The sequence below is a fragment of the Hyperolius riggenbachi genome, chromosome 8 (assembly GCF_040937935.1).
Source record: "Hyperolius riggenbachi isolate aHypRig1 chromosome 8, aHypRig1.pri, whole genome shotgun sequence".
Taxonomy (NCBI): Eukaryota; Metazoa; Chordata; class Amphibia; order Anura; family Hyperoliidae; genus Hyperolius; species Hyperolius riggenbachi.
In genome coordinates, this window is record NC_090653.1 from 77,513,624 (window position 1) to 77,657,802 (window position 144,179).

Here is a 144,179-nt window from a genome sequence, read left to right on the forward strand (position 1 = left end):
TGTGAAACTAGCCTAAGCTCACATGATAAGTCTATGGGATGTGCCACACAACCATACTTTTCCTGGTGTCATAAAACATCATTTTGCCTTCTTAAAACAAAAAGGTATTTGCGATTATTCAGATTGGAGTGAGCATATGAGATCTCCCACAATGCATCACTGCTGAATATGCAAATCATCCTTTGTTGTCCATGTAAGCTAACCACACCTCCAGAACCGCTGGAAGGCAATGATGTGTCATCTTAATACATGCATACATTTCGGACTGGTAGATTCTCATCAGTGCATGGCATGGATGTATATGTCTCTATGGGCTAGGACTTTCCGTGCACTGTTGGACTACGCTCACTCACTCCAACCTAAATATCGCAAACCTTCTGTTTTAACCTTTTAAAGAAAATCTGTAACAAAAACAAAACTCCCCTAGGGGGTACTCACCTCGGGTGGGGGAAGCCTCCGGATCCTATTGAGGCTTCCCCCGTCCTCCTTGGTCCCACGGTGGCAGCGAAAATCCTCCCAGAGCGGCCGCGATGTAACAATTTACTGTATGTATCCGCTCCTTCCCACGGAGATAGGCGGAAATAGCCTATCTCCGTCGGGCCGCTCTACTGCGCAGGCGCAAGTCTCCTGCGCAGTAGAGCGGACCCGACGGAGATAGGCTATTTCCGCGTATCTCCGTCAGACGAGCGCAACAGCGCCCCCGCTGGAGCCTGGAAAGGGAAATATTGAACAGGCTGTCGGGCCGCTGTTCGGAGGGCTGCAGCAAGACCCCCGTGGGACAGAGGAGGACGAGGAAGCCTCATTAGGACCTGGAGGCTTCCACCTCCCGAGGTGAGTACCCCCCAGGGGACGTTTTTATTCTTACAGTGTCTCTTTAAGGACCACAGGCTTAATATCGCACGCACGCCTATTTTTTTTCTTCAAAATTAGGGCTCTGCAGCTCTAATGGCTTGCTGCAGAGCCACACAACGGTGCACACAAATTACCCCCCCCCCCCCCCTTTTCTGCCCACCACCAGAAATTTCTGTTGGTGGGCTCTGATTGTTGCTGGAGGCTTTTTTTTTTTTAATTTCTTTTTAAAAAAAAATAAAAATGACCTTTTTGTATTTTTTCCCCTCCCTCCCCCCGCCAGCCAATCACTGCGATCGGTTGTCATAGGCATCAGCTCTTGTGCCTCCCAGGGGACAGCCGAGTGACACGGCTGTCCCCAGTACGGCGCTGCCGTAGATAGCAGCGCTGTACAGTGTAAATAGATGGTGGTTTCGCTGTCTAACAGTCTCCTAGCGGCGATCTCTCCACTCCGCCATTCAAGAGGAGATGCCCAGCAAAACACGTCCCTAGGATTTGACGGCAATTGGCGTTACTCGGTCCTGGAGGAGCCGCTACGTTTAAGACAATTGGCGTGACGCCGTTGTATAGAGGTTAAAAGGATACCAGAGCCAAAATAAAGCAGGCATGTACTATGACCTGATGCCTACCGCTCCCCCACTATCTACCTAAGTGCGCCCTCCAACAGCCTCTTCCGGGTCGCCAGAGTCGAGCACTACTGTGCAGATGCTGGCCAGGCTGAGCACATGATGTCATACGCATCACGTAGGGACGTCATACGCATCACGTAGGGACGTCATACGCATCACGTAGGGACGTCATACGCATCACGTAGGGACGTCATACGCATCACGTAGGGACGTCATACGCATCACGTAGGGACGTCATACGCATGCGCAGGGCGCTCCAGGCCATGGGCGCGTGCTGTAGGATGCGCATAGCCCAGCCAGTGCCTGCTCAGTAGTGCTCGACTCCGGCGACCCGGAAGAGGCAGCCAGAGGAGCATATAAGTACATAGCAAAGGAGAACGGGGCGGTGGTAGGCATCAGGTCACAGTATATGCCCGCTCCCCCTGTTTCTCTAGCTTATTTCAGTATCCTATAAGAAGGTTGTTTTGCATAGCATTTTTAGAGCGTGAGAGAGAGAGCTTTTTGGTTCTTTTTAGTCTCTTACACACTCCTAGTAGCTCTGGTTTACCATGAGCTTGCTGGGCAATCTGTTGCACTTAATTAAAAAAAATTAATAAATATACAAAATATAACTTGCATACCCACAACCTCCATCCATACTACTTGTATTGAACTGGGTGGAGTTCTATTTTTTGTGTAAAATACAAACGCTACACAGAATTAAAAAAAAAACAAAATCAGATACAAACTTGCAATTCATACAAGTTGTAAAGCACAGAGAAGTGTAGACTGCCCTCTTGTGGTGTGCTGTGACTAGAAAGTACCCCTACAGTACTGTGAAAAGCCAAATCCATTTTTCCTTCAGGCTTATTCACACTGGATTCATTTTTTTCATGTTCTTCCACTAAATGTATTTTTGTATTCAATACACTGAAATGAGGCCAGAAAAGCACACATTTAAACATAAAATATGCAGAAAAGTCGGGCATTTTTGCAACTGACAAGTGTGAAAGTAGCCTTTATCCAATTCTGGTGTGATCTGTCATTACTCAATTAATTTTTTACTCTTTTCAGAATATAAATGCATGAAAGGTGTCTGACATCTCATGCTCAGAATCACTAGAAAAACTATGATATAGGAAACATCAATTTTCTTCATGGCAGAGATAACTTGCACCAACTTCCACACATTGTTAGTGAACGCAAATGAAAATAAAAATATACCACTGCACTACCATAGATGCCCCTCAATCACAAAATATACAGTACAAAAACAAAAGTAATAGACAAGTTACAAGTTTATACTGTCTCAGAAGGCATGAATCAAAATCCAACCACTGCATGAGAGAGCTTTCTAAGTATTTAACCTCCTGAGCGGTACCGCAAGACACTGTCGGGCAAGAAAAAATAGCTGAAAGCGGTATGCTCGACACAGTGTCAGGTATGCCGCACAGAAGCCAGGTGTCCCCAGTAATAGCTAGCTATAAATGCGCCAGCATGTTAGCTAGCCATAGTTAGCCTATTATAATAAGTGTCCATCACAACCCCTGCCCCCTTGCAGCTATCAGCCGACAGTTACTTACCCTGCCTTTTTCCGGCGAGAATCACATCAACCCCTGCCACGCACAGCTTTGGTAGCTTCAGTTTTCTCTCTGCACATCATCTGGGCTCAGCGTCATGATGTTGCCGCAATAGTGCCCGAAAGCCTGGCCGAGTCGCGCTTTGTCATGCATGCACGGCCCGGAGAACTCCCGGTTATTAGGGGCAAGTGGATGTTAACAGAAACCTGAGATGGGATCTATTGGCGTACGAGAGAGAACGGCGCCGGAGACTTGGGCGCAGGACACAGCCAGTATATGGCTAATCCTGCTGCCGCACAAGTCCGGGCCGTGTTAATTACTATTCCCCCTCCAGGCCGACATGGATAGTGGGGGAATGAAATAATTCGGCTTCCAGCAATAGCTGGAAGCCGAATTATTGTTTTAAAAGCAACTTCAGATCCGTCTTCTGACGGCGCTGAAGTTACTCCATGTGCCTGCGATAGCCGTAGTTCCTATTACGGCCTATGGTGGCGCCGGCTGCGCCCAAGTCTCCTGCGCTGCTGCGCCCAAGTCTCCAGCGCTGGATTTACCGTGTTCGATCTATTGGTGTATTTATACTTACCTGGTGCTTCCTCCAGCCCCATAAGAAAGGTGGGGTCCAGCTCTGTGCAAATGTGTGGCTTAGGCGTGAATGCAAACCCATGTTACACGTCCGTAGCCAGGAATGTTCAGTGCCTGCGCTCCCAGGTACAGGAGTGAGGCAGGGGTGGCCAGAGACTGCACGTGCACAGAAGCGCACGACTGGCACACCAGAGCAGCTGGAGCAGACAGCGATGGACCCCACACACACACACCTCATGGGGCTGGTGGAAGCCCCAGGTAAGAATAAATACACCAATAATCCCCGTCTCAGGTACCGAATTTAAGGACCAGGACCAGGACCAGAGACTGCTGGTACCAAAAAACGCGGCTTATTGATGAATCGCGGCAAAGACCCGTCCCTCTCACATCCCCGCAGGCCCCTCGCTCTGCCGTCGCTATGACAGCAGAGCTCAGTGAGCCAGTCAGGAGTCCATTTCATTGGCTCCTGACCCTGTCATCAATGTGAGCCAATATGATTGCCTCACAGTAATCACGGGGTCAGGAGCCAATGGAATTGGGGCAAGCGAGCGGCACTATCGGCGGGAGCAACAACAGTGAGTGAAATCTACGCCCTTGCAGGAATAACAGCTCCCAAACAAGGCGTAGATTCCACTCACTGCCGTCCGAAAGTGGTTAAGTGTCCACAAGGAGCTTGTAAATACACAAGAGAAATAGAATTCAAATCTGGATTAAAAAAAAAGGCACAGGACACGGGTTAAAAGGACAATTCCGAGCAATATGTTCACAAGTGCTAAATATCAGAACACAAAAGGAGAACATAAAGCAAGAGGAAAGGTGTCACTTGTCCACCTTTCTTACTGCTCCTTATCAGTCACAAACGTAAAAGCCACGCACACATGCCAGATAAAAAACAAAAAATTGGCAGAGGCAGCCGTTCGGGGACATCTTGGCTGAGAAACTAAAGCATATACAGCAGCTCCAATACATTGCTGAAAGATTCGGAGTGTTGGATCATCCTGTGTAAGTGCGCCGTTCCCCTCCACACTCTGCCTCCTCTCCTCCCGGAGGATGCTCCATCATACGCAACACCAACTACATAGAGGAAGTACTCAACGCATCGGTACAGCCCTCGTTCCCCACCTGCAGGACTGAGCTCGATCGTGATGGGCAACACTAAAGGAAGAGGTTATGCACTTCTTTGTGACTTGGACCCTGCAATCCAGAGGAGAGTCCACAAGCTGCCTAGGGAGACAGCTATGTGGCCATTAAATGTAGAACTTAGGAATGCCAACATGCAGAAACATAAATGGCACAATGATAAAGGGGTCCTTCACAGTGAGAGTGGTTAAGATCTGGAACATCTTACCTCAGGAGTAGTTATGTCAAACTCTATCCCCATTTAAAGAGGACTTGGAGGCTTTCCTTGCATTGAAGGGCATCCACGGCTATAATTTTTTAGATAATTCCCGTAAGAGTCGATCCAGGGATTTATCTAACTGCCACCTGGAGTCGGGAAGGAATTTTTCCCCTTTTAAGGCTAATTGGCCCAGGCCTTGTACGTTATTTTTGCCTTCCCCTGGATCAACTGGGATATGTGCAGGTTAAGGAGGCGTTTTATTTTTTCTGGTTGGACTTGATGGACAAATGTCTGTTTTCAACCAAACTATGTAAGAAGAATAAGCTACATGAGAGATGATGCTTGGGGGAGATAATGGTTCGCAAGACTTCCTGTATGGCTCTACCAGCACACACAACCTTGCTATCACACCTGACATACAATCTGAATGAAAATAAGGAATTTCATCAGTTCTAAAGAATAAAGAAGATTCTCAGACATTTGTAAGTACAGGCAATCCCCTTGCTTCAGTCCACATACCTTCAGGAGGCCTTTACCCTCTCCTTCTCCACAGCATCCCCAGGGCTTGTCTAAGTACATCACATTAATTTAATCATATGCAGCACATTTAAAGGACAACTGAAGTGAGAGGGATATGGAGGCAGCCATATTTATTTCCTTTTAAACAATACCAGTTGCCTGGCTGTCCTGCTGATCCTCCACCTCTAATATTTTTAGCAATAGACTATGAACATGCAGCAGATCAAGGGTTTCTGACATGGTCAGATCTGACAAGATTAGCTGCATGCATGTTTCAGGGTTGTGGTTCAGGCGCTACTGCAGACATACATCAGTAGGCCTGCCAGGCAACTGGCATTGTTTAAAGGAAATAAATATGGCAGCCTCCATATTCTTCTCACTTCAGATGTCCTTTAAATCTGCAAGGTTGTGGGCACTAGTGATGGCCATGTCTAGGAGAACTCATGGAGAAGCATGTGATCAGTTTGATCAGGTGATATATATGCAAGTCTCTGATTTGCTAATCATGATCATGTGCTAAAGCAGGATGTGATCTCAGCAAATCAGAGCTTTGCAAATATATAGCACCATTACTTGTGGGCACTTCCCTACAACAGCCCAAGCACCCATGGAAGATGTGGAAGCAGGCAGGAGTACCATCATGTGGAGCAGGGGGTGGCGCTAAGAATCATTGTGAGGTCAACCATGCTCAGTAACACAGGTACAGTATTTGCTAAGAGAATGGATCAGGGGAGGAGTTATGGTAGAAAACTGGTTAGATTAGGTAAGCCTGCTTAGACTGGATTACCTGTAAATATAAACATCTCTTGAAACTGCCTTCAAGCATTATAATTGAAGAAGTTTATCAGGAGGTATGAAGTACCTTCCAGAACACCAAAAAAAAAAACAAAGGTATCCATTTGAAGCCACTTTTGGCATACCATAGTTGTTGCATTACTTACCACTTTATGATCTAATAAGGTCAGCTGTTCCACTCCCGCCAAGATCAGATTCTTTGCCACTTCAGCACCCAAGCCCCCAAGGCCAACCAAAAGAACTTTAGACTTCCGGAGCCTAAAGATAAATAATAAAAAAAGAAAATAATAAACTTAGTACTTTTTAAGCAATGACCTATCACAAACTACTACACTTATGCTAACATTGCAAATCCACCAACCCTTCTGAGAAACAGAACATTAAAGTGCACTTGTCATTTTCAGCTGAACTATCAAAAAAAAAATTCTGCGTACGAAAAGCCCCCCAAGTGGTGTGGCACCAGGGTAAACTATCCACGTTATTCAGTGTGTGCTTATTAAACCCCTTGGCGTTATGATTCTTTCTGGATTTTAGGGTCTAAAAACAGTGCTTTTTTTGCATGTTTTTAGATCCTAAAACCTGGAAAAAATCATTCTGCTAAGGAGTTCTGCAGCAGCCCAGCACCCACCCACTTTCCTGGGATCCAGCGCTGCAGTTTTCCCTCTGTCCTCCAGTTGGCGCTGTAACCCTATAATGAGATTGCCAGCCGTGAGCATGACGACAGACGGCGATCTCACCAAGGGGTAGCAGCGCCTCGGAGGACAGGAAAAAGAATGGCGGCCGATGACAGGATCCCCTGGGAGGGGAATTAAAATGCCCGCTGCACGCATTGCTCTGCATAGACCTCCCGGCGGCTACCACAAGTTCAGCTTGATATAACCGCTCCTAGCTTGTTTATGCACCCCGAGCTGAACTCGTCATTACCACTTGACGACCGCAGTGTTAACCCCCCCCCCCCCCCCCCCCAATGCCCAGGCTGTTTTTTGCTGTACTGGGCTGTGCAGGCTTTTCAGCCTCCTGCACAGCCCAGCTATGGAGCCCAGCGTCCCTAAGGGGACATGCCGCCTGAGGTGTCCGATCGTTGTGGCAGTTTTTTTTTTGTTGTTGTTTGTTTTTCTAGCCTCTATGAGGCTCTCTCTCCCTCCCTCCGTCTTCTGAATTGGAACAGGATGGCTATCCGTCCTGTTCCGCCTCTCATAGGCATCAGCCTATGAGAGGACAGCGATCCCTGGCCAGAGGCCGGGGATCACAGATCTCGTACAGCGCTGCCGAGGACCGCAGCGCAATACGGATGTAAACAAAGGGGATTTATTTCCCCTTTCGTTTAAAAACAGCCTGATTTGTTTACAAACAGCTAATCACAGAACTCCGTTCCGTGAAGTGGCAGGGCGGTCGTTCCCTGGGAAACTGCAGCCCCAGGACTTGACGCCAATTGGCGTTAGGCGGTCCTGGCGCTGCCGCCGCAGCCACGCCCATCGGCGTTAGGCGGTCCCCAAGAAGTTAAAGAATACCCGAGGTGACATGTGACATAGACATGGGTATGTACAGTGCCTAGCACACAAATAACTATGCTGTGTTCCTTTTTATCTTTCTCTGCCTGAAAGAGTTAAATATCAGGTATGTAAGTGGCTGACTCAGTCCTGAAAGTGACTACACTGTGACCCTCACTGATAAGAAATTCCAACTATAAAACACTTTCCTTGCAGAAAATGGCTTCTGGGAGCAGGAAAGAGATAAAAAGGGTCAATAGTTCATAGATATTAGCTCTGGTATACTTCAATGAATGTGTCCATGAGCAAAAACAACAGTTAAAACTTAAAAAGTAGATTTAAACATATAATAAAACACTGGAATAGCTTAAAAAGTCATTTTTAGCAGAAGGAAGATAGATACAATCATTTTATTTCATTTGTTTATTTTCGCCTTGGGTGTCCTTTAAATAATACCAGTTGGCAGGCAGCCCTGCTGATCTATTTGGCTGCAGTAGTGTTTGAATAAAACGAGAAACAAGCATGTGGCTAATCTCGTCAAATTTGACAATGTCAGAAACACCTGATTTGCTGCATGCTTGTTAGGGGTCTATGGCTAAAAGTATTAGAGGCAGAGGATCAGCAGGACAGCCAGGCAACTGGTATTGCTTAAAAAGAAATACATATGGCAGCCCACATATACCTTTTGCTTCACTTGTCCTTTAAAGGGCTTAGAGTATTAATAATGGTTGTTCAGTTTTACTCAAGGTCCATTACTAAAGAGATTTTACTCTTTAGTCTTCTCTGCCCTGCGTGGGACAGCTTTTGTACCCTTTCTGGTTCAATAAAGGATGGATGGCTTCCAAGATGAAGGCACATTTCAGTATATTATCACAGTACGGACTGCTGAAGATAGTTAAGGCCCCTTCTACACTTACCACGGTGAGTCGTGTCATGGTACTCTACCCCACCGCAACTGGTCCCAGTGACCATTTAAGTCAATGAGGCATGAGACACTTCCCGTGGTGCCATAGACATGCTCCGGGTACCACAGAAGCTGCAGTGGGTTATTGCGGTATGTATTTTACAAAAAAATGCTCGTTGAAGAGAAGAGATCTTTCTCTAATGCAGGTTGTCCATAATCTATGATAAACCATTTATCAAGGCATATACACGACCCCAACTGCAATCTGATTTTACATATTTTAGCAATGCTCTGATATGGCCCAGAAGAGACTCGGGATGTTTACCACCTAATGGACAATTTTAATAAAATCTGGACCATATTCACTTAGATGTATCACTGTTGTCCAGGCCTCGGTTTGCTCTCCACCACAACTGGAGTGACAAGCTACGCTTGGATTTGTAGATTTTAGTATTTATATAGCGCCAACATCTTCCACAGTGCCGTGCATAGTATAATGACTTATCACTGAGCTGTCCCTCAGAGGGACTCACAATCTAATCACTACCATAGGTATACATCTATGTATGTATCATGTAGTATGGATCGTAATCTAGGTTAATATTAGGAAGAAGCCAATTAGCTTATCCGTATGTTTTATGGAATGTGGGAGGAAACCAGAGTTTATAAACAAACTCCATGCAGATAGTGCCCTGCCTGGGATTGGAACCAGTGACCCAGTGCTGCAAGGCAAGAGTGTCAACTACTATACCATTGTGCTGCCCATGATTGCACACATCTGATGCAGTCTAACCTATGCATAAACTCGTGGCTTCAGCCAGCATATGCAGTACATGCAATGCCTGGATGTGTAGTTCCAGAAAATCTGGAATGGACCAGGCTGTGTATGTTTTGACTTGTAGTGCTACAAGATCTGATGCACTCCTTGCCATTCTTGCAGTCCAGGCTACTACTTTCTTTGTAGCGCCACCACAACAGCTAGTACAGTCTAGGCTATGATGGTACTCTTGGCTCCACCACATGGCCCGGGAAATGCTGTGCTTGGTGTCATGGCTCCACTACAAGTGACTCTACGCACTGATCTGCTTGGATTAATGTCTCCAACGTGTGTGGCACCATACAGGCTATGCTAAGATCAACCATGTGTGGCTCTGCATAGTGTCTGTTTGGACTAATGGCCAACAGGCTATACTTGGGACTCATGGTCCCACATGTGGCAAAGCACATGCAATGCTTGAACTTGTGGCTCCACTACATATTACACTGCAAAGGCTGTGCTAGGACACAATACTAGTCTAATTTAGGGGACCCAGCAGGAAACCTCAATAGAAACAGTTCTTCAAGCAAACCACCCTCTACAGCACAAATCACTGTGATTGGCCGAATAGGGTGGGTGTAGTTTACTACAACCTTTGTGAAAACTAGCAGTTTGAGAGGGTGCTGTCCACCCAATCACGTTAGCAGAATTTCTCTATAAAGTTTTCAGCTGGGTCTAGAGATGGGAAGTTCGGATCTTTTCAATCGTTCAGATGATTCGAATTGGATCATTGAAAAGATCCAGATCTTTGATCCGAATCTCGGATCATTTTACTACGGAAGCATTCGGGGGTGAAATGACTAGCAGGACAGGACTTTCCCTGCGGTGGACAGAGAAGGGGAGGGGGTGGACACAGAGAAGGGGAGATGGTGGGCAGAGATGGGCAGGGAGTGGACAGAGAAGGGAGGAGGGACGAGCAGAGAGCAGAAATGTTTGTTTGCACACAATACCCACATGCTGCAATCATATGCTTTACATATATTTCACCTATATGTTCATCTATATACTTTGCAAACGTCGCACAATGAAAAAGCATTCCCCAAAGCATTCCCAGAAGTGAAGTGCAGCTGTTTAGAGCCGTGCAGGAGGATCATATTGCCCTGCAATCACAGTGCCTGTCCTGTCATTCTAGCCCAGCACGCTGTCTACAAAGAGCTGTGCTTCTGAGCCAAAAGTTTCCCATTTGTTCACTGTGCACAACTAGGAACAGACAGCCTAAAATCAGCAGCACATTGCAGCCAGTACGTGTGCTCTACACATATCTGGCAGTGGCACCCATGTCCCCACTCTCATCTACCTGTCCCTGCAAGGCTGGCTCCCATCCAACAGAGCAATTAATCTCTGCTCTGCTTCCAGGACCCCCCTGCCCGCTGAGAGGGGGGCAGCACGCGCCTGGCCCTGCCCCCTTTGTGATACGAATCACTAATTTTGATGATTCGGATGATTCGACTCACAAAAGAGATTCGGATCAAAGATCCGAATCGTTCATGATCCGGACAACACTAGCTGGGTCCCCTAAACTAGACTAGCATCAGAGCCTCTACACAGTCTGTCCTGGGACTTGTCGCTCCACTGCATGGCCCTGCACAAGCTTATCCGTGGATTTGTTAAAATTGTATCGTTAACAGACACCTTTATAATCCTCCCCCAACAGAAGCAGCACACTGGTCCCAACACAACTAGTGGAATAGAGCATGCAGGCACTTAGACTCTGTTCCTACTTCAGAAAAACGGACTTTTTTTGACAGTCCTCCGCTTGGACAGTGAACCACTCCTATTTCATAAACAGGAGCCGTTCACACTTGTCACGCTGCAATGGATCTGCGGGATCCATTGCAGTAAGTGGACAGCACTTCTGTGCAGTCCACGATAATCCCAGGCAGGCGAAAGCATTCCTCCATATAGCCTAGATGATATACTTCCTGAAAAGCACACCTCACTTGTTATAGATCCTTCCTGCACGGTCTAGTCTGTGTGGCTTCCTGACTTGAAATCCAATGAAGTAGTCGACCAGAAGCGAAGATTTTCAATTTTCTGTTTAATTCACAAAGACAGTGAATATACAGCCATCACCTGGTGTTGGTATCAGGTGTAAGTATAGCTCTCAGATGCTCACAGAGCTGTAGGGCACACTTGGAAGTGAGTGTGTCTACATTGCAGCTGGGCAGTAAAGCACAACGGACAGTTGCCGTTTTGAGTGGTCTCCTGCTCTGTTGAGTGCAGTGGTATATAACCTATGGGAGTAATGCATCCACCCAGGCTACAGCCAGACCACTGGCCCCTGTTCCAACAATACAGAATACATTGCCAAAACAGCATACATTTAAAGTGATATTCTCTGTTTTAGTAGAATCAGTGTCCTCTTGCCCGCTCGGACTTTTTATTCTAACTCTATGTGAACTTGGATAGTGGACATAGTATACCAGGACCCAGGCTGCTAACTCGGGTTGCAAGGTTAGATATTATGGGGTAATTTATGGCATTGCATGCATAACTTTGCACATGCTCAGTAACATTTGTATTGGAGCAGTGCTTTTCGGCGCTGCTAGATTTGGGCGCAGCCGGCACCACCATAGGCTTACAATAGGAATCACAACTGAGCGGCGCTCAGTCATCAACATCGGCGCCGTCAGAAGAGGAAGCCGAGGTTGCTTAAAAAACACAATAATTCTGCCTCCAGCAATCGCTAGAAAACGAATTATATCATTCCTCCACTATCCATGGCGGCCTGCAGGGGGAATAGTAATTAATGCGGCCCGGACTTGTGCAGAAGCAGGATCAGACATATGCAGGCTGTATCCTGCGCCCAAGTCTACCAGCGCCGATTTCAAATGTATGCCATTTGTATGCAATTTTGATGGGTGAGCTGAAACGAACAACCTTACAGTCCCCTGTGGCTGGAGTGAAACAATGTTGTGCTGGAATTGGTAGTCCCATCACTGCTGGAGGAATGAGCCCTGCTGGCACTTGTAGTCCTCCACCAGCTGGAGTAGCACGTGTAATACTGGTACCCTCATGGCAGAAGCACAGGTTATCTAGAGTCTTTCAGTCAAAGCAGGGGGATAGGACATGTTGGCATTTACCTTCCCTCACAGTGAAAGCAGCACAGGTTATGCTGGGACTTGTAGTCCCGCTACAGATGGAGACATCTGCCTAGATGTCCCCTGTGCCAGACATGGGATAACAGTAATAATATGCAGCGCACTGCAGTCACCTATTCTGTGCCTCCAGCCCCCACAGGCGGATCTGGCGGTCATACTGCGCAGCCTCCTCCTCACTGATCACCGCTTGCTCCTTCTCCACCATCTTCTCCCGTTTCACACACACCAAATGAATGGAGGACAACAGAGGGCGGGGCTACTGCGCGTCACTACCTATTTGCCGGTCCACGTGATAATCCTTCCCGGCGCCCTTTCCTTTGACTTACTCACGTGATTCCTTCCCAAACAACGATTGGGCGTCCCTTCTGAGGAGCGCTCTGTAGGGGAACAGCGCCATCTAGTGCTTGTAAAACAGATATGACTTTTCTCGCTTTATTTTTTTATTACTATCTTTATATTTATTTTTTTGCACAGTAAGGAAAGATAAATCACGAGAAACATTTTTTAGAGAATTCCCATATAGCTCATGTGACCCAGAACCACTTGTAAAGTATCAGAGCTGTGAGGCAGGGGTCACACTTGTCTGTGTCAGGTAGAAATAGCTGAGCCCAATCGGGTCGGCTCTACTGCGCTGGCGACTCACGGCAGGTAAATAATGCAAGTGCTACTGCGCAACAGCCGTCATTCTTGTTGGCTGTGATTTCGGGGGAAACAGCGCTGGATTCCTGAGGCTTAAGCTGGCCACTAACAGGCCAATTTCTAGCGAAAAATCATTCAAGCGATCAGAAATTCTGATCGGATTGGTGGTAAATAATCTCAGTTGATGAGCACAATCAATAATGAACGATTATAAAAACAATCGTCTGATTGAATTTTCGTCGAACCAAAATTTGGATTTTCTTGTTTGTCGTGATAGATAGCAGGGCAGTTTCTAGGCTAAATTGCACCCAGGGCGAGGATGTAAAAATTGCGCCCCTTCCCCCCCACCCCCGTACACTCGTGAATCCTTACTCTTTAGGGACAGTCACACAGCCACAGGTCACAAGTACATCTGCCTACTTACTAGTGACCAGATGCTCATCCAGGAGGAAGCAGGGACCAGGAAAACACACAGGCGAAGAGAGCCCAGAGTGAGTCGGAAAAAATCCTGGAGGTAAAATACCGCAGCAGTATTTTACACTTCTGGGTGGTCATTCATAGAAATATTGCCAGCTGTGATAGCAGAACGGAGATCTCCCGCTGAAAGCTGTCGGTAAGCTGTCGGAAGGCATGCGGAAACACTTCAGCCGGCAGAGTCCCTCCGTGCACTGCTCTCTCTGGGAGGTCTGTCCCATTCACTAGTATGTAATCCGCAAAATCAGAGGAAGCGGTATTTCCCGTCCACATACCGCTTCCTCTAAACTTTATGAATGGCCATTTTGTTACTTTTTTCTAGATAAATCTAGAAAAACACTGGAGAAGGCGGAAATTTCTCGCCCTGCTTTGGGATTGTAGATTTTTTTGTGGGAACAGCTTTTATGAATGCCCACTTTGCTAAATGGACGGGAAAATCCGCTGTTTTGAGCGGAAAACCTGCGGTAACCTTTTATGAATAGAGCCCTACATGGGAAAAAATACACCTTTATTTCCACATGAAATATCATCGTCATACATTGTACTAGGGACACGGTTTAAATGTTGTAATAACCGGGAGAAATTGGCAAATAAAATGTTTTATTTATGATAACACATTTTATTTTAAAACTATAATGGCTGAAAACTTATAAATAATGATTTTTTTTAATTTTTATTTCTTATTCCCTTTAAAATACATAAATAAAATAATTCTTAGCAAAAATTACCACTCAAAAAAAAAAGAGGTTATTTGTGGCAAATAAAATATATAGATCATTTTGATGTGATAAGTAACAAAGTTATTGGCAAGTGAATGGAAGGAATGTGATGTGAAATTTGCTCTGGTTTTTAAAGTGAACATGAGATGAAAGCCATCTCAGGTCCCATACTCACCTGGGGCCTCCTTAAGCCCCTTCAGGCCGCTCATTCCCTGGATGTCTACCTGGCTGGCTCCTGTCATCCACAATCCAGCCCAAAAGCGTGGCCGAGTCACGCTTCATTGCGCATGTGTGGCTCAGCCAGGCACGCTCCCCCATCACGCTCCCGGCCCTGAGAGCGTTTTGGCTAGGCTGTGCATGCACAATGAAGTGTGACTCAGCCAGGCTTTCAGGCTGTATTGTGGGTGACAGGAGCCACCCAGGGAGACAGTGCGGCCTCTAGGGGGCTTAAAGGACTACTGTAGGGGGGTAGGGGGGAAAAAGGACTACTGTAGGGGGGGGGGGGAAAGAGTTGAACTTACCTGGGGCTTCTAACGGTCCCTCGCAGTCGTTCTGCGCTTGTACAGCCAGTCACCGATGCTCCAGTCCCCACCTCTGGTTCACTTCCAGAATTTGCGACTTTAAAGTTGGTAAACCACTGCGAATGCGGGGCCGCATCCTCGCTCCCACTGACGTCACCACGAGCGTAGTGTGCAGGCGAAGACCGTACTGGGCCTGCGCAGTACGCTCCTAGTGACGTCAGCAGGAGCGAGGACATGGCTGCACAGGTGCAGTGGTTATCCAACTTTAAAGTCGCAAATTCCGGAAGTGAACAGGAGGCGGGGACCAGAACATCAGTGAGTGGCTGCGCAGGCACAGGACGTCTGCGAGGGACCATTAGAAGCCCCAGGTAAGTTCAACTATTTTTCCCCCCTACAGTACTCCTTTAAGGAAGCCCCAGGTAAGTATGGTACCTGAGATGGCTTTCATCTCAGGTACACTTTTAGTGGAAAAGCCTGTGGTTGGGAAGTGGTAAAGTTAGGCCATGTTCACATTATGAAACGCGGATGGCCCTGCGTTTGGAACGCAACGCATATGAACACAAGCCATCCGTGTTTCTATGCGTTGCGTGGCTGATCCCATTCACTGAAGTGAATGGGTCAGCCGCGCATTTCTGCAAAAAATGTGTGCAGCATGCGCTCCCGCTCTGTAACGCATGCAGTGTGAACATCAGACAGTGCAGTCTATGCACTGTCTGATGTCGTGTGTGTCGGCCTCCTGTACGCGTTCCCGAAACATGGATGGAAACGCATGAAGTGTGAACGGGGCCTTACATCTCCTGATTTGTTATTTAGCTAATCCCTTCCTGTGAGCCCCGGGAGCCTCTGCAAATTACACCTCTACCCCAGTGAGGAGAAAATATGTTCATTTTTTATATACCAATATTTTCACAATAATGAAAGCTGCAGCAAGCGTAACAAAATACTTTTTAAAAAATCCTCATTTTTGGTAACATTCATATCGTGATGAAAATTTCTCCTCTGGGAAAAAACAATGTTTTTAAACTTGTAGATGCTAATTCACTAAACTTTTGGCAATAGCGACTCTAGTAACCTTTTCTCTATGGCTGGTTAATAATGGAGAAGACTGGAAGCAGTACATACAAAATAAATTGGAAGCAAGAAACAAGTGACTGAAATTACTCTAGATAGTGTGATGTGAGATTAATTGTGCTCAGATATAGTGTCCCTATAGAGTGTGTGAGTATTCTGCTCATTTTATGATCACTATTTGCTCCATACACATCACTGGGCCCTTTACTAGGAAAGCTTTACTAATACTGGATAGGGCCACTCTGTTCCTCACTACAGCCTCACTTCTTCACAGCATAAAGTCCACAATATGCTGGAAACACTCCTTTGAGATTCTGCTTCAGGCTGACATGATTGTATCACACAGTTTCTGCAGATTTGTCAGTTGCATGTTCCTGCTATGAGTAATCCCCCCCACCCCCCTCCTCCAGCCTGGACTAGTGACACAAGGCAGGCAGGTGGATTCATTGTGTCACCAAATTCTGACTAGAGATGGCCCGAACGGTTCCAGGCGAACTTCCAGGGGTTCGCGATCGCGGATAACCGCAAACTTTACCGGAAGTTCGATTCGTCCCCATAGTGCACCATTAGGGTCAACTTTGACCCTCTACATCACAGTCAGCAGGCACATTGTAGCCAATCAGTCTACACTCCCTCCTGGAGCCACTCCCCCTCTTATAAAAGGCAGGCAGCGCCGGCCATTACACTCACTCATGTGCTTGCAGTAAATAGAGAAGGGAGAGCTGCTGCAGACTCTCATAGGGAAATATTAGTTAGGCTCTTGTAGGCTTCTTAGCTTGCTCCTTACTGATTCTTATCTGATGTCTATGAGAGCTGATCACTGTGATTGGCTGGCGGGAAAGGGGGGGGGGGCTGGGGCCCCAGCAAAGGATTGAATTGAAATTGGGCCCAACAGGCCCTAGGAAACTGCCTTAGTGCCTTGTGGATGATCTGGCTCTGCTAACCCATCATCTGTGTCTCAGCAGAAATCCAGATTCATCAGCCGAGGATACATTTCTCTAGTGTTCAGGTGTCCAGTGTTGGAGATCCTGTGCCCACCGCAGCCTCAGCTTTCTGTTCCTGTCTATGAGAAGAAGAACCTGAACTGACTCCATGTGTTGTGCATTCAAACATGCTTTTACACTCACCACAAGTTGTACAGAGAGGTTATCTGAGGTACGGTGGCCTCTTCCTCAGCTTAAGCCAGTATGGCCATTTTCCTTTAATCTCTCCCATCAGTCAGACATTTCCATCCTCCATAAGACAAATCAGCAGCTAAATATTCAAATGCCACCCGCCACCAACAATCATACCACACTCAGAATCACTGTAATCAGGGTTATAGAGAATATGGGGATGGGCTCCATAGCTGATATATGGGGAATGGATTGAGGACTCTTCAGATGAGATCTGTGCTGACAGCACATTCCAGCGATTATCAGTACAATCTGATCTGTGATGTGCCTGGCACTGGCAGACAGAGAGGAAATAGCTGTAAGGTGGCCATAAATCACTCAATGTATTGCCAGATTGCAAACCAATTTCTAATAGATTTCAGCATAAAAATGGTTGGAAAGCAATTTTGCTACCGCCCCAAAGTGTATATGTTTCGCCCCCTCATTTTGTCATATTACTGCCACAAACATGAATCAATTTTATTGGAATTCCACATGAAAGACCAATACAAAGTGGTGTACACGTGAGAAGTGGAACGAAAATCATACATGATTCCAAACATTTTTTACAAATCAATAACTGCAAAGTGGGGTGTGCGTAATTATTCAGCCCCCTTTGGTCTGAGTGCAGTCAGTTGCCCATAGACATTGCCTGATGAGTGCTAATGACTAAATAGAGTGCACCTGTGTGTAATCTAATGTCAGTACAAATACAGCTGCTCTGTGACGGCCTCAGAGGTTGTCTAAGAGAATATTGGGAGCAACAACACCATGAAGTCCAAAGAAGACACCATACAGGTCAGGGACAAAGTTATTGAGAAATTTAAAGCAGGCTTAGGCTACAAAACGATTTCCAAACCCTTGAACATCCCACAGAGCACTGTTCAAGTGATCATTCAGAAATTGAAGGAGTATGGCACAACTGTAAACCTATCAAGACAATGCCGTCCACCTAAACTCACAAGCCATGTGGGGGACACAGCAAACATTTGGAAGAAGGTGCTCTGGTCAGATGAGACCAACATGGAACTTTTTGGCCAAAATGCAAAATGCTATGTGTGGCGGAAAACTAACACTGCACATCACTCTGAACACACCATCCCCACTGTCAAATATGGTGGTGGCAGCTTCGTGCTCGGGGGGTGCATCTCTTCAGCAGGGACAGGGAAGCTGGTCAGAGTTGATGGGAAGATGGATGGAGCCAAATACAGGGCAATCTTGGAAGAAAACCTTTTGGAGTCTGCAAAAGACTTGAGACTGGGGCGGAGGTTCACCTTCCAGCAGGACAACGACCCTAAAAATAAAGCCAGGGCAACAATGGAATGGTTTACAACAAAACATATCTATGTGTTAGAATGGCCCAGTCAAAGTCCAGATCTAAAGCTAATAGAGAATCTGTGGCAAGATCTGAAAACTGCTGTTCACAAACGCTGTCCATCTAATCTGACTGAGCTGGAGCTGTTTTGCAAAGAAGAATGGGCAAGGATTTCAGTCTCTAGATGTGCAAAGCTGGTAGAGACATACCCTAAAAGACTGGCAGCTGTAATTGCAGCAAAAGGTGGTTCTACAAAGTATTGACTCAGGGGGCTGAACAATTACACACACTCCATTTTGCAGTTATTTATTTGTAAAAAATGTTTGGAATCATGTATGAATTTAGTTCCACTTCTCACGTGTACACTACATGCGGATACCCATGCCCTGGGGGCCCCGAGTACTGTAGGAGGGGTCACAGGCACAGCGCAGGAAAGAGGAGCAGCGGGGAGGGGGGGCAGTCTCCCTCCCTCTCACCTGGGGGCCCCCCCTTCCATGCAGCCTGGCCCGAATCCCTTCTGTGACATACCTCAAATCGCGGAGACAGCAAAGTGACAGGTCACGCACGCTATCCGCGTTCAACATATTCCAAATGCGGAAGTAATGTCATTGACCTCTGATGTCACGTCCGCATTTGGAGTACATTGAGCGCAGATAGCGTGCGCGGCCAGTCACTCTGCTGTCGCCGTGATATGAGGTCTGTCACTAAGAAGAGATTTGGGGACAGGCGGCGGGTACCGGTCGCAGCGAGATCTGAGGTCTGTAACTGCACCCTGTCCCTGCACCCTGCCCCAGCAACCTGCACTGTACACTGCCTCAGCACCCTCACTAGCAGCCTCTCCCTGCACTGCACACTGCCCCAGCAGCACCCTGCACTAGCACCCTGTCCCTGCACTGCACCCTGCTCCAGCACCCTGTCCCTGCACTGCACCCTGCCCCAGCACCCTGTCCCTGCACTGCACCCTGCCCCAGCACCCTGACCCTGCACTGCACCCTGCCCCAGCATCCTGACCCTGCACTGCACCCTGCCCCAGCATCCTGTCCCTGCACTGCACCCTGCCCCAGCACTCTGTCCCTGCACAGCACCCTGTCCCTGCACCCATCCTGCACACTGCCCTAACCTGCACCCTGTCTCTGCACCCAGCCACCAGCCTGCACACTGCCCCAACCAGTACCCAGCAGGCACCCTGCACTCAGCAAGCAATTGGTATTTTTTTATCTGGAGATGCGTGACTGCTTAATATTTTTATTTAGCGACATTTGACTACTTGATCAATTATCATGAGGCATGTTACTACTTGATTATTTTATCTAAAGTTTATCTGGTCAAACCCACTCTCTGTCAATAGCACCGTTACTTATTTTGTGTATGCTGCGCGTGCCGCATGTGTCTGTCTCCCTGTTATAGACTGTCTTCAGAAATGCTCACAATCTATTCCCTACCATAATCTAATGACTCCTAGCAACTGATGTATTTACAGTGGGTTGCAAAAGTATTCGGCCCCCTTGAAGATTTCCACATTTTGTCATATTACTGCCACAAACATGAATCAATTTTATTGGAATTCCACATGAAACACCAACACAAAGTGGTGCCCACGTGAGAAGTGGAACGAAAATCATACGTGATTCCAAACATTTTTTACAAATAAATAACTGCAAAGTGGTGTGTGCATAATTATTCGGCCCCCTTTGATCTGAGTGCAGTCAGTTGCCTATAGAAATTGCCTGATGAGTGCTAATAACTAAATAGAGTGCACCTGTGTGTAATCTAATGTCAGTACAAATACAGCTGCTCTGTGAGGGCCTCTGAGGTTGTCTAAGAGAATATTGGGAGCAACAACACCGTGAAGTCCAAAGAACACACAAGACAGGTCCAAGACAGGTCAGGGATCAAGTTATTGAGAAATTTAAAGAAGGCTTAGGCTACAAAAAGATTGCCAAAGCCTTGAACATCCCAAGGAGCACTGTTCAAGCGATCATTCAGAAATGGAAGGAGTATGGCACAACTGTAAACCTACCAAGACAAGGCCATCCACCTAAACTCACAAGCCGAACAAGGAGAGCGCTGATCAGAAATGCAGTCAAGAGGCCCATGGTGACTCTGGACGAGCTGCAGAGATCTACAGCTCAGGTGGAAGACTCTGTCCATAGGACAACTATTAGTCATGCACTGCACAAAGTTGGCCTTTATGGAAAAGTGGCAAGAAGAAAGGCATTGTTAACAGAAAGCATAAGAAGTCCTGTTTGCAGTTTGCCACAAGCCATGTGGGGGACACAGCAACCATGTGGAAGAAGGTGCTCTGGTCAGATGAGACCAAAATCGAACTTTTTGGCCAAAATGCAAACCGCTATGTGTGGCAGAAAATTAACACTGCACATCACTCTGAACACACCATCCCCACTATCAAATATGGTGGTGGCAGCATCATGCTCGGGGGTGCTTCTCTTCAGCATGGACTGGTCAGAGTTGATGGGAAGATGGATGGAGCCAAATACAGGGCAAACTTGGAAGAAAACCTCTTGGAGACTGCAAAAGACTTGAGACTGGGGCGGAGGTTCACCTTCCAGCAGGACAATTACCCTAAACATAAAGCCAGGGCAACAATGGAATGGTTTAAAACAAAACATATCTATGTGTTAGGATGGTCCAGTCAAAGTCCAGATCTAAATCCAATCGAGAATCTGTGGCAAGATCTGAAAACTGCTGTTCACAAATGCTGTCCATCTAATGTGACTGAGCTGGAGCTGTTTTGTAAAGAAGAATGAGCAAGGATTTCATTCACTAGATGTGCAAAGCTGGGAGAGACATACCCTAAAAGACTGGCAGCTGTAATTGCAGCAAAAGGTGGTTCTACAAAGTATTGACTCAGGGGGCCGAATAATTACGCACACCCCACTTTGCAGTTATTTATTTGTAAAAAATGTTTGGAATGATGTATGATTTTCGATCCACTTCTCACATGTACACCACTTTGTATTGGTCTTTCACGTGGAATTCCAATACAATTGATTCATGTTTGTGGCAGTAATGTGACAAAATGTGGAAAACTTCAAGGGGGCCGAATACTTTTGCAACCCACTGTATATAGTGCAAAATTTCTGTAGTACATGCGTGAGTGAGCTCATAATGGTGGGGGGCAATCCTGTGCCTCTAAAGGTCATTTTTACCTTAGGGAGAAAAGTGAATATGACATTTCAGCCATGTTCTTATTACCTGAGCACTAACTTTATCAACCATTTTCTACAAACATTATTTTGTAGAAAATATCGCTATAAAATGTTATTTTGTAATGTGTTGTAATTCTAATTTTTTCTTTCTTGTACCTCCTTTCCCAAGCTGTGCTGCCTGTCTAAAAGAGTATTACAAACCTGCATCTTATATAGTGTTCAACATGAGTAATTAACCAATCCCTGCGCATTCACAAATTCAAATAGGCCAATCCCCGTACAGCCCGCTGTGCAGTCCTGATGGGGAACTTATCTCCTTTTATGCTAAGTGGGAGTGAGGGTGGACCAACCTCTATCGTTAGCCTATGGTGGAGTGAGGCAGGAGGAAAAGGAAGCAGGTTGGCTACAGGTAGGGGCTACCTGTAGCCAACCTGGGGTCTCTCCTTCTTTCAGCAGAGGAATAGCTCATTACCTAAAGTGCAGGATTACTCTGTTGATTTGGTAATTAACTAGGAGCAAACTCTTATGTCCAAGAGGCTAGTGTTTATTTGTAATTACCTGAGAACAAAGGTTCTGCTCTCTGGCAGACCCTCAGATATGTGTCAATTGCTTCTGCCATATGGTTGCCCTGCTATGAAAGGGTAGCAAGGAAGCTAGCTCCAGCAGTAAGCCTCCAAATGGCAAGTGTTACTGCCTTTTGAAGAAACAGGATAGGCTCAGCATGAGCCCAGACTGTCTGACACCGTCAGAAGCAGAGAGTGAGTGAATGCTGTATATGATTTTTTGTCTCTTTACGGAATATAGCATCTAGGATAATTTTGAGAGTTGTATCATTGGGGTTGTAGTGTCTTGCTGAATCTTTCGATACCAGTCTTGAGGGGCCAGGGGTACTCTACAACCAAGTTATTAAACTTCTCAGGAACTGGACCTTCTACCCTAATCAAGTCTGATGTCATAGGAATTGTCATAATCTGAGGAATATTAATCTGTTATCAGCGCAAATGTGCCATTTTTGTAATTAAGAGGGGCCAGGCATTGCCACACCCCAAACTAGCTTCATCAAAAGCACATTGTCAGCAGGCGGACCTCAGTCCTCCAAATCCTATCTTCACGAGAGCATGCTGCTAGTCAGAGGACCATGTGGTTAGCGGGCATCTTGTTTGAACTTTGCTCAGGATTCTGAAACAAAGGAACTTTACGAGTTTTCCCAGAAAGGACATATTTCCACGAACCTAAGTATTTTCTCTGTTTTTATTTTCATACTGGCTACTAATGTTCCTATAATTGTTGATTTTAATGATTTTCTGTATATATTAATTATTTATAGTGCATTTTTAATAAACAACGCTAATGTCATTTATTCGTTCAGCTACCCTATTATTCAGCCACACAAAACTGAACCCTGGTGTAACGATTGGTGTCAGCACACAGAGAGAATCTGATTGTTGATGATCTGCAGAATCATCACCAATACAGATGTATACTCGATTATGGATGATCTGCAGAATCACCAATAATACAAGTATGACTAACCTCTGGACACCTAATGAGTGAATGTATTGATAAACTGAAGGCTATCTCCCGAGGAGCGGGAGATATAAGAGACTTGGCCAAGAGCCACCTGAGGGGCAGGTGGCCCTGGGCAGTGCAGAAACTATCTCTTGATAGTGAGGACCTGGTAACCAGGGATAACAGTATTAGATGGTGAACTAGAGGAAGGGACCACTGGCTGCTAACAGGCCGGACTCTTCGAGGAGTGGGAGTCCTGGTTGCAGCTGACACCTGATGGAATGGTGTCACTGCTAATACTGATAGACTGAGCACTTCAGGGAGAGTGACAGCTAGGATAGTCGGTCAGGCCAGGTCGGCAACACACGAGCAGATGAGGTACAGAGACAGAAGACTGATTCGGTAACCGGTACAGGCAGGGTCTGGCAACAGGTAGACAGATATGCAGAGGTACCAAATCAGAAGGCAAGAGAAAGGTCGACAGAGCAAATAGTCATAACATATAAATATAACAGAGTCCTAGACTGGGGTGTGAGCTCCTTGATCTCGACAACCGGGGACTAGTCTAAAGCACAACACAGTAATGACACAGAGTCCCTAAGCTTGGGTGTGAGGTCCTTGGTCACAACACCCTGGAACTGGTCTAAAGTATAACACAGAAGTTATATAGTATCCCTAAGCTTGGGTGTGAGGTCCGTGGTCTCAACACCCTGGAACTGGTCTAACATACAACACAATCGTATTCTGGCTAAGTGTGAATTCCCAGGTCCTCCTGGTTCTAACACACTGTGGGATCTGACTGGTCTGAGTGCTCACACGTAAGTATTCGCAATGGCAGACAACCAGCAACTGACCGGCAAGAAGTATATATAGAGCAGCGCTCCTCAGCGCCGCCCAGCCCCACTCAGCCAATCACCTACTACGCTGGGATCAGCTGATCGTCCTGATCAGCTGATCCCTCTCCTATTGGCATAAAGGTCCTGCCTCCTAGCGCACGCGCGTAGCTCTCCATCTGTGTGCACTACTAGGCTCAGACACACCAGACGCATGCTGCTGTGCGGAAACCGCCGGTCTGAACGCGGAGACAGCCGCCCCGCTGCCAGCCCGCGCGGCGGTGTCTCCGCAATCCATTACAGTACCCCCCCTGAGGGATGGACTCCGGACACTTCCGACCAGGCTTCCCAGGATGTGAGTCATGAAATTCTTTCTTTAACCACTTAAGGACTACGTGGATTTTTAATGATCGGTGCTGCGCGGGCTCTCCAGCCCGCAGCACCGATCAGGTAAAAGGCAGGGCGATCAGACTTCCCCCCTTTTTTCCTGACTAGGGGGATGTCCTGCAGGGGGGGGTCTGATCGCCGCCGGCTGCCTGTGATTTGCGGGGGGGGGGCTCCTCAAAGCCCCCCTCCGCAGCGATATTGTGCGCTCCCTCCCCTTACCTCCCTCTCTCTTCCCCTGTGTGAGGCGCAGGACGGATATCCGTCCTGCGCCGGATAGGATAGGCTTCAGCCTATCAAATGACGGCGATCCCGGCCAATCAGAGGCCGGGGATCGCCGATCTCCGTCACGGCGCTGCTGCGTAGCAGCGCCGTATTGATGTAAACAGCGGGGATTTCTTCCCCGCGTGTTTACATTACGTGTGCGAGCCGCGATCGGCGGCTCGCACGCTGTTCACGGAGACAGCCTCCGTGAACTAGCATGGAAAGGCCGCTCGATCGAGCGGCCGTTTCCATGGGAAACCACTAACGACCCGCCGACGCCTGTCGGCGTTAGGCGGTCGTTAAGTGGTTAATTCCTCCGCATGCATGCGAGAATCTGGCACCCAAGTTCTCTCTTCCACACCATATCCTTTCCAGTGGACCAGATACTGCACGGAATTCTGCACTAAGCGAGAATCCAGAATCGTTTTAATCTCATATTCTGGTTGGTCATTAACCAACACAGGTGGGGGGGGGGAGGAATTCACGTGCACTGCTGGCTTCAATAGAGACACATGGAACGATCTCACACCTCTCATACTGGCTGGGGGATCAATCGCGTAAGTGACATTATTAATTTTCTTGGACACTGGGAATGGTCCTATAAATCTAGGACCCAGTTTGGGTGACAGCTGCTTTAAGGCCAAATGTCGAGTGGACACCCACACCAAGTCTCCTGGAGAGAACTTCCACTCTACGGACCGCCTTTTATCTGCCTGTTTTTTTCTGAGTCTGGAAAGCTTTCCCCAGGTTCCTCTTAACCATTCCCCAAATCTCCTTTAAAGCTCTCTGCCAATCCTCTAGAGCCGGGAATGGAGTAGATGCCATCGGCAATGGAGCAAATTTAGGTGATCTTCCCGAGACTACCTGGAATGGGGAAAATCCTGAAGAGGAGCTTTTCAGGTTGTTGTGCGCAAATTCTGCGAACGGCAAAAACTTCACCCAATCAGATTGCGCATCTGCAACATAAAATCTGAGAAACTGTTCTAGGGATTGGTTATTTCTCTCGGTCTGGCCATTGGTCTGTGGGTGGTAGCCTGATGAGAATGCAAGGTCCATATCCAGCTGATGGCAAAAGGCTCTCCAAAACTTAGAAACAAATTGGACTCCCCGATCTGACACTATATTTTCCGGAATGCCATGCAGCCGGAAAATGTGCTGGATTAAGAGATCAGCCAATTCCTGGGCCGAGGGGAGTCCTTTCAAAGGAACAAAATGAGCCATCTTACTGAATCTGTCCGCTACCACCCAAATGACTGTCTTGCCCTCAGACCTGGGGAGCTCACCCACAAAATCCATGGACACATGGGTCCATGGTTCACTTGGGACTGGCAAGGGTTGTAAAGTACCAACAGGGGCCTGACGAGAGGGTTTGCTCCTAGCACACACTGCACACTCTCTTACAAACTCCTTACAATCTGTTGCCAACGTAGGCCACCAAGCACATCTGGCCAGCAAATCCTGAGTCCGGGTGGCCCCGGGATGACCAGCATTCTTGTGGGAATGAAACAGTTGCAAGAGTTGGAGATGGAAAGGCAGTGGCACAAACATAACCCCATCAGGCTTTCCCTCAGGAACATCCTGTTGGTAAGGACTCAGAGTGACTGTCCAATCCTTCCAGGTCTCAGTGGCTGCCAGCACTATCTTCTGAGGCAGAATGGTCTCAGGGGCTGAGGGCTGTACTGTCTCGGGCTCGAAACACCTGGATAAGGCGTCGGCCTTGATGTTTTTACTACCAGGGGTATACGTAATTACAAATCTGAATCTTGCAAAGAATAGGGACCACCGGGCCTGACGGGGGCTAAGTCTCTTGGCCCCCTCGATGTACTCCAAATTCTTATGATCTGTGTAAACTGTGATGGTGTGTTCCGATTGCCTATGTCGTAGTTTTTCTCTGCGGATGAAAACCTACGAGAAAAGTAGGCACATGGGTGGAGTTTGCCCTGCAAGCCTGATCTCTGAGACAATACAGCTCCCACCCCCACCACATCTACCACACAAAATTTAAGTCGTATTCCTTATTTAGTCCCCCACGACCAAGGGGTGATAGGGGTAGAGAATTGTTAAAAAGAGAGGCGCGCTGGATTAGGGAATTGGGGACTATTGGTCGTGGGGGACTAAATAAGGAATACGACTTAAATTTTGTGTGGTAGATGTTCTATGGCTCTGGGTCTGTTGTTTGGGGGTGGGGGGTGTCCTTTGGGTCCCCTTCTCATTTGTCACTTATGTATCATAGGTTCTTTTGCACATTTTTACTATGCATTATTGAACTAGGGGTGTTATTTTATGGGTTGAGTCCAGGTCATCTATTGATAGTACTGGGCATGCGTATTTTTGTCTGTGTCTGTTTCGTATTTTTATACGCGTACTATGCGTCTGTTTTTCCGCATCGCGGTGGCAATAGGACGCCAGTAGAGGCGTCATTGCGTACGTCCTTCCGCATTGGTTGTCATGTGACGGTGGTTGCCATGGTGACGGCGGGCAGCGCTCGGTGTTTGTTCGTTTACAGTTTTACACTGTATATGACACATCCAAACCCATGCCCTCTGCATCAGGATGCCCTGGATTCCTCCCAGGATCTTTTTAGATATTCAACAGGTGCTATAGATCAGAGTTAGAAATGTTTCTATTTATGTGTTTATGTTCCTGCTGTGACATCATACATTTCAAAATGTTTGACCAATGGAGTGGGAGGGCGGTACCCTTTGTGGACAAGCCCTGTAGTTCCCCATCAGGTCCAGTCATTTGCATAGGTTCCTCTGATTGGTTGCCCTGTTGGAGCTTTGACTATATAAAGAGCATGTCTGCAGTTGTTCATTTGGCTGTGTGGCGTGAACAAGGACTGTGATGGTCCGAAACGGTGGACCGTAGCCACTATGCAGCTTTAATGTTTGTATTTTTATGATCCAATAAAATAATCTTCTGATTAAAAGAGCTGTGCTGGATCGTTTTGGAGGAATTGACTAACCTATGGACACCTAATGAGTGAATGTATTGATGAACTGAAGGCTATCTCCCGAGGAGCGGGAGATATAAGAGACTTGGCCAAGAGCCACCTGAGGGGCAGGTGGCCCTGGGCAGTGCAGAAACTATCTCTTGATAGTGAGGACCTGGTAACCAGGGATAACAGTATTAGATGGTGAACTGTACTGCAGCCAGAGGAAGGGACCACTGGCTGCTAACAGGCCGGACTCTCTGAGGAGCGGGAGTCCTGGTTGCAGCTGACACCTAATGGAATGGTGTCACTGCTAATACTGATAGACTGAGCACTTCAGGGAGAGTGACAGCTAGGATAGTCGGTCAGGCCAGGTCGGCAACACACGAGCAGATGAGGTACAGAGACAGAATACTGATTCGGTAACCGGTACAGGCAGGGTTTGGCAACAGATAGACAGATATGCAGAGGTACCGAATCAGAAGGCAAGAGAAAGGTCGACAGAGCAAATAGTCATAACATATAAATATAACAGAGTCCTAGACTGGGGTGTGAGCGCCTTGATCTCGACACCCTGGGACTAGTCTAAAGCACAACACAGTAATGACACAGAGTCCCTAAGCTTGGGTGTGAGGTCCTTGGTCACAACACCCTGGAACTGGTCTAAAGTATAACACAGCAATGACTCAGTATCCCTAAGCTTGGGTGTGAGGTCCGTGGTCTCAACACCCTGGAACTGGTCTAAAGTATAACACAGCAATGACTCAGTATCCCTAAGCTTGGGTGTGAGGTCTGTGGTCTCAACACCCTGGAACTGGTCTAAAGTATAACACAGAAATGACACAGTATCCCTAAGCTTGGGTGTGAGGTCCGTGGTCTCAACACCCTAGAACTGGTCTAACATACAACACAATCGTATTCTGGCTAAGTGTGAATTCCCAGGTCCTCCTGGTTCTAACACACTGTGGGATCTGACTAGTCTGAGTGCTCACACGTAAGTATTCGCAACGGCAGACAACCAGCAACTGACCGGCAGGAAGTATATATAGAGCAGCGCTCCTCAGCGCTGCCCAGCCCCACTCAGCCAATCACCTACTACGCTGGGATCAGCTGATCGTCCTGATCAGCTGATCCCTCTCCTATTGGCATAAAGGTCCTGCCTCCTAGCGCGCGCTCGCGTAGCTCTCTATCTGTGTGCACTACTAGGCTCAGACACACCAGACGCATGCTGCTGTGCGGAAACCGCCGGTCTGAACGCGGAGACAGCCGCCCCGCTGCCAGACCGCGCGGCGGTGTCTCCGCAATCCATTACACCTGGCTTCTGAAGAGTCGCTACTATTGTTGATAGCTGGATAAAATAGAGTGTGTTTAACCGTTTTCTATTTGCAGGTCTAGAGTCAGCCAGTCAGTGGGTTCTTCTGTCCCATGGTAACAGAGATGGTGGCAGTTATACCCTGAAATAGTGTGTAATTTGTATTACCGTAACTCACAGGCTCCCTTCTAGTCGGTCTGCTGCCAAATTCCCAGCGGTTTCTGCGTACCGATTGCGACCACAGATTGCATGGTCTGTGTGCTGAAACCGATTGGAAGGCATTGTGTGGTCCGGCCACTAGGGGCCCTGTGACAGGCACCACCAAGGGAGTTTTAGGGTTAGACACCACCAGGGGGATTTAAAAGGGCACTACAGCGAAAAACTGTAAAATTTAAAATATGTGCAAACATATACAAATAAGAAGTACATTTTTTTCAGAGTAAAATGAGCCATAAATTACTTTTCTCCTATAATGCTGTCACTTACAGTAGGTAGTACTACTGTTACAAAAGTGACAGGTTTTGGACTAGTCCATCTCTTCATAGGGGATTCTCAGCAAGGCTTTTATTCTTTATAAAGATTTTCCCGAGAAAGGAGTTAAACAATGATGCTGGCCAGCTTCCCTGCTCCCTACACAGTTTCTTTGGCAGTTGGACAGAGCAACTGCCATTCACTAGTGCTTTTGAAAATAAATATATCACTGAGAATTCACGACAAACAGATAGACTAGTCCAAAACCTGTCACTTCTGTCAGATTTCTACTACCTACTGTAAGTGACAGCAACATAGGAGAAAAGTAATTTATGGCTCATTTAACTCTGGAAAAAAATGTACTTCTTATTTGTATATGTTTGCACATATTTTAAATTTTACAGTTTTCTGCTGTAGTGCCCCTTTAAGGGTTTGACACCATCAGGGGGGTCTAGGGGTTAGGGATAGGTACAGGGAGGGTTCTGTGTGAGAGTAGGGTTAGGTATAGTTCCAGTACAATATCTGTAAATATATACAATTTATTAAACTATGCTTATTACCACCAGGGGGGGGGGGGGGGGGGGGTGGGTCTAGGGGTTACGGATAGGTATAGGGGAAGTTCTGTGTGAGAGTACAGTTGGGTATAGTTGCAGTAAAACACCAGTAATATCTGCAATTGTATTAATAAGGTTAATACAAGTGTAAATATCATTTTTTGTTATAGACAGTATTTTGCCATTTAACCAGATCGGCCTATCTGGACGAGCTCCCTCGTCCAGATAGGCACTGCTGCTCCCGCCGCATGGTGCGTGCGATCGGGCGCACCCGCCGCCCGCCGCTAGCCCCCCGATCAGTGAATGGGAATATAATTCCCATTCACCGTTCTAACTTCCCCGCAGAAATACCGACGCTTTCTATCCAGAGAGCGCGGTATTTCTGCCCCTGGAAACATCTCCCCTGCTTTTAAAGAGACTCTGAAGCGAGAATAAAGCTCGCTTCAGGGCTCATAGTTAGCAGGGGCATGTGTCCCCCTGCTAAAACGCCGCTATCCCGCGGCTAAACGGGGGTCCCATCACCCCCAAACCCACCCCCGCAAGACTTGGTCGCAAGTTGGTCGTAAATCTTCTTCTTCCTGGAAACAGGGCTAACAGCTGCAGCCCTGCCTCCAGTCGCGTCTATCAGATGCGCATCGCCGCCTCTCCCCCGCCCCTCTCAGTGAAGGATAACTGAGAGGGGCGGGGGAGAGGCGGAGATACGCGTCTGACAGACGCGCGTGGGGCAGGGCTGCGGCGGTTAGCCCTGCCCCAACCAGGAAGCGCTCCCCCACTGCACCGAGGGGATTTGGGGGTGAAGGGACCGCCGTTAAGCCGCAGGATAGCGGCGTTTTAGCAGGGGCACGCATGCCCCTGCTAACTATGAGGTCTGAAGCGAGATTTATTCTCGCTTCAGACTCTCTTTAAGTTCCTGGATGCGAGATTGTTCGCATTCAGGACTTTTTTCACTGTGGCCATCTTGTGGCCAAATAGTAAATTGCACCAACATACATTTTAAATTAAACAATTATAATATTTTACATTTAAAATAAGCAGTTTCCCTCCCACACCAAAAATTACTCACATACATTTTTTATTAAAAAAAATAAATAAAAAAATTACAATAAAAAAAAACAAAAACAACATAAATAGTTACCCAAGGGTCTAAATTTTTTAAATATGCATGTCAAGAGAGTATGTTATTATATTATTTAAAAGTATAAGCTTATAAATAGTGATGGATGCAAATTGAAAAAATGCACCTTTATTTCTAAATGAAATATCGGCACCATAAATTGTGATAGGGACATCGTTTAAACGGTGTAATAACCGGGACAGATGGGCAAATAAAATACATGGGTTTTAATTACGGTAGCATATATTAATTTCAAACTATAATGGCCAAAAACTGAGAAATAATGAATTTTTTAAATTTCTTTCTTAATCTTCCTGTTAAAATGGATTTAGAAAAAAATAATTCTTAGCAAAATGTACTACCCAAAGAAAGCCTAATTAGTGGCGGAAAAAACAAGATATAGATCAATTAATTGTGATAAGTAGCAATAAAGTTATAGGCGAATGAATGGGAGGTGAACGTTGCTCGGATGCATGAGAATTTCGGCACTGCGGTGCTGAACCGGTTAATTACCGTTTATTCAACATATTTAGCACTTGATTTTCTTAATAATATAGAAATGAAAAATATTGTTTTAGATAAAAACATAATTTCGTCTATATCCTGCACCCTTTTTTCCAGACGCCCTTTTTGCATGGATACAGAAGAAGCCGCTGTCCAGCACACCCCTACCGCCGCCATCTCAAGATGCAGCTCAGTGATGGTAACGTCACCACGTCGCCGCCCGCTGACGGCGGATGTGATGGGGAACTGATCTGCTGACGCAGGGGCAGCTGAAGCAACAGCTCCCGCTGACTATTCAACTGAGAGGCAAAATGTAAACAAACTGTCATCTGTGCTGTGTAAGAGAACGGCAAGGGTGTGAGCATTCGCAGCAGCAGCGGGTTCCTCCAATAAATTTAAAATATTTTATATTAGTCATCATGCAGCTGAAAAAAGGCTGCTATTTATTATTATACTTTAGAAAATAGATTTTATTTCTGAAATCTTGTACTTTTAATTTGGGTCCACTTTAATGCTCTTCTATTTCATGAGTGCATGGCAGCAAATACAGTGACGTTTTGAAGCTGACGCTTCTTAATCAAGCTTAGCTGAATGTCTACATTCAGCTAAGCTTGATTAACCACTTCAGTCTTCAGTGTTTTTTCACCTTATACATCTTTTCAGCACTCCTTCCATTCATTCGCCAATAATCTTGTTTTTCCGCCACCAATTAGGCTTTCTTTGGGAGGTACATTTGGATAAGAATTTTTTTTTCTAAATTCATTTTAACGGGAATATTAAAGAGACTCTGTACTCAAAAATTCTTACAATAAAAAGCTTACCATTCTATTCATTATGTTCTCCTGGGCCCCTCTTTGCTGTTTCTGCCACTCCCTGCTGCAATCCTGGCTTGCAATTGCAAGTTTTAGGCAGTGTTTACAAACAAAAAACATGGCTACTAAGCAGCATGTAATGTGATAGGCTGAGAGAAGCTCAGTCTGTGACTCATACAGAACCTGCAGAGGGCGTGGAGAGGGTGTGTATAGCATCTACCTATCACAGCAGAGAAGCACATTACTGCCTGAGCCAACAAAGCTGACAAAGAAAAGAAGATTAGATGATATAACAGAAATAATACAGCCACTGTGCAACTAGGAAAGGCTGCAGCAAGACAGACCACATTAGAACAGGTATAGGAACTTATAGGATATAAGAAATAAGGCTGAAAATTTTGTTACAGAGTCTCTTTAAGAAAAAAATAGAAAAAATACATTATTTCTTATTTTTCGCCCATTATAGTTTTCAAATAATACATGCTACCATAATTAAAACTCACATATTTGATTTGCACATTTGTCCCGGTTATTACACCATTTAAGTAATTTCCATATCACAATGTATGTCGCCAATATCTTATTTGGAAATAAAGGTGTGTTTTGTCAGTTTTGCGTCCATACTGCGAGTGCCCGCACATCCATGTCATCTGGCACTTACTGCAAGTGCCCGCACATCCATGTCATCTGGCGCGTACTGCGAGTGCCACACATCCACGTCATCTGGCACGTACTGCGAGTGCCTGCACATCCACGTCACCTGGCGTGTACTGTGAGTGCCACACATCCACGTCATCTGGTGCATGCTGCGAGTGCTTACACATCCACATCATCTGGTGCGTACTGCGAGTGCCTGCACATCCACGTCACTTGGCGTGTACTGTGAGTGCCACACATCCACGTCATCTGGTGCATGCTGCGAGTGCCACACATCCACGTCATCTGGTGCGTGCTGCGAGTGCTTACACATCCACGTCATCTGGTGCATGCTGCGAGTGCCCACACATCCACGTCACCTGGCGCGTACTGTGAGTGCCACACATCCACGTCATCTGGTGCGTGCTGCGAGTGCTTACACATCCACGTCATCCGGTGCATGCTGCGAGTGCCCACACATCCACGTCACCTGGCGCGTACTGTGAGTGCCACACATCCACGTCATCTGGTGCGTGCTGCGAGTGCCCGCACATCCACGTCATCTGGTGCATGCTGCGAGCGCCCACACATCCACGTCATCCGGTGCGTGCTGCGAGTGCCCGCACATCCACGTCATCTGGTGCATGCTGCGAGCGCCCACACATCCACGTCATCCGGTGCGTGCTGCGAGTGCCCGCACATCCACGTCATCTGGTGCATGCTGCGAGCACCCACACATCCACGTCATCTGGTGCATGCTGCGAGCGCCCACACATCCACGTCATCTGGTGCGTGCTGCGAGTGCCCGCACATCCACGTCATCTGGTGCGTGCTGCGAGTGCCCGCACATCCACGTCATCTGGCGCGTACTGTGAGTGCCACACATTCATGTCATCTGGTGCGTGCTGCAAGTGCCCGCACATCCACGTCATCTGGTGCGTGCTGTGAGTGCCCGCACATCCACATCATCTGGTGCGTGCTGTGAGTGTCCGCACATCCACGTCATCTGGTGCGTGCTGTGAGTGCCCGCACATCCACGTCAAGGGCGCGTACTGCGAGTGCCACACATCCACGTCATCTGGTGCATGCTGCGAGAGACCGCACATCCACTTCACCTGGCGCGTACTGCGCGTGACCGCACATCCACGTCATCTGGTACGTGCTGCGAGTGCCTGCACATCCACGTCACCTGGCGTGTACTGTGAGTGCCACACATCCACGTCATCTGGCGCGTACTGCGAGTGCCCGCACATCCACGTCATCTGCTGCATGCTGCGAATGCCCACACATCCACGTCATCTGGTGCGTGCTGCGAGTGCCTGCACATCCACGTCATCTGGTGCATGCTGCGAGTGCTCGCACATCCACGTCATCTGGTGCGTGCTGCGAGTGCCCGCACATCCACGTCATCTGGTGCGTGCTGCGAGTGCCCGCACATCCACGTCATCTGGTGCATGCTGCGAGTGCTTACACATCCACGTCATCTGGTGCGTGCTGCGAGTGCTTACACATCCACGTCATCTGGTGCGTGCTGCGAGTGCCCGCACATCCACGTCATCTGGTGCGTGCTGCGAGTGCCCGCACATCCACGTCATCTGGTGCGTGCTGTGAGTGCCCGCACATCCACGTCATCTGGTGCGTACTGCGAGTGCCACACATCCACGTCATCTGGTGCATGCTGTGAGTGCTTACACATCCACGTCATCTGGTGCGTACTGCGAGTGCCACACATCCACGTCATCTGGTGCATACTGCGAGTGCCCACACATCCACGTCATCTGGCGCGTACTGTGAGTGCCACACATTCACGTCATCTGGTGCATGCTGCGAGTGCCCGCACATCCACGTCAGCTGGTGCATGCTGCGAGCGCCCACACATCCACGTCATCCGGTGCGTGCTGCGAGTGCCCACACATCCACATCATCTGGTGCATGCTGCGAGTGCCCACACATCCACGTCATCTGGTGCGTGCTGCGAGTGCCCGCACATCCACGTCATCTGGTGCATGCTGCGAGCGCCCACACATCCACGTCATCTGGTGCGTGCTGCGAGTGCTCGCACATCCACGTCATCTGGTGTGTACTGCGAGCGCCCACACATCCACGTCATCTGGTGCGTGCTGCGAATGCCCACACATCCACGTCATCTGGTGCATACTGCGAGTGCCACACATCCACGTCATCTGGTGCATGCTGCGAGTGCCCACACATCCACGTCATCTGGTGCGTACTGCGAGTGCCACACATCCACGTCATCTGGTGCGTGCTGTGAGTGCTTACACATCTACGTCATCTGGTGCGTACTGCGAGTGCCACACATCCACGTCATCTGGTGCATACTGCGAGTGCCCACACATCCACGTCATCTGGCGCGTATTGTGAGTGCCACACATTCACGTCATCTGGTGCATGCTGCGAGTGCCCGCACATCCACGTCAGCTGGTGCATGCTGCGAGCGCCCACACATCCACGTCATCTGGTGCATGCTGCGAGTGCCCACACATCCACGTCATCTGGTGCGTGCTGCGAGTGCCCGCACATCCACGTCATCTGGCGCGTACTGTGAGTGCCACACATCCATGTCATCTGGTGCTTGCTGTAAGTGCCAGCACATCCACGTCATCTGGTGCATGCTGCGAGCGCCCACACATCCACGTCATCTGGTGCATGCTGCGAGTGCCCGCACATCCACGTCATCTGGTGCGTGCTGTGAGTGCCCGCACATCCACGTCAAGGGCGCGTACTGCGAGTGCCACACATCCACGTCATCTGGTGCATGCTGCGAGTCCCCACACATCCACGTCATCTGGTGCGTACTGCGAGAGACCGCACATCCACTTCACCTGGCACGTACTGCGCGTGACCGCACATCCACGTCATCTGGTACGTGCTGCGAGTGCCCGCACATCCACGTCACCTGGCGTGTACTGTGAGTGCCACACATCCACGTCATCTGGTACGTGCTGCGAGTGCCCGCACATCCACATCACCTGGCGTGTACTGTGAGTGCCACACATCCACGTCATCTGGCACGTACTGCGAGTGCCCGCACATCCACGTCATCTAGCGCGTACTGCGAGTGCCACGCATCCACGTCATCTGGTGCATGCTGCGAGTGCTTACACATCCACGTCATCTGGTGCGTACTGCGAGTGCCTGCACATCCACGTCATCTGGTGCATGCTGCGAATGCCCGCACATCTACGTCCAAGTTGGTCGTAGATGTTTGCACAGGGATTTGGGGGCTCTGCATCCCTCGTTTTGCGGTGGGGATGCGGCCGGTTTACTTGTGCTGAGACTACTGAAGCGAATAATAGGGTAAAAAGGGCAAAATGTATTCGCTTTAGTGTCTCTTTAAGGCTCCTTTTACACTTAATCAGTTGCTCTCAGTCAAAACTAAAAGAAAACTGATTTTCAAAGTAATGCCCGTGTTTTCTGCCATACGCGTTCCTGCTATACGCGTTTTAACTGAAAGCTTTTTCACAATGCACTACTATGGAAAAAATGCTGCATACCAACGCGTACTAATGCCACTAATGCATACCAACACATTAAGTGTTATAGGGCCCTTAGTGTGGCAGCGCAAGAAAAATTTTCTAAGCACACACTCAGGGGCGTAGCAATAGGGGGTGCAGAGGTAGCGGCCGCATCGGGGCCCTTGGGCCAGAGGGGCCCCAAAGGGCCCTCCCTCAAATACAGTATTAGCTCTCTATTGGTCCTGTGATCATAATATTCACTTCTATAGATAATTTGAATAGTGGTATTCATTAATAAACTGTTCCCTGTCCCCTTCTTGCACCTCTAACACTGTAGTTGCCATTGGCAGGTTTTGGTGCGCTGTATCAATTGTTATGTATAGAGTGCTTGGGGGGGGGGGGGGGGCCCATTGTAAAAATTGCATTGGGGCCCACAGCCCCTTAGCTACGCCACTGCACACACTACTAACTTGCGCTACCCCAAAATGAACGGCTGCTCCAATTGTCCCACTCTGGATCCTGCCAGGTCCAGTGACTTTGTAGGACGAGATCCCCACACATTGATTAGCCCAATAGACTGCCTGTCACTTGACAGGCAGCCTATTATGGCAAAGGGCGGGGATCTTGTTGTACAAAGTGAAACAATTACCAAGTCAGCTAGTTAATTGTACAAGCTGTTAGTCAGTATTTCTCCTGTCTGACTCTGATTGTTGATGTTGTTTGAAACATATTGTATGGCTCTCACGAAATTACATTAAAATATGTGGTGTTTATGGCTCTCTCAGCCAAAAAGGTTCCTGACCCCTGAGTCAGAGTAAAGTTCTTCCTTCATTATCATATCCTTCATCCCCCACCCCCTCAGAATAAGTGAGTGGAATGTTGTCTAAGGGCTGAGACGCACCAGAAAAGCTCCCCAAACGCTAGAGGTTTCAAAAGCTCTTCCCAATGTAATGCTATGGGTTTTTTTTACAAAACCTCATCGCTCCAGTGTGCATAGACACATAGGATAACATTAGCAGGAGGTTTCAAAAACTCAAAACGCTCAGAAAAACTTGTTTGGTGTGCCCCAGGCCTAAATGCACAATTTCCAGCACTGCAGCATGTAAGGTGCTCCTTTCATCTCACATCAGCCCTCATACCCACAAATGATTATTATTGTCTCCCCTCACTGACTCAGGCAGACCGCTCTTCCTGCTCTTAACAGCATCTCCAGCCTGGCCACAGTATACCATAGCCTAGTGGCCCCTTATGGCTCAGTGCAGGCTCTCTTCCACCCCCATGCTGCATTATCAGGTATAACTACTTTGCAAAATGAAGATAGAAGCTAAACACAATGCGTCCAGCGTGAGCATCTCTCCCAGCGACTGCATGGCGCCTCGACCCTCTTCGTAGGTAAGGACATCTTGATATGACATCACATGTCTGCGTCACGTCAGAAAGAGCGCTGCTGCGGCTGGCCGTGGTACGTCTCACCAGCACGGAGTGAGCAGACAGAAGGAAAACGTCACTGTAATATATTTCCCTGCCGTAGCCTGCTGCCTCTCCTCCACTACCGCACGACGCACTGACACACGTCTCGGTACTTGGTGCACCGCGACCAGGAAAATGTAATTTTAAGGGGAGATGCTCGTGGAGCCCTTATGGACTCTGGGGCCCTGGGGCAATTGCCCCCTTTGCCTTAGTTATAGTGCTGGCCCTGCGGCAAAGGACTGAGACGGCTGCTAGGAGCCCAGATGAGTAAAAATACATTCTTGCCTCTCGCATCGGAAGTCCTTTAAAGACAGTGGGAACCTGGATTAAAAAAAAAAAAAGCCAGATACTTACCTTACTCTCCCGGTGCCCTTTCCAGCGCAGGATCCCCCGTAGCAGTATTCAACCAATTAGGTCAAATACTTCTGTGTCCGCTGCCGAAGGGAGTCTTTGGGGGCCCGAGTCCTCTCGCAGACCGGCTGCTCCATACCGCGCACTCGCAAGCACTCTCTCTCGCACACTAGTGCAGTATGGAGCTGCCTGTCTTCGGGAGGACTCAGCTCCCGAAGTCCCCAACGGCGGGGGATTCAAACGGGGGGAGCCAGTGCGGCACTGAGGGCACCGGGATAGGGAAGGCTCTATAATACCCCAAATCCCTCCCTCTCCTTAGGTAAGTATCTGTTTTTTTTTTTAGAATCCCAATGACTTTAAAGTCGTTAATCTACCCCACACACGTATGCTAGTTCGTGAATATATGGTACTTTGTTAGAACTAGCGATGTCCGGTTTATGAGTGATTGGTTCATTTGAGCCGGTTCTTTCCTGTGAGCTGAGTGAACCGAATCAGTTAAGGGGATGAGACAGGAACTGCCGCTGCACAGGGTCCCTTTCCACTGCAAAACGCAAATTTGACCAATTTTGATGTGCGTTTTTCATGCGTTTGCATTTTTGACCAATTTTGATGTGCGTTTTTTATGCGTTTGCCTTTTTCTGATTGGCAAATGTTGTCTTGATTTTTGAAAATAGATACTAGTGGTTAAATTAATACAAGTGTTTTTCATGCATTTCTATACTTTACATTAAAACGCAAAACGCATCATAATGTTTGTACATTTGTATGCGTTGCGGGGCTGATCCCATTCACTAAAAGTGAATGGGTTAGTCGTGCGTTTTGTTAAAAAATGGGTGCAGCATGCGTTCGCAGACCGCACTGGTCCAGAACGCATGCAGTGTGAACATCAGACAATGCAGTCTATGCACTTTCTGATGTCGTGCGTGTGTGTCGTTGCCGAAATCCAGGGCCTAAGATTCAGCAAATGCATGTGTTTTGTGTTTTTGGCAAAAACGCAGCTAGTGGAAAAGGGCCCACACACACAGGAGAAGGAGCCAGGAGGAGGAATAATAGATGTCTGTTAAGGTGGCCACACACCATACAATTTTTTAAACATCTGTTCAATTTAAGAATTGCAATCAATTTTTCTGACGGATTGTAACATTTCAAAAATATGACCAATGTACCAAACATCTATGTTCAATTTTTCCCCAATTATGATAAAAATGATTGGAAACTCTGACAAAATTGCTAAGGTGTGCAAATTAATAAAATGACAATCTAAAGGTGGCCACACACGATACAATAAAATGATCCGATTTTACAGCAATTCGATGAAAACGATCGTATCTCTCGAAAAAATCGAAAGCTTTTTTTTCATTCGACTGAAAAATCCGATCGGAATTCCCGTTTTTTCCGATTTAAATCGATCCGGAATGCCAGATATTTCTGTTCAATTTCTCTGAAGATTGTATGGTGTGTGTTGGATTGTAAGTTTATTAATATACACACCCTAGCAATTTTCTCAGAGTTTCCAATCATTTTTATCATAATTGGGGAAAAATTGAGCATAGGTGTGTGGTACATTGGTCATATTTTTTAATTTGTTACAATCAGTCAGAAAAATTGATTGCAATTCTTAAATTGAACAGATATTTAAAAAATTGTATGGTGTGTGGCCACCTTAACACAGACCATACAATCTTTAGAAACATTGAAGAAAAATATCTGGCATTCTGGATCGATAAAAATCGAAGAAAACGGAAAATCCGATCTGATTTTTCAATCGAATGAAAAAAAAAAGCTTTTGATTGTTTCGGGAGATCTGATCGTTTTTATTGAATTGCTGTAAAATCAGATAATTTTATTGTATCCTGTCACATGTGGCCACCTTTACTGTGACGAGTTACTGCTAGCCACACCCTCCTCAGTGAAATGACTCAAATGATTCGGTTCATGATCCGATTCATTGAAAAGAGCCGAACTTCCCATAACTAGTTAGAAAACCGGTAGGAAAATCTGACGAGGTGGCACCTTGTGACGGGACATAGCCCAGAATTATTACCACCTGTTTAGCCCAACCACTCACAAGCTGCACCGCGAATCGACGTCACACAGCTCCCCGCCTCCTCGCTCAATCACCACTCTGCTCTGTACAACACGCCCCCTTCCCAGTCGCTGATTGGGCCAGCCTCTTTCCTCACTAGTTCCGACCAATCGCTGCGCGCCGTTTCCCGCCTCCCACTCTCCGGAAACACCCGAAAGCCCCGTCATCCTCGGAAATCGCCGGCTTCGCTCAACCATTGTGACGTCAGGTAGAGAGAGCCGCCTCCCTCAGTCCTGTGCGGTCGCCATTTTGAAGTCTGTGTTCTTCTCACTGCGCCACGATACACGGAATATCCCCGCTTCCCAGGAACTGACACCCCCATCCCCCTGTGTGCGCTCCCACGTCACCCCCACATAGCCACTCCAGTGAGGTCCTGTCCAACGTCACCAACCTGAGGCAAAAGCCAAGTGAGGGGCCGCTGTGGACCCCTCTAAAGTCTACCTGGCCGCCGTGTTACAGTGCAAAGCACACGTGGACTCATGTGATGTAGCCGCTCACACAAGTGACACTAAGCCCAGTGCAGACACTTAATGCTTATTATGGCCGTGGAGGGCACCAGTGTCCATGAATCCTCCTCCCCAACATCAAACCATGAAAATGAACCCAACCTCTTCCTCCCCGCCGAAAGGTCGAGTAACATCAGAGTCTGTGTGTCTAGAGTCACCCTTCAGGTCTGCAGGAGGGGGGAAATGGGCTGGGGGGGCTCCACTGCTGCTGGGGGGTCCACAGCAAGGTAAAACTGTGCCATGGTAACAATGTCAGTCTTCATGTCATGTGCCACCTATGATGACGTCATAATCCATAGCTCTATGTGATTTCTTATGTCATGATACAGGCAAAAACGGGTACAATGGTGGGGGGTGCAGCCCATAGGAGACCCCCCAGCTCCTCCTTTCTCCCCCCTCTCTCCCAGATGGGTAAAATGTCTAGTAAGGGCAAAAAAAACAAGATCTTGAAGTGAAAATGTGATAATCAGGAAAATAGTTTGTTAAATATGTTGATGTGACAAATAATTGTGTGAAAGCTGATATGACAGATGAATCTTAATGGTGAAAATTGTAATGCGGTCCTATGTTAATGCTGTCTTGGTTCAATGCTGTGCTATCAGTGTTTTTCTAGACTGTTATGTTTGCTGATTTGGGGGGTCCATTGTAGGTGAAGTGTGATGATTGTGTCTGGAGATGAGCTTAAAATTCAACCTTATGTGAATTTTTTGCTCTACAGGAACCAGAATTAGCAGAGGCTGAAATGGAACATAGGAAAGGGCTAATCTAATTCAGAGAGAGAATGATTAATCAGGCTGTCAGTGATTTTATCATTAGCTTTCTGAATCTGATTAACCCTGTGTAAAGTTCTGCCTCTGCTAATGTTGGCAAATACAGAGGAAAAAAAAGAAACTTCCAACAAGGTGAATTATACATCACAGCTATAATCATCTCACTGTTATGTCATTATATGGCACCTACCACCCTTATCAAGTGTTATTCTGTAATAGTCGATAGATACTGGGTGCTTTCTCTGTTATTTTATGTCACAACACAGAGAATCCTATTTGGTCATTTTTGGGGTGATGGCAGCCAATACGAGACTTTCCAGACTGCTTTGAAAACTTTATGATCTTGTGAACTGTTCAAGGTTTGATAAAAAACAAGAATAGCTTTGTTGAGTGAACATGGAAGACAATATTAATGGCTTCCTGTGAAAAACTGCTTTCCTGGTGATTATGGTGATCCTTTGCCTTTAATGCTTGGAGTCACTGACCCAGAACATGCATGGAATTGGGTGATCTGAAACTTATGGGTGCATGCTCATTCCAGCTCTTGTAAATGTGAGCCATGCACAGATTGATAATGGCCTGATAGGGAAAGCAATCAGTCGCTCCCTGATCAAAAATCAACAAGTCTACCACTTTGTCCACTCAATCTTCATTTCGTTTACAGTGCAACAGGAATGTGTAGAGAATGGTATTGTGTGCAGTGGTTGTATTTGAAATTTGGTGGCTTTTCCTGTATGCAGTTCTGCTGATGCTACTTGTCTTTTTTCTATTCTAAGTGGAGAAAAAAAAAGTTAGCTGTAATAACTTGAGGCCCCATTCACACTGGGAATCGCGAAACGCTAGAAAAAATCTCTAGTGTTTTTGCAAAGTGATTTTCTTTTTACTGTACAAGAAAGCGATTTTGAAGGGATTGCGTTTTGTGATTCTTTACCATTTAAATGCAATTGCTCCAAAATCGTTACAAAAATGCTGCGTGCACCAAGTTTGAGCAAATCACTAATCATTGGGGATTGCTGCAGCAGTACAGTGTGAACACCGCCATTGATTTGCATTGCCATAAAGCTTTTTCAAACTCTAGTGATTTACAGACAAGCTGGTATCACTAGTAAGTTCTCCAGTGCGAATGGGGCTTAAATGTCTTTTTATTGCCCTGATAACCTACATGTACAGTATCACAGTGAGTTTCAGAGAACTTGTTTCCTCACCAGTTCAACTGATCTGTGTCACCCAGATAAGCAGGGTGCTTTGCTAGCAAACTTGCTTACGTCCTTGTCAAACAGAAGTTCAGAGGCCTGTGTAACTCACTTTACTTTTGACAGGCAATAATCTCTATCCTATTTTTAGCATTCCCTACATGGGCATACATAGGAGCTGTTTTATATATGTGTATAAATATAAAAGAAGTCTATATGTATCCTGTCTGTATACCAGAAAATTTGTCTTGTTAATGGCTTATAATTATCTTATGGGTAAAGGGTAATCCCTTTATCATGGTGGAAAAGAGTAGCAAAAAAATCATGGTTTAATACTCAAGAAAAACAGTTTGTCATAGATTTGTTTTTTCAAGTTTATAGGCCTGTATCATCACTGTTTGTAAATTCTAGATCTTTGTGGTCACCCTTGGGATTAGAAGCACAGAGCACTTTGTGATGCAATACTGCTGCAATCTGTTGGTGTCTGCACGGCAACTAGCAATTGTCACAGGCATTTCAAGTCTTTGAAAAAGAACATTTGATTATTAAGTAGTTTTGCTTTGTTTTTTGCTGTTCAATACATTGTGCCACAGGAGTCGTACTTAACTTTGATTAGGTTTTAATTTGGCCTTTTTCAATACCTTGAAGAAGAAGAGGAATGGCTTGGGGAATCGTTGATTTCAATAACTTGCTTTAATTGGCTTTGGAGAATTGGTGGCTTGTCTGCCTTGGTGATGTAGCTCTCTGGGACAGGCTGTATTATGATTTGGTCGCTTGGGCTTATGATTTGTACAGCTATCCGTGCTAACCAATAATGGTATTATTATAAGAGACAGGAAGTGGGGAGAAAAGGACCTGTTACCTATTGCAGCCAGTCACAACATTCATTCCACATTTAATAGTCTGCAAAAGAAAAATAATTGGTAGAATATGGTTGTTAGGGGTGACACCATTCATTTTCTGATGTCATGCCACTTGTCTAAATATGTGAACACATATGGGAAATGAGAATGTGTGTGCGCTTGTTCTGTAATGCCACATACTTTGGCAATGTTCCATTAACCTTGCAAATAAAGATTTGACATGATGGTGTCATTTATAAAGAAGTGAAATGTGTTATAGGTCAGTGCTGTCTAAATAGGGAAAACAGACATGATACTTTGAGTGGCTATTTCAACCATATATTTACTTACTGACTGGCTGAATATAAGCAACTTTTCTGACCTTTGGGCTTCATACACAACCTAAAGAATTCTGGGCTGAGGATGCTGGTTGGGCCGCCATTCCTAAAAATCTAGTTTATGTATGGTGGCCCAGATGCACCGGTGAGAGATCCAACATGTGCAGGTTAAGGCTGCTGCTCTCCACCTCACATCTCTGACATGCGCCGTCTTCCCTCCTCCTATCTCCATAGCAACAGAGCGCCTCTAGTCTAGCAACAGGTTTGTAGAACACTTGGCCCTGAACTGTCACTTGAGGTATCGAGACCCAGTCCGTGTGGTCATCAGGTCTTGTACATGTGTACAAGACTTTGTTAGGTACACACCATGCAATTTTCTGTCAGATTTACTGTCGGATCGACTATTTCCAACATGTCTGCTCTGATTTCCGATTGATTTTGCATAGAAGTGAATGGAAAATCGGACATGTTGGAAATAGTCGATTTGACAATAAATCTGACAGAAAATTGCATCGTGTATACCAAGCATCAGTTCCATGTGTTGGCTGGACATTGGGCAAGTGTCATATATCTTTGGCAGTATGGCCTGCAGTGTTCTCCCCAGAAATTTTTTCCAGCCGAGTGGCATGAAAAAGTAGCCGGGTGGGGCAAGATGAAAGAATGCAGGTCCGGTGCTTCTCTACACATCTCTGCTAACAGCAGAGGTGGAGTTAAGCCGATGAGAGCCGAGTGCCCACCAAAACTTGCCGGGTGGAGCACCCAGGTAAAAGAGCCTGGGGAGAACACTGGCCTGGCAATCATTGGAATTGGTTTATTCACTGCTGCGGGGCTCAGTTTTAAACAATTAATTGTATGATGAAACACAATTGTAATGTAGTTGCGTAGTATTTGTAGTACAGTTGTTGTTGTATTTGTATTGGTTTTCTCTTGCATTCTAAAAAACATACCGATAAGTTGATGTGGTTCCCAAAAGAGTTTTAGGCTATGTTCACACTGGAGCATTGTGGTGTGATGGTAAACACTGAGGCTTAACCAATTCAGTGCCTTCTGCAGAAGTGAAAACAAGTAAAACTTCGGGGTTTTTTTTGTTGTTTTCTTTTTGAGGATTTCCGTATCCTGTAATGAAGATTTTTGTTTTCATAAAGGTTATCATGCTGTGGCTAATCTTTTACATTGGCATTTGTAACTTAAGGAGTGAAAATAAACAAATGTTCCTGTTGCATAGATTTTTTATAGTCTTAACGTAATGGCCGCATTGTAACGGGGCTTTCCGCACTACAGTGCACCAACTGTGACATTCAGAGAGCGGCTGGTGCGTTGTAACATCGTGCGGCATCCTAATGCACTGCGTGCATACTTTTTGATTGTATGCAGCGTGCTGATAACATGCGGCGTGACTTTCTCATTCTGTTTCATTGCGTTCCTGCAGGTAACGCAGCGCCACTGTAAACGTAGCCTCAGCGTACCCCTCAGGTTTATATGGGAAAGAGTTGGCCAGGGGTCGTTTGATGACATACCATCTACGGATGCTTAAAGTTTACCAGAGATGGGGTAAAAAAAAAATTAAACATACCTGGGGCTTCCTCCAGCCCCATCCGCATGAATCGCTCCCACTCAGCCGTCCTCTGCTGACTGTAGCTCCGGTACCGGGTCCTGTAACTTCCTCCAGTCGCGGCCAATCTGCACATGAGAAGTGCGCCCTCTACATATCTCTCCTGCGGCCGGAGGAAGTTAAGGAACCCGGTACCGAAGCTGCGGATGGTGGAAGACGGCAGTGTGGGAGTGATCCGTGCGCATGGAGCTAGAGGAAGCCTCAGGTATGTATAAAACATACCTGTCTGGTTTCTGTACTGGGACTGTACTGAAACTAACACAATGAAAAAAAATTGCTTTTTTTTTTTTTTTTTTACAACATTACGTTATAAATTATTTGGCCGACAGTGTTCATGCGGCTCTTTCCTACTTGCTGCGATCTGTTCAAATAAGCGGGTCAACGCCGTTTTGCTGATCGCAACAGCACCGCAATTTTCATGTAAATCGAGATGCTCCATTTCCATCAACGCAATTTGCAGTTGTCTGCCTGCCCAATTTTCGTTGCGATTGTGTTTTGCTCCTGATGGTTCACAGCACAATCGCGGACAGTGGAAGAGCAGGTTGTGCAAACACAGCACGATTGCGCTTGCTATCACGCTTTCAAGTGGAAAAGCAGCCTACTCTATCCCTGCTGGGTGTCCTACTGGCTTTATTAAAGTCTGTCACTTTTTTTTTTTTTAAACAGCGCCTGATTGGCTGTTTGAAAGCAACACAGCATCAGTGCATGCTTGCTTCAGTAGACCACCTGCGTTGTTAGCACATTTAATTTATATCCTAATACTCTGCCAGGTCAATCTACCAGTGTGTTGCCTGCATAGGCTTCTGTTTATGCAATTAGAACTGGTATGCTGCAAACACATGATGCAGTTTCCCGACCGATGGGATCGATTTTCCGATAACTTCACAAAATTGGTCCCTTTCTCGATAGGAAACAGATTGGACATGTCGGAAATAATCGCCCGATTCCCGGCGATCGGACGGGAAATTGCATTGTATGCCTGCATTGTATAATGCATTGCATTAGAAAACATTAAATGTTGTAAATAACTTCTGGAGGAGCTAAAAGGACTACACTTTTTTTGCTGGGCGGATTACAAGCTGAGTCATTCCTACTTTTACCCAGAACATTTCCTCTTTTTTTTTTTTTTTTTTTTTACTGTTGATTTTGCCAGTGTGGGCTAAGAGAACTTAGTATTGCTTCAGAAGAAAAGACCTTTTCTTTTCTCCCTGCTTTCAATGTAAGTTCAAGTGAAGCTGGATCTCCTGCCGTCCATGTTAGCAAGGGTTAACCTTGCTCTCACCGTGGTGGTTTCAGTTTTGTAAAATGGCAGCGTACAAGGGGAGGGGCTGTTTGTGTCCATCATTAACATAGTGGCTTGCATCACAGTGTTTCCTTCTGCATGAATGCCTGGTTTTAATCTCAGTGATTAGTGTGGGTTTGATTTACATGGTGCAGATGAATGCCAAGTCCTTTCCTCCGCCCACTTTTCCTTTGCTAAAACTTGCTGTATGTGTAGAAGTGGAGCCTCGCCCCTGACAAATGACCTTTGAACCAGATACTTGCTTCTCCTTTTTTCTCTAAACCCTCCTTCCGAGGCTGCAGCATTTTGTAGAGTATTTTTTTTGGGGGGCTACCAAGATTTAACTGACAAAATGTAAATAGTTCTGGATCTCCCACAGTCCTGTCTTAAATACCCACCTCATTTAAAGCACGTTCTCATTTTTTTTTCAATGATTTTTCCAGTTTGGTGTAAGCTCTTAGCAGGAAAAGCAGGAACGTAAAAGTTATTACTGTGAAACTGAAGATGTGAGTATCAACCACCCCCCAAACTACAATGTATTTTCTCAGCCACTCATTTGTGAGAAATGATCATTTCTTTCCCCCATTATAAACCCACATACGCAGTAAGGTCCTGTCTCTCTCTTTCCCCCTCTCTCTTGCATGCCTTCATAAGCTATTGTGAGGTTTTGCTTTCAGTTATTACAAATGGATATTGCCAGAAAAATAAGTGTCCCTTTCTCCCATACAGAAAATCTATATAGTGGATTTTAGCACCTCAGGTAGCTTTGTTTTCTAACACCTAGATTAGGATTTTGATCCAGAGTTGTCAGGATTTACTTGTGTATATTTTACCTTTAAGGGAATGTGCTTATATAAGTGCTTGTCACCACACCAGGTTTTCATATTAATTTAGCAGAAATAAGGATTTTTTATTTTCATTCTAGAAAGATGGAATTTGGCAAAGCTGACAAACTTTATCGTATTAATTTGATGCTTAAACCAGGAAATGATGCCTGTATAGATTACAGTTCCAGTGTTTCATAACAGCTCAGGTGTCCCCGACAGGAACGGTGTCATTTAACACTAAAGATTCCGGCTTTAAGCTGTGGCTAACGCAGTACAAAGCTGTACTACTATGTGCTTGGACTGAATGTGATCTAAATAGTGCTGCAGAGATGTTTATACATTCCCCTTTGTGAGACGTACTGGCTTGACAAATGCAGGCTGACATTGTTTGCAGTCAGTTGGCAATCTGCTTTCCAGTCGTTTAAGCTGTGTCAGCCATTCCACTTCCAATCAAAACACGTAGCTTAAAATTCAAGGGATTAGTTTGTCCAGAATTGATATTTCAGTTATGGGTGGATGCTAGTGAGTGGATCTGTACATGGGGTGGATTTGGTATGAGCGCAGGAAATTCAAAATATTGGTACTTATGGATACACTACTATTTACAGTTTGTGATGACGTTTTCACTGGTGATTTTTGGACGATCTCTTCCATTGATGACCACCTTTCCTTCCTATATGGTAACTCTTTCCTGACACCCAACCATCCCCTTTTGACATTAACACTTTCCTGACACCAACCCCTAATATTAACTTCTGATGCCTAAACCTCCCCCACGTTAACTCCTTCCTGATGTCATAAGATAAACATAGGTACGTTTAGTACTAGTCCTACTAAGAAGTTGTCTGAAGTCCATTTTTGTTTTTCAGTACAAGTTTTGTTATCTATGCAAATTGAGCTTGTCGAACAACTTGTTAAATTCAGTCCAGTTTTCTAAAAAGTAAATAGAAGGCCATAGTTTTATCTGGCTGAAAAAAGGCTTCTGATAAGGTTAATTCTGTTTGTTCTTCAGCTCATCAAAGCATATTTGTCACTGCTGCTGTTTAGAATTAAGCCTGAAATGAAATTAAAAATATATAAGACTCTGTTCTATGCTTTATTTACCATTAGTAAAACACATACAATTATATCATAAATGTATTTTCACTTCCATTTTGCTTTAATCCTCAGACAACTAAAGCGAACACCTACCATATCGCCTAACTCTTCTAATGCATGCCTAACGCAAAACCGATAAAGGCAATGTTCACACTAACAAAATGCGGTGTGTGGCCAGTAAAAATGGGATCACAACGGAGGAGAAAGGTTTCATCACGGGGTGCTTTTAACGCAGTAAAACATACCATACATACAATGTATGTTTCACTGGAACTGTTAACGTAAAACTGTAATAAAGAACACTTCCTGTGGAGCTTAATGAGGCTTCCCCCATCCTCCTAAGCCTTGGCGATCCAGCGCTGGCAGGCCCCCGAACGGAAGACATGTCAATCTTTACCTTCTGCGCACCTGCAGTAGTGGCTTTTTGATGGGCGCTGGTGGAAATAGCCGCGCTTGGTCAGATTTGCTCTACTGCGACTTTTTCCTTACAGTATCTCTTTAATGCGACCATTCTGCGGTACTGCAATTCATGCATCACATTACTCCAACAGATTATATTTTCTGCTGCACTGCAATATGTTGTTAATGTACCATAACTGATTCCAGCTTTCCATTGTCTTGTTGGTTTCTCTAAAGTACTGTATAATAGCCAAATGGCCAGTGCCAAAACAACCACCAACATAAAAACCCCAGCAGAACAAAAATGTGGCTCACATAGGCTAATTTCCTGGTATGTCAACACCAAAATCACCCGCACTAAAATTAACTGGTCCACCAATCCATTGGTTTCTTATAGATTGCCTAGGAGTACCCTATTATAAGCAAGGGCCGGTTCAGATGGACGCTTGGCGGCGAGTACCGCGAGCGTTTACAGTGTTCTCCCCAGAATTTTTTTTCCAGCCGGGTGGCATGAAATAGCCGGGTGGCATGAAAAAGTAGCTGGGTGGGGCGTGTTGAAAATGCAGGGCAACTGTGCTTACAGCATAGGAGGTGGTGAGGAGGTGAGCCGATGACAGCCGGGTGGTCACCAAATCTAGCCAGGTGGTCACCAAATCTAGCCGGGTGGAGCACCCGGCTAAAAGAGCCTGGGGAGAACACTGGTTTATATCAGCCGTTTACTGTCGTTTACATGAACGTGGTGTTCCTTTCCCCATCGTGCTAGGCGACCCTAGAAGCTGCATTCGGCTTCCAGAGTAGATTAACCACCGTGTCTTCATGTCCCCCTGTGGGGACGAAAAATGCCGATCGCGAAGGGATGCTGATGAAAGCCCGTGCAAGCCCCTGAACAAGACACTACAGATGCCGCACCTGGAAGATGTCTGTCTGAACCCGGCCCTAAACGCTTTGTCCACTACATGGAGTCGAGCCTGTTTCCACTAAACACGATTTTTCTGATGCAGATTTCTCATAGGCATTTATTGGAGTCAGTTTTCTGCATCCAGAATCCGCGTGTAGTGGAAATAGACCCTTAGGGCTCGTTTCCACTAGTGCGGTGCGGAATCGCCTGCATTCCACCGCGGACAAAATCGCATGCGGGTGCGATTCCGCATGCGTTTTTGCCGCGATTTCGCATGCGATTCCGCATAGGTAAGGCTGTATGCGATTTTAACCATGTCACTGCCTGAGTGAAATAACATTAATACCTATGCGAAATCGCATGTGATTTCGCGTCAAAAAACGCATGGTCACCCCGCATGCGATTTCCCGATTAGTTACTTTAGCGGCGATTCGCGCACATTCCTTCTGCACGCGAAATCTGACGGCCCTGCAGTGCAGATTTCTGCCGCACCAAAAAACGCTGCCGCAGCCGCACAAGTGGAAACAGCCCCATCCACTTACATTACCTATGCGAATCCGCGTGCAGTGCCCGCATGCGGATTCGCTATAGTGGAAACGAGCCCTTACTCCTGCTGCTGCTTCAGTGTTCTCCTCATATAGCTTTCTGCTTTAATATACTGTATATTAAAGCCAATCTGAACTGAAAGTAAACTTATGAGATAATTAACTGTATGTGTTGTGTACTAATGGTAAATAGAACATTAGTAACATAGAACAGAGTATATTTTTAGTTTCAGTTGATGGGCTGAATTTTTACAACTCCATTCTAAACATCAGCCGCAGCAGCCGAACAAATAGAAATGATGACCCTTTGAAACTTTCAGCACTAATGTCACATGTGAGTTCCGGGAGGCTGCAGGGTAATTCTGTACACGATGAAACGCTTTCACAATGGTTGAATCAAGTATGTAAACCTGAGTAATACAGCAGCATAAAGGAGATTACACACATGCAATTTTGGTTGGCCAATTTTATCACTTCCATTTAGTACGGTATGAGGGCCAACAGATTTTGAATGCTATGATTGTGTAGATATGCTCTTATACTACATGAAATTGATATTGTGTGTACACAACCTTAAAGTGTACCTGATATGAGGAATTAAAAAAAAAAAAAAAAAAAATATATATATATATATATATATATATATATATATATATATATATATATATATATATATATATATATATATATATATATACATACTTGGGGCTTCCTCCAGCCCCGTCCAGGCTTATCACTCCCTCGCTGTTCTCCTCCGCCTACTTGTTCGTCTGCAAATGGCCCCGGTAAGTTGTCCAGTCAGCACAGACGCAGCTCCTATCGCCAGGAGCTTTCTGCACCTGCCCAGCATAGTTGTCCCTGGACCGAAGGACTTTCCAGGGCCAATTGCAGAAGAACAAGGAGGCAGAGGAGGACGCCGAGGAAGCTGTAAGCCTTGAGGGAGCTAGAGGAAGCCCCAGGTATGTGTATTTTTTTTTTTTATTCTCTATCTCCGGTTCTCTTTAAGCCATGTATGAGGCATATCACCCAGCAGGGATCGTCACCCGATCCCTTGGGCAACATTGCAGGGCCGAGGCTGTGTTGCTAGCCTGCAGACTATCGACATGTTGTTTCTATCTGGGGGAGTGGCGCAGGAGTGACATCACGCGGCGTAAGTTGGGAGAAGAATGCTCTTGGCTGTTTCTTGGCCGAAGCGATTCACCAGGCTTATTGCTGGCTGTGAGGGTCAGCAGGGGTGCTGTTGCTGTCAGGGGTGGCCGTTGTTGGCCTTCGTGGCCAAGTTTCATCTACCGTGAGTACGGAGCTTAAGTTGTTGGAGGGTGACTTTCTACCAGCATGTCCTCAGAATGGATATGTTAGGTGGAAAGTACTTTAAGGCCTCTTTTGCACAAATGTCTAGACTGCTCGTTTGGTAGTTCAGCATCCAGTATGCCGCCCATGACTGGCATTCAGGTGAAATTAAAGTGCAGTCGAATGGCAGTGGTTGTAAGACCACGCATGAAAACCGCTGACATGCAGCGGTGTTGCTATACGGCAAAGAGTCTCAGCTTAGGTGCAACTCCATGGGGGTGCATGTCCGTCACCCTGCTGGTGGACGGGAGCAGCTGACAGGTGGTGATTTCACTGCCTGTCTGCTGCTTGTGGGAAAAAAGGCCGGTACTTATCCGTTGGCCGGGCGCATCCTCTAGGTGGCGACAAAACTCCACCAGAGTTACATCTTTCCCTACTATCCATGTCGGCCTGGAGGAGGAATAGTAATTAGCGCCACCTGACGGATGCGCCCGGCTAACGGATAAGTACCAAAAGGCCTATAATAATTTAGTTGATATTGTTTTTTTTCTTCTATTTGTATCGTTGCTAAATGTATTTTTTCACGCTGCAAGTAAATGGTTACAGAGTCCAGATTAACAGTTTCCAACTTGCTTTAGTCCGATCAGAGGGCCTAACAGTGCAGCATGACTTACATTACAGGAAGCTAGATTTTAATAAAAGTATATTTAAATCAGATTTTACCTTGTTCTTGTGTGTAATTAGTTATTATACAGTATATGTCCATTATTTTATGAATATTATTGATTTCCACTGTGCTGCCTTCCGCCACGCTGGCATTGTTTTATGTACAAACCGGGGCTACAATAAGTAATTTCAAAACTTTTCCCACCTTTATTATGACACAATGACATATATCCTGTACATTGCAATTGAAAAGTAAATCTGTTAGGGAAAATGGATAGAAAAGTACAATAAGCTGTTTGCACAAATAAGCATATTCTGTTGAAGCACTTTTGGTTTGATTTTTAACTTCTGGGTACACACCTGCCGTCACTTGAAGAAAAAAAGACAAAATAAAGTTCAGCTGTCCTAGTAGGATTTCCCTCATATTTGCCTGCCAAAGCAAAAGCCATGGTTTGCAGAGCTTACAAAGCATCAATGGGATCTCATTGTTGAAAGGTAACAGTTACCATTGGGTGTACCATGGAACACAGTGGGGACAGTCATCAAAATGTGGGGAAAATATTGAACAGCAACTCCCTAACACCAGTCAGTTTTGGCCCAAAACCTTCAGGTGTCTGCTAGAAAACTGAAGATATTTCACTTCTCAACCCGACAATGACCCCAAGCATACATCTGAATCAACAAAAACAAAAGAAAGTATGTTTTAAGGTAGCGATACCCTGGTCGATTTGCCATCAGATCGACCAACAGATAGATCCCTCTCTGATCGAATCTGATCAGAGAGGGATCATATGGCTGCCTTTACTGCAAACAGATTATGAATCGATTTCAGCATGAAACCGATCACAATCTGTGGAGCTGCCCGCCAGCCCGCATACATTACCTGATCTGGCTGGGGCGACTCACCTGGTCTACGCTGTCTCTTGTCTGCTCCGGGCTCCAGGCCTGCAGCTTCACTGTACTTCCTGCCGGGGGAAGTTTAAACAGTAGAGGGCACTCTACTGTTTAAACTTCCTGTCCGGACAGGAAGAAGTGAAGCCTGCCAGACTCGGAGCCCAGCGCGGAGAAGTGACAGCGGGGACTCGCGCCGGCCGGATCAGGTAATGTATTGTCGCTGTATTGCGTCGGTCGTCGGGTATTCGAACGCCGCTATCAACACACGACCCGCCGGCGATCGAGCGAAATCTTCCGCACGGACAGATCGACGGGCATCAACGGGAATGATCGATTTCGGACGGAAATTGATAGTTCGGTCAGCGTTTGTGCAACGATTTCACAGTCGATTCGGTCAGTGATCGAATCGGCTGTATATCGGCGGGAAAATCGTTAGGTGTATGGGCCCTTTAAGACTATCTCCACCAGAACTCAGACCTAAATCCAGTAGAAATCTGTGGGGTGACCTAAAGAGGGCTATATACTGTAGATTGGCTTTGAGTAGGTTAGCACCTTCTAAGGAAATGGGGGGGGGGGGACAGAGAGACTAAAGGCCCATACACACGTCGGATTTTAGCGAACGACCCGTCGTTTGAACGTTCCGTCGTTCGGACGTTTTCGCGTCAAATCCGACGTGTGTACAGACTATCGTTCGGGTGATAAGACTGGTCTGTACACACGTCGGATTTGACGCGAAAACGTCCGAACGACGGAACGTTCAAACGACGGGTCGTTCGCTAAAATCCGACGTGTGTATGGGCCTTAAGAGACCTGTATATAGTAGTACTTTTACAAAAAAAAAAGGACAGTATATCTATTTAACTGTACACTGTAATTACAGCCCCCATAGGTGGGATGTGGGTAATAATGAAGGCACCCCCCCAAAAAAATTTAAATACTTAAACGGTTTAAAAAATGTTAAGGATAAAGAGCTTACCTCAGAGATGTACTGAAAATTTAACCCTTCCCGACCGCTTAACGCTAACCGCTCTGTCATCAGTCTACCAGCAGTGATTGCAAAATTTGCCACTAGTAGACTGTTAGACGGTGAAACCGCAGTCTATTTACATTGTACAGCGCTGCGGTCTAAGGCCGTGTCACTCAGCTGTCCCCTGGAGAGGCTCCGATTGCGATCCCCTCTCATAGGCTGTTGCCCATGAGAGGGGATCGCCGTGATTGACTGGCGGGGAGGGGGGATAGTGAAATAGACAGTTTAAATTAAAAAATAAATAAATACATTTAAAAAAATAAATGATCAGAGCCCACCAACAGAAAGCTCTGTTGGTGAGCAGAAAAGGAGGGGGGAGGGATATTCGCTTATCTGCTTAGTTTTATGGCTCTGCAGCGATCAGGTAAAGCTGCAGGGTGCTACATTTAAAAAAAAAAATAGCCTGGTCACTAGGGAGGTGTAAGCAAAGAAAGATAAGCTAAGACCACATTACACTTGGTGTATCTTTCAATAAATTGAATCTGAGTTAAAGGGACCCTGAGCAGATGGCGGGGGTATGCATTTAAGCATACCCATGAATACTTGGTAATACTGACCCGTTGTGTAAAGCTTTCTCCCCCCTGGTTCGGTCTGTGTAAATTACATTGGGACCAGCGACTCTCAGCAAAGTCGTGCTGTGACCCCAGAAGTGCTAGTCAGATCATGCGGTCTGTGCATGTTCCAGCTTCCATCATCCTCGTCTCAGCCTATCTGTGCACGGGCAGCACGTTACTGTACTAAGTGCACAAGAGGTAGTCACAGTGCAACTTTGCTGAGAGTCGCCCGGCGTATGCTTAAATGCATGCCCACGCCGTCTGCACAGGGTCCTTTTTAAGTTTTTTTTTTTATTATTATTATTATTATTATTTTTTTATTTATTTACCTTTTTACCTGTTTACAATTTTTAAAGGAAATCTAAAGAGAAAAACAAAAAAGCAGTTTAATACCTGGGGCATTTTGCAGTCCCCTGGAGTTATCTTGTGCCAGCTCCATCCTGTTGAGACCCTCTAGTGAGCAGCTGCAACCCCCTCAAAGCTGACCAGCCACGAGCCTCCTCACCGCATCCCCCAAATACAGCATGCTCCGCAGTGATCAGGGTGCTCGGGACTTCGCATGTGTAGTAGCCTCTGACTGCCCGTGACCAGCCAGTTTCGAGGGGGTCGCTGGAGGGGGGTCCCAGGCCACCCTTAAGAGTGGTCTGCTTATCGGATCCGTTGCAGACTTACACGAATAAAATAGGATCTGTCGACTGTCATTTTTCCGATCTGGCAAACTGCACAAAAACTTGTCTATTTTCCGCTGTAGTGGGAACACATCCTAATGATGTAACCAATCAGCTCCTGCTTTCTGAAGTAATTGTTGCTCAGCTGATCATGGGATTTTTCCCAGAGCTACAGAAGTGGGTATATATCTGCTGCCAACTGGCGGCCGCAGAGTGACTCTCCCAGGACCGCCTTATGCCGATTGGCGTCAAATCCTGTGGACATGGCTATATATATATGTATGTATGTATGTATGTATGTATGTATGTGTGTGTATATTAAAAAAAAGCTGCAACTGCTTGTACAGTGCTGCAATCTAGTGCAGCGCTGTATGGGGGACAACTCTGTTACTGAGCTGTCCTCAGGAGAGTCTGACGAAGCTATCCTTCTCATAGGCTGATGCCTATGAGAGGCAATCACAGGGATTGGATCTCAGGGGGAGGGAGGAAGAGTGGAGGGATAAATTAAAAAGAAAATGTATATTTTCATTAAAAAAAAATACAATTAAATTAATAAAAGTAAAAAAAAAATCAAAGCAGCAATCAGATTCCACCAACCGAAAGCTCTGTTGTTGGCAGAAAAGGAGGCAAGATTGATTTTTGTGCTAAGTTTTATGGCCCATGCAGCGAACTGTTAAAGCTGCAGTGTGCTGAATTGTAAAAAATGACCTGGTCACTAAGGGCGTGTAAGCCCATGGACCTCAAGCAGTTAAACAGTACCAGTTGCCAGTCATCCTGCTGATATCTTTGACTACAATAATGTCTGAATCACACACCTGAAACAAGCATGCAGCTAATCAGAGGCTCAGCAGGACAACAAGGAAGCTGCTATTGTTTAAAGTAAAACAGATATGGCAGCCTCTATATCCCTCTCACTTCAGGTTCCATTTAAAGGAAATCCTAAAGAGGGGGGCTGTAACCAAGGCGACGGACGTCGGGGAGGAAGTCGGAAGGAGATGAAGGCTGCCTGCGGAGATCGGGAGGTGAGTTTTTAACTACGCTATGCCCACTCCACCCAGTGCCCCCTCCTGCCGCTCATTGTGATCCGGGGCACCGTGGCAACAGGTTCGTGGGCGGTGCCCTGGATCAAAGGCACTAGCGACGCCAATGTGAGGGGGAATGAGGCTAACAGGCTAAACTCTTTAAATACAATTAGGGTGCATTTCTCAGTTTTCCATTTGTCCTGTGCAAGGTCCACTTTAACCACTTGCCGACCGCACACTCATACTGTGCGGCGGCAAAGTGGTAGCTGGAGGACCAGCGACGCAGTTCTGCGTCGACAGGTGCCTCTCTAATTAATCAGGAAAGGCCGCTCGCGCGAGCGGCCGTTTCCTGTTAGATCACGGAGCGGGTCTCCGTGAATAAATGTAATTGTAGGAGATGTATGTCTCCTTTGTTTACATTGTACAGCGCTGCTGCGCAGCAGCACCGTAAGGCAGATCGGCGATCCCCGGCCAATCAGCGGCCGGGGATCGCCGCCATGTGACAGGGGACAGCCTGTCACTGGCTGCACAGGACGGATAGCGTCCTGTGCAGCCCCGATCACCGGGGGGAGCAGGTAGGAGAGGGAGGGGGGAATTTCGCCGCGGAGGGGGGCTTTGAGGTGCCCCCCCCCGCAACATGCCTGCAGACCGGAGCGATCAGACCCCCCCTACACATCATCCCCATAGGGGGGAAAAAGGGGGGGCGATCTGATCGCTCTGCTTGTAACATGATCTGTGCTGGGGGCTGCAGAGCCCACCCAGCACAGATCATAAAAAGTAGCGCTGGTCCTTAAGGGGGGGTAAAGGCTGGGTCCTCAAGTGGTTAAGTAACCCTTTAAAGGATACCTGATGTGACATGATGAGATAGACATGTGTATGTACAGTGCCTAGCACACAAATAACTATGCTGTTCTTTTTTTTTTTTTCTTTCTCTGTCTGAAAGAGTTAAATATCAGGTATGTAAGTGGCTGACTCAGACAGGAAGTGACTACAGTGTGACTGATAAGAGATTCCCCTTTTTATCTCTTCCCTGCTCTCAGAAGCCATTTTCTGCTAGGAAAGTGTTTTATAGTTGGAATTTCTTATCAGTGAGGGTCACACTGTAGTCACTTCCTGTCTGAGTCAGGACTGAGTCAGCCACTTACATACCTGATATGTAACTTTCAGGCAGAGAAAGAAAAAAAGGGACACAGCATATTTATTTGTGTGCTAGGCGCTGTACATACACATGTCTATCTCATCATGTCACATGTCACTTCGGGTATCCTTTAACCATATTCATACAAGTAAAAAGTTTGTCTGCTAATGCTTTGTACCAGAAATGTAATCAATCTGTGGCCTGTACTGCACTGGTCTATGAACATCCCACAAAACCATCTGGAATGTATTGCTTATATGCAGCGGGCTGAAAAAGCTGACATGGCTCCACCATGCAATTCCATGCTAATTTCCAGAAGCCATCCTAAAAGCATGTATTGAGCAAATGACCTCCTCCTCTGCACCACCCTTATAACCAACTACTTCATGCAGGATTTCTCACATGCCTCTCCCTCCCTCCGCAACCCGATCTGTTTAATGCTGGGTACACACGATGTGTTTTTCCGCTCAATTTTTTTTATCCGATTGTTTTTTTTCTTCTCGATTCTCCACTCAATTCTCGTATCTTCCGTTAATTTTTTCTTATCTTTTTCCATTCACCTCTATGAGAAATTTACCTAAAAAAGGATCGGAAGGAATATCGGACATTTTGGAAATTATCTATCGAACCTATCATCGAACCTATCTATCAAGCGGAAAAACGTGGGTGTATTTCCAGCATGACACTCCTGAGTTGTAATCCCCTCTCTGTGTACCTGCCCATCTCTAGAGTAAAAGTACAGCGATCCAAGCTGTCCTCTGAGACTCATCCCTGTGGAATTTTCCATGTTGTTGCATGGTTTATTAAACATGGTGTTAATATGATCAGATGAGGCAAAACAATTTGTGATTTATATGGTAATTGAAAAGGTTTGGTCGGTTTGCTTCTTGTTTTCCACGTTCTTATTTGCATGCATGCCAGAAATATTAGCATATCATTGACCCAGCACATGATATGAACTGCTGTGGTAGCATGATCTATTGGAAGATATTATTAATGTACTAAGGCAAAAGTCCAGCCACAAACATTCTTAAAGTGAACCTCTGGACTGAAAATCTACTCAGCAGAACTGAAAAGGCTTGGTGTTTCTTTAACAGTTTCACAGCATCACAACTTTGTTTTTCTTACCAAAGCATCATTTTTTGCTGCATTTTTAGCTAAGCTCCACCCATAAAAAAAAACTGCCCGGGCTTTTTTTCCCTGATGCTGTGCAAAGCATGATGGGATTTCCTATGTTGTTGTTCACGTTGCCTAGCAACTGGGAGGGGTGATCAGCACACAGGACAGTTGGAACTGTGTCTCATGCTTCCTGTCACCTCCTTTCAACCAAAAAGATGGCTGCCATCATGAAATCAAACATTTGCCCTTTCTTTTAAAACAGGGTGGGTGAGAGATTATACTACCTATCTATTTTAATTAACATAACTAATGTAACTTAATGACAGTATGTTTGTTTAGGCTGAAGTTCCTCTTTAACCTTTCTTGTGTGACTGACTTTCCTATTATAAAAAGCAAAATCTTACCTAGAGTGCCTATAGTAATATTATTATAATGTGCCAACATCCTCTATTTTGTTGTATAAATCAATTCTAATATAAGAAAATTACATTTATGCACATGTGCAGTACCGATGTATCAATGTAAACCTAGCAGAGGGAAAAGTTGATGTAATGATAGCAACATAAAATAGGAGAAAGCCTTCTCATATGAGGGCTTGTTTCCACTGTTGCGACGCGATTCGCCGGCATTCCGACGCTTGTAAAAACGCATGCGGATGCGTTTCTGCATGCGTTTTTACCCGCGATTTCGCGTGCGATTTCGCATGGCAGGGTGCCATGCGAAATTAACCATGACACTGCCAGGGCAAAATAACATTGGAAAAGGTGCGAAATCGCACGCGAATCGCGGGTAAAAACGCATGTAAAAACCGCATGCGTTTTTACTATTAAATACATTAGCGGCGATTCGCACGGATTCCCGACGCAGGCGAAATCGTTGCCTCTTTTGTGCGTTTTTTCTCCGCAACAAAAAACGCACAACGCCACCGCAGGAGTGGAAACAGCCCCATCCACTCACATTACATGTGCGAATCTGCATGCGTTGGACGCATGCGGATTCGCGATAGTGGGAACGAGCCCTGAGGTTTTTAGCTCCTGTACCAAGATTAGATTGTTCTTTTCCAAGGCAGCTGGTCAGGACAGTCTCTGCCAACAATCTAGTATTAGAGCAGGTGTCTCCCAAGGTCATTTAATGATGGAGCATTCTGGATCGCTCAGTGACAATTAGTGGCTGAATTAAATGTTTCCTTTCTTACCCCAGCCACCAACCACGTTCCCCACAACCCTGAAAGCCATAACTTCTTCCTGGCACTATAGCTCACAGTGTGTGTCTCGGCTGTAGCCTTATGACCTGTCTGTACATCATTTGGGCCTGGACTACGGGAACAAGTTTGGCATATACAAAATAGTGCACAAACAAAATATATAGTGGTCTTTTGCACATCCTGTGGTGTGGGAAAAATCAGGCTAAAACCGCGGTGGAAATTTCGGCTGCGCCACAGGCCATAATGGGAAGTGCGGCGATAGCGACGCTCAGTCACGGCGCCCAAATTATAATAAAGACAATGTCATTTTGGCGGCAGCAATAGCTGGAAGCTGAATTTTGGTGTTACCTCTGAGTCCGTTGCGGCCTAGAGGGGAAATGGTATTTAAAGCCGCTGGGACTTGTGCAGGAGCAGGGTGAGCAGTTTTTCGGCTCTACCCTGCACCCAAATTTCCCAACACCTCCTCCTTGAGGATTGCTGTGGAATACCCCTAGGTGCCGGTAAGCAGAAACATATTTATTTGTTTCTGGGAAAGCCCCTTCATATTTTATCTCACCGTTGTTCAGCTTGCATCCCACATGGCGGCTGCAAAATCAGTAGATGAAGCCACTGTTAAACATTTGACTAATGGAATTAAGAAGTTTAGATCTTTTATCGTGCTGTAATTGAATTACAAAGTATTTTTATTTACAAGAAATGTTGTAAATCACCAGTTTCTTGGACAGTTCAGGCATCCTAACTACAAACGCTGAGCTCTCAGCTCCACCATTTCAAAGGGGTCTTTTTCTCATTGCTGGATCTTTCATATACTTTACATGACAATGAATGCAGCCAGAAGAAAGAGGCCCCTTGCTTTGGTTCTACAAAGGTCACCGTGAAGTGCAGAATTGGGAACTGCAGTGGAAAAACGGCACATTCTAATTCCCCGAGCTAGAGAGAAACTCATGTTATTCTGCTCACCAGCATTTAGCCACAATGTTGGAATGTCTGTATAGAGTCAGCTAAAGCTTTAAAAGCAAAGGTTACGTGACTTCAGTTTATAGTGAGTATCTGAGGTAATGGTGGGTTTGTCAAGGCTTCATAAAATATAAAATTCAGAAACTGGTACAAATCACTGAAAACATTTACAGTAATTTAAAACTGAACTCTCTAATTGAAATCTATGTCATGTTTGTTGCTGCTTATTCCTGCAATGGCGTAGATTTCAATTAACGCTCCGTACGGGCCCTCCAATCTCACTGATTTCTCCATTGCCACAGGCCCCTCACTCTGCCGTCACTATGACTACAGAACTCTGTGAGTTGGTCAGGAGCCAATGAAATTGTAAAAAATCTAATTGGCTCACATTGATCACAGGGTCAGGGCCGATAAAATCTGCTCCTGACCGGATCGCCGGGCTCTGCCGTCATGGCGATGGGTGAGTGGTGATTCGTCGGCAAGCCCCATTTTTTGGTACCAGCAGGCACTGGTCCTTAAAGAGAAACTCCGACCAAGAATTTAACTTTATCCCAATCAGTAGCTGATACCTCCCTTTTACATGAGAAATCTATTCCTTTTCACAAACAGATCATCAGGGGGCGCTGTATGACTGATGTTGTGGTTAAGCCCCTCCCACAAGAAACTTCTAGGACCGTGGTACTCCTGGCAGTTTCCTGTCTGTGAACCTTGTTGCATTGTGGGAAATGGCTGTTTACAGCTGTTTCCAACTGCCAAAAAAGCATGCAGCAGCTACATCACCTGCCAACAGTAAAAATGTCACCATGTAATGTCAGAATATAAATCTGGGATTTAAAAGATTTTACAATGGGCAAACAGATCAGTTTATTCAGTTCGCTATAAAAGAGAAGCTAGTGGACCCAATCAATCCTGAGCAATCACATTATTGTTTCCTTAAAGCAAACTTGTGAGGTTTGCATAGCATCAATTCAGATACTTATCTAGGGAGGGGATGCCAGATTTTGGTCTGTTGGATGACAATCAGGTGTGTGTACGCATGGCAAACGACCAGACGAGCATCTTACAGCAGGCGATTTGCACGATCCATCTGGAGGATCAACTCACACGACTGTTGGGCTGATAATGTGCATTTTTGCCACGTGTCTACAAGTCATTTGAGTGACGTGCTTTTTTGGTTGAGCTTGCAGTATGTAAATGAGTTGGTCTTTCAGCTGGTTGGTGTATGGAAAGTACAAGTCGTGTAATGGTTTATCATGGGGTCGGGCATGTCTTGGAGTTGGTCGTGCACTTTGTTGGACGTGTGTACGAACCTTACAGAGAACCAGAAACGGCTGTAAATAAAGATTTTATACTCACCTGAAGCTTCCTCCAACTCCATAAGCACCTATGAGCCCCTCACCGTCCTCCCACAGTCTGCCGTTCAGCCGCAATAAGCCCTGGGTACTGGACCTCCCGCGCATGCCCAAAAGACCTGGACTGACGCAACTGAACCAGTTACCGGGGCTGATTGCGGCTGAACGGCAGACTGTAGGAGGATGGCGAGGGACTCACATGTGCTTATGGAGCTTGAGGAAGCTCCGGGTGAGTATAAAACTTTTACTTAGTTGTCTCTGGTACCCTTTAAGTCTTCTTTTACCATAAAATAGATATTTCTCAGATAAAAATCCAATCTGACAGGATTAATTCTTTTTGGTCTAGCATTAGGATGTAGCCATGGCAACCAACCTAGATTTCCTGCCAGATCGATTATTTCCAACCTGTCCGATCTGATTTCCGATCGATTTTCCGTTCACTTCTGTGGAAAATCAATTGAAAAATCGATCGCAAATCAGTTCGGACAGGTTGGAAATAAACGATTGTGTGTATTAGACAGCAAGCCCAATCTACACGATACGATTCTTTATACGATTCGATTACGATTCTATTTACGATCCGATTAAATCCGATCGGGATCGACATGTCCGATCGGGATTCGATTACATTCGATTTGCCATTGTTGCAATGGCAAATCGAATTGAATCGAATCCCGATCGGACATGTCGGATTTAATCGGATCGTATAAAGAATCGTATCGTGTAGATTGAGTGGGGTGTAGAAAAGGAGAACTGCAAGTGACCTGAAGGGTAATGTAAATTACACAAACAGTTTTCATAAAAATAGAGAAATTATGCAATTAGAGCTCACTGGGCTCCAGCTCAATACAACTCTTATGAATTTGTAATACTTTATAGCAGGATATGTGGTGTACATTGTTACTTCTATACTGTATTCATGTTTGTTTTTCCCATGCATTCTAGGGAGGATGGGGAGCTGGAAGAGGGTGAGCTTGAGGATGATGGAGGGGAAGAGGTTACCCGTGAGGTTGCTGAGCCAGAGGTTCCCCAAGAGAAGACTGAGAAAACTCACAGCGAGTCAGAAGATGAGAAATCACATCGAAAGATGAAGAGGAAACGCAGGAAGGAGAAAGACAAGAAGAGAGCAAAGAAGAAAAGAAGATCTAAGCACAAGGTATTAAGAGAGCTTCTGCTACAAAAACAAAGCCAGTAATCCTCAGGAGCCTTCTTATAAGTTATGTGGGATAACATTTACGTCTCCTTCTCTGAGACAAGTGTACAAAGACAGTCCCTATCTGCTGGATCATGTCTCTGGTGTATCTGGTGCACCTTGTAGCTACTTACAGTACTGGTGATGTACTATGCCAGACATGCATTCTCAGGTGTTACATCAACTAAATGGTTACTATTATGTAGCTATATAGAGAGTTACTGAAAATGCAGTACCGTATATACTCGAATACAAGTCAACTCCAATATTCAACCCTCTTAAAGGACTTACGAGCCGAAATGTAAAAAAAAAAAGTTCAGTACCTGTAGCCAATTTGAATGCACGGAGGACGCCATCCGCGCCCTCCGTGCAGTTCTGCTGGGTCCCCGCTGCTCAATAGCCCCCCGGGCCAGCTCCTGACCCCCACAGCCCGGGTCGGGCTCTCATGCCTCCTCTAAAATGTCCGCCTGAGCTGGCCGCGGCTCGGCGGAACTGCTTAAAGGACTTACGAGCCGAAATGTAAAATAAAAAAAAAAAAAAAGTTCAGTACCCGTAGCCAATTTGAAAGCATGGAGGACGCCATCCGCGCCGGATGGCGTCCTCCATGCTTTCAAATTGGCTACAGGTACTGAACTTTTTTTTTTTTTTACATTTCGGCTCGTAAGTCCTTTAAGCTGGAATTTTTTATTGACTCAAGTATAAGCCTACCCAGCAAAGTTAATGGCTGCACTTGGGGGTCAGGAGAGGTTAATTACTGCACTACATACATTATTGCAGCCAATAATTCCTCCTGTCCCTTAACTGCAGCCAATACCTCCTCCAGGCCCCCAAGTGCTGCAATTATTCACTCCCTTTTATGAAACCCAGTATTTCCCCCTGCCCCTTTCCTTGTTAATTGTTGTGGCCAGGACTTTCAGACCTGTGTTTTCTTGGCATCTACTTTCCTCTCAAAGTATCACTTACCATAGGGTAAATTGCTGCCAATGGGGATGCCCCAAATAGTACACACATTAGTCAGTGTTACCAGTGACTCGCGTATAAGTTGACCCTTTATAGTTTTATGAAGTAAATCAGACCTAAATTTCTAGACTTGTACTCGAGTGTATACAGTACACACTATGTCAGTGAAAGTTATTGTTATGCTGTTGGGAATTTTATTTAAGCTGCCCACCACTTCATTACATTACCTTGTCCCCGACACTGGTGTCAGGAAAGTCTTTCCCACAGCTCCACCAAAAAATGCTTGCATTTCATTGGATGATGTGGGGCTTTGCTGACTGTTGTGAAGGCTCATTCACACAATATGCACTGCATGGGGTCATTCCCACTCTGTGCGCTCTGCATAGTAACATGAAAGTCCATAGGTGTTAAGCTGGCCATACACTAGGCCGATTACCCGCCGATCGACAGCAGATTCGATCACTGGGATCGAATCTGTTGTCACATCGTTCATGCTAAACTTCGATCTATTTCGTCCCGAAATAGATCGATCCCGTCGATCACTCCGTGCGGGAAATTACCGTCGATCGCCCGCGGGTAGGGAGCGCATCGCTAGCGGCATACGATCGGCGCAGTTATACATTACCTGAAGCTGGCTCCCGGCATCTTTTCCGCATCACCTCCTGGCTCCCGGCTGGCATCTTCTCCGCATCACCTTCCGCATCACGGCATCCGGCGGCATCCGTGTATAACTTCCTGTGTCATTGCAGTGACAGCGGAAGTACAAATAGAGGGCACTCTATTTGTACTTCCGCTGTCACTGGAGTGACAGTTATACGCGGATGCCGAATGTCGTGATGTGGAAGGTGATGCGGAGAAGATGCCAGCCAGGAGGTGATGCGGAGAAGATGCCGGGAGCCAGGCAACAGCGGCAGCTCAGCAGATGGTTTATCGGTTTCAGGCTGAAATCGATTCACAATCTGTTTGCAGTAAAGGCAGCCATACGATCCCTCTCTGATCAGATTTGATCAGAGAGGGATCTATCTGTTGGTCGAATCTGATGGCAAATCGACCAGTGTATGGCTACCTTAAATGTTACCATTCACAGTGCAGCTGTGCATTCCTGAGCATTCTGATGTAACGCAACCAGGAACATTTTACCGTACAACATGCTTCTTCTCGTCTGGTTCTCTTTTGTTGCGGCTTCTGCACTTTAACTTGCTGCAATCTGCATACCGTACGTCAGGTGTGCATGTGCAAAATCGCTTTTGTGCAAGCATTGTATAGTGTGAATAAGCCCTTAGTTCAGTCTTGTTTGTCAAAGTTAGACAAAATATCTCTCTAGCCCAAAACTATGTAATTATGGACTTCATTTTTTTTCTTTCTTCAGCGCCATGCCTCATCTAGTGAAGACATTTCTGACTACAGTGATGACTCAGATTTCAGCCCCAGTGAGAAGAGTCATCGAAAATACCGCGAATACAGCCCGTCCTACCATCCGGTGAGTGAATAGGCCTACTCACGTTGATCTTCTGCTTAGCAACCACTGATACAGAGATCTTTATTCTTATGAGTGGATTGTTGTGTGTGTGTGTGTGTGTGTGTGTGTAACTGCATTTAATTTACATAACGTATTTCTCTTATATTCCACATCAAGGGATTTTGAAATTGAGAACAGAAGTGGCGATGTGAATAGGCAGTAGGCCCTTTACTGTAATGTCCCTAGATCTATAGTGCTGTTCAGGCCAATACTGTGAGAGGAAGTCACTAACATCTGTTGCTCAGCTATAGGACTAAGCTTGTACCAACCATCCTAGGAGTTGGGATTTGATATCAAGTACCGTATTTTTCGCCGTATAAGACGCACTTTTTCTCCCCAAAAAATGGGGAGAAAAAGTCCCTGCGTCTTATACGGCAAAGGCAGGGAATCCCCAACTGATGATCGCCCGCCGATGCAAACCGCCGACCCGCCGCAACATTGGGGATTCCCTGCATAGTCCCAGCCACATGTCTCTGCTCTGGCCATCCCCCTTGTCTGTCTCTGCTCTCTGCGATGTGTCCCCCTCCTTCTGACCACTGATTGTCTGCTGTGTCCCGCCCGCTGGTCTGTGTCTCCGCTCCCCGCAGCCAGCGTCTTACCGAATCCATGCTGCCTGGGATCGTGGATGTCCTGGCTTTCCCCTCTAGTGATCCGCGCTTGTGAAGATCGCCGCTCGGTCCCGCCCACTTGTCCGTGTCTCCATTCCTCTGCCCCGTCGAATGTTGTGGCAGCCAGCGTATACCGAATCCATGCCGCCTGGGATCGCGGATGTCCTGGCTTCCCCTCTAGTGATCCGCGCTTGTGAAGATGGCCGCTCGTTCCCGCCCACTTGTCCGTGTCTCCATTCTTCTGCCCCGTTAAATGTTGTGGCAGCCAGCGTGTACCGAATCCATGCTGCCTGGGATCGCTGATGTCCTGATTTCCCCTCTAGTGACCGGCGCTTGTGTGACGTCACACAAGCGCGGGTCACTAGAGGGGGAAGCCAGGACATCGGCGATCCCAGGCGGCATGGATTCGGTACACGCTGGCTGCCACAACATTCGGCTGACACTTCATTTCACATTCAGAGGAACAGAGACACGGACACGTGGGCGGGACCGAGCGGCCATCTTCACAAGCGCGGGTCACTAGAGGGGGAAGCCAGGACATCGGTGATCCCAGGCAGCATGGATTCGGTAAGACGCTGGCTGCCACAACCTTCAACATTCAGGGGAGCGGAGACACAGACCAACGGGTGGGACACAGCAGACACTCAGTGGTCAGATGGAGGGGGACACTTAATGCTAGAGACATAGGCAAGGGGGTAAGACAGAGCAGCCACAAGGGGGGGGGGGGGGGGGACACTTAATGCACCAGAGCAGACACACAGGCTAGGGGGCTGGGCAGAGCAGCCACACAAGGGGACACACACCTAATACAAAGGGAAAGGAGACAAGCTAAGGGGCTAGGCAGAGCGACCACACAGAGGACAGAACAGGGACACCTGGCAACAGAAGAAGACACCTGGGGATAAACAGGGGACAGGAGGAGACATCTGGGGACACTGAGGAGACAAAAGAGAGGACAGAAGAGGACACCAGTTGGGGGAGAACATTATAAGACGCTCTTGGAATATGGGCACACCAGGTTTAGTATATACTTTTTTTCTCCCTGATTTTTCCCCTCTAAACCTAGGTGCGTCTTATATTCCGGAGTGTCTTATACGGCGGCAAATACGGGTATGTCCTGAACAACAGTAATGACTAGAAAAGGGTCAATGAGATGCAAAAAAATTGAGCTTGCATGCAAATTGTGTGCAGACAGTTTGGAATTAGGCAAGTCAAGATTGACAGGAAGTGCATTTAATTGGCCCAGTTCCAAGTTACATTCAGTTTGCATATAAACCCGATTTTTTTTTTTTTTTTTTTGCATCTCTTTTGACCATCTCCATTATTGACTCAGTAGAGAGCCAAAAATGTATTGCATCATATTTTTTGATGTTGCTATTTAACAGGAGATTGCTATCCTGCGTTCTGAAAGCACAAGTTGTCTGTCATGCTCATCCTCTAGCTTCATTATTTTCTTGGTTAAAGTGAGCCTGAGGTGAGATAAACAATTGTATATACCCTCCTGCTAAAAATTACTTTTTTTTTTTTTTTTTTAAGATGTTCCGTGATTTTATTTTATATTTAAACAGTTGAAAAGTAGATTGAATGTTTTGTTATCTCTGCTCAGTAGCAGCCTATTAAGTGTCCCTGAATGAAAATAAATGAACTATTGACCTTTTCCTATCTCCCTCTGCTCTCAGAAGTTGTATTCTACCAAGAAAACTTTTATGGCTGTAGTTTGCTTATCAGGGGTATTTACTACATGTTTACTGCCTGTTCAGTAAGCCAGGACTAATTCAGTAGGAGACCTTTGACAAGTCTCCCTTACACTGCTACTGCCAATAGAGCGCGCCCTAGTGGCTGCTGCTCTGCTCTGGCGCTTTGAGTCCGCAAGGAGAAAAGCGCAATATAAATGTTATTTGTCTTGTCTTGTCTTACTATATTCCTGACAAGGTACCTACAAGACAGAAGCTGTCACTTCCATCCCTAGAAGTTATCTCTTTCAGGCAACAAAATAAAGCAAGTAAACCAGCCTGGGTATTATGTTTTGCACTCTACATGTTTCTCATCGTGTCATATGTCACCTTGGGTACACTTTAAGGGACACCTAAAGTGAGAGGGTTATGGAGGCTGCCATATTTATTTTCTTTTAAAAATGCAAACTGCTCTCTGTCTTGCTGATCCTCAAGTCTGATCTGATTAGCTACATGTTTCCGGTGGGTGATTCAGACACTACTGCAGCCAAAGAGATTAGCAGTCATCCATGCAATTGGTATTGTAAATAAATATAACTGCCACCATATGCTTCTTACAACAGGTTCCCTTTGATGAGCAGAAATTGGTATTCATGTAAAGTGTTCTTCATGATTTCACAGACTACTTTGCTTTGTTAAACCTAGATCATTGACTCTTGGCTGAAGCCAAAAACAGCTAAGAGGTCAGCAGTAGTCGCCTACATAGTTCTCCAGCAGGTTTCCTTTCAAGTCATTTGAACAAAATTTGGGTTTATCTTCTAGGTCGCTGGGAACACAACAGACTTCTTTTGCAGCTTATTTTTAGTGAACTGGTTTTGTTTTTGATTTTATTTATAGTCACATTCGCATTATTCGCCTCATGGTGCGCCACCTTCTAAAAAGAGCTATTCTAAGATGGATAGCAAGAGCTACGGCATGTATGAGGATTATGAGAATGAACAATATGCAGATTATGAGGGCGATGAAGGAGATGAGATGGCCTCAGAAGAGTATGATGATTTTGCCAAGGAGCTGAACCAATACCGAAGATCGAAAGAAGGCAGTTACCGTGGTAGAGGTAAGCCACACAGCTCCATGTGCTCATTCTACTGATGTCATAACCAACCCAAATTCCTTTATGAATACATTTGTGGAAATCTCTTATTTTAAAGGACCTCTGAAGTGAGCGGGATATGGAGGCTGCCATGTTTATTTCTGTTTAAACAATACAAATTATAAAAAGAGAAATAGGAACAGCGACAATGTTTATCATAAAGACAGCAGCTGAGAGAAAACGGTGTCCAATGTTCAAGTAATAATGTAATTGAATCACCGCAGGCACACGTGGGTATGTGATACAGATCCACCATGCTTCACATTTGAGGTATCAGGCCAATAAAAGTGAATCCCAGCACCCAAAAGGAAAAAAGGCTTACCAGCCAATAACAACCCACGTTATAAGGTTGTGCACATAGCATGCGGCTCCCAGTGGTCACAGAACTGTTCCAATCTTTAACTGCGTAAAATGGTCCTCCAGATAGCATCGGTGTAACGTCTGATATATCATAAAAATGATAAAAAATCAGCAGTACCAAGTGTAGACCGCTTTATTGAGGATAAATGAACCATAAAATACTCACATAAGGGGCCCAAACAATACCAGTTACCTGGCTGCCCTGCTGATCCCCCTTTCTCTAATACTTGTAGCCACAGACCCTGAACAAGCGTGGAAATCAGATGTTTGACTGCATTTTCCACATGCTTGTTTCGGGTGTGTGACACAGACCCTACTGATGCATGAAAGATCAGTGGAATGCCAGGTAACTAGTATTGTTTAAAAGGAAACAAATGTGGCAGCCTCCGTATCCACCTCACTTCAGGTTCACTTTAAGTAAAGTGAACCTAATCAGAATGTGTATGGGGCTTTTTAAGGGCTTTATAGGTTTGATCTAAAAAAAAAATCCACAAAATGTGGATTAGGAGGAGCTATTTTTTTTTTTAACTTTGGATCTGAATAACTCATTGAGCTAACATTTTACATAAGAAAAAAATATTTTCACCTCTATTTTATGTGCCTTCTTTAATTCAAATGAGTAGCGGGAGCATTTGCAACTTTTAGGCTTCTTGCACACCAAGACGTTGCGTTAGGTGCCACGTTAAGGTCGCATAACGTGCACCTAACACAACGTATGGTGCTGCAAAAGCCGACGGTAGAGTGAGCCGCGTTCGGCGGCTCGATTCCTATAATGTCTCCCAGAGTGGTGCTGATTGGCCAGCGGGACCATGTGATGCGGAGCGAGACACTCCGCATCACGTGGTCCCACCGGCCAATCAGCTGCCGCCAGTGCAGTGAATATTAAGTAGCCATGTGCGCGGCTACTGTAGCTGGCTCTCCCCGCCTCCTCTCCGCCCCCCACTGCGCATGTGCAAACAGTCTAACGCGGCTATAGCCGCTCCAACGCCGTAGCATGCTGCACTTTGCACCGAACGTGGAGCATTACATGTAACGCAACGTGGGCTGTGTGAACAGCCCACTTGTGTTACATTGCTGTGCGTTGGGGGAGCGTTACAGGCGCACTAACGTGCGCCTGTAACGTCTTGGTGTGTAAGCAGCCTTAAAGGATTAGTTTACTTTTACAGTATTCATTTCCTCTGCTCAGCACCACCTGTAACAGCCCCGAGCACCTGGTAAGAGCTGATTGTACAGAGAGCCTTCAGAGGCTTGTCAGCTGGAGATTATATTGTTTTCATGCACTCTGGCTGCTTCCTCCAGCTATTAAATTGAGCAGCTTGCCAGTTACAAGCTGCTTTATGTATGACTAATACAGCCTTATGAAGAGACCGCATAGAATGCAATGCTGCCATTATATCAGCAAGCGGCTAGTAAATATTGGTAAGTAGCGTGACACATAATGGAACTTTGCTGTTTTTATTTCTATAATATATAGCTATGATCTGATTTAAGATACTTGTAGTAGGGAAACAAAATGGGGCACCGAGAGCCCAATATAGTGTAGTATGTACTGTAACCGGGCTAAGGAAAGAGATAGCGTATGATGTTATACTCAAAAGTGGGGGTTACCTCAAAGGCAACCACTGTATAGGCAGTTGGGAAACATTAGGACCTGAGCCCACTCAGGTTAAGAAGTTGCTCCCTGTAGATAGGAGACAAGGGGTAACACCCCTCCACCAAGGGCGGACTTGAGAATGTAGCAAGAGTGGAATAGAGGCACCCATAATAGGATAAAATTGTTTAAAAAAAAGTTTAAAAGAGGAGGTAGGGGTGGAGTTACCTCCCCAGTAAGTAGACACAGAATTGGTTGATTAGTCAACATTAAAATGTGTATATATACACTCCACAATGCAACACGTTTCGTAGGATCAAACCTGCTTCATCAGGCAAAACTGGAGCAACAACTAGTACTTGTCTGTGTAGCAACCAAGCATCTCTCTAGTGACACCTCTGTTCCATCCTTGCTACACTATGATCTGAGTTAAGGTAGATGACATTCTCTACATCTGTATTTTTTTCCCCCCAAAATGGAGAACAAATACATTTGGTTGCCAACTGAGTTTGACTGCAGTTAGACAGAAATTGGAAATCTAAAAAAGGTACTGGAGTTTGAGAGTTCCACAAAAAGCCACATAGGAACTGGCTGACAAATATGCTGCCAAACTCGAACCTCACTAGATGATCTTTAAAACATTTTTCACATTAAAAACCAAGGTGTAGTAGTTTTACAGTTGTGTGTCTTGACACTGCTCTTAAACAATCATGCTCGTGTTTCGCCCTCAGGAATGCGAGGACGGGGCAGATTGATGCGACGGGGAAGAGGAATGATGCGAGGAAGGGGTGGTTACAGAGGACGTGGTGGCAGAGGAAGAGGATTCTCTGGAGAAGATCAAGAAGATGAAGACATGTATGAGGAAGAAGGGGAGGTGTGTATTTATCAGCGAAGAACCAGCTTCTGCTAATAGATTTGAGATTGGCAGCTCCCTAAATAAACCATTTTTTTGTTTTGCTTATATATTTCTTTCTTCTTCCTTTCTTTTCTATAATGCAGTATGGGGAGGAGGAGGCAATGGGAGACGAAGAATATGATGATTACTCCAAAGAGCTAAACCAGTACCGCAAGTCTAAAGAAGGCCGAGGTAGAGGTCAGTTTATGCTTCCTTAGAGAGAGGAGCTTAAAAAAGCATGAGATTACGGATCTAATCATACCTGCCTTTCTTTCCTTTAAAGCGTACCATCGAGGTCGTGGCCGAGGTCCCCGTAGTAGAGGATTTAAACCCATGGGACGTGGTCAGGGGCGAGGCAGAGGGAAAAATGAAGAGGAGGAATACTATGAGGAAGATGGAGTAGGTTTTTAGTGTTGTTTCCATCATTATGTGTCAGGTTTGCTTCATTTACGTTTGAGTTTTCAAAGGACCTGGTTAAATTAAAAGTCCGATCCCATGCAATATTTTAGTTAAAGGGCAACCAGTCATCTTAATTAAACTGAATTTGTTGAAATGTCTTTGTATTGAATACAATGCTTAGATGTGACTATCAGTTTCAATAACCTCACTAGGCCTACTACAATGGATCTGACCAGTTTTCATGATTTCCTACAGTTCCTGCCCAACAGCTCTTAAAATCTTCTGAAATCACAAACTTTAAAGGACAACTGGGATATGGAGGCTGCCATACTTGCTTTTAAACAATACCAGTTATTAATACATTAGCGAGCTCCACCCCTAAACTTAACCTAACACTCACTGTGGGTATGCTGCAAATTCAAATGTTACACCAACATAAAAATAAACTGAAAAAAAAAAAATGTTGCGCTGCCTCGCAGTCCACTCAGAAAAAAACTGTCCTTGGCCAAGTAGCCACCAGGTACAATTCTGTTCGTCTTCACATCCAGTGACCCTCAAAACAGAAAAGACAGAAGAAATATCATCGCATAGACCGTCAGTCCACCCTTGATCTTCCCCCAACTAGGACCCGTGTGATATTTAGAGGGTAACGCCTTCTTCCTGTGCTCCACCACCCGGGGGAATTACTCTCACCTTTAGCTGTAGCTGCCCAGACCCTACAGACAGCTAACAACGCATATAGGTAATCTCCAAATCCGGGTTCCACCTTGCTTCAGACCATTCACGTTGCTCACGACAATTCCAGATTAAAATAAAAAAATATATATATCATTGCGTAGGCTGCTAACAAACAGTCATATCATAAACAAATCCTGAGGACGTCTCCTCCGTGCAGCTACAGCTAAAGGTGAGAGTAATTCCCCCGGGTGGTGGAGCACAGGAAGAAGGTGTTACCCTCTAAATATCACACGGGTCCTAGTTGGTGGAAGATCAAGGGTGGACTGACGGTCTATGCATCTTTTCTGTTTTGAGGGTCACTGGATGTGAAGACTAACAGAATCGTACCTGGTGGCTACTTGGCCAAGGACTGTTTTTTCCTGAGTGGACTGTGAGGCAGCGCAAACTTTTATTACTTTTCAAACAATACCAGTTGCCTGGCAGTCCTGCTGGTCTATTTGGCTGCAGTAGCATCTGAATAACCCAGAAACAAGCATGCAACTAATCTTATCAGATCTGAAAATAATGTCAGAAAAACCTGATCTGCTGCATGCTTGTTCAGGGTCTATGGCTAAATGTATTAGAGGTAGAGGACCAGCAGGATATCCTGGCAACTGGTATTGCTTAACAGGAAATAGATGTGGCTGCTTTCATATCCCTCTCGCTTCAGTTGTCCTTTCAAACTTCATGCAGTTTGCACCGCTTGTCACCACTGCAGAGGGACCATACAGTAATGCTCAACTTTTGCTGCCAACTTCAAACCCCAGTGAAAAATAAAACCCCTTCCTCCCTCCCTCCCTCCGCTGCAATCTTTTCATGCTTCGCAATAGGAGCCCAATCTTTCCTCCCTGAAGACACAGCTGTAGCCCAGCTCCAGCACCCAGTCCTACCTCACTGAATTGATTTGTTCCACCATTTGATGTTGGTATCTGTAGTCATAGAAGACAATTTGAATTATTTATGCCTACGACTTCCAGGCTCACTTTATATAATAGCTAAAGTAGATAATTTAAAATTATACCCAAAGAAAGAAAAAACTTTTTAAACAGGCTGATACGATTTGCTTGGTAAAGCTATCAATTCTGGTTTGATTCTTATGATCTGTTGCTTTGGAGTCTATACGCATATCCCTCAAACATACTATTGTTTCCTGTACTGATTATTAATGGGTATTGTACTCCACAAGTCTTTTTTTTTTTCATTTCTAGTGTATACTTATTTGACTACCAGCAAGTAGCTACCTACAAGTATATATTTTTTCCCATTAAAAAAAGCATTGACTATTCAGTGTTCGTTTGCAGTTGCCAAAACCATTGCCAGTGTGTTTTCTCTAAAAACTGTTGCCTCTGTTAAAACTTGTTTATATAAAAGAGCCACAGGAGAACTGGGCACTAAGCATTTTCCTGAAGAAGTTACGTCCTTTTCTGCTTACATCTTTGATGTCCCTCTTTCTTGGCTAGGAAGGAGGAACATACCGAAATGATTATGAGAAGCCTTACCGCCGACAAGATAAGAAAGGGAGAGTCATCTGCAAATATTTTGTGGAGGGACGTTGTACCTGGGTAAGCATTACTTATGTTCACTACTTGTGTTGCTCTATCTTTGCAGTGTGTTCTTTACTAACATGCTTTACTAAGCAGGATGTAGGAGTACCTGGCTTTCATGTACGTAGCATAGTTGGGAAAGCACAGAACAAAGTGTAATCTCCTTTATTTTCTATTTTTACTGTAGTTTGAGTTTTTTATTGTCAGAGGGGATGCACAAGGTAAATTTTTTCAGTGGCCACTTTGAATATTTCTTACCACTTTAAAGAAAACTTGGAGTGTAAGGAATGTTGTGACTGCCATTTCATTTCCCTTCTAAACATACCAGTTGTCTGCTTGTCATGTTGATATTTTGGCGGCTTCTGAACCGCTCACCTGAAGCAAGTATGTAGCCATAGAGGTCAGAGTCAGAACACCTTTTCTAGATTTATGATTGGAAAGTATTAACGTGTACTCTCATGCCGCCTTGAACCTCCGCTAGGTGGCCCGGTAACTCGGCCATTTGGCACGTGTGCAGTCTGGCCGTGCGTGCTCCCTTGTAGTACTGTGCAGAATGAACCCGACGGCAGGGCATGCGCTGCTAGGCTATGCATGTACAGTACGCCCTGACTGGCAGAATTACCGGGCAGCGTAGCGAAAGAACCAGGCGGTGTGAGAAGATGGCAAGGGACCGATCAGCCTGAAGGGGGCTGGAGGAAGCCCAGGTATGCATCATTTTTTGGGGGGGCATCTTAGGTTTCTTTTTAAGAAAATCTGAGATGGGGGGAGGAACAAATTTACTACTTTTTCCAGCCCTCCCAGTCTATCATGGCCCCTGCTGTGCTTCTGATCCCCTCCAGCGTGTCATTTTCCTTTGCAGTCTTCTCTTGTGCTCCATTTAAGTCTTTGTGAACTGCGCGTGCACAGAACACTCCAGCCTATTGGGAGTACAATAGAGGAGGTGTGTTGACAAGATATTGCATGCGCTGTAGCCCCGAGCAGATTTCTGGTGGCAGATCTTTAGGAGGGGGCAGCGCCACACTGGAGTCGATCGGAAGCACATTGAGGGAAAACGTAATGCCACCATGCTGCATTAGACATGTTTAATAGATTACATATTAGGATCGATAAAAACATCAAATGTAATAAAAATCTGCAAATGTAGGCTCTTTTTTTATCTTTGGTGGTTTTAGTGATTGAGCATTGATTGGGAAAGGTTTCTTTATTTTTCAGATCCGTGCAGGCAGGAGCGGCATGCAATCGCTGTTTTCTGTATTCAAAAGCTTAAGTCTATGCATTCACAGCATGTACAAACATAAATTATAGCTCATTCATTACTATAGAGCCATCACACATGATAATCAATTATAGCTCAGCTATAGCACTCGTAGCTGCTTAGCTCATTCTTTGTTATAGACTTATAACACATGAAGATGAAATATAGCTCAAAAAATGAGAATTCTGCATAGACAATCAGCCTAGGCTAAACATGACTATGAGGGCGAGGCTATATTCAATATACATTAATATATAGATACAGGAAGCGTTTCTGATGCTGAAACCAGGATAATTAGCTTAAAAGGGGGTATCCTGAGTAATTTTCTTCATTCCACCATATGTCACTACAGTGCCTCTTTAAATGTTTCCAAATATTTTGAGCAAGTGGGGGAAGTAGTAATATTGCTGTTGCAATATTATTAATGCATTTATGGTATATAGCACTCATAACTTACACAGAGCTTTACAGAATACACTGAATAGTTTGTCTCTAACTTGTGTGAGATGTTCACTATTCTCTATTAGAAAAACTTACAGCAGCACCAATCGCTTTGGTTTAATTGCTATATATTGTATTTACTTCAACAAAACAGGATGCCTAGAAACGTCCACTTCCTGTTTAATTACATATCGTGAACAGTATTGCAGGTGAAAATATGCTATCCTTATTTGTTAGATGTAGTGTTGATTTAATACTGGCTTGTTGATATTTTTTTTTAGGGAGAACATTGTAATTTCAGCCATGATGTGGAAGTTCCGAGGCGCCGTGGACTCTGCAAGTTCTATGTGTCGGGTTACTGTGCCAGAGGAGACAATTGCCCGTATATGCACAATATCCTTTACAGTGTTACACTCATTTATGAGCTGCTTCTCCTATTTACATAATTGTGTTTGTGTTGACTGTGGTGTCAGGTAAACCACTTCCAGGAACAGATCTCAGTAGAGGTCTGCTTCAGGCGGAGCTGAATATGGGATTCTATATTTGTCCGTCCATCTGATTAGCACCCTCTAGTCCTTTGCTGTGGACACAGAGCTGACAGTGTCCACCTGTGCTCAACAAGAGGAGAGAAGTGGGTGGGTTCCGGTGACAGCTACTTCAGAGAACAGTTAATGAATGATTTCAGACCTCCACATTCTGCTGTGGCATTATTATTATTATTTAGTATGTACTGTATATAGCACCGACATCTTCCGCAGCGCTGTACAGATATATTGTCTTGGCGCTTAACTGTCCCTCGGAGGAGCTCACAATCGGATCCCTACCATAGTCATGTGTCTATGTATGCATCATGTAGTGTATGTATCATAGTCTATGGCCAATTTGAGGGGGAAGCCAATTAACTTATCTGTATGTTTTTGGAATGTGGGAGGAAACCGGAGTGCCCGGAGAAATCCACTGTTTTACACATAGTGCTAACAATTGATGAATCCCCTTTCTATATGATTGACTCCTGGATGATACTCCACAGCATACCTATAGCCCACCACTATTGTGAAAATAACGAACTTTAAAATCCATGCAAACACACACAAATAAGTACGTGTCTTCCAGAGAAAAACGAGCTATACATTACTTCCCTCCTATGTTGCTGTCGCTTACAGTAGGGAGTAGAAATCTGACAGAACCGACAGGTTTTGGACTAGCCATCTCCTCATGGGGGATTATCAAGCTTTTCTTACAGGACACCTGGGGCGAAAATAAACTGACACAAACGATTGTATCTATCTTCCTTCTCCTAAAAATGACTTTTTAAGATATTCCACTATTTAGTATTAATTTAGTATTATTTAGTGTTTAAATTTTACTTTTTAAGTTTTAACTGTTTTATTGTTTTTGCTAAGTGACACATTCATTAAAGTAAAATCTATGGAATATTGACCCTTTTATCTCTTTCCTGCTCTCAGAAGCCATTTTCTGCTAGGAAAGTGTTTTATAGTTGAAATTTCTTATCCGTGAGGGTCAAACTGTAGTCACCTCCTGTCTGAGTCAGGACTGAGTCAGCCACTTACATACCTGATATTTAACTCTTTCAGGCAGAGAAAGAAGAAAAGGAACACAGCAAAGTTGTGTGTGTGTGTGTGTGTGTGTGTGTGTGTGTGTGTGTGTGTGTGTGTGTGTGTGTGTGTGTCACTGTGCAGACCCATGTCTATCTCATTATGTCACACGCCACTTCGGGTATCCTTTAACTTTCAAAAGTACTTAGTAAATGGCATGGCTAAATGGTTTCTGCATCCAACTGCTAAAGAAGTGTGCATTGAACAGGGAGGCTAATCGGCATCTTTGTATAAATCCTTTTCAGGAATGGTCTTTATAGAGAATAAAGGCCGTGCTAAGAATCCTCCATGAATGGAAGGACTAGTCTAAAACCTGTCGGTTCTGTCAGATTTTTACTACCTACTGCAAGTGACAGCAACATAGGAGAAACATAATGTATGGCTCTTTGTACTCTGGGAGAAACCTACTACTTATTTGTATGTTTACACATATTTTACAATTTTTCATGATAGTGGTCATTTAACCATTTGACTGCTATTGATGAGATGGATCTTAGCAAGACTGTACCTGTCATTGACAGCCATTCGTGACCTCTATATCGCCATGGCTTTCACAGAGTTAAAATAAACTCAGGGCACAATCCTGCTATGTGTGATGTCAGTTTTTTTTTTCCATAACCCTTAAAGAGTACCCGACGTGGGTTTTAAGAATCCTATTAGCACACAGAGGCTGGTTCTGCATAAAATCACCAGCCTCTGTTACTATACTGTACTGTTTCCCCCCCCCCCCAGGCCCCCTCTGGGCTCTGCTGTCCCCCATAAATCAAACCGCCATGCTAGCGACACGCAGAGTGTCGATAGCGGGCTGTGTACATGCAGACTGCCACTCTCCACCGCTCCCCCGCCTCTATAGCGCTGCTCCCTGCCCTTCCCTCCCTGCCTCTATAAGCTGATTGGAGGGAAGGGACGCAGGTGGGGAACGACGATACAGAGGAGGCGGGGGAGCGACGGATAGTGACAGTCTGCATGTAAACAGCCTACTCGCCACACGCAGCATGTCGCTAGCACGGCGTTTTGATTCATGGGGGATAGCAGAGCACGGGGGGGCCTGGGGGGGGGGGGAGGATTCGTAAAACCCACCTGATAGCAAGCTGCATTTTCCAGACACTGTGTTTTTACATATTGCATTGTATGCAGACATGCATTTTAGCACATGCTACATGTCTGAAACCACAAATGTGAATACTTCAACTAGTCTCCCTCCTATCGTGTCACCACCCCCTGCCTTTAGATTGTAAACCTTTAGCAGGGCCCTCCATTCTTGTGTATTCTACCTGATCGTGCATCCTGCTCATAGATTAACATGAACTTGTATTACTTGGTCTACTACTCCAGTGTATGATTTGGCATTATGTTTCTTATTGCTTATTACCTGCATTGTGTTGTCTGTAACCCATATTATCAATGTCTAACCTAATTTATTGTACAGCGCTGCATAATATGTCAATTAATAATAATAATAGTGTACATGAGTCCTTATGGGTAGCATCAGACAAACACATGCTTGTAGAAAATGTAACATGCACTGCATGTATGGAGTATGTAGGCTTTGAACACACTACCATATTTGAGGTGTTTGCTGATGTGTTTTCTGATGCGCAGCACTGCATGCAGTACAGTGGATATGAAAACACAAAAACCTTGCAGCATGCTATCATTTGTTTTAACTTGTACACAGAAACAAAATGGATGGCTACAAGCCCTTTGACTAACCTGGGCTGCTAGTTTGCAATTTGTTTTCCTATTATATTAAAACTGATGGTGTAGCAAATCACATGCTGTTTGACACCAAAGGTGCTTTTCTGTGATTTTCCGCTTGCTGGTGTTTTGAAAAGTGCTTGTTTAGTGTAATCATCACCAATCAATAGCACTTTTTTTGTGCGTGTGAAAGGCCCTTATGGTGCCAATCTGGGGTGGCTCTGTAGCTGGCCAGAAACCCTTATAAACTGCCAGAGAGTACTGTGCTCTTACCCACACAGAAGTTACCCCTGAAGTGGCGTGTGTGAATAGTTTATTCTCAATACCCAGATGCAAAAAATGGGTTGTTATAATTTACTAGTATCAGATTGATCACATGCTCCTATCAGTTGCTTTTCTTTAACATTTCTCACATGATTTCCCGTGCAAGTTATATCATACTACAGGTGGCTGTATCAATGGTGAGGATTGTATGTTCTCCCATGAAGAACTCACAGAAGACACACAGGATTTGCTGGATAGGGTAAGAGCTGCATGATATCCATTGATGTCTGCTGCGATTACGATTGTGCATGTATTATGTGAGCTTCCACACACACTTTGCACAGACATGCTCTTTTATATTGATAACTCTGTGGCCTCAATTCACAGAGCTTTATCAAACACTTTCTCAAACGTTTGATAATTTTCCTCATGGGTAAAATCTAATTTTGAATTCACTAAGGTGTTATAGATTTATCGAATGTTTTATCAATTAAATGATCAATAAATCTGTAACATCTAAGTGAATTCAAAATTAGATTTTACCCATGAGGTAAATTATCAAACGTTTGATAAAGTGTTTGATAAAGCTCCGTGAATTGAGGCCTGTGTGTATGTCTACACTGCCGTGACTCTCTGATTTCCCCCAATCTCATGGCCGTATGTGCTCATTTTATCTTAGTACTCTCTTTAACGGATTCAGGACAACACTGCTCTGGTCCAGAGCCAGACCAGAGTCTTCAAAAAAAAAAAATTCACAAAGTGATCACTGTGATTCGCTTACAGTAATGACACTGGCCCCCGACCAGCGCTCGGAGCTCAGTGATCATCGGACAGCTGGGTGTAGCAGCAGCACAACCAAAGCAGGAATGCAGTGAGCCGGGACAAATGTGGTTGAATGTATCGATCAGGCATGCTGGGAAATTTCGGGCCGATGTGCTCGATCGGGTGTGAAGTGGTAATGGTGTGCGATAATCGTGAATGACAAATGCAATGGAAACCCTGCCCGCTATTCACCCCCAACCGTCCGTCTCCCCCCCCCCCCCCATATTTTTTTTTTGTGCACGCACGCACACAAACCACTGGGAAGGGAGGACAGCTGTTTTAATGATCCTTGGAAAACGATAATTATGTAACTGCAATTGTCAATACAAGTTGTGGGATGCTTTTACTAATATGTCCTGGAGTCCTTTAACCTCCCTGCCGTTCTGATTCTATGCGGCGCATGGCCGCGAGAGGTGGTTTTTTTTGTGTTTTTTTTTTTTAGCATGTAGCTAGCCTAGCGCTAGCTACATGCTTTCCCCCCCCCCCCCCCTCCCTTCGGTATCCCGCCCACCCCTCTGATCCCCGCCGACGCAAATACCCAACAGGAAATCTTGTTCTGAACGTAATTTCCTGTATGGGCTTCCCCCTGTCGGCATGGCGACGATCGGACTGACGTCATGACGTCAGGGAGAGTCCCGATCCACCCCATAGCGCAGCTTGGCGCTGATTGGCCAGACTGCGCAAGGGGTCTGCGGGGGGGGGCCTCTTTCACGGCGGATGAGCGGCGGCGATCAGAACAAACACGAAGCTAGCAAAGTGCTAGCTGCGTGTTTGAAAAAAAAAATATGCAAATTGGCCCACCAGGGCCTGAGGAATCTTCCGCGGCGGCTTAACCCGAGCTCGGGATAACCGGCAAGGAGGTTAAAGCGTCCAAAGCGGTTTTTATTACCTCTTTTTATTCTGCACCCATATTCAGCATTAAAATCCAAACTGATTCGCCGCATCCCCATGTCAGAACTAGTTATTTATGCTCCAGAAATGCCCTAAAACGATTCTGCAATCGCGTCCTTTTTCTTCCTTAAAGGGTACCAGAGATGAAAAAATAAAGATTTTATACATATCTTGGGCTTCCTCCAGCCCCATACGCTCTGATTGATCCCACGCCGCCGTCCTCCTCTTCCCGCAGCTACGAGAACCGGCTCCCCGCTGTTCCGTCAGTCGGAGCCAGTCTAAGCATAAGGGAAGTGCGCTGTTTGTGTATCTCTGCAGCAGCCGCTGGAGAGATACGTAGAGGGCACACGTCTCCTGCGTAGCTGGCTCCGATGACTGGAGCCGGTTCTCGTAGATGCGGGCAGCGGTGGATGGCGGCGTGGGATCAATCCGTGCGTATGGGGCTGGAGGAAGCCCCAGGTATGTAGAACAGCTTTTTCATTTTCCCAGCTATGGTACGTATACGGTTCCCTTTAAAGAAGCAGAGCTGTGCTCAGTAGCTCTGCCTATTCTCCAGTACGTTTTCACTGATCTCCGCCTCTCACCGCCCCTCTGTCTTCTTTCACTGAGGGGCGGGGAGAGGCGGAGATTGACTGGATAAGAGGCAGAGCTGCTGCGCACAGCTCTGCCTCTCCCGGGCAGCAAAATCTGCAACTTCAAAAGTCGTGGAATTTTGCCCCGGTATTTCAGGGGGATTAATACCTCGTTCTGCCACGGGGATGTGACGAATCAGTTTGGATTTTAATTCTGAAGTTGGCTGCAGAATAAAAAGAAAAAAAACATATATCCAGGCATATCGCCTCTAGTTAGGACATGTGCATGGTGCGCATGGATACATTGCGTTAGCTCCCTTGTGCGATTGGTAAGATGCGCTATCTGTTCCAGGAGAGGACGTCAGGATGTGTGCTCCTAATCCCTTGATAGGTTTGATGCAATGAATGTTTGCATGTTTGCACTATGCATGTTACAGGGCCAGAGTTAGGACACCAACATTTACCGGGGTATTTCTGCACAGTGTAGGTGACTAAGCAAAAGTATGCATTCTTATGTGAACTAAGACCCCGGCTTTAACTTAGCTGTAGGGATAACAGTGGTGCCTGGATAATTGAATCTGTGAATGCATTTGTTTGAACAATGTGCATGCGAGTGTGCGAAGGGTTACTGATTTTTGCTAATTTTCTGGCCACACCCCCTTCAGCACCTCCCTTTCCTTAATAACGTCTTTAATGTCCTAACTAGAGGCGATGTGCCTGGATATATCTGTTTTTTTTTTCTTGTTTCTGACCCCCTGTGGCCAGGGTTTTAATTCAGTGCACTCCCTCCTTCCTCTGTTTGTTTTTTTTGTCAGCATGCACACAGCTTATCTAAAAAAAACAGGAGCGCTCCATAGTGTATTACCAAGGAAACCAATTTATTCGCATTAAAGGGAAGGTTCAGGGACTGTTTAAAAAAAAATAAAAATCCGCATCCACTTACCTGGGGCTTCCTCCAGCCCGTGGCAGGCAGGAGGTGCCCTCGGCGCCGCTCCGCAGGCTGCTGGTGGCCGACCCGGCCAGGCCGGCGGCCAGGTCGGGCTCCTTCCGCGTTCCAAAATGCGCCTCACGGCGGCGCGCTGACGTCATCGGACGTCCTCCGGGCTTTACTGCGCAGGCTCAGAACTACTGATCCTGCGCAGTAAAGCCCGGAGGACGTCCGATGACGTCAGCGCGCCGCCGTGAGGCGCATTTTGGAACGCGGAAGGAGCCTGACCTGGCCGCCGGCCTGGCCAGGTCGGGTCGGCCACCGGAGATCACCGGCAGCCTGCGGAGCGGCGCCGAGGGCACCTCCTGCCTGCCACGGGCTGGAGAAAGCCCCAGGTAAGTGGATGCGGATTTTAATTTTTTTTTAAACAGTCCCTGAACCTTCCCTTTAAAGGTTCTACTTACATAGATATGATTAAAATTCACTTGTAAGCGGTAAGTCACATCCGCAGTAAGCCCGGCGGGATGAATCCACACGCGCTGTTGCCAGCAGCACGGTCTCCGGTGGCTTGGGAGTTCCGTCTCTTGGGGCGGTGGGCGGAGCCTAAGCTTAGCGTGCTGATAGCGTCATTATGGTTCCCTCCACTCAGGTTTACAGCGGATGTGCCTTACTGCTTACAAGCAAATTTTAATCATATCTATGTAAGTAGAACATTTACTGCGAATAAATTCGTTTCCTTGGTAATACACTATGGAGTGCTCCTGTTTTTTCTAGATTTCTCTTGTACCCAGTGGTGGAGGTGCTCCAGTATACAGTGTATATTGCAGAAGCGACCAAGGATTTCTTGAAGGGGTCATATCTTCATTGTGAAAGCGCAAGGACGTTGTGGTTTATTCTTTGGATTGCACACAGCTTATGCTGGTGTATGTGCATGGTGGGCATGGATACATTACGTTAGCTCCCTTGTGCGATTGGTAAGATGCGCTATCTGTCCCAGGAGAGGACGTCAGGATGTGTGCTCCTATTCCCTTGATAGGTTTGATGCAATGAATGTTTGCATGTTTGCACTATGCATGTTACAGGGCCAGAGTTAGGACACCTACGTTTACCTGGGTACTTCTATGCAGTGTAGGTGACTAAACAAAAGAATGCATTCTTATGTGAACTAAGACCCCGGCTTTTAACTTAGCTGTAGGGCTAATAGTGGTGCCTGAATGATTGAATCTGTGAATGCATTTGTTTGAAAATTTGCTTGCGAGTGTGCGAAGGGTTACTGATTTTTGCAGAATAAAGAGAGGTAATAAAAAATGCTTCAGACTCTCTTTAAAGAGGAACTGTAACATGAAAAGATCCCCTGGGGGGTACTCACCTCGGGTGGGGGAAGCCTCCGGATCCTAATGAGGCTTCCCACGCCGTCCTCCATCCGTCAGGGGTCTCGCTGCAGCCCTCCGTGGAGTCCGTGCAGCGGTGACGTCAATATTTACCTTCCTGGCTCCTGCGCAGGCGCTCTGACGGCTGTCGGCTCCGAACTACATGGAAATACCCGATCGCCGTCGGGTCCGCTCTACTGCGCAGGCGCAAGTGTCCTGCGCCTGCGCAGTAGAGCGGACCCGAATGAGATCGGGTATTTCCATGTAGTTCGGAGCGGAAAGCAGCCACAGCGCCCCCGCTGGAGCCAGCAAAGGTAAATATTGAACTGGCAGTCGGCACAGTCGCCGGCTGTTCGGAGGGCTGCGGCGAGACCCCCGTGGGACAGAGGACGGCGTGGGAAGCCTCATTAGGATCCTGAGGCTTCCCCCACCCGAGGTGAGTACCCCCCAGGGGATCTTTTTAATGTTACAGAAGTCTCTTTAAGGATTTTCACACAAACTGCAATCTTCCTGTAAGCTGTAGTTTCAGCACTTTACATATTGGGATTGTTGAACAGGTTTTTTCAACTACTGTTTACCTTATTCAGCTCTACCATTTAAAAATCTTATAACTGTTACTTAGTATATGGTTATACTGCTTTATTGACCAAACACAAGGAGGCCCCAAGCTGACTGCAGCAATCCCTACCACTATTTGTCATTAAATGACAATTTAGCAGCCAGTTGGGGGCCTCCTGGAGTGTGTGTGTGATGGATTCTGGTACCTAAACTGTGTCTGGCTCTCTGTCTGGTTTATAAGTATGGCATGAGAAATGGTTGTACTATGTTACTTTATCGAGAAAATATTTTAATCTGCATTTATGCTGTATTTTTATTTAGTTATTGGCAGAGGATGCTGAAGCTGGAGCTGAGGATGAAAAGGATTTAGAAGAACTGAAAAAGCAAGGCATTAATCCCCTTCCTAAGCCACCGCCTGGTGTTGGGCTGTTGCCTACACCTTCAGCTCCATCTGGACCTTCTAATTCTACAGGCTCTTGTGATCCAGCATCTCCACCAGCATCTGGTACGGGTTTACCTGCAGTGTCATCTGTGTCCGGTCCTCAACCTCCTGGAGGACCTGTTTCAAGTGGACCACCACCACCAGGAGCACCATGTTCAGACATGCAAGGACCTGGAAGTCCTCCCCCAGAGGAAATCATGACTGGAGGCCCTGGGCTGCTGCCTGAAGATTTTCTGATGGATGAACCTATTCATGGTGGCCCAGGACTGATGCCTGGTGGTTGTCCACTGCCTGGACCTCACATTTCAGAACGACAAATGCATGGAGATCCCATACCTGGCATGCAGGGTCCAGGAGGTCCTATTCCTGGAGGACCAATGCATCCAATGCATGTTGGACCAGGTGAACCACTACCACCAGAAAGACCAATTCCACCATATCAAGGCGGACCTATGCATCCCTGTGAAGGAGGTCCTTTGCCTCCAATGCATTCTGGACCGGGTGGTCCATTACCCCCTATGCTTGACATGCATGATGGACTTGAAGGACCAATGCTTGGTAGTCCACCAGATCTTTCATTGGAAGACATGGATGACCTTGGGCCAATGGATCCAATGTGCCAGAGAAAAATTCCATCACTGTTTGAAATTGTGGTGCGTCCCACTGCTCATTTGGCTCACAAGCTGGGCGTCAGGTATGTTTTCGTTCCACCACGCTATTTATGTGTCTTGATTAATTTTTACTGAATACTATTTTTCATTCTTATTTGTTAATCAGGCCGCCTGGTCCTCCAGGAGGTCCTCCAGGGCCACCGCCACCCAGATTCCCTGGGCCCATGGGTCCACCAGGCCCAATGCATCACGATTTGGATATGGATGAAGGACCACCTATGATGCCATATGGCCCTGGCGATGAGCATTTGATGGTAGATGGACCACAAGGACCAGACTTCTTTGGTGAATACTACCCAGACCCAAATATGGAAATAGGACCTGATATGATGGGAGATGGAGGTTTGTGTGCCCTATTTTATTTTATTGACTTCAGTTATTTCTTCACTGTGAGTATTTATTTGCCACAATTTCTTGCGAGTGCCCGCGCATCCATGTCATCTGGCGCGTAGAGTGCCTGTGCAGTAGTTGTGTGCAGGATCAGTATGTGGACGAGCGCAGGCACAGAAGAGCCGACCCCGCCGATCGCTCATGATCATTACGAATGGCCAGCGAGAACACTGAGGAGGACTGGGGCTGTGGCAAGGGACAGAGACGGCTGCTAGGGGCTGGATGTAAAAAGGTTTTCATCCTCCCTCATCTTGGAAGTCCTTTAAACAATGTATATTGTATGACTGTCCTACTGATTCTCTAGACCCTGAACAAGCATGCAACAGATCAGGTGTTTCTGGCTGAAGTTTGACAAGATTAGCTGTATGCTTGTTTCAGGTGTTGTTTGAAAAAAAAAATATGGCAGCTTCCATATCGCTCTTACTTTAAGTGTCTTTTAAAGAGAATTTGTACTGTGAAAATCTTACATAAATAAACGTACCAGCCTCATTGCCGTCTTCTCCTAGCCCCCTCTGTGACATTTTCGCTGCTCGTGCTACTTTCCTGGTGATAAAATCACTGTTTTATTCATTGTTTTTGTAAACAATGAAGATGGCCGGCAAACAGGAAATACATCATCAGAGCAGGTGCCCGTTTGCAGAAGCTCCTCTCAAATGTGTCTTGATTGCTGGAATGTTACTCCCACATGTTTCCTTAGCTGCTTGTCTGAGCTCTGCACTGATCTCTCTGCACTCACATCTGTTTCAAATGTCTCAGCTACAGGAGCCTTGCAGAGACGCTGGCTGTGAGCAGAGACAAGCCTGTGACTCCTACACACACAGAAGAGCCTGCAGGGGGCGTGGAGGGGGTGTGCATAACTTCTCCCTATTACAGCAGAGAGAGTGCATTCCTCTTTGTCTCAACAAGGCTTGACAAGAAAAGATTAGATCTATTACAGAGACAGTGCAACTAGAAAAGGCTGCAGTAATCCAGACCACATTAGAACAGGTGTAGGAACTTATAGGATAGAAGAAATAAGGCTGAACATTTTGTTAGTCTCTTTAAAGGACAACTGAAGTGAGAAGAATATGGAGGCTGCCATATTTATTTCCTGTTAAAAAAATACTAGTTTCCTGGCAGCCCTGCTGATCTATTTGGCTGCAGTGGTGTCTGAATAACACCAGAAACAAGCATGCAGCTAATCTTGTCAGATCTGACAATAATATCAGAAACACCTCATCTGCTGTATGCTTGTTCAGGGTATATGGCTAAGAGTATTAAAGGGAGAAGTTCAGCAAGACTGCCAGGCAACTGGTATTGCTTAAAAGGGAATAAATATGGCAGCCTCCATAGCCCTCTCACTTCAGTTGTCCTTTTAGTGTGTGGCTTCAGAGCCTTCATATACCACATTTTTCCAAGGAAATTAGTAATACTGTAAATTTGAGGATATGGTCTTTTAATCACTAGAGCTTACCAGTTTCATGTAGATTAAAGAAGACCTGTACTGAAAAAAAGTTCCCCTGGGGGGTACTCACCTGAGTAAGGGGAAGCCTCTGCACCCTATCAAGGCTTCCCCCCGTCCTCCACGGCGGTCTCGCTGCAGCCCCCGGAACGCACAGGCGACAAATCCGACAGCCTGTGCAATATTTACCTTTTCAGGCTCCAGCGGAGGCGCTGTTGCGGCTCTTCTGACGGAGATCGGCTATTTTCGCCTATCTCCGTGGGAAGAGCGGATACTGCGCCTGCGCTGGAGCCAAAAGGTAAATATTTACATTGCCGCCGATCCGGGAGGATTTTCTCCGACGCCTTGGGGCTGAGGTGTATGGGGAAAGCCTCAATGGGATCAGGAGGCTTCCCCCACCCGAGGTGAGTACCCCCCAGGGGGAGTTTTTTTCATTACAGATTTTCTTTAAGGAGAAATCTCATGTCTACATGTGTGCAGCAGCCAGATTGGCCCTGATTGGCCAGTGTTGCAGTTGTCAATGTGCAGGGCTCTGCTACCCCTATTACAGCATAAAGTCATTTTTTACCAGTTATTGACACATTTATTTTTTGATTTGCAATCAGGTCTTTATAATGACTATGGAGGAATGCCTGAAGATCCTCACCAGTACCACGACCATCCTCCAGAGCATGGCCCAGAAGATCTCGATGGGCCCCCGTCCTTCAACAAAGTGAACATCCCAGACTTCTTGCCCTCTGCCCCGCGTGCTCTGTACCTGCGTATCCAGCAGAAGCAGCAGGAAGAGGAGGAGCGAGTCAGGAGGATGACAGGAGGAGCTCCGCAGGATAGAGATAATGAAGAAGGTGCTTTCATGCTACTCGCTTTACTCAGATATATTCTCTTCTTCGTACATAGAGCTTACAGAAAAGCAAAGTGACCAGCAATTTACAGGCACCTGTCGTGAGACATTTTTGTAATAGTTTAAATTTGCCCTGAATTTACAGAAATCTACCTCTGCAGTCGTACAACCTCTATTTCACTGGCCATTAGACAATTATCTAATGAGTTATTGGAATTGTGGAACACTTTTTTTTTTAAAGGATACATGAGGCAAACCTACGGAAGAAAAGTTTTACTCACTTGGGACTATTTCCAGCCCTTAGACGTCTATCAGGTCCCATGCCAAAGTTCTGCTGTTCCCCAGGCTGCCGCTGTCCCTCCGTAAGATCACAAACAGCAGATCACAAACAGCACTCGTGCTAGCATGCACCTGTGCTCATCCCAGTGGGCATCAAGAGGGCCCTAGGGTGCAATGACCTGGTGTCCTATCTTCGATCCTTAGAAGGGGGGGGGGTCACCAGACTACTAGGGAGAGCTGTGTGAAAAAGGGGGCCCCGTAGACTAAACCATTAGACTATATGGGAAAAATATATGAAGGGTATGGGGCACCACTACTCCAGGATAAGCTTTCCTAGGCCTCAGGGAAGGGTATATATAAGGGGAACCAACCAGTTCACCAGGATAAGCTGTAACAAAAAGAGTGGGCTATTACTTTAAAGGACCACGATCACGAAAAATTGAAATTACATGTAAAACACAAGTAACGAGTGTTTCTTCCAGAGGAAAATGAGCTATAAATTACTTTCCTCCTATGCTGCTGTCACTTTCAGTAGAAATCCAATGGAATTGACAGGTTTTTGAGGAATCTTATCTCATCATGGGGGATCCTCAATATTTCATTTATTCTTTGCAAACGCACTCCCTGTGAATGATATACCTTATATACTCGCGTATAAGCCTAATTTTTGGCATAAAAATGTGCTGAAAAGTTACCCCATCGGCTTATATGTGAGTCAGTGGAGCAGAACGGATCGTGGAGCAGGTTTTGTTACTTGCAGAAGAGTGTAAGGATTATGCACTAATGATCCTGCTCTTGCCAGCTGCCTCCCTGCTGTGTCCGTGGCCCTCCATCCCCTTCAACATGGTGTGCAGAGTGTGCTACTGAAGACTACCTGTGTCCTCAGGCTTGCGGAGTGTGCATGCAACGTGTCAGCGGTGCCATGATCAGGGATTCTTCCTGTGTGGCAACTGCTTTGTCTCATATCTATGACATCATCTAGTGGCATCTTAAGACACAGCTGTATGATCCTGGGGAACATCTGGCTATGGGGAGAGGGGATGGCTTGTACTGGAATCAGATATAGCTGCTGGGGAGGGGGCTTATACTCAAGTCAATCACTTTTTCCTGGTTTCTGAGGGAAAAGTGGGTACTTCGGGTTATACGCGGGTCGGCTTATATGCGAGTATATACAGTATGTAAACATGCAAGCCGCCCCCTACCTGTTTGCACACTATTCTGGCAGTTAGACTTAGAAACTACCGTTCATGAATTAAACATGTCAGATTTCTGCTACCTACTTTAAGTCACAGAAACGTATGAGAAAAGTAATGTACAGCACAATTTACTATGGGATTGCCAAGGGACAGTGCTTGGTGGTGGGGGGAGGGCATTGCGGGGCATAAAATACTTACTGAGACTCCAGGTGGTGTTTTCTAGCCTTCCTGTAGCTCCTAGTGGCTCTCCGGCATCTGTTCACGGTTCCTGGCGTGTCATGTGACCTGACGCGGAAGGCCGCTAGGAACTACAGGAAGGCTAGAAGACTCCACCCAGAGGCTTGGTAAGTATTTCATGCTGCATGGGGATGGAGGTTTGTGCTTTTTTCGGCCGGTTGCACAAGCAACCGACAAGCACATGTATCCTGCATCAGGCTATACCGGGGACTTTGCCATATCATAGATCCTGTATGTTGATTCCACCATATGCTATCATATGCTTTCTTCTGATTGTTTGATGCAACAACATTTACAAGTTTGTCTTTTAAGTCATTTGCTGTGTATGCATAGAGCTGTACAATCAGGAGTATAGTATTAGGACACATCAGGTAAGCTTTGCTGCACTCTTTCCTTTGCCTGTGTGTGGCCTGAATAGTGGCTCATGCACCCTGGTGACCTGGGAAAACGGTTTGATTTCAGTTACATAACTGATATCTTTTTTTTTAGTTGATTTGATTTCATCATGGAGAAGAGTATGTCTCTGCAGATAAAATTATTTAAGAAGCATTATTACGGTTTATGATTTTGGGAATCTTCCATGACAAGCATCAAACTGGGAGAAAGTATCCTAGTCGCACAGGTGCGTTTCATGCTTGCAGTTGCTCAGAGGCAATGATGGTCTGAAAACAGGATCGGGGCAATTCTTGTTTACGGTGCTCTAAAGTGAAATAATACAGGCTTCTTTAGCTCAGGGAGACATTTCAGTGTAAAAAAAAGTGATTTACTGCAGGAGGTTCAAATTAATGACAAGTACTCAGTCTCACTCACCATGCTGCCAGCCTTCAGGTGGTAGCTGGATTGTGAAGTTGGTTGATTTGCCCAACATTTAGATCTGATTGCTCTTTGGAGACTATTTTCTAAATGAAAATCTGAAGATGTGGAAGCCCTGGAGTGAAGCAGTTGGATCTGGTGGTGGAGTGGTATTTCGGCGCTGGATATGCCCTGGCTGGGGATGTTCCATTCAGTTGAATGGGCTGCCTAAGACAGAAATAGTGAATATGCATTGGTTCCAAAGCACCAGTGTCTTACTTCACTGAATTGGCAAGCGCCAAAATTATATAGCAGTGTAATCTTGGCCTTACTCATTCTGGTGCTGTCTTTGTGGGGTTTAGTGATGCAGATCAGATCTGACAAGATTAGCTGCATGCTTGTTTCTTGATCAACAGGATTGCCAGGCAACTGGTATTGTTTAAGTGGAAATAAATAGGGCAGCCTCCATATTCTCTTAACTGCAGTTGTCGTTTAAGTTAGCGAGGCAGCTGAAAGGTTAATTAATGAGACTGTCAAACTACAATGGCATAGAAGGTAAACATACCTTGAAAGGAGTGAACATTTGTAATTGCCCATTGCTCCTTTTGTTATTTTGTGGCATTTGTTTGCTGTGTGCCTTCTGATCTGTGTAGTGACACTTGTCTTGCATATTTTCAGGAGATCCTGGTAACTGGTACTCCAGTGATGAGGAGGAAGGTGGAAGCAGCGTGACTTCCATATTAAAGACATTGCGACAGCAGTCTTCTAACCGCGCTCCCCCACAGGCTCCTCCCCGAGACACTGGTACAGGAGGACAGGCTGATCCACGCCTACAGAAAAGCTCTGCGGCTCCTTCTAGCCGCCCTACAGATCCCCGTCTGTCTCGTGATCCTCGACTTTCCCGGGCCACAGATGCCACTTGTCCTCCAGAAACGGGACCTAGTGATCCTCGACTGGCCCGACATGCAGCCCAGCATTCCAAACAAGAGTCGCCAGTTAGTAAAGCTGATGATGATGATGGTGAAAGGGTCTTACGGGACAAACCTGTCAACATCCCCCTGGATGCTTTACCTGGACACACCTTAAGAGATCCTAGAAGCCAGCTTCAGCAGTTCAGCCACATCAAAAAAGATGTTAGTTTAATTAAACCAAACTTTGCCAGGACTGTTCTTTGGAGTCCTGAAGACCTTATCCCACTCCCCATTCCTAAACAGGACTTCATCCCTGTGCCTGCAGCACTTCAGCCTGTGGTGGGCCTTGATCCCAGGCTTAACCGTCCACCCCCTTCAACATCTCCTGACGCATCATCGTACTCTACGCTGCCTGATTATGAACTGCTTACTAAGATTCTGAAGAATGTCAAGGCTGCCTCTACGCCAGCAACGGCTGAAAAGCCCACTGATCCTCGAACACGGAAGCCTCCGGCTGACCCACGGCTTCAAAAACCCCCAGAGCCTGTGGCACCTATACGGCCACCAGAACCCACCCAGCCCTTGCCCATAATACCTCCTGCTGAGAGCACAACCACCATTGCCCCCTATGACCCGCGTTTGCTATCCTCAGGTGGACTGAGCAAGCCTAGTGGCCAAAGTAACGTTCTCAGTTCCATAAGTCTATATGACCCTCGGACAGGGAACAAGACCTCAGCTGAGGGGGCATCTAATGACGTACCCTCTAAGGGGTCAGACAGCAAAACTGCCAGTAAACCAAAAGAGCCCCTATTTGTGCGCAAGTCTGCCCTGGACCAACCGGAAGCAGATAAGCCTAACTCGGAGACTGCCACTGACCGCTATAACAGCTACAATCGACCCCGAGCGAAAACTGCAACTCCCTCAGAGGGCAGCCAGCCCACTGCTGTACATAATCTGCCCGTGCCATCTGTTTATGGCTTAGTCAAGCAAACTGCTAAGACTGGCAACGGAAGCCCTTTTGCTGGCAATAGCCCCACGCAGGACGCTGAGCAGGACGCTGGCTCGCTTAAAGATGTTTTTAAAGGATTTGACCCTACGGCATCTCCATTCTGTCAGTGACCTCCACAAACAGAGCATTCTGAACAACTTACACCTATTTTTTTTTTTTTTTTTCATTTTTTTTTTTGTTTTACCACCCGATTCCATTATTGGTCTTGTCTATCCTTCATGTATATAAACTGAAGAGAGAAATGTAACACTTCTGCGATCAGTTTTTAATGAATAATCATTGTATTGTGTAGTGACTGATACATTCTGTTTGTACATTGTTTTAAAGTTTTTCTTTTTTCTAAACATACATTACTCTGTATATTTCCATATACTTACGGTGTATTGCTAAGGACAGCACAGTTGCAATTGTTATGAAGTGAAATGCCTGTGTGAGAAGCATCAGATGGGAAGCTGCCCATTCCCTGACTCTCGGGCTGAATTCTCGTTCCTTTCTGTGGCAGTAAAGCTGGAATATTAAAGCCACAACACTGCCCTGGTTTGTAGCTAGAGAGTCTGAAAATGTCGCCTTTCCACTGAGGCTGCTTACAGTCGTTTTACTTTGTGACAAATCATCTTTAAAGAGAACTAATCATGAGTGACTTATGCAGGAATTTGAGTATCCATTATTCTTACCCACACCTAGATGGGTTATTAGCTTTGCAACTAGGAGTCCTGGTGAGCTTGCTGGGCAATCTGCAAAACATGTAACAGTGAGACAAAGTGCAAAACTAACAGTGAGACCGACTACAAAAGAGATTCAATATGACATTGAGACATAGGTCACACATTCCTCCCTCTGCTGTTCGGAGACATTATAAAATGGCCATTAGGCTTTACAGACAGCAGTCTTTGTTGCCCCAGACAATCATTTCTGATCATCTTGGGAGACAACCTTCACAACAGCCTTTTGGTTTGGCTGAGCTACATTTACTTTTTTATGGGGATCTGACTGCAATTCGTCCAGTATATCCTAAAGAAGATTGAGGTGCCTGTATAGAAATCAGGCTGTCAGCTGAAACAATCTTGACCGATCATTTCAAAAGTTAAACACCTGATGCTCGAATGGCCACTTAGGCACGGGTTTTCTGTGTTAAAATTCCTGTTTGTATGCAAATTTTTGCACCTGTTTTCATTATCCACCAGAGTGGCTAGTGAGTCAGTGGGAATTTGCCTGCAATGTTTGAATTTATGCTGCAGGTAAGTTTATTTTTCATGCCTGCAAAAATGCTAATTTTAGCAGACGTGTAATTCCCATTGACTTTCATTAGATGTGCGGCGAATGCGCAAAACGCATGCAAAATTTGAGAAGTGTGTGCCTAACAGTAAAGGTGAATTCACCAAACATTGTTGTAGACAGTTATACATCATTTTGGGAGGAGTCCTAAAAGTACGTACTGTAAGGGCCCTACGATTTTCTAAAAAGGCAGTTGTAATTCTGCTGCATTATTCCTGCGTTTTGATTGAGCCCAACATAGTGCAAATTGCACAGCTCAAAATGCGTTTGGGATTGTGTTTTGCTATCGCGGTTTGCTATTTTTTGGGTGTGAAAGAGCCCTAAGAGCCGTCATAAAGCAGATAAAAGAGGAACTGTAGTGAAAATAATGTATAGAATATAACTACTTTATTTGTACTTCTAATCATTTTATAGATTATTTAGTTGGTTTTTGCCCATTGTAGAATCTTTTCTCACTCCGATTTACAGTGTGACATTTATTTCATTATATAGATATACTGGTTTCAGCATCAGAAAACGTTTTTATAAGTAAAAGTGGGTATCCTAAATAATGTTCTGCATTCAACTACACGTCACTACAGTGCCTCTTTAAACTGTTGTCGCCCAAAGCGAACATTGGCTGTTATCCTGACAGAAGACTTTTGGTTCAAAATCCACAAAGAAAGCAGAATTAATAAGATGGCAGATGAAAAATCCACAAGCAGGGCTTCAAAATGATTTATTATGATGAAATTGTAATAATGTAACAATATTCATATTCTTCTGTAAGTTCATGGCTGGTTCTCTGTAAAGATGGATTCCTCAGTGGTAATGTTTAGTAGTTTTTGTCTGTGGCACATATGTCCCCACAGAGCACACATGAAATCTTCTTGATTAAGGTAATTGTAGAGGGCAGCGACCTGCACCTGCCCGTCAGACTGTTGTAATCAGGTCAGTGAAAGGATGTCTGACTGGGATGTCTGCGGGTTGCTATGTTTGCACACTGTACAGACTTACTGAAGAAGCACCATGGTGTGAAGAAGGCAGCTAGTTCCTAATATTGCTGTACAGGAAGTTTGCCGGGTCCTCGTGTCAAACGCTATAAATTGCTCTGTGTGTCTGTCAGTATGTGGAAGCTTCCGGAAGCCTTGGATATGACTGAGCAGGCAGCTTGTTGTACATAGATAGATATATGCTTTTATACCATGTTTGTGCTATATTATGCAAAGAGGAACAAGTTCACAAAACCAAAAGGAAGGAAAAGTATTTATAACAAATATCTTTAAGCTTGCCACTTGAGTATTGTAAAGAGTTTATGTAAAGCGATTCCTTACACCGCCTTCTGCTCTCCCGTTTTATCTGTGCACTCGACAAACAAACAAACACCAAGTTGGTTTGATTTCCAGAATGACGAAACTGCTAACTTTATTATAACACGTGACTGCATCTAACATACCACTTATGGCATTGAGAATCCATAATGGTGGGTTTACACAGGGATTTTAATTTGTAATTTATTGTAAGTGTTAATGAAGTAATATATTTGCCCTCCTGTGTAGCTAGTGGTTGGGGCTGAGAGGTGGGGCTTTTAAATAGGACAGTTGCTGCCCTGTCAGTTGCTGATGAAGGTGCATTATGATGTAATGCTGGGAATACACCATACGTTTTTTCAGCAGATAGATGGGTCGATAGATAATTTCCGACATGTCCGATCTTATTTTCGGTCGTTTTTCTGATCGATTTCTCATAGAAGTGAAAGGAAATGAATAAGAAAATATAAAATCGATTGGAAAATCGATTGAAAATAAGATTTGGCAGTAAGTGAACTGAAAAATCTCATTATGTATTCCCAGCATAAAACTAACATTTAAAGGACTTCTGAACTGAGAGGGATGTGGAGGCTGCCATATTTATTTCCTTTTAAAAATATACCAGTTACCTTGCTGTCCTCTTGATCATCTGCCTCTGAAGCTGAACACATACCTGATGCACTGATAACGACCACTTCAGCTGAAGTGGCTCACGACCCCCAATCGCTGACCCACAAGCTATCTGCCCGGTGGAGCAACTCACTCGCGGTGGACTACCTAGAAGATGGCTCTCTGCCGTGTGACGCACACACTGCTCCGTCATCCTTCTGCCTCACCCCCCGCATAGCAGCAGAGTGTGTCATTAGCTATACAGCTCACTGCATCTGTACAGCTCGGCCCAGCAATGTCGCCCAAGGGGATTGGTGACATCCATTAAAAGTGTGTACGCTCCTTGATACTTTTGGCCATAGACCCTGAAAGAGCATGCAGATCAAGCGTTTGACTGAAGTCTGACTGGATTAGCCACACGCTTGTTTCAGGTGTGTGATTCAGACACTACTGCAGCCAAAGAGATCCGCAGGATGCCAGGCAACTTGTATTGTTTAAAATGAAGTAAATATGGCAGCCTCCATATCCCTCTCACTTTAGGTGTCCTTTAAAATACATATGTACACATAGATATAAGATATAGATTTGCCCCAGAGTACTGTGAGTGACTTTCTTTCTATAGTGCTGTCACTATATACTGTATACTGTCGTACACACCCTAGAATGGTTCTCGTGTTGGTCTGCCCCAATGCGGTGACGAGAGAGCCGGCCTACTTCGGTCATCTTGTCTGAGCGCAAGCCACGCCTGTTGTTCAATTCCCTACCTTTCACGTTTTGTGCCGCTACATCACACACCTCACTGTTTTCAATCTGTTCCCCTCCATAGCACCAGATGGCGTCGCTAGCCTATAGGCTAGCAATATGTCTGTACAGCACCCGGCTCTGAATTTGTGTCTTGAACCATATGGCCACAGTCCTCATATATATGTGTACGGGGCTTATTAATCTGATGGCTCTGACTTCATACTTTGATTTTCTTTATTTTTCACAGCACTTAGGGTTACTTGATTCAGCTGCTAGAATACTGTGAGTGAACAGGCTCAATAACCAACATGTTTGTTTAGATCATACATGTCAAACGGCGGCCCGCAGGCCATAACTGGCCCTCAGAGCCATTACATTTGGCCCTCAAGTGGTTTCTCCACTTTGCATTATATTTGGCCCACTCTAGATCACCAGGGAAGCTATATTGGAGGTGAAGCCCTAGAACCCCAGAGAAGCCATATGGGGGAGGTAGGGAAACGCATTAGACACCAGGGAACTGTATGGGGAGGCTGGGGTTCTCTAGACACCAGGGAACTGTATAGGGGAGAGAGGACCACTAGACACCATAGAACTATGTAGGGGTTGGAGGGGGGCCATAAGACACCTGAGATCTTTATAAGGGAGGAAGGTGGCCAGTAGACACTAAGGTTGGCCCACGACTAGGTCCTAGTGTACAATTTCGGCCCACTTTGTATTTGAGTTTGACACCCCTGGTTTAGATCCTTGCCAGGGAGAACTTTTACAGTAATAAAGGAAACCTTGAGCCTCAAACCCCCCCATTGAGTCTTTGAACTAGTCCAAAGACTGTCAGTAAGAGGGTCAGAGTTGCCAGATTAATAACACTGATTTAATGTTAACGCTACTTTGGAAATTGTTCCTTTTTTAGTGCATTTTACTTTGGGAAAATTAACATCCAATATACAGGTCTACAGGTGTATTTTAAATTTTGCAGTTTTCTTCATGGCACCCCTTTAAGCTATGTACACAGTTTAGATTTTAAACCATTGTTTCTGCTCACTTTAGTTTGAAATGATCTAAAGCGTGTACTCTTACGTCGCTTTCCTCTTCACTGATCATGCCACACGAAACGATCAGTACAGATCTATTTGGACAGCAGTGTCTATCAAGCTTGTTTTCTCTCACCTTTTGAACTTGTATCCGAGCCCCACATTTGTTCCCATTCCTCACAGCTGCAATACTTTCATTTGCTAGCTATGCCCACAGAGCTGCTTGATACAATGTGTGTCTTGCATTGGCACGGCAGCAACTGTCAGACCTGATGGGTAGACTTCCAGGTTCACACTACTTAAAGGGCAAATCTAAAGTAACACTGCAAAGCTGTAAACCTTGGATAATGAGTTTCTATATTCCTGCATGTGGCCAGCCGTGACAGGTTCTCTTGAAAGAGTAGTTCAGACAGAGGTGACACTAGAAGGCAGCATAATGAAGAAGTCAGTAGGCAGTTGCTCGTTTATGCACATGTAGATTCTTGAAGTATTCACTTGAGAGGAGTTGCTAAAGGCTATCATAGGTATTTTAAAATGATTAGTTGTTCTGTTCACTAACGCATTAAAATCTATGGCTCTTTCAATTGATTTTTGACCAAAATGTTGATCAAAACTTAATTAGGAAAGTTTGGTCTTTTTGTTAGTCAAGGGGTGGGAGCAGCATAGGTGAGACACGGCTGTATAATGGTCCACATAATATACTGCACTGAGCAGCACATAGCTATCAGTAGCTGCTGTCTGATTGAAATATAAGATATCTAGTAATGCATGGGGGTAATTCTAGTAGAATGTCATTATCCAGGAGATAGACTGTTTATACCTGATGGTCTATGGCCATCTTAAAGGGAACCTGTGGTGAGTGTGATATGGAGGCTGCCATATTTATTTCCTTTTAAATAATACCAGTTGCCTGGCATCCTGTTTTTCTTTCTGTCATCAGTAGTGTCTGAGTCGCACACCTGAAACAAGCATGCGGCTGATCCAGTCAGACGTAAGTCAGAGCGACTGATCTGCATGCTGGTTCAGAGTCTATGGCCTACAGTTCACAAAGCAGGATAAAAAATGGATCTGTCCAAACGGTTGTTTTTGAAAGGCTTCCTTTTTCCTTCTGTGACGCTCTGTTCTATTAACGTGCGGTCAGTGCAACCCGCCAGTCTATCTGGAAGAATTGCTCCCACCCCAAACTTGCGGTCCATTCGGCGTAACAGGCCAAGCGGATCCGTTCTAATGGAGCAATGTGGACAGAGCCTACTAATTAACATGTTCACCACCGTTGGGTTCTGGTCTGTTTTTTTTTATGCCAGTGTTAGCCGGGCCTTAGAGACGCACTATCAGCAGGACTGCCAGGCATATCTGCCTCAGGTTCCCTTTTAAAGGAGAAGTGAGCTAAAGTTCACTTCAAACACCCAATCGCATCATGTGCAGAGCAGTTGTAAACTCACCTGCGTGTGATTGGATGCTTGATGTGAACGCAGCTTCCTTTCACCGCTCAAGGAGGAGAGTTATATTATCACATTACAGTAATATCAGTGAGCTGCAGGCTTCCTGACTGTCATCAAGGTGGACCTTCTAAGCATCTCCTAGTCTGCACAAAACATTCTTCAGTCTACCAGCATGATAGAACAAAGCGGCAGTAAAGGCTATTTGTAAACTAAATTACAGTATTTCACTTCCACATTTCGCACTAGTGACGGTCACTGAGATGCAAATAATTTTGAGTTGATGCAGGATTATGCAAATTGTGTATGCAAATTTATGCAGCTTGAAAATGGACCAATGGAGTTTTACCTCAGCAGGATTTGATTGGTTCATTTTCAAGCGGCATGTATTTGCATATCATTGTCCATCACTACTCCACAGTCAGATCTGCCTGAAAGGCAACAACATTCTGCTGTTCCCAGGTTTCCATCTTCACATGACTGCTGCTTTGATACAAACCCTCCTGCAGTTGTCTCTTAGCTGCCTTCTGCCTTGGTTTCTTATCTGTGACTGGCTAGAAGGATTTACTATAGAAGCCACCACATAACATTGCTTTATGGTTAGATTCCTCTGCAGTGTTGTGTGTTAGTGCAGTAAAGATAAACAGTGTTGTTTTGCTATAAAGATTAATAGTAAACGATCACAGATAGTAGAAGGACAGCGGGGGCAACATGATGCTGCAGGAGGATTTGTATTGCTGAACACAGTAAGGTTAAATCCATCCACATATGAGATTTTAGATGGAAATGGTTCCTGGTGTGCTCTACCAAACCTAGCTTGCTTATATCTCTCAGGATCTCTGGTAGCACTGGCCATGTACAGTAAATAATAATATCTATAGTGGTGCAGACCACAGATTAGAGGGTGTACCCATCAATGGTAGAGGTGTGAAGGATAATAGTTTAAATTGGAGCTCTGTTAACTTCATACTGCTCAGTGCAGTACAAACCTATGTAACAGGGAACCCCTTAGCTACCTAGATTATTCTTGATATCTGAAATCAACGGACTGTTTGTTAATCTATGTTGGAGTTTTTTTTAATTACTAAAATATTCTAACCCCCCCCCCCCTTCAAAAAAGGATATCTCCGAGGAACTTGTGATCTTCCCCTTATGGGCTAGTTCACATTGCTCAGTTGTGTTGCAGAATTATTCTGCATGTCAACTCACTGCCCATACAATTCTGTGGGCCTGTTCGCAGTTGTCCTTTGAGAAGAGCAGAGTGCCACACTTCCTGCCACTGTCTGCAGCTGCGAGGCCTCCTATAAATAGCTGCAGCTAGAGGCCTCTAGTGGAGAGATCTCACTACCAGAGTTCATGAAAGATATAAGGATCTGGTCCTTGGGTCTGTTGCCATCTGCACACAGCTGAAGCATCTATTTAGGAGGTTTAAACCTAGTCATTCGAAGATGGAAATTCCCTTCTGAATATCCAAAGACATCTGCCTGTTTAAAGTAAACAATGGAGGGTTGAAGTAGTGACTATTTTTGGTATAAAAAGTGGTGTCAAGTTATAAATGAAATGTTTCCTCTTTGCCAGTCTCTTTACTGTTTTAAGGGATAATTGTATTTCAAATGATTTCTTCAGTGCAAGCTTTCAAAGTAGTCATAAATAAAAGAATATATAATATATATTTGTGACTTTTCTATTGTAAGGAGATTGTTCAAGCTAGTTACTTATTTGTTTCTAGATGTAGCTTGAAATTAATCTTGCCTGCACGGAATGTCTGCAGCCTCTGCCCCCTTACTGTTATTTACAGTTTACAAAGATTAGCTATAAAGCACAGTTATCCAAAATGCTGCCATTTTAGTAGCTCCCAGAACATACACTCCCTTTGTTTACACCAGCAGGCATCTGGAGTCATGTGATTCTAAGATCTGGTTCTTCCCTTGTTACTTAAAGAGAACCCGAGGTGTGTTTAAAGAATGTTATCTGCATACAGAGGCTGGATTTGCCTATACAGCCCAGCCTCTGTTGCTATCCCAACCCCCACTAAGGTCCCCCTGCACTCTGCAATCCCTCATAAATCACAGCCATGCTGTGAGGCTGTGTTTACATCTGTAGTGTCAGTCTCAGCTGCTCCCCCGCCTCCTGCATAGCTCCAGTCCCTGCCCCCGTCCCTTCCCTCCAATCAGCAGGGAGGGAAGGGATGCAGGCGGGGACTGGAGTTCTGCAGGAGGCGGGGAGAGCAGCAGACTGACACTATAGAGATAAACACAGCCAGCTCTGACAAGCTGTTTGTCAGCAGCGTGGCTGTGATTTATGAGGGATTGCAGAGTGCAGGGGGACCTGAGGGGGGTTTGGGATAGCAACAGAGGCTGGGCTGTATAGGCAGATCCAGCCTCTGTTTGCAGATAACATTCTTCAAACCCACCTCGGGTTCTCTTTAAAGTGGAAGTGAACTCTTGCACAGCGCACAATGAAAAGTCTTTATTCTGCATATAGCTTCTGAGGAAATTCACTGCTGTGTATCTGTGTTCAGTTTATCCACATCAAAGTATCTAAATAGTTCTTAATAGCAGCAGTGAATAGAAGCACTGCTGTGGCTCTCTCCCCATACAGTAAACGCTGCAAAGTGTAACCAATTTTCCACAGAATTGTAATGAAGAAATTCTAAGTTCAGTTCCACTTTAAGCACAACCATTTCATCTGTTTTGCTGAATATTGTAGCAGGCAGAAATAAAATGAGATGACACCTGCCTTTTACTCAGGAGTGCCACTTAGAGTCTGGAAGGAGTGGTAGCAGTTCTTGAAAACATAGTCCTGATTTTCAGAATAGGAGCAGAAAAGGTTAGGAGTGGGCAAAATAGGTGAAGAGTGAAATGTATATTTCAGTGGTGCAAATAATCATTTTATCTGATTAAAAAACAAACTGAACACTCACAACGAATGTCACCCGGCAGGGATCAGGAATCGATCGTTCAGCCAACAGTTTGAGCCGAGTTCTGTACAGGCTAGCAACACATCCTGTTGCTATGGAGGGGGGAGGAGGGGTAAAAGAACAATACCCTCAGCCGAGGGTGGTTGGGGACCTCTTACACACCCTAAATTCTCGGCCAAGGCGGACCACACCAACCCCCTCTCTCACAAGAACTATCGTATGTGTGTACGGAGCTTTAATGTAACTACCTTACAGATCAGAACCTTTCCTACTTCCTTAAAGCGAACCTGAGGTCAGAGTGATATGGAGGCTGCCATATTTATTTCCTTTTAAACAATCCCAATTGCCTGGCAACCCTGCTAGTGTATTTGGCTGCAGAAATGTCTGAATTACAACAGAAACAAGCATGCAGCTAATCTTGTCAGTTCTGACAATATTTTTCAGAAACATCTGATCTGCTGCATGCTTGTTCAGGGTCTATGGCTAAAAGTATTAGAGGCAGAGGATCAGCAGGACAGCCAGGCAACTGGTATTGCTTAGAAGGAAATAAATATGGCAGCCTCCATATCACTCTCACCTCCAGTTCACTTTAAGATCAGTAACCCAATATGTACCGTAGGAGCAACTGAGGAAGGGATTTCAGGATGGGACTGGTAAGTAAAGAGAGTAGGGGTGTGTCAGTCAGTGTTGCAGTCTGTCAGAATAGCAGGTTTTGCCATATAGAAGTTCTGATCTGTCAAATAACCTATTTATTTTCGCATCTGTGGAAAATCTTTGCATCCCCGCTACTTAAATATGTGTGCATTTAGTACATATTTACAGAGAACCTGAGGCGGGTTCTAAGAATCGTAATCAGCGGGGAGGGAAGGGACGCGGGCGGGGACCGGAGCTATGGAGGAGGCGGGGGAGCGACGGAGATTGATAGGCAATTGTAAACAGTCGGCTGGTGACACGCTGCATGTTGACAGCGCGGCTGTGATTTATGGGGGGCAGAGCAGAGCGCAGGGGGTCCCCGGAGGGACGATATATAGTAACAGAGGCAGGTGATTATATGCACAGCCAGCCTCTGTCTGCTATTAGGATTCTTAGAACCCACCTCGGGTTCTCTTTAATGGGGATGTGAAGTGTTTTTGCACATAGTTGCAAGGTAACAAAAAAGTGAGAAAGGTATTTTAGAATTTCTGTATAGGAAACCCATAAGGGCTGAGGCGCACTAGAGCACTTTCAGTAGGGTTTTGGGATCGATGGCAATTTCAAGAGCGCTAGGTTAATGAAAGTCAATGGAGGTCATTCCACAGTGGCAAGTTCCCAAAATCGCAGTGTCTGCAGCATGTTTTGGAGCGTTTACACTTTAATACAAAGTATAAGATCGCTGCAAAATCACTTTCCAGTTACTGTCAGTTACTGTACAAAGCCACCACCACATTTTGCACCATAATGCCTTCTGCTAATGGAAATCGCTATAAAACTTGCTAGCACAAAATTCCAAATCGCCAGAAAATGCTGCAACAATTGGTACAAAAGAACTTAAAGGATTGTAATTTGCAATCTCTAGCAGGCCCCATCTCCTAACACCACTGTTGGTATGGTTAGTGCAGTGTACTCTATCGGGACAGTTAGTGTAGTGCTTTATGGCAAGGGCTGCAGATATTCAGGCCAGGCAGTCGAATAACCTTCTGCTGGCAAGTGATCATTTCCCTTATGGTAATAACTTCAGTAATACAAAATAATGACTTGTATAAAGAGCAACTCTGAAAGCTTACAGTGAGGAAAGGTGCAAAGTTACCCTTTGATGTGCTGGTCACAATATGAACACAAAGGACCTGATTTATAACGGTTCACAGGAGCTGGAAAAAAATAAGTACTTCAGAAGATGTTTGCAATCTTCAATGGAAATGAATTGGTGATTGTTCAATTCCTGTGTTGTGCGCACTTAAGGACTCCAGCCTGTCTGGATTTACTACAGAAAGGCTGTGCAGGGGTGTGCCCACAATGTCCGCAATACAACTTCTCATTAGGGATGATCAATAATAAGCTAATAATTCCGTGGTTATGCAAATATATGTAAATTTGTATGAAAATATATGCAGCTTGAAATTGGACCAATCAGTTTAAACCTGGGTGGGACTTGATTGGTCCATTTTCAAGCTGCATATATTTGCATAAAAATGTACATAAATTTGCATAAACTCGAAGTATTTGCATATCATTGATCATCCTTCCTTCTCATCCACTACTCATATCTTACATCCTCGCTCTTGTCTGATGTGACCTGTACAAGCTCTGTCACTTATAACGCAGGTCAGGCTTGCTGCATCCTTTATGATCTCCCTTCTGGTAGAACATTTGTATAGGAGGACATGTTACTTTTATCAGCCTTTTTGTTTTTGTTCTGGATATGTATATATATATATATATGTGTGTGTGTTTTGTACCACATCAGGATAATCAGATGGTTTATACTACTTTCACTCCTCCAGCTTGCTGAATCATGTCTACAGGCCGATACCAATACACAACCTCAAGTATTTCAGGACAAAAGCGGTTCATGTATTATTAGGTGATGATGACTTGTCTGTGTGTAAATATAAGTGAAAGGCTGGATGCAGTGAATAAATTAAATTTTTTCTTACAGCTTTGTCAGTCCATGCTTGTCTCTGTTACATACATGCATTGTTTGGTTCACATTGTGTGCTTTACACAGTTCTCCTGGGGTGAATTGTACTGCAACCACATTGCACCATGGGGACCATTCTGTTTAATGTAATTCATGTTTAAAGCACCTGAGATGCACATGGCTTTTTCAGCCCAACTTTATAATATGCTGTTATAAATCTATCACAATTGCTTTGCAAGAAGTCACCCGATTTTTTTTTTATTTTTATGTTAAAGTAAACCTGAATTGAGAGGGATATGGAGGATTCCATATTACTTTCCTTTGAAACAATACCAGTTCTGGCAATCCAAGTCTTTGGCTACAGTTGTATCTGAACTAGTGTTGATCGAACACCCAGTTATTCGGGCTCGGGTGTTCGATCAACACTAATCTGAACCACATACCTGAAACCAGCATGTTGCTATTCCAATCAGAAGTCAGTCAAAAACATCTGATCTGCATGCTTAGGCTGGGACCTGCTATGCGCACCATGCACTACATTATTCAGGCAATAATGTGGTGTGTCGTCATAGCGACGCATGGCAATTTGAATCGACAGGTTCTTCCTCAAGATGTCAGACACGCTGTACAATAGTAACAAACACATAGCTTTTTTTTAGCCAAAAGGAGACGACTTGATGGGGAACTATGGTGGCTATGCTCATTTCCCCTTTGACACCAAAGGACGGATCCTGCACGTCACATATGCATTGGTGCTTAAAGAGAATCTGTATTGTTAAAATCGCACAAAAGTAAACATACCAGTGTGTTAGGGGACATCTCCTATTACCCTCTGTCACAATTTCGCCGCTCCCCGCCGCATTAAAAGTAGTCAAAAACAGTTTTTAAAAGTTTGTTTATAAACAAACAAAATGGCCACCAAAACAGGAAGTAGGTTGATGTACAGCATGTCCACACATAGAAAATACATCCATACACAAGCAGGCTGTATACAGCCTTACTTCTGAATCTCAAGAGATTACTCGTGTGTGTTTACCTTCTGTCCCCAGCTTCTCTCATGCACTGAACATTACAGGCTTCTTGCAGACAGCTCTGCCTATGTCGTTAATTCCTCAGTATGTGACAGACCAGCTCCTTTCACAGCCTCCAGAGGAGGATTTTTATCCAGCTCTCTTCTATCACTGATAAGATAGCAGAGAAGCTGCTGGCTTATGTAAATAAAACACACACTGGAGTGTGCATAGAGGAACAGTTCAACACTGAAGAACTTGGCAGTCTTCCAGACACAGGCCGACAAGTCTGACAGGGGAAAGATACATTGATTTATTACAGAGATGGTTATAGTAGAAAGAGCTACAGTAAGCCAGAACACATAAGAATAGGTTTAGGAACTTGTAGGATGGTAGAAAAAATGTTGTAATTTTTGTTACAGAGTCACTTTAACCTTTACGCTGGTTGAGATACTGTACATACACATGCACAAGTACCATCTCCCACAGGGATGGGAATCAACCCCTTGTACATACAGATGTCTCCCACAGGGATCGGGAATCAACCCCTTGTACATACACATGCACAAGTACCGTCTCCCACAGGGACGGGAATCAATCCCTTGTACATACAGATGTCTCCCACAGGGATCGGGAATCAATCCCTTGCGTGACAGTTTGTGGGCCGAGTGCTGTACAGACAGGTCACTAGCCTATGGAGCAGGTAGGAAGGACACATTGTGCACAATGGAATGGGAGAGGTAAGGAGGAGAATGATGCCCTTGATCTGAGCTTGGCTGAGATGATCTGGTATTCCTGGTCTCTTGGCTACGCGTCATTCTTTGCAGAAGTGGCCCCTACCAGCCACCTTGGCCGAGAATCATCTAGCATGTGTGTGAGACTTTGGTGTGTCTCGTTGACGATTTCAATGACGTACCAGAAGGCTTCTCTGTGCTCCCTACTAGGCATACAAAGATAAGTAAATTCTCCCAGGCACAGCCTATTGGTAATCAGGTTGACCTATTTTTGGATCTGCCAGTCTAGCCATCTCAGACTACTTTGCATATATATTTAAGTGAACCCGAGGTGAGCGGTATATGGAAGCTGCCATAGTTATTTACATTTAAGCCAGTTGCCAGGCTGCCCTGCTGATCCTCTGCCTCTAAAGCCTGGTAAACACCATGCAATTTCCTGTCAGATAGATGGGTCGAATAGATCATTTCCAACAGGTCCGATCTGATTTCCGATCGTTTCCCTGATTGATTTGCATAGAAGTGATCAGAAAAATGATCTGAAATCCGATCGTATCTGTTGGGAATTATCTATCTGGTGGGAAATTGCATGCTATGTACCAGGCATTAGGCAGGGAACACAGCAGAATCGCATGCGGTTTCCACTATCATATGGTAAAACGTATGTGATTCTGTGTGTGTTCCCTGCCTTATAGTTTGAGCCATAGACCCTGAACAAGCATATGCAGATTAGGTGTTTCTGATCACACTATCAGAACTGACAAGATTAGCTGCATGCCTGTTTCAGGCAGTACTGCAGCCAAATAGATCAGCAGGGCTGCCAGGCAACTGGTATTGTTAAAAAAGAAATAAATATGGCAGCCTCCATATCACTCTAACCCTGTATTTACTTTCATGCAGTGCCAGTGTGACAGCATACAGTCAGGGACGGATCAAGACCAAGTTGCGCCTGGGGCAAGCTCAGGTTTTGGCGCCTGAACTGCCATTCATTTTGCCGCCTTTTTAAGAATTCAACAAGCTGCGCCTGGGGCAAGATACCCGCTTGACCCCCCCCCCCCTAGATCCGTCCCTGCATACAGTATCTGTACAGTACAGATAAGTTGACACTCTGGCAGTCCATGGCCGTGTCTGCTGTATTTTGGAGTGGATGCTACTCTTTGGCGATGCTACCGCTGCCTGAAGAAGTCACTGTTTGGGTTTTTTGGGTTGTGGAAATTGGTGGACAGGTGGAGATAAGATGTGCACATTTCCAGAAAGCATGGGGTCCCTTCTGCATAGGGAAGTGGTCTTTGGCAGTTGACCTAGTGTCCTTAGTTAGATTTCTGTCTAATGACTGTCTAAATTACAAGTTTTTTGCTGCTGAAATATTGATATCAATTACACATATATTTCCATTTAATCCTCAATCTGATTACACTGTCCAAATCACAGGATGAATAATAATTCTGGTGCTAATCATTTAACACTATAAAACATCTATAGATATTTATCATAATAAATTCCAAGCCATCAGCTGTATATATAGCAAAAAAACAATGTTTCACTGTTTAAGACACTGAGGAGTTGTAAAGCGTTGCACAACAGTGATCGCACTAGACAGGTATTGAAAAAATATTGTATTTCACTGTATGAATAGCAGAGGCTGCTGCTAGGGGGCTGAGCTAACATGTAGCACCTCTTTTTTTTTCAATCTCATGTTTCGCCTCCATGTCCTAATGTTTCTGCTGCCTTCTGGATTCTGTCCATTGTGCAAAATTCCTGTTTGCCTGCTGTCATTTTAAAGGGAATGTCCAAGCAAAATAAATGAGTATCACTTACCTGGGGCTTCTACCAGCCCCATGCAGCCATCCTGTGCCCTCGTAGTCACTCACTGCTGCGCCAGTCCCCCGCTGGCAGCTTGCCAACCTCGGAGGTCGGCGGGCCGCATTGCGTACATTTTTACGCATTCCCGCTAGTACAGGAACATTAACACATACATTTTTACGCATTACTTGTTCAATGCGTAAAAATGTACGCATTGAACCAGTAACGCGTAAAAATGTATGTTGGCATCAAGTTCTGGGGCTGCAGTTTGCAGGAGATCGCGCGCATCTCCTGCTTGGGGCTGCGGAGCTCCGCCCCGCCTTCAGTCTACGAGCGGCGATCGCCGCTCAGGTTACTGTTAGACGGCGGTTTCGCCGTCTAACTACATTGTACAGCGCTGCGATCAGCAGCAGCGCTGTACTGGGGACAGCCATGTGACAGGGCTGTCCCTCTGAGGCACTAGTGAGCGATCGGCAGTGATAGGCTGAAGCCGATCGCTGTGATAGGCTGGCCGGGGAGGGGGAGGGAGTTAGGGAAATAGAAATAAAAACACATTTATTTATTTAAAAAAAAAGACAAATACTTGTTAAAAACAAACAACTGGGGGGCGATCAAACCCCACCAACAATGACCTCTGTTGGTGGTGATAAAAGGGGGGGGGGGGGGGGGGGAATCACTTGTGTGCTGTGTCCTGCGGCCCTGCAGCTTGGCCTTAAAGCTGCAGTGGCCAATTAAACATAAAACAGCCTGGTCTTTAGGGGGGTTTAGCACTGTGGTCCTGTAATGGTTAATGGAATTTGCTAATATGCAGAACAACGTTAGAGGACATTTCATCCTTATTCCACACCTTCCTTATTGGTTTCTAAACGAAAGAGCGGTGAGAATGTGTTTCTTTTTGCAGAAAGAGTAGGATGATGAGCAATACACTTGGCTTTTATAAACACTGTGTAGGATGTTACCACACTAACAACCGCTTGATAAGGTTCCTCATCAGGTTCATGGCTGAGAACAGAAAGGGCTGTTTTCTTTAAAAACAGTGCAGCCCCTTTAAATGTCTACAGTAGCTTGTCAAATTTTTCTGGTGAATCGACTGTTCCTCCCAATTACGCTAAAGGATGACTAGGACTATTTTTGGGATGAGGAAGATTAGAGAGATGGTGTAGGGATGTGTTGATTTTTGTCACTTGTTCCTATTATTACTTGTTGGAGTGTGTTTGTACAGTATAGGGCATTTCTCTCAGCTGTCTACTGAACACTTAGGAAAATGTCAATTCATAAAGGCTGTTACCGCATGAAAAGCTGAAATAACCGAGCAGAAAGGTAAATTACCAACTTGTGCAGTAAATACCCCAACACATGTCAGTACTCAGTAAATGTCAATTCATAAAAACTAGAACATGCGGTAAAGCCCAGGAAAATTACCTGCACCTCTGGTGTGGCGTTAACAGTGCGAGTCTGTGCGAGACTGTGCTGAGAGCCGTGACTCTGAAGCCAAAGCAGAGACATCTATGACTGACACGAGCTGGGAACCAATAGAAACTGGAAAACTGTATACTCACCTTGGGTAGTTTTCCTTTCCTAGTGTTTGTCCATGTCAGTGTACTGCTGGGCAAAGTCCCGCCTCCCTTTGCCCTGATAGGACCATTAATTAATAAATACCCTCAGACACCCCATACTGCCATTCCGTGTTACTAGAACGAGCCGACAGCATAGGGCGGGGCCGTACACTAACATGGACAAACACTAGGAAAGGAAAACTACCCAAGGTGAGTATACAGTTTTCCAGTTTCCCTAGTGTTTGCCATGTCAGTGTACTGCTGGGCAATAACTAGACAAATTTAGGGTGGGTATGCTGAACAGAAGTTTAATAAACCAAACATAGAACTGAAATCAAACAGCATTATTCATTGCAGAGGAAATAAATTTCTTTCCAAAATCTACAGTTGATAGAGAAGCTGGCTCAACACAATAATGCTTTATAAAAGTGTGATCAGTTGCCCAATTTGCGGCTTTACATACTGTCAATAATGATACCTTGTTCAATGCCGCCCATGAAGAAGATATACTTCTTGTTGAGTGGGCGTTAATGTCCTGCGGTGGCTCCAAGTCTCTTGACTTATATGCCAATTGTATCAACTTCACAACCCAACAGGCCAAGGTTCTTGTAGACGCCATTTTCCCCTTTCTGTATCCTGTTGGAATAATAAATAGTCTGTCAGACTGCCTAATTTGCCTTGTTGCTTCTAAATATGCCTTAATAGTTGATGGGATGTCCAGAGAATGAGGCTTAGAGGGATCCTCCTGAGAAACAAATGATGGAAGCGTCCACTCCTGATTGAAGTGAAGAAGAGAAGAACATTTTGGAAGAAACGACTGCACTGGGAACAGTACCACTCTGTCCTGAAAGAACATCAAATAAGGCTCCTTGCATGATAATGCCTGTAATTCCGACATCCTTCTCCCAGAAGTAATGGCTATTAGGAATACTGTTTTCCATGACAGATTTTGTAGTGTTGCGTTATCATTTTGGAAGTCAGCAGAAGATGAAAGGAAATCCAAAATCAAGGGTAGATCCCATTTCGGAAATCTTGGTCTAATAGGAGGCCTTAACTTGATTGCAGCCTTAAAGAATTGTTTAACTAATGGCTCAGCAGCCCAAGATCTTCCTGACACTGAAGAAATGGCCGACACCTGCCTCTTAAGAGTTGAGTATGACAGATTCAAATTTAAGCCTTTTTGTAAGAATAACAAACACATGGTTTTATATTTTCTGATGATAGCCCCTGTTCGTTGGAAAAAGCCTGAAAGGACTTCCATACCCTGTTGTATGAGGATGTGGTAGACGGTTTCTTGGCTTTAAGTAAGGTTTCCACCACCTCAACTGTACACCCTGTATTTAGTAACCTAGCCCTCTCAAATTCCAAGCCATTAGCTGTAAATGTTCCAGATTGGCATGTTGAACCTGACCTTGTGACAAGAGATCCCTGACCATTGGCAGTGGTACTGGATCCTCCTTGGTCATCTGGAGAAGAAGTGGGAACCAAGGCCTGGCTGGCCAATATGGTAGTACAGCAATCACCTCCATCCTGAGGTAACTCAATTTCTGAAGAAATCTGAAGATTAGCGGAGTCGGCGGGAAGGCATAAGCCTTGCTGAACCTCCAATTGTGTGTCAACGCATCCGCTCCCAGGGACTGCTGGTCCGGATACCTCGAATAGTACAGGGGCGTTTTGTGATTCTTTCGTGAGGCAAACAAATCTATCTGGGGTAACCCCCATCTGTGTACCAGTTGGAGAAATATCCTCGGATGCAGGGACCACTCGTTGTTGTCTAAATGGTGACGAGACAGAAAATCCGCTTGCTGGTTCTGTGGACCTGGCAGATAGATAGCCGAAATGTCCCTGAAGTATATCTGAGCCAGCTGCATAATCGGACCAACCTCCCTCATTAAGGTCTTGCTGTGCGTCCCTCCTTGTCTCTTCACATATGACACTGCCGATACATTGTCCATCCTTAGAAGGACTGAATGACCTTTCAAATCTGGGAGAAAATGACATAGAGCTTGATGGCTGCCCTGAGTTCCAATACATTGGAAACGACTTGCTGACAGTTCTTCTCCCAAACTCCCTGCGCTGGTCGGGATTCTAGCACTGCTCCCCATCCCACAATACTGGCATCTGTCGTAACGATTTTCCAGTCTGGAGGGAATAAACTGCGACAATTCATTAAATTGTGCTTGTTTAACCACCATTTTAGAGAGTTCTTTACTGACTCCGGAATCTCTATCCATTGCTTCATATTCTCTGTGTCCCACTGACTCAGAAAGTTCAACTGAAATGGCCTGAGATGCCAATGGGCCCATGATACCATGAGAATGGTTGAGGACATGAGGCCTAGTAGAGTCTGACAATCCCTTGCTTGAACAAATCGCTTTTTGATTATCCTCTGAACTGACTCTTGAATCTTTAACCTCTTCTCTTCCGGTAGAGAGATAGAGCGATGTACCGTGTCTATTACTGCACCCAGAAACAGCATCCTTTGTGAGGGAAGAAGGTGACTTTTTTCTAGGTTTATTATCCAGCCATAATTTGATAATGTTTCTATTATTACAGCCTGGTGCTGTAGAAGCATCTGTTCCGATGAGACCAGGAGAATGATGTCGTCCAGGTAATGAAGGACGCGTATTCCCCGAAGGCGTAACAAAGAAATTACCGCGAGAAGCACCTTCGAAAAAGTTCGCGGAGAAGTAGCGAGACCAAACGGAAGACAAACGAACTGCAGGTGCAGATCTCCAATCGCAAACCGGAGAAACCTTGGAAATTCTGCATGCACCGGGACGTGAAAATACGCGTCCTTCAAGTCTATGGACGACATCCAATCTCCTGGCCTCATACACATCATTATGGATGACAGAGTCTCCATTTTGAATTTTGGAATCTGAACGAATTTGTTCAGCCTCTTTAAATCCAACACTGGTCTTAGGCTTCCTGACTTCTTTTTTATCAGAAATATTGGTGAATAGTAGCCTGTACTTTCTTCTGAAGGCGGAACTAGACAAACCGCTTTCTGATCCAACATCTTTGACACATATTCTTTTAGAATGAGTTTTTTTTTCCTTGTACTTGGAATTTTTGTTCGAATCATATGGTCTCTTGGCGGACCCCTTTTGAATGTCCACTGATGACCTGAAGAAACAGTGTTCACTATCCACATATTCCGTACACTTCCCGCCCAGACATCCTTGAAGTATTGCAATCTTGCACCTACTGGGATCTCTTGAGCGGGCCTCATTTCAAAAAGACTTCCCTCCCTCTGCATTAGTGGTTTTTGATCTATTGACTTTCTGGAATGGTTGGGTTGATCTCCAATTTCTTCTGTACTCTCTACCAGGCTTATACGACTTCGCTTCTGTGAACTTGTTGACTACTTGTTTCCTGTACTGTGGGAATCTCTGTTTTCTAAACTTGCGATCTTGCGGCAATAAGCCGGATTTCCCTCCAGTCACTCTAGAAATTGCTGCATCCATTTTCGGGCCAAAAAGATATTTCCCGTCAAACGGAATCTTTGCCCATGACTGTTTTGACGTTGGGTCCGCCGACCATGGCTTCAACCACAGACATCTCCTGGCCATTACTGAGTATAACATTGACCTACTAGAACTACGGACTAGATTGACACTGGCAGCTCCAACAAAATCTGCAGTCAATGATAATTCCTGAAAAGCAAATGATAAATCTTCCAGGTTTTTTGCTCTTTTCACTGCTCTTTGTAAATCTTCCACCCAAACCTTCATCGCCTTTGCTACTGAAGTCAGGGTGATGGCAATCTTCGCTGCCTCTCCTGTCGCCAAGTATGACCTTTTAAGATCTTGATCTATCTGGCGATCTAATACGTCTCTAAATAAAGTGGAATCTTCCATTGGTAGTGTCACATTTCTAACAATTTTCATTAAAGAAGCATCTACAATAGGATTAGATTGTACTAGATCCTCACTTTGTTGCGAAAGGGGGTACATTTTTTGATAGCGGTTCCTAAGGGACGGTTTTTTAGTAGTTTTTTCCCATTCTTCCAGAATGAGCTCTCTAATTTCCTCCATCAAAGGAAAAAAGGTTTTTTCTTTACTGAGATGTTTATAATATCTTTTCTTTTTATTTTGGGGTGAAGAGCAGTCTTCTTCCCACTCAATCGCCGCTTTCACTCTAGATACAAATGGGGGAATTAGAGAAAAATCAAACCCCGCTTCCTCATGTTCAGACTCGGAATCTGACGAATTCCTCTCTGGAGATGAAGAATCCAGCGTCCCTGGTTGGGGCGATTTCTTTGACACTGCGAGTTCTGATACCGCATCTTTAACCACTTGCTTAATTAGGGAAGATACATCCCTGTCTTCTCTAGCAATGTCAGCATAACACAAATCACAAACTTTTTTGTTCGGTAACGGAGTTCTGCCACAAATCCAGCATTTATCAAGATCAGGACCTGAATGACCATGATCCGCTGTGCTTGTTGATGGACCCGGGCCTAGTTCCTGCACTGATTTATCACTTGAGGACCCTCTGTCCTCCTGCTGGATTTGAAGCTCAGTAGTTTTCACTAATTTAACCACATCATCAGTCTTTTCCTTAAGTCTGGACGTATGTGAAGAAGACTCCCGCGTCTTCGATCCCTCTGCATGGGACCCTGACTTCTCTCTTGACTCCTGATGTCTAGATGATCCCCTAGTCTTTGAGTCTTCATGCGACCTGTCAACATGACGGTAACACGTCAGTATTTATGACAGATTTACATTCAGCTCACACATAAATACTTACCACCCTTACCTATTTGTCTTAGACTTAGATCTGGATTTGGAACGAGATCTAGTCTTAGGGTACTCTCCCTGATGTTTTCCCATAACAGCAACTGTAATAGAAATAGCGCTCCATCAGGACCCAACCTGACAATTATCCTCCACTGTACAGCCAAAAACATACAGAACCTGACAATATACTTCTAGTCCCAAAATATATACATATATATATATATATATATATATATATATATATATATATATATATATATATATATATATATACATACATATACACATATATATATATATATATATATATATACATATATATATATATATATATATATACATATATACATACACATCCATGTATACATACACATGTGCTCTGATACTCTAAGATGCACCAATATCCATATAAGCTACATCCACTCAAAATAGCCATGCCTCACTAAACTCCAAGAGAGTCAGCATATCCTACAACACTTCTTTGAGACTGATACAATAGCTATCAGCAAGCTAGGAACCTACTAGAATTATATCCTGCAATAGACAGCGTACTGGAAAAGAAAGTAACCCATAGTCCTACCTGGTCAGAAGACTCCTGTAACGCCGGGTTCCTTGCTAGGCGTTCTGCCGACACAGCCAGGACGCTATCCACACTTCCTGTCGCCGCATCCATGTTGCAGCGACAGCCCGGCTTTAAATTGATGCCCCGGAAGTGCTTGGCTGCAAATACCCGGCACTGCCCATACTAAAGATGGCCGCCATAGCACTTCCGCCCTCTCTCCGCAATCAAACAATGAGAAGGGAAGATCTCGCGCACGCGCGCGCGAGAATAGGAAGTTCCTACTCCCCGCAAAGGAAATACTGACGCTATCCAGCATTGCTGATAGCGTCCAACAATTCATACCATGCGCTTAAGTCCAATGGCTGTTAGGGATTCACAACATCCTTTAGATGTTAATTGTGGTCGCAGGAATCTTATCCAGGTGCCCCGGAGAGTACCAGAGGGGGCTCCACTCCTCTTAGGGACATTTAGCCACCTGAGGACGTGGACTACAGCAGAGAGCTAAGCTGCTGGACCCGCATAGCGGAGGTAAGGGATACATCCTGCTGGAGGCGAGGACTGAAAAAGGAATGGCAGTATGGGGTGTCTGAGGGTATTTATTAATTAATGGTCCTATCAGGGCAAAGGGAGGCGGGACTTTGCCCAGCAGTACACTGACATGGCAAACACTAGGGAAACAGCCTGTCTCCTGCAAGTCCCGCTGATCAGATGTTAATAGGACCCACAGACTTTTCGGGAGGGAGAAACTTTTCTAACCCCCCCCCTCCCACCTTCCCAGTAGGGATGATCACAGATATGCAAGTTCTTCTAAGTTGATGCAAATACATACAAACAATGTTTAAATTGGTCCATTTTCAAACTGCATACATTTGCATAAAAATTTGCATAATTTTGGAAGAATTCATATCTCACTGATCATCCCTACCCCCCAGACAGCGAGCAGAGAGAACGGAACAAAACAGGTTTCCCATGTAGCCCTTCGACAGTTTAACCCATTAGGTTCCTGCTTGAAGATGCAGAGGAACTAGTGGGGAAATCACCTAAGCAGGGCATGTTTAAAGTGAATGTTTACCGTTTTTAAAAACAAAAAGTCAGATACTCACCTAAGGAGAGGGAAGGCTCGGTCCTAATGAGCCTTCCCTCTCCTCTCCCGGTGCCCGGTCCCGCGCAGGATCCCCCGTGGCAGTATTCGACCAGTTCGGTCAAATACTGCCACTTCCGCATGCCGAAGGGAGCTTTCGGAAGGCTTCGGGAGCACTCGGGCTCCCGATGGCGCGGCCGCTCCATACTACGCATGCGCGAGCGCCCTCTATGACGCGCTCGCGCGTACGTAGTATGGAGCGGCCCGTCTTCGGAAGCCCGAGTGCTCCCGAAGACCTCCAAAGTCCCTGCGGCGGCGGACGCGAACGGGGGAGCCAGCGCAGCACCGAGGGCACCGGGAGAGGAGAGGGAAGGCTCATTAGGACCGAGCCTTCCCTCTCCTTAGGTGAGTATCTGACTTTTTGTTTTTAGAAACGGTACCCATTGGCTTTAAAGTCTCCTGTAAATTAATCTAAGCTGTGGCAAATACATAATATGTTAAGAAAGACTAATAGATTCAGAGCGAGCAGAGGTAGTATACAAACATGTACATCTAAAGGGATGTCAGGATGCCTCTCACTATTGTAATGCCCTCACAACATGGAACAGAATGTAACAAAATACCTTACTCCACACTGCTCTGCTGTGCTACCGCACATGTTTTTGTCAATGGGCTTCAGTAAATTACCAAACTTCCACTGCGCCTGTGAAAATGTTTATGAATTAGCACATTTAGGGCTCTTTCACAGTGCGACGTTAGTTGCACGTTACAAAATACTTTAACGCAGAGTAACGCATAGCAATACAAAGTCTGTGCGACATTCACAGTGCACACGTTGCGTTAGTGTGTAACGTGTAGCGTTATTAAAAAGTGCTGCATGTGGTGCGTTACTTGTGTTGCACATGCTCAGTAATGTTTTTTTTTCCTTTTTTAAAATGCTCCGCCTGCGCCGTTTTCATTTCATAGTAAATACAATTTAGAACGTGCGACTTTAACGTTGCACTGTGAAAGTGTATATGCGTTGTGTTTGGGCCACGTTGTGTGACCTTAAAGGAATACTTAAGTCTGATAAAAAAAAGACGTTGCGATTGATGCGACGTTAAAGGGATACTTAAGTCTGATGAAAAAAAAGACTTAGCATTATAGAGGGAGCTATTGCGGCCGGGGACGCGGATAATCAGCCGCGTTCCCAGCCTTTCGGCCGGTGACGACCAAACCGGAAGTGGCCGCCGGGGAGACCAGGTGCATCGGAGGGACACGGCGAGGGCACTGTTCAGCTGCAGGGGGCTGAGGGGAGCCCCGGGTGAGTAAAAGTCTTTTTTTTCATCAGACTTAAGTATCCCTTTAACGTCGCATCAAACGCAACGTCCTACTGTGTAAGTAGCCTTAAGGCTGAAATACCAAATGCGGTATTTTAACGACCAGATTTTTTTTTATCGCACAGCCTTTTATTAAGAGGCCATAAGTGTGCATTTTTCATGGGAACATGGAAGCGCATATACTTTCATTTTATCATTCACAGTACAGCAGTGAGTTGCTATGCAGTGCATTTCAACTCACTGGGACTTAAAACTCATAGAAATGCGTGGAAATACACAGCAACGCACAAACCCATTCATGTGTTTTTTTTATTAATGCATTTCTATGCATTTCAACTCACTGACTAGTGTGATTGAGCGCCTAGGTATTGTCTGTACCTGCTGGGACCTTGTTTGGTATCCTGTCCTGTGGTATCCTCTCCATTCCAACGCATCCAGCTGCTCCAAATCCACTGACTCCATCTGCCCCCCCTGTGCAGAACATACAAACTCCATGCAGGTAGTGCCCTGGCTGGGATTCAAACTGGGAGTGCTAACCGCTACGCCACCGTGCTGCCCACTATATTATTTTGTTTATTATTATTATTGCGGCAGGGTTTATTTGGTCACTTCCTACATGAGCGTGTGTTCCACTATGGCACCTGCTGGGTTATTTCCTGCTTGTGCAGTCCACAGGGGCTGCCTGATGTTGGCGCTATATACAGTAAATAAAATAATAATAGCAGAGCAGGGTGTCTGTACAGCACTCTGCCCCCAACGCGTTGTTTGAGGGATCAAGTTCCAATCCCTGTGGGCAGCAATCATTGTGTGTGTGTGTAGGAACCTTAAAGGGGTACTAAGGCTAAAAGCTATAAAATGTAAAATTCATATTTACACCTCCATATAAGTCCAAGAGTAAATGCATTTGTCCCAGAGTAAATGCAATATACATTTTCAATGCCTATGTATCTTTCACTTACAGTAGGCATAATCTGCCAATTCTGAACCTCTTACCGACAGGTTTTGGACTAATCCATCTTCTCATGGGGGATTATCAGTATTTTATTTTCGAAAGCACTCCTTGCAATGGATGATCAAAGATATGCAAATTCATCCGAGTTGATGCAAATGTATGCAATTTTTGTTTTACACAAATGTATACAGTTTGAAAATGGACCAATCAATTTAAACACGGGTTTAAATTGATTGGTCCCTTTTCAAGCTGTATATATTTGCATACAAATGTGCATAATTTCTGAAGTATTTGCATCTCATTGATCACCCCTACTCTTTGAATGACAATTAACTGCCAACTGCCAGAATAATGTGCACGAAAGTGCGCAAGGATCAGAGCTGTCAGATCATAACACCTAATGTACTGTAAGTGACCGCTACCAGGGGAGCCTCTAGGCATAGGCAGTACAGGCCATTGCCTGGAGTGCTATTGGTCCTGGGGGTCGCCATGTTGCTGGATTAAGCCACACCCCAAATTAATCCCCACCCAGACTAAGCCCCGCCCCATGGGTGTTCTATTTCTTGCTTTTGCTGCATCTACTTAGCGTAAATTGCAGGCAGCTGCCACCTCTTTGCCTTGTGCATCCTGCTTTCCCCCTTTGTGCCTCACTCTGTGTATCAAGGCTATTAGGGAAACTAATGGGAAAGGGGGAGACGAGAGAGGAGCCCTGTCTATGTGTATTTTCTAGTGAACACTGCTGCATTTGCATGTATTTTCTGGTGAAACGCTGCCGCAATAAGTGTAATTTCTGGTGAAACAATGCCCCATTACGATTATTTTCTGGTGGAATATAGCCGCATTATATTCTGATGGAACGCTGCTGTATTACAATTATTTTCTAGTAAAACGCTGCCACGATTATTTTCATGAGGGTGTGCCATGGGGTGGGTGCGCCACGGGTTTTCTCGCCTGGAGTGACAAAATGGCTAGAGGTTCCCTTGACAGCTACACAGGAAGTTAAAAAATTACAGTCCATTTAATCTGGGACAAGTGTGTGTATGTGTACAAATGGTTTTTAAATTTTACAATTTTTTGCCATAGTGCAGGTCGTGCAGAAAAAAAAATCAAAGAACTGTGCGATTGAAAAATGCGGGATACAATATGAACACAAAATACAAACAAACGCTAATGACGCGCATATTGACTTCAATAGCCAGTGCAGCTGTGTGTGTTTTGCTGTCAGCGGCAAAACGGGCGTAATTCCAGGAAGGGTGTTCTCTGCCTTATGGTACGTACACACTAGCGACTACGATCGTTGCTAAAGGCTATTTAACGATCGGTCTGCCGACGATCGGTTAAACCATTTCAGCAAACGATCATTAAGGACAACAATGAACGGCGGATATCGGCACGAGGAGAAAATCCAACTGGCCGGATCATATTGCACGATAATCGTGCTGAAACCCTAGGGTGTATAACGAACTGACGACAACGATCGTTACAAGGGCCAATGCGCCTGCGTTCTTCCTGTGTAGCGCAGCCCATAAAGATTGTTACTTCACAAATTTCAAATAAACTTTGTTTTCAAGTTAACTATCATATACAGTATTCTTAACTATTGTATCCCCATGTTTGATTTTTTTTTTTTTTAATTTTATATAAATATGTACGCAACATTTCCCTCTGATCGTTCTTTGCGAGAAAGATCGTTAAAATGTGTATGATGATCGTTCCATTTCATTGTTGCATTCCAATCGTTCCGATATTGTTCATCTGGTAATTATCGTTCCTTGTAAACGATCATTATCGCAAGTGTGTACGTACCATTAATAACAAATGTTTCAATACAAGGCTGATCAGATTTTAGCTTCTCATAATGTTGCCCTATTTAGCTGAACTAAAAATAATAAGTAAAAACTGAGTACTTCTAGTGTAACTAATGTGATTTGAGTTCCAAGGCAGATAATAAGTGGACTGCATAGACTTTTTCATAGTTTTTATTTATGATGTGTGAGAGAACGCGGAAAAGCCGCCGTGTGTGTTGACAGCAAGGCGGCTGATTCCGCGTCCAGCACGGCGGTTTGCATGCGGAAGCGTGCGTCTGGTAATCTGAAGGAACGCGGAAAAGCCGCCACATGTACTGACAGCAAGGCGGCTGGTTCCGCGTCCAGAGTGGCGGTTTGCACGCAGCAGCCTGCATCTGGTGTGGCTGAGTCTGTTAGTTCACACAGGTTCAGGAATACGTGCGCGCGCTGAGAGGCAGAATTTTTATGATGGCCAAGGAGGGATCAGCTGACCAGGCTGGTCAGCTGACCTCAGAGCTGGTAACCATTGGTTTATTACTTAGGGGTGGCGCCAGAGAGCGCTGCTCTATATATAGTTACTGCTGGCCACTCACAGGTTGTCTGCCGTTGCGAACACTACGTGGAAGCACTCAGACCTTAGTCAGATCGAACAGTGTGTTTGAACCAGGAGGACCTGGGAATTCACACTGAGCCAGATTACTTGTGTTATCATTCTGTTATACTTCAGACTAGTTCCAGGGTGTAGAGACCACGGACCTCACACCCAAGACTAGGGAACCTGTGTTATCAATCTGTTGTACTTCAGACTAGTTCCAGGGTGTAGAGACCACGGACCTCACACCCAAGACTAGGGAACTTGTGTTATCAATCTGTTATACATCAGACTAGTTCCGGGGTGTTGAGACCACGGACCTCACATCCAAGACTAGGCATTGTTTGATATCTGTTATGACCTATTGCTTTCCTGACTATCCCTCTGCTCTCTGATTCGGTACCACGCATATCTGATATTCCGTTGCCAAACTCTGCCTGTCCTGGATACCGAATCAGCCTTCTGTCTTTGTACTTTGTCTGTCCGTGTGTTGCCGACCTGGCTTGCCCGACCTCGAGAGCTACCTCTCTCCTCTAAGAGATAGTCTCCAGACTAGTTAGTGACATCCGCTTCCAGATGTCACTCACTCACTGGCCCTTCCTACCTTCAGCCTGAGACTCCACCCCTTGGAAGGTCTCAGGCTGCTGGAAGGTTCTCGTACTTTTCAACAGAGCAGTATTGCCCATACTGCCAAGGACCACCTCCTCATCAGGTGGTTTACTCAAAGTTATTACTGTTGCACCAAACACTCAATATATATACAGGTGTCCAGAGGTTAGTAATATATCTGTATTATTGGTGATTCTGCAGATCATCCATAATCAGGTATATATCTGTATTCTTGGTGATACTGCAGATCACCAATAATCAGATTCTCTCTGTGTGCTGACACCGATCGTTACATGATGTTTCTTAAAGCACACCTTATCTACTGTATATGGATGCTGACATACAGTGGCTTGCAAAAGTATTCGGCCCACTTGAAGTTTTCCACATTTTGTCACATTACTGCCACAAACATGAATCAATTTTATTGGAATTTCACATGAAAGATCAATACAAAGTGGTGTACACCTGAGAAGTGGAATGAAAATCATATATGATTCCAAACATTTTTTACAAATAAATAACTGCAAAGAGGGGTGTGCGTAATTATTCAGCCCCCTTTGGTCTGAGTGCAGTCAGTTGCCCATAGTCATTGCCTGATGAGTGTTAATGACTATATAGAGTGCACCTGTGTGTAATCTAATGTCAGTACAAATACAGCTGCTCTGTGACGGCATCAGAGGTTGTCTAAGAGAATATTGGGAACAACAACACCATGAAGTCCAAAGAACACACCAGACAGGTCAGGGATAAGGTTATTGAGAAATTTAAAGTGAACTTAGGCTACAAAAAGATTTCCAAAGCCTTGAACATCCTACGGAGCACTGTTCAAGTGATCATTCAGAAATGGAAGGAGTATGGCACAACTGTAAACCTACCAAGACAAGGCCATCCATCTAAACTCACTGGCCGAACAAGGAGAGCGCTGATCAGAAATGCAGTCAAGAGGCCCATGGTGACTCTGGATGAGCTGCAGAGATCTACAGCTCAGGTGGGGGAATCTGTCCATAGGACAACTATTAGTCGTGCACTGCACAAAGTTTGCCTTTATGGAAGAGTGGCAAGAAGAAAGCCATTGTTAACAGAAAAGCATAAGAAGTCCCGTTTGCAGTTTGCCACAAGCCATGTGGGGGACACAGCAAACATGTGGAAGAAGGTGCTCTGGTCAGATGAGACCAAAATGGAACTTTTTGGCCAAAATGCAAAACGCTATGTGTGGCGGAAAACTAACACTGCACATCACTCTGAACACACCATCCCCACTGTCAAATATTGTGGTGGCAGGACTGGCAGCATCATGCTCTGGGGGTGCTTCTCTTCAGCAGGGACAGGTAAGCTGGTCAGAGTTGATGGGAAGATGGATGGAGCCAAATACAGGGCAATCTTGGAAGAAAACCGCTTGGAGTCTGCAAAAGACTTCAGACTGGGGCGGAGGTTCACCTTCCAACACGACAACGACCCTAAACATAAAGCCAGGGCAACAATGAAATGCTTTAAAACAAAACGTATCCATGTGTTAGAATGGCCCAGTCAAAGCCCAGATCTAAATCCAATCGAGAATCTTTGGCAAGATGTGAAAACTGCTGTTCACAAACGCTGTCCATCTAATCTGACTGAGCTGGAGCTGTTTTGCACAGAAGAATGGGCAATGATTTCAGTCTCTAGATGTGCAAAGCTGGTAGAGACATACCCTAAAAGACTGGCAACTGTAATTGCAGCAAAAGGTAGTTCTACAAAGTATTGACTCAGGGGGCTGAATAATTATGCACACCCCACTTTGCAGTGATTTCTTTTTTAAAAATGTTTGGAATCGTGTGATTTTCGTTCCACTTCTCATGTGTACACCACACCACACCGACGGGCAGGATGACGTCAAAGGGAGTCCCGATCCACCCCTCAGCGCTGCCTGGCACCGATTGGCCAGGCAGCGCATGGGGTCTGGGGGCGGCGGGTAGCGGCGAATCGGCACTGAGTGGCGCCGATCGGGCAGTACACGCAGCTAGCAAAGTGCTAGCTGCGTGTACCAAAAAAAAATAAAAATGATGCAAGTCGGCCAAGCAGGGCCCGAGAAATCCTCCTGCGCGGCATAGCCCGAGCTCAGCTCGGGCTTACTGCCAGGAAGGTTAAAGAGAGTAACACAGGCTATGGCTAAAGGTGCGTACACACGTCAGATAAAAGTCTTTGGAAAATGAAAGATCACAGACCAATTTTACCCCCTTCCATGTAGTATGAGAGCCATACCTTCACAGTCTATTCTATGGAGCTGAACTCCCCATCAGATAAAAATCTTTGCAAGATGCTTCACATACAGATGCTGTACAGACACAAAAGATCAGTATCTGCAAAAGATCTGTTCCTGCCAAAGATCCGTTCCTGCAAATTGCAATGATAGTCTATGAGATCTGCAGATCATCATACACACCTCGTTTAATGGACATTCATCTGCAGATCAGACAATTATCTGCCGATCTGAAGATCCAACCTGGTGGATCTGATCTACAGATAATTGTCCGTTAAACAAGGTGTGTTCGAGATCTGCAGATATCAGACTATGAATGCGGTTTGCAGGAACGGAACTTTTGCAGGAACAGATCTTTTGCAGATACTGATCTGTTGCATGTGTACAGCATCTTTGTGTGCAGCATCTTGCAAATATTTCTGTCTGATGGGGAGTGCAGCTCCATAGAATAGACTGTGTAGAGTATGGCTCTCATACTACATGAAAGGGGGTAAAATTGGTCTGTGATCTTTCATTTTCCAAAGACTATAGTCTGACGTGTGTACGCACCTTTACACAGGGAAGCATTTACCTACCTTGGTCCTCCTTAAAGTGTACCAGAGATGACATGTGACATGGTGAGATAGACGTGTATATACAGTGGCAAGCATAGACACTTATGATGTGCTCCTTTTCTTTGATCCCTGCGTGAGTTTATAATTAGCTATGGAACTAATAAATTACAGCTATAAAGGCGCATACACACGCCATACTTTAGCAAACAACGGACCCATCAGACCCTCCCGCTGGGCAGACGTTTTTGCCAACAGTAGCACGTGTGTACACGCTGTCGGCAGACTGATAAGACTGTTTGACAGATCCGCTCAGCAATGGAAGATAGGAGACCCCTTAGGGTGGCTATACGTGTATCGATATTTCCCATAAATATCTAGGCAATTTGATGCAGTGGGTGGCCAGACCTTCTCCACAATACCATCAAGTAATTCCAATGCTCCCTTATGAAATATTTTATCCAAGCTGCTAGTATTCTTATTGCAAGACACTAAAAAATCCACTCGAACCTCTACTTTAACCACTTCAGGACCACAGTCTTTTCGCCCCTTAAGGACCAGAGCCTTTTTCTCCATTCAGACCACTGCAGCTTTCACGGTTTATTGCTCGCTCATACAACCTACCACCTAAATGAATTTTACCTCCTTTTCTTGTCACTAATACAGCTTTCTTTTGGTGCTATTTGATTGCTCCTGCGATTTTTACTTTTTATTATATTCAGCAAAAAAGACATGAATTTTAGCAAAAAAATGATTTTTTTAACTTTCTGTGCTGACATTTTTCAAATAAAGTAAAATTTCTGTATACATGCAGCGCGAAAAATGTGGACAAACATGTTTTTGATAAAAAAAAACCCATTCAGTGTATATTTATTGGTTTGGGTAAAAGTTATAGCGTTTACAAACTATGGTGCAAAAAGTGAATTTTCCCATTTTCAAGCATCTCTGACTTTTCTGCGCACCTGTCAGGTTTCATGAGGGGCTAAAATTCCAGGATAGTACAAATACCCCCCAAATGACCCCATTTTGGAAAGAAGACATCCCAAAGTATTCAGTGAGAGGCATGGTGAGTTCATAGAATATTTTATTTTTTGTCACAAGTTAGCGGAAAATGACACTTTCTAACAAAAAAAAAGAAAAAAAAAAAAGTTTCCATTTCTTCTAACTTGCGACAAAAAAAAATGAAATCTGCCACGGACTCACTATGCTCCTCTCTGAATACCTTGAAGTGTCTACTTTCCAAAATGGGGTCATTTGCGGGGTGTGTTCACTGTCCTGGCATTTTGGGGGGTGCCTAATTGTAAGCACCCCTGTAAAGCCTAAAGATGCTCATTGGACTTTTGGCCCCTTAGCGCAGTTAGGCTGCAAAAAAGTGCCACACATGTGGTATTGCCGTACTCAGGAGAAGTAGTATAATGTGTTTTGGGGTGTATTTTTACACATACCCATGCTGGGTGGGAGAAATATCTCCATAAATGACAATTGTTTTATTTTTTTTACACACAATTGTCTATTTATATAGAGATATTTCTCCCACTCAGCATGGGTATGTGGAAAAATACACCCCAAAACACATTATACTACTTCTCCTGAGTACGGCGATACCACATGTGTGGCACTTTTTTGCACCCTAACTGCGCTAAGGGGCCCAAAGTTCAATGAGTACCTTTAGGATTTCACAGGTCATTTTGAGAAATTTCGTTTCAAGACTACTCCTCACGGTTTAGGGCCCCTAAAATGCCAGGACAGTATAGGAACCCCACAAATTACCCCATTTTAGAAAGAAGACACCCCAAGGTATTCCGTTAGGAGGATGGTGAGTTCATAGAAGATTTTTTTTTTTTGTCACAAGTTAGCGGAAATTGATTTTAATTGTTTTTTTTTCACAAAGTGTCATTTTCCGCTAACTTGTGACAAAAAATAAAATCTTCTATGAACTCACCATACTCCTAACGGAATACCTTGGGGTGTCTTCTTTCTAAAATGGGGTCATTTGTTGGGTTCCTATACTGCCCTGGCATTTTAGGGGCCCTAAACCGTGAGGAGTAGTCTTGAAACCAAATGTCGCAAAATGACCTGTGAAATCCTAAAGGTACTCATTGGACTTTGGGCCTCTTAGCGCACTTAGGGTGCAAAAAAGTGCCACACATGTGGTACCGCCGTACTCAGAAGTAGTATAATGTGTTTTGGGGTGTATTTTTACACATACCCATGCTGGGTGGGAGAAATATCTCTGTAAATGACAATTGTTTGATTTTTTTTACACACAATTGTCCTTTTACAGAGATATTTCTCCCACCCAGCATGGGTATGTGTAAAAATACACCCCAAAACACAATATACTACTTCTTCTGAGTACGGCGATACCATATGTGTGACACTTTTTTGCAACCTAGGTGCGCTAAGGGTCCTAACGTCCTATTCACAGGTCATTTTGAGGCCTTTGGATTCTAGACTACTGCTCACGGTTTAGGGCCCCTAAAATGCCAGGGCAGTATAGGAACCCCACAAGTGACCCCATTTTAGAAAGAAGACACCCCAAGGTATACTGTTAGGAGTATGGTGAGTTCATAGAAGATTTTTTTTTTTGTCACAAGTTAGCGGAAAATGACACTTTGTGAAAAAAAAAAACAATACATATCAATTTCCGCTAACTTGTGACAAAAAATAAAATCTTCAATGAACTCATCATACACCTAACAGAATACCTTGGGGTGTCTTCTTTCTAAAATGGGGTCACTTGTGGGGTTCCTATACTGCCCTGGCATTTTAGGGGCCCTAAAACGTGAGGAGTAGTCTTGAACCCAAATGTCTCAAAATGACCTGTGAAACCCTAAATGTACTCATTGGAGTTTGGGCCCCTTAGCACAGTTAGGCTGCAAAAAAGTGTCACACATGTGGTATCGCCGTACTCAGAAGAAGTAGTATAATGTGTTTTGTGATGTATTTTTACATATAACCATGCTGGGTGGGAGAAATATCTCTGTAAATGACACATTTTTGATTTTTTTTACACACAATTGTCCATTTACAGAGAGATTTCTCCCACCCAGCATGGGTATGTGTAAAAATACACCACAAAACACATTATACTACTTCTCCTGAGTATGGCGATACCACATGTGTGACACTTTTTTGCAGCCTAGGTGCGCTAAGGGGCCCAACGTCCTATTCACAGGTCATTTTGAGGCATTTGTTTTCTAGACTACTTCTCACGGTTTAGGGCCCCTAAAATGCCAGGGCAGTATAGGAACCCCACAAGTGACCCCATTTTAGAAAGAAGACACCCCAAGGTATTCCGTTAGGGGTATGGTGAGTTCATAGAAGATTTTATTTTTTGTCACAAGTTAGTGAAAAATTACACTTTGTGAAAAAAACAATAAAAATCTAATTTCCGCTAACTTTTGACAAAAAATAAAATCTTCTATGAACTCATCATACACCTAACAGAATACCTTGGGGTGTCTTCTTTCTAAAATGGGGTCACTTGTGGGGTTCCTATACTGCCCTGGCATTTTACGGGCCCAAAACTGTGAGTAGTCTGGAAACCAAATTTCTCAAAATGACTGATCAGGGGTATAAGCATCTGCAAATTTTGATGACAGGTGGTCTATGAGGGGGCAAATTTTGTGGAACCGGTCATAAGCAGGGAGGCCTCTTAGATGACAGGATGTTTTGGGCCTGATCTGATGGATAGGAGTGCTAGGGGGTGACAGGAGGTGATTGATGGGTGTCTCAGGGGGCGGTTAGAGGGGAAAATAGATGCAATCAATGCACTGGGGAGGTGATCGGAAGGGGGTCTGAGGGGGACCTGAGGGTTTGGCCGAGTGATCAGGAGCCCACACGGGGCAAATTAGGGCCTGATCTGATGGGAAGGTGTGCTAGGGGGTGATTTATGGGTGTCTCAAGGTGTGATTAGAGGGGGGAAATAGATGCAAGCAATGCACTAGCGAGGTGATCAGGGCTGGGGTCTGAGGACGTTCTGAGGTGTGGGCGGGTGATTGGGTGCCCGCAAGGGGCAGATTAGGGTCTAATCTGATGGGTAACCGTGACAGGTGGTGATAGGGGGTGATTGATGGGTAATTAGTGGGTGTTTAGAGGAGAGAAGAGATGTAAACACTGCACTTGGGAGGTGATCTGATGTCGGATCTGCGGGCGATCTATTGGTGTGGGTGGGTGATCAAATTGCCCGCAAGGGGCAGGTTAGGGGCTGATTGATGGGTGGCAGTGACAGGGGGTGATTGATGGGTGGCAGTGACAGGGGGTGATTGACAGGTGATCAGTGGGTTATTACAGGGAATAACAGATGTAAATATTGCACTGGCGAATTGATAAGGGGGGGGTCTGAGGGCAATCTGAGCGTGTGGGCGGGTGATTGGGTGCCGGCAAGGGGCAGATTAGGGTCTAATCTGATGGGTAACAGTGACAGGTGGTGATAGGGGGTGATTGATGGGTGATTAGTGGGTGTTTAGAGGAGAGAAGAGATGTAAACACTGCATTTGGGAGGTGATCTGATGTCGGATCTGCGGGCGATCTATTGGTGTGGGTGGGTGATCAGATTGCCCGCAAGGGGCAGGTTAGGGGCTGATTGATGGGTGGCAGTGACAGGGGGTGATTGACGGGTGATTGACAGGTGATCAGGGGGGATAGATGCATACAGTACACGGGGGGGGGGGGGGGGGGGGGTCTGGGGAGAATCTGAGGGGTGGGGGGGTGATCAGGAGGGAGTAGGGGGCAGATTAGGGACTAAAAAGACCACATTTACTTACGGTAAAGTCTTTTCCAGTAGTCTGAAGGACAGCACCCCTTCTTGAGACTTGTCTCTCCACCCCACCGCTGGACAGGAAGCTAAAAGATAAAAATTTGCATAGCAGATATGCGGCAGCATAAATACCCCCCAGCTCACCTAGAGCCCTCAGTTATAAAAAGATTATATGGACGTATGCATACAACAAAAAACAAAACCATATGTATATTTACCTTAATATTTCCCACACAGGGTGGGTCGCAGGGGTGCTGTCCTTCAGACTACTGGAAAAGACTTTACCGTAAGTAAATGTGGTCTTTCCCAGGACGTCTATCAGGACAGCACCCCTTCTTGAGAGATAGACAAGATGAAATCTTAGGGTGGGACCACTGCTTGAAGAACCCTTCTGCCAAAACTTAAGTCTGCACTGGATAAGACATTAAGCCTGTAGTGTCTGACAAAAGTATTTTGGCTGGACCAGGTGGCCGCTCTGCAGATCTGTTCGATGGATGCACCAGCCCTCTCTGCCCAGGATGTGGAAACACCCCTTGTTGAATGAGCTTTGATTGGAGTAGAAAGTAATTTACCCTGGGATTTGTAAGATGTAGTAATAGCTTCTTTAATCCATCTGGCCAATGTAGCTTTGGAGGCCTGTCTCCCCCTAGATATTCCTCCATACAGTATCAACATAGAATCAGATTTCCTCCATTCCCTAGTTCTTTCAAGGTAATGAATCACACATCTTCTTACATCTAGACAGTGTAGACGTCTTTCCTTCTCATTGGTTGGATTAGCACAAAAGGAAGGTAAAAATATCTCTTGGGATCTGTGGAATTTAGATACCACTTTAGGGAGAAATGCGTTGTCTAACTTTAGTGTAATTCGATCGTCTGCAATAATACAATACGGTTCTTGAATTGACAAAGCCTGAATTTCACCAATTCTCCTGGCTGATGTGATGGCTAACAAAAAGGTGGTTTTTAAAGAAAGAAATTTGTCGGATATTTCCTTTATGGGTTCGAAAGGTGGTTCACACATAGCCTGGAGAACAGTATTTAAGTCCCATGAGGGAATTCGAGAACGAACTAATGGCCGAATTCTCTTCAGAGCCTGGAAAAATCTGATAAAGTATTCTTCTGCCGCCAGTCTCCTTTCCAAGAAGACACTGATTGCCGATGTCTGAACCTTCAAGGTACTGACACTTAAGATGTGGAATGCATTGCCACAGGAAGTCGTTATGGCAAACTCTATACCTGCATTTAAAGGGGGCTTAGATGCTTTCCTTGCGTTGAATGACATCCATGGCTACAATTACTAGGTAATGCCAATGATGTTGATCCAGGGATTTTATCTGATTGCCATCTGGAGTCGGGAAGGAATTTTTACCTTGTAAGGGTTTTTTCGCCTTCCTCTGGATCAACAGGGATATGTGAGGGAGCAGGCTGGAGTTGTACTTTGTACTGGTTGAACTCGATGGACGTATGTCTTTTTTTCAACCAAAGTAACTATGTAACTATGTAACTATGTAATCCTTTTTGTAATCCCTGTTGAAGAAACTCAAGCACGGACGTAGATAAAGATAAATCTAAAGATTTCTCTTTACACCAATTCAGATACACTGTCCATGTCTTATTATAAATATCCCTGGTTACCTTTTTACGACATTGTATCAGGGTTTCGGATAATTTATCCGAGAATCCTCTAGCCTTCAAGATTTTCCACTCAGCCTCCATGCTGTAAGGTGAAGAAGTTGAAGGTTTGGGTGAAAGGCTATGCCCTGCTGTAGTAGATCCTGTCGACTCTGAAGAGTAATTGGCTGACCTACTGTCAATTTCTGTAACAAAGTGAACCATGGTCTCTTCGGCCAGGAGGGGGCTATCAGGATCATTTGAGCTTGATCCTGTACAACCTTGTTCAGAACCTGTGGAATGAGTGATATTGGGGGAAAACTGTACATCAACTGTGTTCCCCAATTTATTGAAAAAGCATCCACTGCCCAAGGTTTGTCTAGGGGACATAGTGAGCAGAACCTCTGACACTTGGCATTGTCCTTGTTGGCAAAGAGGTCCACTTCCGGGGACCCCCATTGATCCTTGATCTCTTGAAAAACGGATGGATTTAGGGACCACTCGTCCTGTTTCAGAGGGGACCTGCTTAAGAAGTCTGCCAACTGGTTGGCTGTACCCTTTAGATGTCGGGCCTTTAAGGACATTAAATTCCTTTCTGCCCAATTTAGGATCTGTCTGGTTTGGGACCACAGTAATGAACTTCTCGTTCCTCCCTGACGATTCAGATAAGCTACCACGCTGCTGTTGTCTGACCTTATCAGCACATGACACTGTCTTATGTCCTGACTGAAGTTTTGTAGCGCCAACCAAACAGCCTGAAGCTCCCTGCTGTTCGATGACCTGGTTCTCATCCTGTTGGACCATTGTCCCTGAGCTGGACGACCATCCATGTGTGCTCCCCAACCCCATAGACTGGCGTCCGTTGTTATCACTAACTGAGATGGATAATGCCATAGCCGACCTTGTGATAGATGAGTGAGATCTTGCCACCACATGAGTGAGACCTTTACACTGTAGGGAATAAACACCTTCTTGTCCAGAAGTTTTATATCCCTGTTCCATTTTGTTAGAATCCAAATTTGCAAGGTCCTGGCATGGAATTGACCCCACTGAATGGCCGGAAAGGCAGAAGTTAGGAGTCCCAGAACCGCCATTGCTTTTCTGAGGGAGATGTAGTGGGCCTGCTGGAAAGAAGAAACAGTATTAAGTATTGCAGAAACCTTCCTCTCTGGTAATAAAAGGCTTTCATTAGTAGTGGAAATATTGAACCCTAAAAATTCCATGAGTTGAGAAGGAATTAGGGATGATTTGGAGTAGTTAATAAGCCATCCAATTGACTGCAAAAATTCCATAGTGGATTCTACCTGTAGTAACACTGAGTCTCTAGATTGCCCCCAAATCAATAAATCATCCAGATAACTAAGAACAGATATGGACCTGTCCCTGATAACTGCTAATACTTCTGACAAAATCTTTGTGAAGAGCCAAGGAGCAGAAGAAATTCCGAAAGGTAGAGCATTAAACTGGAAGTGTCTTACCTTTCCCTCCAGGTGCACCGCAAATCTGAGAAACTGTTGTGAATTCAGATGAATTGGAACATGCAGATATGCATCCTTTAAGTCCAGGGATGCCAGGAAACAATCTTTCTGTAAGAGAGTTATCACAGAGTAAATATTGTCCATTCGAAATCTTCTGTATCTTATTGATTTGTTTAGTTCCTTTAGATTCAGGATAAATCGAAACTCTCCCTGAGGTTTCTTTACCAGGAAAACTGGGGAGTAAAATCCCAATCCCTGTTGACATTTTGGAACATCCCTGATCACTCTCTTGTGTAGCAGAGAGTATATTTCCTTTTCCAGTGCTAGACGCTGTACAATGTCTTCTGGAATCGGGCAAACAAGAAATTTTTGAGGAGGTGTCTGCGAGAACTCTATGCTGTATCCCTCTAGAATTATTTTTAATAGCCACTGATTTTGAAAGGTTTCTTGCCATGTCTCGTAAAAGTGGGTAAGCCTTCCCCCCACTGGGATGCTGGCGTCATTGTTTATTAGCCTGGGTAGAAGAATGGGTGTCAAAGACTGGTTTACCCTTCTGTACTTTATAAGGGGCCCATCTTTTCCCACCTCTCCTGGTAGGGGCCTTATTATCAGACTCTGACTTTGTGTTGGCACGAAAGGGACGTTTAGAAGGAAAAACTCTCCTCTTAACAGGAAAGTTCTTCTTGACGTCAGCAGTTCTGTCTAATGTCTCATCTAGTTTAGACCCGAATAAGAATTCTCCCTCACAAGGAATTCCACATAGTTTGGCTTTGGAGGAATTGTCTCCCCTCCATGTTTTGACCCAAACACCACGCCTGGCTGAGTTGACTAATGCAGCTCTATTAACCAGGTTTTAAGGGATCTACCTACAGCTGTAGACGCCACGGCGGGTTTGAATGTAAGTGAGGAGGACTCCCATGCTCTTCTCAAAAGATTATCGGTCTTTTTGTCTATAGGGTCTTTGAGGTGCCCGAAATCCTCAAAGAGTAAATCTGTATTCTTTGAAACTCTAGACAAAGCTGGATCAAGCTTCGGAGAGGGACCCCAGAATTTCTGATCCTCAACGGTAAAAGGATACCGCCTGTTAAGGGTCCTTGGCCAAAAAGCCCGTTTCTCAGGGTTATCCCACTCCTTTCTTATCATATTTTTTAGGGAAGAATGAACCGGGATAACTGAGGAATGAGGATCAGATAGACTCTCATACATTTGATCCAACTGTGATAGAGACTTCTTCTCTGACTCAATGCCCATAGTATTATGCATGGCAGCTAATAGATCATTAATAAGATCAGGTGAAAAAGCAAATTTTTGATTTTTCCCCGATTTCTCTCTTTCCTCATCCTCAGAAATTTCCTCGAAGGATGAAATTCCTAATTCTCCCTCAGATAATTCGGATGCTACCGATTCCTCAACCCTTCTCTTCCTAGAAACTGGTGCCGGATTTAAGGAGACTAGAGGGGAGCCTGGAGGAGGATTAGGGTCCTCCGGCCCCTGGATACAGGATGATGATGATGCTATGGCGGAATCCTTGATTTCCTTAATAGCTGTGGTCATTTCTGATCTCATCCATCCCATTAGATCCTTAAATATCACAGGAGATTCATTTTTCACTATTTTATCTGTACAATGGTGACATAATTTCCGACTTGAGGACATCTTTGTATTGCATAATGGACATTTCTTTTCCCCTTTAGAAGAAGATGTAGAAGCAGATGTAGATGATGATGAATGATGCTGGGCACTTGATTTATCCTTTTTAGGCTAAAATAAAGCAAAATATGGGCTAAATTAGTAAAGCTCTATACAGCAGCATTCAAACCCCATCACGCATCTATACCCCCGGTATTAGAGCACCCCTGTGCCGCTTACCAGAGAGGGTTCAGCGCCAGACTCAGCAGATAGCAGTGGAGTAGGGCCTGTAGCGTCCTCCATGTTGCCAAAGAGTGGGAACATGTACTGCTAATTATTTAAATAGTGTTGGGTAATTACCTTATCTCCATCCAGGTGCGCCGAATTGCCCCTGCAAATGACGCTCCTACTTCCGGTCACGCGGGACGCAGCGCGTGACGCACTTCCGGTACACGGCCGGAATTTCCTTTGCGCGCCCCTGCGCGTATATAGGTGCTGCCAAGTTGGGAGAAGCCTCCTCCACGCTGTCCGGGCTGCACGCCGGCTCCCCTGACCAGCTCCAGCTACAGCCCGCAACACCGCTGCCCCTGCCGCCTGACAATGATGGCACCGCGGAGGATCCCCTGCGCTCCGTCCAGGACAGAAAAACAACTGAGGGCTCTAGGTGAGCTGGGGGGTATTTATGCTGCCGCATATCTGCTATGCAAATTTTTATCTTTTAGCTTCCTGTCCAGCGGTGGGGTGGAGAGACAAGTCTCAAGAAGGGGTGCTGTCCTGATAGACGTCCTGGGAAAAAAAAAATAGCGTTGACAGATAGTGACAGGGAGTGATTGATGGGTGATTAGGGGGGTGATTGGGTGCAAACAGTGGTCTGGGGGGTGGGCAGGGGGGGGGTCTGAGGGGTGCTGTGGGCGATCAGGGGGCAGGGGGGGGGGAAATCAGTGTGCTTGGGTGCAGACTAGGGTGGCTGCAGCCTGCCCTGGTGGTCCCTCGGACACTGGGACCACCAGGGCAGGAGGCAGCCAGTATAATAGGCTTTGTATACATTACAAAGCCTATTATACACTTTCCGTGCGGCGATCGGGCAGCTAGTAACCCGCCGGCGCTTCCGAACGGCCGGCGGGTTACAGCGAGCGGTGGGCGGAGCCAGTCCCCGGCGGCTGATCGCGTCACAAATGACGCGATCGCCGCATAGCCACTCCCGCAGCCGCCCCCGCCGATGGGCGTATTGCGGTCGTTTGGGCCCGGACTTTGCCGCCGCCCATCGGCTGGGGGCGGTCGTTAAGTGGTTAAAAGGGCCCGTTCACACTGGCATGGCAAATTACCGCACTGCTACTGCCACCTAATGAAACCCTATGGGGAAGTTCGTACTTCCCCACATTACAGAATTACATTACCGTGCAGCTCCTGCGTTGGCCCAAACGTCACGTTAGTCTATGGCGGCGCGGGGTTGTTTAAGAAGTTGGGGTCTTGACACGCATGTGTGGAGGCGTTTTTTAAAATACACTTCCCGCATACCTGAAGCAGGAAGTGACCGCAAGCACACGTCACTTCCTGCTTGGAAGATTACCAGACAGGAAACAGTGTACCAACGTAGTGTTCCCTGAAGGCCTTTTTGCAGTGTTTTCCTAGGCCAGGCAATTCAGTAAACAACTGCTTCAGTCCTGGTTTCTGAGAAGTCTTCAAAACTTACTGGGTTCACCAACCACATGATACAGGGATCCCCCGATTAGGTTGCCTTTTGGTGACCAGAGAAATGGCAATTCCACTATTTTCTATTTATGTTTTAAAGTCATTGAATTGTCCTACAAACAAAACCCAAGCAAAAGGGGCTACTTAATCAAGGGATTAAAACATTGATGTTTGTCTTTAGGGAAATAAGAAATTATACACAGAATCAAATTGAAATTTTAAGGCCTCTTTCACAGTAGGACTTTATGTTTTGATACAAAGTTAAAGTCGCAACGCAAATTACAACGCAACACCCCAAAAAAGTCGCACCCAGTTATCGTTGCATACAGTAGAACATACAGGCAGTGAAAAGTATACTTCCAAGTCATTACTGAGCATGTCCAGTCTAACGCAGCTAATAACGTGTATAACGCACAGCATGCAGCACCTTCTAATAACGCTACACACAAATGCAACATGTGCACTGTGAATGTCGCACAGACTTAGTATTGCTGTGTGACTTTTTTGGGGTAGTTGCATTAAAATGCAACGTTCTACTGTGAAAGAGGCCTAAAAGTTTGAGTCCCAGTAGATTCAAAAAATAACATTTGTTTTCACAGCCACATGAACAGCATTTGGTACGGTCCATACAAAAAGGGCCATCTTCCGCATCGGAGAGCAGCAGATAAACATTGACATCCTGGGTTATGAACAGGACCCGATCATACATGCCAATGCCCGATGACTGTGTTGCAGTGAGTGAAATGCAGGATTGTGCAGTTCATAATGAATGTGGACACCAGCCGATAGTCATGTCATAATAGCCAGCGCCAGATTCAAACCACAGCCACATAGACCATGGCCTAGGGCACCACAGGATGAAGGTCAGCAGGTTATACTGGGGGGTGGGGGAGAGGGGTGGTCATCAGGTTTTTATATGGAAAAGTAATCTTGCATCTTATACTAGTCATCAGGCTACCTATACTGGAGGAAATTGGGGTGGGGTGGGGGGCGTCATCAGGCTAGAATAATCTGGCTACCTGATGAACCAGATGTGTGGATCAAGCCTTAAAGCGGATCCGAGATGAAAAACTAGCTATAACAAGTAACTTGTCTATATATCTTATCTAAAGTTTAGATAGTTTACACAGCAAATCTAGCTGCAAACAGCTTTAATAGAATAAGAATATTTCTTCCTGTGATACAATGACAGCAGCCATGTGGTTTGTAAACATTACATAGAGGCAGGCTTATCTGCATCTTGAGCAAACAAAACTAATCCCCCTCCTCCTCCCTTCTCCCCTCTGCCTCTGAAATCTCTGGCTAGTAATACCTCCCCCTCCTCCTGCCCAGACTAAGCTCCCATGAGCCCTTGCTACTGTCTGAAAGTGCCTTGGCTCTCTGAAAACCTGTTGGAGTGGCTTATTTAGTTTATAGGGAATTAGAGCATTAAAACAAAAAAGTATTTGGCTTGAGGAATGCCCTATAAACAATAGGAAAGGAACACAATTATGCAATGAGTAAAAGTTCATCTCGGATCCACTTTAAGATTCAGGTCCACTTTTCCTCTGGTGTACTCCTGGCATTAACTGCTGAGCTCTTGCCTCTAATACTCTTAAGGTGGCCATACACATATTTGCAGCAGATTCAACCATCAGATCGAATCTGACAGGAATCTGATGTGTGCCATCCACTAGGAACAGATTTCCTATAGATTTAAGAATAAAAATCATTGAAAATGTAATCTAAATGCATTATGGCACCATTAGATCCAATGCAACTCTATGGGCCATCGATCTGCAGATCGACCTAAATTTTCCATCCCGTCAGACAAATCAAATCAATCAAAATCAGCCACAGATTGATTGCTGAAATCGACCAGTATATGGGCCCCTTTAGCCACAGACCCTGAGCAAGCATACAGATCAGTTGCTCTGACTGACGTTTAACTCACTGGATTGCATGCTTGTGTCAAGTGTGCAATTCAGACAGTACTGAAACACAACGTTATAGTTTAAAAGGAAATAAATATGGCTGCCACCATATCCGTCTTGATTCAGGTGTACTTAAAGAGTAACTGTTAGGCAGGAAAAACAAAAGCAATTCTCTATTTCTGTTGATCATATAAAGAATGCTAAAAAGGCAATGCATAACTTTAAAGAGAATCTGAAGCCAGATTAAAAAAGGCTTTTTACCTTATATACACGAGGCATGTTTGCCCCAGCTAAAACGCTGCCATTCCGCGGCATAACGAGGGGTCTTTACCCCCCAAATCTTCCCTGCAAAATCCACGACATTCTTGGTCATGGATTTTGCTGCCCGTGCGCTTCTGTGAGGCCGGGCTTATGGCCGCAGCCCTGCCTCACACGAGTCTGTCACTACGTATCTCCGCCCAGGGCCGGCCATAGACTTTTTGCCGCCTGAGGCAAAATTTAAAAATATACAGTGGGCGGCATTGCAGGAAGTGACGTCAGTGGAGCGCTCGCTGGAACGCGGAAAAGGTGAGTGATCCCCGCCTGTTGCCTCTTATCTATACGCTGGTACTTAACTATTCACAGCTGGAGGGGAGCGCAGATCAGGGGACCCAGGCGAGGGAGGGGGGGGGGGGGGTCCGACCCCCCTCCCCACCCTTAGGCCCAATACCCCCTTTCTGCCCGCTACTCCTCCAGCTCGGCGGGCGGGCCCCCACCCACGGACAGGCGGGTGCCGCCCCCCCCCCCCCCCCCCCCCCAGATGTGCCACCTGAGGCAAAGGTTTCACCCCGCCTTATGAGGGGGCCGGCCCTGTGTCCCCCTCCCCTCTCAGCGAAGGAAAACAGTGGCGGGGGAGAGGCTGACAGTTGCGTGTGAGGCAGGGCTGCAGCCCTGCCTCACACGGAAGCACTCCCCAGGCACCACGGAGATTTGGAGGGTAAAGACCCCTCATTATGCCGTGGGATGGCGGCGTTTTAGCAGGGGCAAACATGCCTCACATGGACATAAGGTAAAATGCCATTTTTAATCTGGCTTCAGATTCTCTTTAACCACTTTGCATCCAGACCTTGTTTTCAACTTATTGACCAGAGCAGTTTTGACAGTTTAGCTATGTCCCTATTTAATCAGAAATAATTTTATCCCTACTTATGACACAGAAATGAAATATATATTGTTTTTTTCAAGACAAACTAGGCTTTCATTGTATGCCATTTTTTTCCTTCAAACAATTTTGTTTTCTATGAATTTTAATTGGAAAACAAAGAAAAAATAGAAAAACATGTATTTCTCAGTTTTACTAATTCCAGTTTAAAAATAAAAAGTGCTACTGTAGATAAAAAACACAAATTTTGTTTGGCTATTCTTACTGCTTATCACAACGCTTAGATTATGTTCCTGTCACAATTTATAGTGAAGATATTTGATTCTGAAATAATGCTACAGAGTGTGTTTTTCACTATGATATGAGAAAATACAAGTATTTTTAATAATAAAAATCAATCTCATTAGCTCAGGAAACTTATATTCCCATTCACCAATTAGTCCTGCATCAGATAGTACCAAAATGTGCACAGGAGCAAGCCCAATCCTGCACAGCACTGCTTCTGCTACAAGACGTATATCTACTGACCTGTGGCTTGGATGAAGCCCCAGAGGACGTATATCTACTGACCTGTGGACGAAGTGGTTAAAATCAATCTTACTTTTTTATTGCAGAAATTAGTCCTCAAGTCCCCAGCTCCTTAGTACGCAACCATCAGCGGCAAAAGAGAAGTTGCAGTGCAGGCTGGGACGGGGAAGTTTCTGCACAGACACAGCTAGTTCAGCCTGATTGGCTGCAGCCTGTGTCACTCTCACGCCTTTTCCTCCCATTGGCTGCCTCCCATGACTGTCCGTGTCTGCCCCCTCCCCACACTCCAGCCCGACAGGCATCTCCACAGATTCATGTGGGCAGTGGCTACCACAACCACATCCATGAGGACCCGCATCCCTGCATTTATAATCAACCCTGTAGCGTCCCCGGCTCAGCGCTAGTCCCGCAGCATTGCAGAGCTTCGCAGGGAAGAATATATGCAGCATACACAGACTCGCCTCAACATGGTTCCAGGCGATGGAGCTACATTTATTCTTCTCCCCTAAACGCTGTAATACTGCGGGACGAGCGCCGAGCCGGGGATGCTACAGGGTCGATTGTAAATGCAGGAGGAATCCCTACGGATAAGGTAGCAGGGCTGGGGGGTTTCCATGGATGCCGGAGTACCTGTGACATAACGCTCACTATTGATGTGGGTAGAAGGGGGAAGTAAGGGAGGAAATGACCTCACCATTGGCTTCAGCTGCAGGGAATAAAAATGGCCCTTGCCAGCGAACAGAATTCTCTCCATTTACTTTTATTTTATAAAGTTCACTGAAATCAACACTTGGACCGTACAATACACGTTATGTAAGTAGAGCTAGTATTTATCTACTTATATATGTCTTTTTTATCTGGCATAGTATGGCTGACAGCTCCTCTAAAGAACAAGCGACACCCATGCTAACCTAGAAATAAACACACATATGTAGATAAATACTACTTCTACTTACATAACAGATGTATTGTGCTATCCACGTAATGATTCCTGTGAATTTTATAAAGGAAAAGCAGAAAATCCTATTCTAGGCAGTGACCATCTTGCCAAGCTAATCCTGACCTTATATCCTCCCTGACTCTTGTTTTTCCCCCTCCCTTCTCTTGCTCATTGTGTATTCATTAGCTGCCCTCTTCCCAGAGTCTTCAGACACTGCCACTGAGGTGTAGATTAGGAACTGCTGTCACCTCAGCCTTGCTTGTAAACACAACAAGTGAACAGAGGTGTTTCAGATAAGCAGCTGGAATATATTATAGATAAACTCCCAGCATGCAACTGAATGGCAATGGCTATTAAAGGGCCAGTGCTCCTAATGTATGTGATAACCCCACACCCTAACAGCAGAAAAAGTTTTGAATGCAGGATTAGCATCTTTATCACTTAATACACTCAGACCAGTTGCTGTTGAAATTTGATTTTTATGGTGATACCGCTTTAAAGTCCAGACACCGCATGGAACATGGACATGTCATAAATAGCAGTTATGTCTGATACACAACACAACCGAAATGTTCTTGCATCCATGGACTCCCATCTTCAGCACACGAGACTTCTGGGAACTACAAAATTTAGCAGATGCAGCCACTCCATAGAGATGTTGCCGCATCTCATTTAAGAAAAAAAACTTAGGTTCTCAGTTTCCTTTAAAGGCACTAAGTGATTTTTTTTTTTTAAAAGTAAAAAAAACAAAACAAAAAGTAGATATCTGAATTTAGTTTGCTACAAATTAAAACAACTAAAAAAATAAAAAAAATTGTCACTTCCCTGGGGCTTCTGCCAGCCCTACAGCCTTCCTGTTCGTGCCGGTCCTCCACGATTTTCTGTACACCGCCAGCTGCTTTCGGTACTGTTGTACAGTCTACTTAAAAGTCGACGGCCACTGCGCCTGCGCGCCCTGAGCCACGTGCATCTTTCTAGCGACAGGATGCTATTGCAGAGAAAGATACGAGTGGCCCGGGACACGCAGGGGCAGTAGCCGAGTCCACAGAACTGAAAGTGGCTGGCGACAGGAGAATAGAGAAACTCGGAACAACGGCACAGGACAGGAAGGCTGCAAGGGAGGCAGAAGCACCAAGAAAGTGAATGTTTTTATTTATTTCAGTTCCGCTTTAAAATACAAACACGTGTCAGAAATTACATTAAGAGTTCTCCAAAGAAGAATAAAACCAGAAGCACACAACAAAGACGACAATCTGAGAAACCAGCCATTTATTACGTTTGGTACAGAAATTTACTTCTCAGCAGGCTGTTGCTGTTCTGGCATGCTTCTGATGATGTCAGAGTCACCTGAAAAAAAAAAATATACGTAAGCAAACAATTTATATCATATACATGCCAGTGCAGAAACACTAAGCAAATTAGATGGCAGCTCACATCCTGCTAAAGACAGTTTGTATACACTGTATGCCCACCTTTACTACCAGCGCTGCACATACCACACCGTCACAAGACAACTGACCTCAGTCCCAGGATGCGGGTGAGCTTATGGGCCCTTTCACACTGAGGCAATGCGGCCTAATGAAGGTCTATAGGGGAGTTCACACTCCCAACATTGCGTTACACCCAAGTGCCCCAACGCGATTCCAAACTTACGTTACCGTGCGGCTCCTGCATCACAGCAGAAGTCACGCAAGTCTATGGCAACACGCTCATCTTAAAACTCACCAGTTTTCAGTATCAAGCATGCGTGGAAGTGCATTTTACAAATACGCATCTGTGCAAATAAACGATTGCCCAACAGGAAGTAAGCGTCACTTCTTGTTTGCCCGGATGCCAGACGGGTATTACAGCTTACTAACGTGTGAATGCCAGAAGGCCTGTTTTTTGGCGGTGCAGCCACCGCATTGCCAATCTGCAGTGTGAAGCCGGTCTATAGGTCTGTGACCTGGACAGCAGACCATAAAGCTGGTGTGAGCATGTACTGTATGGTGCTGCATTATACTGCTATAATAACTCCAGTGACTATTGCCAACCAAAATAGAACATCTGCTCAGCCTCAAATTTAATCTATGGTCTAAAGCATTAAACAGCATACTAAAAGGAACAAAAACAAGAACTTGAAAAACAGTCTTTTTTTAATTCAAACGTCAACTTCCCTCAGAATCTAATTGATAAGAATTGTCATCGCCCTTACAAAATGTATCAGATTGTGTTGAGCTGTTATTTGCAGTAATAAATAACCCAGAAAAGAGTCTGTTGTAGTAGGGATGAGCTACGCAGAGCTCCGCCGTTAAGACTTTTGATTAAAGTTTGGGGCTGCCGCAGAGGGGTAGTTAACGCACCCTTGTAGCCACCTATAGCCGTTGCGCTCCCAGTCCCCTCCAATACTTCCGCCTTTTGGGTTTGAAGGGGGAAGAATGGAACGCGATGTGGAGCTCACCAGCTATATAGTCAGCGACAAGGGTATGTCAACTGGCACCCTGCCACAGCCTCCAACTTCAAAGAGACTCTGTAACAAAATGTTTATTTTATTTCTTCTATCCTATAAGATCCTATACATGTTCTAATGTGGTCTGGCTTACTGCAGCCTTTCCTAGTTGCACAGGGGCTGTATTATCTCTGTTATATAATGTAATCTTTCCTTTGTCAGCTTTGTCAGGCTCAGGCACTCGGGCAAGAATGTGCTGCTCTGCTGCGTGCTGCTCTGCTGTGATAGGCAGAAGTTACACACCCTCCCCAAGCCCCCCTGCAGGCTCTGTACGAGTCACAGATTGAGCTTCTCTCAGCCTATCACTTGCTGGTTAGAAGCCATGTCTTGTTTGTAAACACTGCCTAAAACCAGGGCTGTGGAGTCGGAGCAATTTTGGGCACCCGGAGTTGGAGTCGGAGTTTCATAAACTGAGGAGTCGGGGTCGGGTGATTTATGTACAAAATCCACAGCCCTGTTAAATATTAGACTAAGGACTCGGGGCCATTTTGGTTACCCGGAGTCGTGGTTTCATAAACTGAGGAGTCGGAAGATTTTTGTACCGACTCCACAGCCCTGTCTAAAACTGGCAATTACAAGCCAGGATTGCAGTAGGGAGTGGCAGAAACACAGAGGGGCCCAGGAGAACATAATGAATAGAATGGTATGCTTTTTATTGTAAGAATCTTCGAGTACAGATTCTCTTTAAGCTAGGAACACACTTAGAAACGCTAGCGTTGCGGAAAACAACGTTTTTGCCTGCAATGGTA

At 45.3% G+C, this 144,179-nt stretch overlaps 3 protein-coding genes across 6 annotated transcripts in view; 1 reads left to right on the forward strand and 2 right to left on the reverse strand.

Moving 5' to 3' along the window:
• The window catches only part of SAE1 (SUMO1 activating enzyme subunit 1), a 146,624-nt gene extending 133,756 nt beyond the window's left edge, over window positions 1-12,868 (reverse strand). Inside the window, exons 1-2 of one of the 2 annotated variants that reach the window (XM_068250728.1) lie at window positions 12,698-12,868; window positions 6,419-6,530 (exon numbers count right to left, since the gene is read on the reverse strand). In XM_068250728.1, coding sequence (XP_068106829.1) covers window positions 6,419-6,530; window positions 12,698-12,789 — 204 coding nt within the window. In that variant the 5' untranslated portion in view covers window positions 12,790-12,868. The remainder of the gene's footprint in view (window positions 1-6,418; window positions 6,531-12,697) is intronic. The other variant, XM_068250729.1, reaches the window with a different exon arrangement.
• Window positions 12,869-40,576: 27,708 nt separating this feature from the next.
• ZC3H4 (zinc finger CCCH-type containing 4) lies at window positions 40,577-100,086 on the forward strand. 3 transcript variants are annotated; one of them, XM_068250731.1, is made up of 14 exons: window positions 40,577-40,983; window positions 63,502-63,712; window positions 66,078-66,188; window positions 69,406-69,625; window positions 72,344-72,486; window positions 72,612-72,705; window positions 72,791-72,906; window positions 75,084-75,185; window positions 77,145-77,256; window positions 80,591-80,700; window positions 85,904-86,718; window positions 86,802-87,037; window positions 89,132-89,371; window positions 92,550-100,086. In XM_068250731.1, exons 1-14 carry the CDS (start codon window positions 40,886-40,888, stop codon window positions 93,899-93,901), a joined length of 3,960 nt encoding a protein of 1,319 aa, XP_068106832.1. In that variant the 5' UTR covers window positions 40,577-40,885; the 3' UTR covers window positions 93,902-100,086. The 3 variants fall into 3 exon arrangements, with proteins under 3 accessions (XP_068106832.1, XP_068106833.1, XP_068106834.1); XM_068250732.1 differs by having other exon boundaries at window positions 72,612-72,699; XM_068250733.1 differs by lacking the exon at window positions 40,577-40,983 and adding an exon at window positions 47,204-47,404.
• Window positions 100,087-142,196: 42,110 nt separating this feature from the next.
• RPL30 (ribosomal protein L30) overlaps window positions 142,197-144,179 on the reverse strand; it is a 13,320-nt gene continuing 11,337 nt past the window's right edge. Inside the window, exon 5 of the mRNA XM_068250734.1 lies at window positions 142,197-142,289. Within this exon, the coding sequence (XP_068106835.1) occupies window positions 142,234-142,289 (56 nt within the window). The 3' untranslated portion in view covers window positions 142,197-142,233. The remainder of the gene's footprint in view (window positions 142,290-144,179) is intronic.

Excerpts from the sequence above, each read along its gene's own strand:
- ZC3H4 (XM_068250731.1), top strand. The coding sequence starts at position 40,886 with ATGCTTATTATGGCCGTGGAGGGCACCAGTGTCCATGAATCCTCCTCC. Across the intron at positions 72,706-72,790 it reads TAAAGAAGGCCGAGGTAGAG|CGTACCATCGAGGTCGTGGC; the intron begins GTCAGTTTATGC and ends TTTCCTTTAAAG. Across the intron at positions 89,372-92,549 it reads GGATAGAGATAATGAAGAAG|GAGATCCTGGTAACTGGTAC; the intron begins GTGCTTTCATGC and ends GCATATTTTCAG.